At 43.2% G+C, this 110,213-nt stretch overlaps 4 protein-coding genes across 15 annotated transcripts; all 4 read right to left on the bottom strand.

Annotated features, from left to right (window-relative positions):
• Positions 1–6,152: 6,152 nt before the first annotated feature.
• Positions 6,153–9,122, bottom strand: ywhah (tyrosine 3-monooxygenase/tryptophan 5-monooxygenase activation protein, eta polypeptide). The gene is made up of 2 exons (XM_064942589.1): positions 8,668–9,122; positions 6,153–7,661 (listed from the first exon to the last, which is right to left on the bottom strand). The coding sequence occupies exons 1-2, from the start codon at positions 8,752–8,754 to the stop codon at positions 7,008–7,010; spliced, it is 741 nt and encodes a 246-aa protein (XP_064798661.1). The 5' UTR covers positions 8,755–9,122; the 3' UTR covers positions 6,153–7,007.
• A 3,778-nt stretch (positions 9,123–12,900) lies between these two features.
• Positions 12,901–46,725, bottom strand: depdc5 (DEP domain containing 5, GATOR1 subcomplex subunit). 8 transcript variants are annotated; one of them, XM_064942581.1, is made up of 43 exons: positions 46,596–46,721; positions 46,247–46,311; positions 46,049–46,136; positions 45,916–45,962; positions 45,673–45,758; positions 45,486–45,569; positions 45,323–45,372; positions 45,131–45,200; positions 44,925–45,003; positions 44,695–44,756; positions 44,281–44,350; positions 44,111–44,183; positions 43,844–43,947; positions 43,660–43,734; positions 43,414–43,548; positions 41,677–41,738; positions 40,211–40,284; positions 39,944–40,013; positions 39,814–39,850; positions 39,598–39,715; positions 39,271–39,503; positions 38,920–39,120; positions 33,721–33,856; positions 33,519–33,622; positions 33,314–33,373; positions 31,773–31,956; positions 31,155–31,315; positions 30,806–30,926; positions 30,545–30,712; positions 29,134–29,371; positions 28,825–28,958; positions 28,599–28,698; positions 28,228–28,290; positions 20,944–21,074; positions 20,738–20,818; positions 20,309–20,441; positions 20,115–20,223; positions 19,501–19,740; positions 16,756–16,925; positions 15,877–16,048; positions 14,082–14,142; positions 13,648–13,730; positions 12,901–13,484 (listed from the first exon to the last, which is right to left on the bottom strand). In XM_064942581.1, exons 2-43 carry the CDS (start codon positions 46,299–46,301, stop codon positions 13,186–13,188), a joined length of 4,821 nt encoding a protein of 1,606 aa, XP_064798653.1. In that variant the 5' UTR covers positions 46,302–46,311; positions 46,596–46,721; the 3' UTR covers positions 12,901–13,185. The 8 variants fall into 8 exon arrangements, 7 of the variants coding, with proteins under 7 accessions (XP_064798653.1, XP_064798656.1, XP_064798654.1 ...); XM_064942584.1 differs by having other exon boundaries at positions 19,561–19,740; XM_064942582.1 differs by having other exon boundaries at positions 20,124–20,223.
• Positions 46,726–51,045: 4,320 nt separating this feature from the next.
• rab36 (RAB36, member RAS oncogene family) lies at positions 51,046–55,500 on the bottom strand. 2 transcript variants are annotated; one of them, XM_064942579.1, is made up of 11 exons: positions 55,402–55,499; positions 54,746–54,865; positions 53,725–53,816; positions 53,531–53,605; positions 53,331–53,432; positions 53,146–53,210; positions 52,861–52,912; positions 52,675–52,756; positions 52,397–52,487; positions 51,848–51,964; positions 51,046–51,646 (listed from the first exon to the last, which is right to left on the bottom strand). In XM_064942579.1, the coding sequence occupies exons 2-11, from the start codon at positions 54,821–54,823 to the stop codon at positions 51,585–51,587; spliced, it is 816 nt and encodes a 271-aa protein (XP_064798651.1). In that variant the 5' UTR covers positions 54,824–54,865; positions 55,402–55,499; the 3' UTR covers positions 51,046–51,584. The 2 variants fall into 2 exon arrangements, with proteins under 2 accessions (XP_064798651.1, XP_064798652.1); XM_064942580.1 differs by lacking the exon at positions 51,848–51,964 and having other exon boundaries at positions 55,402–55,500.
• A 9,518-nt stretch (positions 55,501–65,018) lies between these two features.
• gnaz (guanine nucleotide binding protein (G protein), alpha z polypeptide) lies at positions 65,019–109,817 on the bottom strand. Of its 4 annotated transcripts, XM_064942575.1 has the most exons (4): positions 109,554–109,817; positions 81,508–81,741; positions 80,300–81,124; positions 65,019–66,455 (listed from the first exon to the last, which is right to left on the bottom strand). In XM_064942575.1, exons 3-4 carry the CDS (start codon positions 81,020–81,022, stop codon positions 66,111–66,113), a joined length of 1,068 nt encoding a protein of 355 aa, XP_064798647.1. In that variant the 5' UTR covers positions 81,023–81,124; positions 81,508–81,741; positions 109,554–109,817; the 3' UTR covers positions 65,019–66,110. The 4 variants fall into 4 exon arrangements, with proteins under 4 accessions (XP_064798647.1, XP_064798650.1, XP_064798649.1 ...); XM_064942578.1 differs by lacking the exon at positions 109,554–109,817 and adding an exon at positions 101,381–101,587 and having other exon boundaries at positions 80,300–81,741; XM_064942577.1 differs by lacking the exon at positions 109,554–109,817 and adding an exon at positions 96,274–96,510 and having other exon boundaries at positions 80,300–81,741.
• Positions 109,818–110,213: the final 396 nt, after the last annotated feature.

Here is a 110,213-nt window from a genome sequence, read left to right as displayed (position 1 = left end):
CCATGCAGACTGACAGCTCTGGCTGCTCCATGCAGGCTGGCAGCTCTGGCTGCGCTGAACAGGCGGGAGACACTGGCAGCGCAGGAGAGGAGGAAGGCTCGGGCAGCGCTGGAGAGGCGAGGCGCACTGTAGGCCTGATGCGTGGTGCTGGCACTGGTGGTACTGGGCCGAGGACACGCACAGGAAGCCTGGTGCGGGGAGCTGCCACCGGAGGGCTGGTGCGTGGAGGTGGTACTGGGTAGACCGGACCGTGCAGGCGCACTGGAGCTCTTGAGCACCGAGCCTGCCCAACCTTACCCGGTTGAATACTCCCAGTCGCTCTACCAGTGCGACGAGGTGGAATAGCCTGCACTGGGCTATGCAGGCAAACCGGGGACACCGTGCGCAAGGCTGGTGCCATGTAAGCCGGCCCAAGGAGACGCACTGGGGACCAGATGCGTAGAGCCGGCTTCATGGCATTTGGCTCGACGCTCAATCTTGCCCGGCCGATACGCGGAGCTGGAATATACCGCACCGGGCTATGCACCCTCACTGGAGACACCATGCGCACCACAGCATAACACGGTGCCTGCCCAGTCTCTCTAGCCCCCCGGTAACCACAGGAAGTTGGCGTAGGTCTCCTACCTAGCGTCGCCATACTCCCTGTGAGCCACCCCCCAAGACATTTTTGGGGCTGACTCTCAGGCTTCCATCCGCGTCGCCGTGCTGCCTCCTCATACCAGCGCCTCTCAGCTTTCGCCACCTCCAGTTCTTCTTTGGGGCGGCGATATTCTCCAGGCTGATCCCAAGATCCTTCTCCGTACAATTCGTCCTCCCATGTCCATTCCTCTCTTTGTTGCTCCTGCTGTTGCTGTTGCCTGTTACCACGCCGCTTGGTCGCATTGTGGTGGGTGATTCTGCAACGGTTCTCGTCTGTCGAAGGAGAAGCGGACCAAAATGCAGCGTGGTGGTTATTCATGTTCTTTAATGAAATGAACTAGACATGAAATAACGAACAAAACAAAGAACAAACGTGAAAACCTATACAGCCTATCTGGTGAACACAAACACAGAGACAGGAACAATCACCCACGAAATACTCAAAGAATATGGCTGCCTAAATATGGTTCCCAATCAGAGACAACGATAAACACCTGCCTCTGATTGAGAACCACTCCAGACAGCCATAGACTATGCTAGATACCCCCACTAAACCACACACCCAATACCTAACAAAACAAGACAAAACACTCCACAATAAACTCATGTCACACCCTAGCCTGACCAAATAAATAAAGACAAACACAATATATTTTGACCAGGGCGTGACACTTACCTAGCTAGTTTAGCCTACTCAAACACCCTGCTCAAACAGAGATGAATTCTATGTTAGCTAGCTGGCTATGGTAGCTAGCTGGCTATTGCTATCCAACACTGGAACTCTTCGAAGTCAAGGTAAGCTTTTGGTTTTATTAATTTATTGCCCGCCGGTGTAACTGCTAAACTCCTTGCTGACTGTACACTGTAATGTATGATAGTAGCGAGTTTACTAACACCTTAGTTCTAGTAGCTATGTTGACTATGACGTTATTTAATATGGTGACAACGATGTAGGATGTGTGTAGCGGTTAGTGGTTATGATGTGAAGGTTTGGTTTGGAAAGGTTTTTTCTTCTGGTCACAGACAGCTGATGTGTTGTGCACGGAAGTCTACAAGCGCAGGGAAAAGGTGAGAAGAGGGGAGTGCGTAGATGCGAGAAGCAATTCTACAATGATCAAAAGGATCATGCTGTTTGTATATGGCTGCAATGAAAGTGAACTCTGTTTGCGTGTGATCAGGGGTGTATTCATTCCGCCGATTCTGCTGTAAAAACATATCTTAAACGGAAGCAAAAGGAACAAAATATGAGAAATGTACCTGAATGTGTCCTATAGAAAAATCTTGTTTGCAACTGTTAGACAAATGATTACACACTAGATCAGCTAGAGGCAACAAGAGTGTGCAAGGCAGTGTCGAATGTGTCAATGTCTGTCACCTTGATGACTCAAATTTCTCTCGACCTGTGCTCCTACATTGTAAGCTTTCATTCATAGGCTAGGTTGTAGCAAGCTCATGATGTGTATAGGTAAAATTCAACTATCATGTAGTAGCCTAAATCTGTCGATGATACATTGAACTGGGTTAATTGTATATGAATGACAGCCATCCAATGTGCTGTAGTATAAATAAGGCCAAGCTCATAAAAAGATTGTTGTCCCTCATCTTAAACGGCACGAACCACCACTGGTGTGTTGGCTAATAGTATGTTTGAGACAATGCAAAGCATGTGCTTTATGGCAAACAAAGGGTAATTGAAAGGGAACTCAACAGTTACTACATCCATTTTTGGACTTATAAATGAATTATATGTACCCATTGATTCTTGAAGAATGTACAGTAACTTATGCCTCATGAGCTTAGTTCAACTGTTGTACCCTATCAGAACCCCAAATATAAGCTTGTTTTACTCTAATGTTTGTGAATAAACACAATATAGCATAAAAACGATAATTTTGATTTCATGGTTGGTCAGTCCTTGCATCCATAGCTCTGTCTAGGAATTTGAGAATGGTTGCATTTCTCCAAACCCATCCCTCAGCGTTTTACCAAAACAGTGGCAGGCAGGCAGGCAGGCAGTAGCTTTGTTATTGTTCCTACTTCTGATTGACGCTTTAACGATCAGCTGAACCGAAAATACTTAGAAGGGAAAAAAAATCCCATAAAAGACAACTTGTAAGCCACTCCACTTTCAGAACTACACTAACCCTAGTCCTAATGGAAACGGCTGATTGATAAAACTCTGAAAGTAGGTGACTACTGTAGGTAGATACATCAACTGTGAAAGTGCTGTGGCAGCAGGTGAATTGTGGACTCCTGGGAGAAAGAGCACACCAAAGAGCATACAGGAAAAACAATATATTGGGTTTTTGATAGAACACAACCATTAGAAAGGGTTTATTGGCTATAATGTTTAATGGGGAAATATAGTAATACTAGCATTAAATGTATGTTAATGGTCATGGCTGTTGACTGTAAGCCCAGTCCATGAACTCTTCTGTCAATATTAAGACTTATTTCCACAAGGAAACAAATTCAGAATCAAGGTAACAGTCAATCAAAAAGGTACTTTCTTCACAAAACGACCTCACTCACAGAGTAAACACACAGATAGTGGGTTAATGATTACTCTGCCCCTCCATTCCTCTTCAGGTTGCTGGTGAAGACTTGAGTGTGCGTGTGATAAGGGGCTATCCATAAAATTGTATTAATCTCTCTCATCACAGCTTCGAACAATCTTGTTCACATACATTTACATCAGCCATTAGTCTCTACAGGTATATAACATTTACAATGTCACTGTATGATCTTACCCTTGTACTGCTCCAAGGGTTGGGTAGGTTACTTTTTCAATGTAATCCGTTAGAGTTACTAGTTACCTGTCCAAAATTGTAATCGGTAACGTAACTTTTGGATTACCCAAACTCAGTAATGTAATCTGATTACATAAAGTTATTTTTAGATTACTTTCCCCTTAAGAGGCAATTGAACATCTATTGCAGGATAAATAAACGTTAAAGTTTACATAGCTGGCCATATATGGATGTACAATTTCACTTTATGGGTTGGTTAGGTAGGCTTCTTCAAACCCATTGCTTTTTACTACCTATAATAATAATACAATTCAATTCTATCTTTACATTAAAAACCAGTCAGAATCAGAATTCCAGAATTCCAGTCATTCCAATAAATGTTATACCCCTTCATCTTCAAGAATAGGACTTGGAAATATGGTATATATAGATTAGCCAAGTTGTTTTACCTGAGTATATCCCCAAAACTAAGGATTTCTTAATCTGTTATTTATGATTTTGTTGTCATGGAAGACTGATTGGACTCATTGATTCGAGTTGAAAAATAAATGCTGCGCTCATGGAGTGGCATGCTTTGAGCACTACTGAAAAGTGCTATTAACATGTGAAAAATGTATGCCATATGCTGCATTTGCTATTGGCCTATTGTTGAACTTTTTGTTAATGCCTATTTGATATCTTGATAATATGCAGCTGTTTAAAGGGTAAATCCAAAGATGAAACAATAACAAAACGGTCGCCCCGACCTCTGCTTTGGTAAAAAGCAAGGATGGGCCTGGAGAAATGTAGCCACTCTTGAGATTAATAGACAGAGCTATAGATGCAAGGACCCATGATTTCAAAATGTTTGTTTTAACAACGTTATAAATTAGATATACACTACCGTTCAAAAGTTTAGGGTCAGTTAGAAATGTCCTAGTTTCTTAAAGAATAGCACATTTTTTGTCCATTAAAATAACATCAAATGTATCCAAAAAACAGTGTAGACATTGTTAACGTTGTAAATGACTATTGTAGCTGGAAACGGAAGATTCTATATGGAATATCTACATAGACGTACAGAGGCACATTATCAGCAACCATCACTCCTGTGTTCCAATGGCACGGTGTTAGCTAATCCAAGTTGATCATTTAAAAGGCTAATTGATCATTCGAAAACCCTTTTGCAATTATGTTAGCACAGATGAAAATTGTTGTTCTGATTAAAGAAGCAATAAAACTGTCCTTCTTTAGACTAGTTGAGTATCTGGAGCATCAGCATTTGTGGGTTCGATTACAGGCTCAAAATGGCCAGAAACAAATAACTTTCTTCTGAAACTCATCAGTCTACTCTTGTCCTGAGAAATGAAGGCTATTCCATGCAAGAAATTGCCAAGAAACTGAAGATCTGGTACAACGCTGTGTACTACTCCCTTCACAGAACAGTGCAAACTGGCTCTAAACAGAATAGGAGTGGGAGGCCCAGGTGCACAACTGAGCAAGAAGGCAAGTACATTAGTGTCTAGTTTCAGAAACAGACACCTCCCAAAATAGTACCCTCAAAACACCAATCTCAACAGTGAAAAGGAGACTCCAGGATGCTGGCATTCTAGGCAGAGTTCCTCTGTCCAGTGTCTGTGTTCATTTTGCCCATCTTAATCTTTTCTTTTTATTGGCCAGTCCGAGATGGCTTTTTCTTTGCAACTCTGCCTAGAAGGCCAGCATCCCAGAGTCGCCTCTTTACTGTTGACGTTGAGACTGGTGTTTTGCGGGGACTATTTAATGAAGCTGCCAGTTGAGGACTTGTGAGGCATCTTGTTTCTCAAACTAGACACTACTGTACTTGTCCTCTTGCTCAGTTGTGCAATCTGATTACAATATTTTTGCTGGTAACGTAATGGATTAGTTACACATTTTTTGTAATCCATTACATGTAACGGATTACATTGTACTCCCCAACCTTGAATGCTCCTATATCATCATCACCTGATGCTTCTCCCCTGACCCGGAGTTTCTATCTCAGCAATTTCAAAGCCTGAACTATGCCCAACCTCAATCCTCCCTGAGATGATCAAGATAAGCCTGTACCAATATAAAAGACTGACAATTTAATTGATAGAACATGATTATTTTCTACTTCTTTCATCCTTGTATTCCTTGTAGTGGGATGTTTGTAATACCAGTCTCAGCATAGACCTATAAATCAATGATAAAGTCAAGATTGCAAAAAAAAAATCCCTTTAATGGGGCTGTTACGTTATTATGGACCCTGTAGTCGGGAGGGTAAAAGTACCAGAAACAACCACCAGGCAAGTATTGGGTCTGGAGCTTAACATGGTAAAATGCAGCACAACAAAGAGCCAGGAAGGATTAAAAAAAGGGGGGGGAGTGGAAAAACAAGCCAGGGTGGTGTTCAATTGGGCATATAGAATCAAAAACTTTTGCAACAGAAAACTAAAATGGGTCATATTACACCTACTACTAACCTACTGTCCATTTCACTTCAACAGCAGTGTGCAGCTAATTCATTGGAAATGTATACTGCACCAAGACCCCATTCTGACTTTGTCCATCAGGGGGAGGAATACAATGAGAACATTCTCACAAAACACACACAGTGAACTAAATGTGTGTGTGTGTGTAATACAGAGATAATCTGAATAATTAAATACACGTACAGCAGGAAACATCATGACCAAATAGCTCATGACCGCAGGGCCACAGATTCACTCATGGCGACTGATGCGCATGCTGTTCATCCAAGCATTCACACAGAACAGGGTATAAACCCACAAGTTCCCAGGGTAGGGAATGTTTTAATGGCATTCTTTTAATGACCACACATTATTCATAATAATAATAATAAACAAATGTACTTGCACAACTGAAAACTCCAGACAGTGTCCCATCAACCTTCAAAAGGTGGACATTTCAAAATGGTATGATTGCTGGCACACACATTCACAGGGGCTTGCAATGCACACAGAGATCAGAGGGCAGAGTGGAAAGGGCAACAGACAGGAAATAGAGAGGAGGAACAACAGACAGACATCTTACAGTGACAGGGGGCATAGAAAGGGTTCAAGTCAAGGAGGAGATCACAACCACATTCTGGTCAATAGTAACATTTCCACTATGCTGTATAACGTAATGAAATACATTTTCCCTAATTAGAATTACAGACATCCACTCATGATCGATACTAAATTGTCCTCACGAGAACATCCTGTGGAAATGTCACTTGAATACCAACTAGTCAGTTAATTATCAGCTATGGAAGGGAGGGGATGGAATGGATCGAAGCAGAAAAAATACCACCTAGCGCACAGAAAGTGGGCCAGGGACAGAAAGCCTTGGAGGACAGAAAAGAGGGAGAGAGTTGAGGAGGACAGTATGAGAGGGTGAATGCAGCAAGGGAAGAGGTGAGAATGTAGGACAAAAACAACAGGCCACTAGAGAACAGATTATTCCTGATGAGGCCTTAATTGAGCATGATAATGGCACAAAGAGGCGAGCGATGAGGAAGAGATTAGAGAACAAAAGCTCTGAAACTAGTAAAGAATGTGGGGGGGGGGGGGCAGTGGGAAGGGGAGTGGCTAACTCTAGCTAAAGACTATCAGGGGTAAGGAGGAGGTGGTCTCATGGTTGGGCCTCTCCCCCCTCGCTGTCCTGCTGGTCGCTGGTCCACAGGGTCAGGTTGTCCCGCAGCAGTTGCATGATGAGGGTGGAGTCCTTATAGGAGTCCTCGTTCAGATTGTCCAGGTGTCCGATGGCCTCATCAAAGGCCTCCTTGGCCAGCTTGCAGGCCTCCTCGGGGGCATTTTGGATCTCGTAGTAGAACACAGAGAAGTTGAGGGCCAGACCTAGGCGAATGGGGTGGGTGGCCGCCATGCTCTTGCTGATCTCGTAGGCCTCCTTGTAGGCTCCCTCGGAGGACTCCACGGCGGAGGTCTTCTTCTCGGCCGTGGCCACCTCGGCCAGGTAGCGGTAGTAGTCACCCTTCATCTTCAGGTAGAACACCTTGCTCTCCAGCTGGTCTTCTCCGCAGCTCTTGATGAGGAACTGGTCGAGCAGGTTTAGCACGTCCTGGCAGACAGTCTCCAGCTCCTTCTCGATGGTCTCCCGGTAGGCCTTCACCAGCTCCAGCTTCTTGTCGTTGCCGTCGGCCATGGCCCTCTGCTCAATGCTGGAGGTGACGCGCCAGGAGGACCGCCGGGCCCCCACCACGTTCTTGTAGGCCACGGAGAGCAGGTTGCGGTCGTCGTTACTCAGAGGTTCACTCAGCTCAGTCACCTGGTGAGGACATAGAAGTGTTGCAAAGAATGGTGTCAGGATGTGAAAATGCTACCGTATCATAAACCTTCCATTAATTAAAAACAATGTCCTAACATTCCTATCCTGAATAAAAGCTCTATAAATTGACCAATGACAAAGGTGTGACGTTGCAGGGTGCATGCATGCCTAGCTTGAGAAAGCCTAGACTTTGCTGTATTTGTGGCTGAAGCTGTGCTTGATTCTTAACTGTGAATATAAAACCCTATTTTTTTATATAAAGGTGATTGTCTTGTGCCTTTTGAGAAACAGGCTACATTTAAGTCATAAGCAGAATATGTATCCATCATCGTCGATCCATCAAACTACAGCCATTTCCACCCTTGCAGACAGGTTTGTGGGTGCGTTAAAGGAGCAAAACCTGGTCGTCTATAAACTTACTGCATCATATTTGTTCTTAATTTAAGAAATTGTACCTCTGTCTAGCATACATTTGACGACTATTCTGTATGTTAGTTTATTACAGGAAAGGTAAAACCAGCTTTCAAGCTTGGAATATCTAGTTTTATTCAATCGGCCCAAAGTGCTGTAGTGAACGAACGCACCCAACGTGTGTCCCTGTTCAGCCTCTGGGCTAGTGCTGCTACTACCGCATCATAGACAAGCCGTAGCCACGAAACCAGACCACCACCAGTTTCATTGTTAGCTCAGCTAGCTCTTTAGCTACCACATTCACTTCTAAAAAATATATGGCAAAATAACATAGCAACAGAAGCGAAATAGCCAACCTTGCACCAGGTTTCACATTGATTTATGATATTGCACAGAATTCTGGAAATGATTTATTAGATTAAGACGATAATCCCAGTTACTATAGTTAGTTAGCTAGTTAGCAAGAGGCTATATTGTCTGACTAGTGAACAATGTAATAATATATTACCTTTGTTACAAACTGATATGAATTACTGTCACATTTGGCCATTCTTCCAAGTGAGCTGCATTGCACATTATGCAAAATGATGTCTACCTGTTTCATCGCTGAGGCCATGTCATCGTACCGCTCCGCCTGCTCAGCCATACGGGCTCTCTGGATCAGTTGCTCTCTATCTGCCATTGTCGCTGTTGATGTGCCGAAGGTCGGGCAGTCAGTTCCAAGGTACGGGAGGCTATTGACGATAGCTAGGTGTATTCGAAAGCAATGTGTATTTTCCCGATGACGTCCTACGATGCACACAGCACATCAAATGTCACTGCGGATTATCTCTAAAAACCCACGTACAATACTAGCTAAACAATGGTGAAACAATAAGCTTTTTAATGCTGCCGAGGCGCAAATTAGAATTAAGATAATCAGTGGCTCCCCTCCAAGTCCTCGCTCCAACCCCTAACCGACTCTATCTCAACAACCGGTGGCTAACTAGCTACTGCGGCCTCCCACTGCTATCGACATGGGGTGCTGTTCCAAGAGTCCTGTCTATCCGGGGCGGGGGGGGGGGTGAAGGCTGCTGCTGATATTTCAAGATGACGTCACTTTCTAAAAATAGAAACGTACGCTGCAGGCGTGCACCTGCGCAGTGCAACGTACTGCATCGGTTGCAGCAATTGAGAGCGCGTGCGTGTAGGGTTGCAGCTAGCGTGACCTCACATATGGCATACAAGTAATGGTGTGAACGTATAGGACATAAGTAGTGCCTTTCCTTACATCTACCCAGTCCCGAAGCCATGATAGCATTTATGCCAACCGCTGTAATGTACAAAACATGACACTGAAAGACGACCTCTGTTGCTGACAAGTGTTCCCTCCCCTCATCCCTAAAAGAAAATCACTCCCCATTCCAGCGTTGCATCATCTCTTCCCGGTAACTGGGCAGGAGGAGTGTGTGACACACTTCTGTATATTATCAGGAATGTAGCAGAACATCTAGCTAGCAGCAGTGTTGGGGAGTCGTGAGCTAAATGTAACTAAAATATAAATGCCACAGGTAAAGTGTTGGTCCTATGTTTCATGAGCTGAAATAAAAAAGATTGCAGAAATTTTACATACACACAAAAAACGTATTTCTCACAAATGTTGTGCACAAATTTGTTACATCCGTTAGTGAGGAGTTCTCATTTGCCAAGATAATCTACCTACCTGACAGGTATGGCATATCAAGAAGCAGATTAAACAGCAAGATCATGGGCTCCTGAGTGGCACAGCGGTTTAAAACACTGCATCTCAGTGCTAGAGGCATCCCTACAGACCCTGGTTTGATTCCAGGCTGTATCACATCCTGCCGTGATTGGGAGTCCCATAGGGCAGCGCACAATTGGCCCAGCGTTGTCCTGGTTTGGGTGTCTTTGTAAATAAGAATTTATTCTTAACTGACTTGCCTAGTTAAAAAATGAAACATTACACAGGTGCACCTTGTGCTGGGTACAATAAAAGGCCACTCTATAATGTGCTGTTTTGTCACGTGCCACAGATGTCTACATTTTTGCAATTGGCATGCTGACTGCAGGAATGTCCACCTGAGCTGCTGCCAGAAAATTATGTTAATTTCTCTACCATAAGCAGTCGTTTTAGAGAATTTGTCAGTACGTCCAACCAGCCTCACGACCACAGACCACGTGTAACCACGCCAGCCCAGTACCTCCACATCTGGCTTTTTCACCTGTGGGATCATCTGACACCAGCCACCCGGACAGCTGATGAAACGGAGGAGTCTGAAATCAAGCCCTTTCCCCCCCTTTTGTGGGGAAAAAGTAATTCTGACTGGGTGGGCCTATGTACAATTTGCAGACTGCAGCAGCATGGTGGTAGTTGAACTAAATTCAAATCTAGGTAGTGTTTTTTTACTTTTTTTGCCATGTAGCGGTGTAGCTAACTGAGATTCCCTCAAAATCTCAGTTAGTTCGTAGCAAGTTAGGAGAATTTAGGTTAAGGTTAGGACAAGGATTAGGGAAAATGGTCTCCTAACCTTTTACAAAGTAACTTTAGTTAAACTATATTTTTCTTAAGGGTAGCTTTAGTGTATCTTAACGTCTTCCAGTGTGAAGTAATTGGTAGCTTGGTAAACTATATTATCAGAGTAGCTTCCCCAACATCAGCTACCAGTCACTGAGAAGGGAAACTAGCATTATATTATCCCCACGCAATAAAACATCCTGAACAAACCCCACAACCTCTTGATATTTATTTTGTATTCATTTCTGCAACAAATTAATTCTCCTCAAAGTTTTAAATTTCACTAGTATCACTGCCTGGTATGGCAACTGCACCGTCCGCAACCGCAGGGCTCTCCAGAGGGTGGTGCAGTCTGCCCAACGCATCACCGGGCGCAAACTACCTGCCCTCCAGGACACCAACAGCACCCGATCTCACGGGAAGGCCAAAAAGGTCATCAAGGACATCAGCCACCCGAGCCACGGCTTGTTCACCCCGCTATCATCCAGAAGGCGAGGTCAGTACAGGTGCATCAAAGCAGGGACCGAGAGACTGAAAAACAGCTTCTATCTCGACTGTTAAATAGCCATCACGAGCCAGCTTCCACCCGGTTACGCAACCCTGAACATTAAAGGCTGCTGCCCTATATACAGTTGAAGTCGGACGTTTACATACACCTTAGCCAAATACATTTAAACTCTGTTTTTCACAATTCCTGACATTTTGTCCTAGTAAGAATTCCCTGTCTTAGGTCAGTTAGGACCACCACTTTATTTCAAGAATGTAAAATGTCAGAATAGTAGTAGAGAGAATGATTTATTTAATCTTTTATATCTTTCATCACATTCCCAGTGGGTCAGAAGTTTACATGCTTATGGAGTGTATCTGGTAGCGTTGCCTTTAAATTGTTTAACTTGGGACAAACTTTTCAGGTAGCCTTTCACAAACTTCCCAAAACTGACAGAGCCGGTGTAACAGAGTCAGGTTTGTAGTTCTCCTTGCTCGCACACGCTTTTTCAGTTCTGCCCACAAATTTTCTATGATTGACTTTGTTGTCCTTAAGCCATTTTGCCACAACTTTATGAAGTATGCTTGGGGTCATTGTCCATTTGGAAGACCCATTTGCAACCAAGCTTTAACTTCCTGACTGATGTCTTGAGATCTTGCTTCAATATATCCACATCATTTTCCTACCTCATGATGTTATCTATTTTGCGAAGGGCACCAGTCCCTCCTGCAGCAAAGCACCCCCACAACATGATGCTGCCAACCCTGTGCTTCACGGTTGGGATAGTGTTCTTCGGCTTGCAAGCCTCCCGCCTTTTCCTCCAAACATTACAATGATAATTATGGCCAAACAGTTTCATCAGACCAGAGGACATTTCTCCAAAAAGTACCGTAGTCTGGCTTTTTATTGGCGGTTTTGGAGCAGTGACTTCTTCCTCGCTGAGCGGCCTTTCTCGCTGAGCGGCCTTTCAGGTTATGTCGATATAGGACTCGTTTTACTGTGGATATCAATACTTTTGTACCGGTTTCCTCCAGCATCTTCACAAGGCACTTTTCACACCAAAGTACGTTCATCTCTAGGAGACAGAACGCATCTCCTTCCTGAGCGGTATGACGGTTGTGTGGTCCCATGGTGTTTATGCTTGCATACTATTGTTTGTTCAGATGAATGTGGTACCTTCAGTCGTTTGGAAATTGCTCCCAAGGATGAACCAGACTTGGAGGTTTTCAATTTCTTTTGACTTTCCCATGATGTCAAGCAAAGAGGCACTGAGTTCAAAGGTAGGCCTTGAAATACTTCCACAGGTACACCTCCAATTGATTCAAATTATGTCAATTAGCCTATCAGAAGCTTCTAAAGCCATGACATCATTTTCTGGAATCTCCCAAGCTGTTTAAAGGCAGTTAACTCAGTGTATGTAAACTTCTGACCCACTGGAATTGTCACACAGTGAATTATAAGTGAAATAATCTGTCTGTAAATAATTGTTGGGAAAATTACTTGTGTCATGCACAAAGTAGATGTCCTAACCGACTTGCCAAAACTATAGTTTGTGAACAAGACATTTGTGCAGTGTTTGAAAAACGAGTTTTAATGACTCCAACCTAAGTGTATGTAAACTTCAACTGTACAGACTTGGAATTACCGGGCACTTTAATAATGGAACACTAGTCACTTTAATAATGTTTAAATAAAGTTTACATACTGCTTTACTCATCTCATATGTAAATACTGTATTCTATTCTACTGTATTTTATTCAATAACATCTGCTAAATATGTGTATGTGACCAATAAAATGTGATTTGATGTAGAGGCGTTTACCAGGTTCAGATTAGTCATTTTATTATTCACTTGATGTGAAGAAAAAGTAGCAGCTTAGTAGCAGGACCAGAGGAAGCAGAGTCTCTGCTCCTCATGCATTGTCTTCATGTTAACTGTCACTTGACCTGCCACCTTGACCTAGATGCAAAGCACAAGTCCTGCCACAGATGGGACACTTATACAAGGTGTTGTTGAGGAGAATTCTTCCCACAAACCTCAACACTGCAGCCACTGCATTCCCATTTCAATAGATTTGTCTGTCTCTCTGTTTCACCTCTCCATCTCGTCTTCATGGAGCACTAGCGTTCATTTTCTCCTGGCAGCTGTCCCAAAAGTTCACTAGCCTCTTGTCTTTGTTGGCGCAGAAGTCAGTGAAGTCTCTGAGCAGGCGGTCAGCCAGCTTCTCATCCCCAAGCACACCCGTCCTCCAAGCCTTGGTCAGCATGGTATTGTAGGCCCAGTAGTAACCCACCAGCTCTTCCGAGCCAAACAGGCCCTGACTGGCTGATGCTGTTGAATTCCTCCTCCTCCGCTGCTGCCCGCTAGAGTACTTCCTCTTGGAGTAGGGCAGCTGGAGGAACACTGTGCCTAGAGAGGGAGGTAGAAGGGGAGCAGGGAGGACAAAAAGAGAGAAAGAGGGGCAGGAAACAGTACTGTGAGGGAGGGTGTTAGCAATATCAAAGGGCATATTGAAAAAAAATGTGTGACAGAATTAGAAATTATGCTCATCTTTATGTTAATATGTGCCTACCTGTTACGTGGATGTATTGGGGTTTGTTCTCTGATGGGAAGTTGAAAGCAGAGGCAGAAAACTTGTCTTGGACAAATCCGAATCTGAGCGAGAGAGGTTAAGTGAGAGAATCTTTGGATAAATACCTAAAGCCCTTTGCAGCACATACAGTGCCTCAGAGTTTATTTATAGACATCTCCATCCCATGTTTACAGAGAACAACAACAAAGTTTCACTGTCACACACCAGATAGGTGGAGTGAAATGTGTAGTTTCACAGGGTCAGTCATAGTAGTGCGTCGCCCCTGGAGCAAATTAGGATTAAGAGGCTTGCGCAATGGTTGTTCACCTTGTCGGCTTGGGTATTCGAACATGCAACCTTTCGGGTTACTGGCCCAACGCTCTAACCGCTAAGCTACCTGCTGGCCTCTAAACTATGTATAGAGAATCACCTACCGGTATAGTATGGCTTCCTGAAAGAGCTGCATTCTATCCCAATACGTCTCTGGTTCAAACCCTGTCAAACAATTATCACAGGGGAATAATATTGACAAGCATGAACACCCAGCAACACCCAATAAGTTGTTTATGCTTATGCCCCTGTACATTTACTTACAATCTATGTTAAAGACAGATGCTCTATAAAATGGAGACAAATTGTGTATAGTCGTGGCCAAAAGTTTTGAGAATGACACAAATATTAATTTTCACAAAGTTTGTAGCTTCAGTGTCTTTAGATATTTTTGTCAGATGTTACTATGGAATACTGAAGTATAAATACAAGCATTTCATAAGTGTCAAATGCTTTTATTGACAATTACATCAAGTTGATGCAAAGAGCCAATATTTACAGTGTTGACCCTTCTTTTTCAAGACCTCTGCAATCCGCCCTGGCATGCTGTCAGTTACCTTCTGGGCCACATCCTGATTGATGGCAAACCATTCTTGCAAAATCAATGCTTGGAGTTTGTCAGAATTTGTTGGTTTTTGTTTGTCCACCCGCCTCTTGAGGATTGACCACAAGTTCTCAATGGGATTAAGGTCTGGGGAGTTTCCTGGCCATGGACCCAAAATATCGATGTTTTGTTCCCCGAGCCACTTAGTTATCACTTTTGCCTTATGGAAAGTGCTCCATCATGCTGGAAAAGGCATTGTTCGTCACCAAACTGTTCCTGGATGGTTGGGAGAAGTTGCTCCCGGAGGATGTGTTGGTACCATTCTATATTCATGGCTGTGTTCTTAAGCAAAATTGTGAGTGAGCCCACTCCTTGGCTGAGAAGCAACCCCACACATGACTGGTATCAGGATGCTTTACTGTTGGCATGACACAGGACTGATGGTAGCGCTCACCTTGTCTTCTCCGGACAAGCTTTTTTCCGGATGCCCCAAACAATCGGAAAGGGGATTTATCAGAGAAAATGACTACCCCAGTCCTCAGCAGTCCAATCCCTGTACCTTTTGCAGAATACCAGTCTGCCCCTGATGTTTTTCCTGGAGAGAAGTGGCTTCTTGACACAAGGCCATCCTCCAAAAGTCTTCGCCTCACTGTGCGTACAGATGCACTCACTCCTCTTGCCTGCTGCCATTCCTGAGCAAGCTCTGTACTGGTGGTGTCCCGATCCCGCATCTGAATCAACTTTAGGAGACGGTCCTGGCGCTTGCTGGACTTTCTTGGGCGCCCTGAAGCCTTCTTCACAACAATTGAACTGCTTTCCTTGAGGTTCTTGATGATCCAATAAATGGTTGACTTAGGTGCAATCTTACTGGCAGCAATATCCTTGCCTGTGAAGCCCTTTTTGTGCAAAGCAATGATGACGGCATGTGTTTCCTTGCAGGTAACCAAGGATGACAGAGGAAGAACAATGATTCCAAGCACCACCCAACTTTTGAAGCTTACAGTCTGTTATTCGAACTCAATCAGCATGACAGAGTGATCTCCAGCCTCCTCGTCAACACTCACACCTGTGTTAACAAGATAATCACTGACATGTCAGCTGGTCCTTTTGTGGCAGGGCTGAAATGCAGTGGAAATGATTTTGGGGGATTCAGTTCATTTGCATGGCAAAGAGGAACTTTGCAATTAATTGCAATTCATCTGATCACGCTTCATAACATTTTGGAGAATATGCAAATTTCCATCATACAAACTGAGGTAGCAGACTTTGTGAAAATAAATATGTGTGTCATTCTCAAAATTTTGGCCACGACTGTACAATGACAGTGGTGTAAAAAGCTCCTAGTGTTTCCTCACCCTCAAACAGGTTGTCACTGCCGTCCCTCAGCAGACGGTGGATGTGGAGAGGGATGAAGAGCTGGGCCCGCAGCGGGTCACCATATAGGTAGGAGGGTAGGGCAAAGGGCACCTCCAGGACAGGCACCAACAGGAACCCACAGGAGGCAGCCTTTCTGTGCCAGCCTTGGACCTATCGAGATGGGAGTATGGTGGAGAGTCAAGATAAAGATGGGTCTTGTTGTCAAACTCTCTCGTCCAAGCAAGCATAATTTCATGTGTAGTGTTGTGATGTCGGTAATTAGTGAGCTGTTTTGAGACCTTATTGTTTATCAGCTGGCATGCCTTGTATGACATCCTGAAATATTTAATTCAGCCGTTTACTACATATCTGTGGCATCAATAAATATGTCAGTAGGTCTTAAAAAGATCTTACATTAAATCATTCTGACAGGAAGTCTTAATCTTAATGTGTCGAGTGCTGGACTAACTTTTTCCACTGGTGGCACTACCAAAGTTTTCAGTCGATGGCACTAGCACATGATTTGGCCGCACCAATTAAAATTGGGCCGTTTTTTTGGGAGGCATTTAGAAATGTAAATTTAAACAGAGCATGATGAATGAACTGCGCATCGCAAACATTCAACCAAGACTTCGGACCAAACCTTTTGAATACCTGGTTTGCATACCCATTTCTGTTAGAATACATTTTTATAAAAGCACATTGTGAACCAAAAACAAACGTGACCAGATAACAAAAAAATTCACTGGCACCCTAGCGACCAATAAAACATTGTCAGGTCAAAGGGTCGCAAATGCGAGCATTTTGGTCACAGTTTGAAGCGCTGAGTGTCTCTAGTGAGTCAATGGACATTCCCCCTCTGTCTGTCTTTGTCTTACCATCTCAAAGAGAACAGCTGCAGTGACGGCCATCCAGTGCAGCTTGACCTCGAAGGCAGCGTTGAGGGAGAAGTTGCCATGGTAATAGCAGCTGCACCACTCGGTGCGGTCACTACGATTGTTAACGTCCACATCCAAGGTGGCTGTCTTTTGCTCTGGTACAGTGGCAGCTGAGGAGAGAGACAAGGAGGGAGGGGAGGGAGAGAGCAAGGGAGTAGAGGGACAGGCCCAGAGATCAGGCCCAAAGGGAGAGATGGTTGTAGAGATGGACAGGCAGGAAGAGGACATTTACATGGATATTATGAGATTAAGAGGGTGAGAGTTGTTGGAGTATACGGCACAAATGTTTGTGATGGAGTTAGAAACGTCACAAAGAATGTTAGTAAGTTATCGAAAGTCAGTGAAGCCACAATATTCAACCATAGCATCCTCTCTTGCCCTGAAATACCTCTTATGCTCAGAATTTCTCTCCAGGGTTGGGGTCAATTCCATGTCAATTCAGGAAGTACACTGAAATTCCAATTCAATTTATCTTCAACACCTTTCAGTTAGAACAATTTGGAATTTGTTTTACCTTCTGAATTGACTGAAATTGAAATGGAATTGACCCCAAACCTGTTCTGTACTGATTATGTGCTAATGATGCATACATTTAGAATGCTACTCCAAATTACATCACAATTCTTTAGAAATCATGATTTGTTTGTCCATATGGTTATTTAATTCTAAAAAGGTGGGTGTGTTATTTTTTTTTAAATAGGCCTATAGGTTTTAAATGACCAGTACACTGTTAATCACTGGAGACAACACAAACATGGTCATTATGACAAACATACGCATACAATAAATTATTTCTACAGCTAGATTTTGGTGTCATTGTTTCATGATTTCCTGGAGAGGAACTATTGAGTTTTTTTTAAGGTACTGAATTATGATTCACAACACGTAATCTCACCGAAATGTGTCCAAATAAACCAGATTTTATGGGAGAAAAGTTTAGCATTTATGTTTTCAGCAATGTTGGGTATAATGACCATATCTGTTTTCTGAGCAGATGGGGGCATAGCCTACAGTTGGAGGAGTTTCTCTCCCGTGTTAGACATTTTCATGGCAATAAGCTGGAAATCAACCAGAAATCAATAAACCAGAAATCAATTCCAAACTCATCAGTAATTTAAAGGGGCAATCCTTAGTTGAAACAATTACAAAGAGGTCACCCTGCTTTGGAAAAAGCTGAGGGATGGGCCTGGAGAAATGTAACCACTCTCAAATGAATAGATAGAGCTATGGATGCAAGGATTGACCATCCAAGATATACAAATGATAGTTTCAACCATATTTTGAGGCTATACAGTGTTTTTTCACATTTACAAACAGAGTAAAACAAGCTTATATGTTGGGTTCTCATGGGGTATGACAGTTGAACTAAGCATGAGTCATTTAGAAGTTATATTCTTCCAGAATAAATGGGTATTTATCATTACGAAAGTGGCAGCATAAACAGCATAAACAGCATCAAGTGGCAGCATAAACAGCATCAAATCACAGTTAAAAAAATCACAGTGAGACAGAGAAAGAAGGATTGGTCAAGAATCCCTAAACGCATTAATAACATTCTCACAACATTTTATAGATGAAACGCATTAAACAGTATAGAGACAGAAAGCAAAGAGGACAGTGCACTGCACACCACTGCACTACTGTACACAGCCACTGCTACCACAGCATGCACTAAACACTACCACACCAACTAGTTCTCTAATTGGACGGAAAAGAGAACTACCACGCCGATTACTGCTCTAATTGGAAGAAGTAGATGCAAATCACATCCATCAGCGATTGGATTGGATGGAGTTGTTTTCAAATCAGTCAACAGTGGCACGAGTACTACCATTAGATTTAATATGTACTGTACTTTACATACTGACATGCCAATTCAAGCTCCAATTGGAGGCAGAGGGGGCTGGGATGAGAATGGGAAGAGGTTTAGGTGTGCCACCAACCCAAGCTCTGCAAGCTGGAGTAGATAGATCACCAGCAATCACATGCAGCCCTGTTGCTGCCCGTATGGGGGATGGGTACTGAGGTCCAATGCCTTGTGTCACACAGAAGGAACAATGTCACCAGGATAATTATTAGTTCGGATGGCAAGTCATTGATTCAATGATGTGAGAGCAACATTGTGATGGTGAGAAATTCAAGTCATGGAAAGTACTTAATGAGTCAAATTGGCATTAGTATATAATGAATCATAGGCCAATTATTCAAACCTAAGAATAAATTAGTGAGAGTTTGATGGTTTTGATGGATGTTTGTAAGTTCCCTGAATGCCTCAATCAAACAGAATAGAGGCTCCTCAGTTATGGAATGGTAAGTTAGAGATCAGCTTTTAACAAGTTGTTAATGATTTTTGGGAACTTATTGTCAACAATACAAACCAAGTTAACGGAAAAATGTCTAACCGGATCTCAACCAACCATGTCCCAATCTGATGACCAAGTTAGCACCACTTCATATTTGCATACAGAGGCATGCAGGAATCTTGTCTGGTGGCTCTGTGTGACACCTGCTATGGGACCCTCCCTCCCAAACCCCTGAGGGCCTGTTCCAGGGTGTGTGTCTGACTGGAAGGGACGGGGAGGCATGCTCATTCTGATTGTGGGGGGAGATGCCCATTTTGGGGTGGGGTTGAGGTGGGTGGGTGGGCTGAGGCTCAGCTCTGGGGGAGGAGCAGCCTGTGTGTACCTAGCAGTGCTGCGGCCTGGCTGCGTCCTCCAAAGCTGCGGCTGAAGGAGCTGTGCCTACTTGCATAGGAGGCGGGCCGGCTGGGCAGCCAGGGCAGAAGGAAGGCCGGGAGGTCACAAGTTCGACGCTCCTCCAGGACGAAAGCCACCTCAAACCACTTCCTCTGAAACAGGGCAAAGTCCTCCAGGGCTGCCGTTGACCAGCCCTGTGCCACAGGAGGGGGCAGCTGGGATGTAGGGCCTGGAGTACAGTAGAGATGGAGAGATAGTTGTATGGTTATTATTGAGTCTGGTTAGTTGTTCTCGAAATGAGAACAATCAATATCGGCATGACTGAGAATCAATGACTGGAAAGAAGTCAGTGTGTGGAGCAGGCAGGGTTGGGGTCAATTCTATTACTATTCAGAAAGTAAACCAAATTCCAAATTTGCTGCACTGAAAAGCAAAAAGAATTGGAATTTCAGTGCACTTCCTGAATTGGCTGGAATTGAAATGGAATTGACCCCATGTCTGGTGGGCAGCATGGAGGACTACCTTGTCCTAGGAGAGCAAACCAACGTTTTAAAAATTATACGTTTTCAGATTAGCTTTGTGCAGACCACGTGCCGCTCTAACCTCGCTCACCGTCTTTCTCTGCCACTATCCTGTAGAAGTAGAAGCCATAGACAAAGGTCCTCATGGCATCCCCCGATGCATGGGTAACCAGGCCCTCATCCAGCATCTTCTACAGAAACACAGGGGACACAGCAATACTGTTAAAAACACAAACACACAAATGCTTTAACAAAACCAGATAAACATATACCTACCTGCATGATGTCGACAGCCATGCCTTGTGTGGCCACACCCTCTACGTTGTTGACCAGCCAATGGACAATCTCAGCACTGATGAAGCAGTTAGGGGGCAGGCCCTTCTGCTCAGGTAGAAGCTGCACACCTGTTCTATATATATCACATAACAGAACAGTAGCTCAATCACACCCATCTAACTGCAGGGACAACAACAAACCACAACTAAAACACTTGAGGTATGTGTTGTGGTGCACGCCAACACACACATGTTTTACCATCCTTGTGGGGACAAAACAATTGATTTCCACTCTCCTAACCTTAATTCTAAGCCTAAAAAAGCTTTTTTTCTTATGGGGACCGGCGAAATGTCCCCACTTGTCGGAATTTTCCTGGTTTTACTAGCCTTGTAAACACACACACACACACACACACACACACGGTCTTACGTGGGGTGTTTGATGGCCTCTAGTATTTCCATCAGGGTGGAGGATGAGGACAAACATAAGGCTCCAGTACCAGACTGTCCACTGTAAACTCACAGACATAAGTCTGGTTAACTATGACTAATGTCATCATCGTTAACATAACACTTTCCAATTAGAAACATGATTTTGAACACTATACATCTGAAAAACAATATTTCTTTCCCCACCTGGTTTCAGTGGCTAAGCTGGATCCTGTATCCCCTGTTGCCTGGGCTGCAGCCCCACCGGTCGCCACCACCCCAGCCCCTACCTGACCACCTTTGTCTGTGGCCCCTCCTTCAGCAGGATCTGTAGAAACCTACAGGCCAATCACCAAAGGTTAGAATAAAGTCAATCTCAGGCAGTCACTAGGCTGCCTTCTATTTATTTCATTACATTACATATCAATCACCTCAGTTAGAAACTGAAGAGGATAACTCGCATCTGGAATACATTACCTTGGTTGACTTGGCTTAAATCTGCCAGGTACTAGTGTAATGTGTGGTCTCTTCACAAACAACAATGATGTGTCTATGGTAGACACATGCAGACATGCAGATTTCATGCCAGAAGGACAGTGCAGGATGCAAGTTAACAAAATAGCTACACTGACTGAGTTTACCTTGTATCTTTATTGACCTATGTATGTGCACACTCACTGGGCCCTACATAAACTTACACACTGTCATTCCAACACACACACACACACTCCATCACACACACATAATATGCACATACATTTACACTGACTCTACAAACCCGCACACCCACTCACATGTCTGCTGCTGCTACTCTGTTTATCTATAATCCTGATGCCTAGTCCCCTTACCCCAATACATATCTACTTTCATCACTCCAGTATCACTGCACATGTACAGTGCATTCAGGCCACTTGAATTATTTCACATTTTGTTATGTTACAGCCTTATTTTAAAATTGATTAAATATTTTTTTCCCTCATCAATCTACAAACAATAACCCATAATGACGAAGCAAAAACAGGATTTTAGACATTTTTGCAAATGTATTAAAAACAAAACACAGAAATACGTCATTTACCTACGTATTCAGACCCTTTGCTATGAGACTCAAAATTCAATTGATTGGACATTATTTGGAAAGACACACAGCGGTCTATATAAGCTCCCACAGTTGTCAGTGCATGCCAGAGCAAAAACCAAGCCATAAGGTGGAAGGAATTGTCCATAGAGCTCTGAGACAGGATTGTGTCGAGGTACAGATCTGGGGAAGGGTACCAAAACATTCTGCAGCATTGAAAGTCCCCAAGAACACAGTGGCCGCCATCATTTTTAAATGGAAGAAGTTTGGAAGCACTAAGACTCTTCCTAGAGTTGGCCGCCCAGCCAAACTGAGCAATCGGGGGAGACGGGCCTTCGTTGGGGAGGTGACCAAGAACCCGATGGTCACTCTGACAGAGTTTCAGACTTCCTCTGTGGAGATGGGAGAACCTTCCAGAAGGACAACCATCTCTGCAGCACTCCACCAATCAGGACTATATGGTAGACTGGCCAGACGGAAGCCGCTTCTCAGTAAAAGGCACATGACAGTCCGCTTGGAGTTTACCAAAACACACCTGAAGGACTCTCAGACCATGAGAAACTAGATTCTCTGGTCTGATGAAACCAAGATTCAACTCTTTGGCCTGAATGCCAGGAGTCACATCTGGAGGAAACCTGGCACCGTCCCTACGGTGAAGCTTGATGGTGGCAGCATCATGCTGTGGGGATCCTTTTCAGCGGCAGGGACTGGGAGACTAGTCAGGATCAAGACAAAGATGAAAGGAGCATAGTACAGAGAGATCCTTGATTACAGGCAACATCCTGCCGCTTTCAAGGAGCGGGACACTAATCCGGACGCTTATAAGAAATCCCGCTATGCCCTCAAATGAACCATCAAACAGGCAAAGTGTCAATACAGGTTTAAGATTGAATCCTACTACACCGGCTCTGACGCACGTTGGATGTGGCTGGGCTTGAAAACTATTATGACTAAAAAGGGAAACCTAGCCGCGAGCTGCCCAGTGAAGTGAGCCAACCAGACAAGCTAAATGCCTTTTTTGCTTGCAAAGTGGCAAGTAACACTGAAGCATGCAAGAGAGCACCAGCTATTCCAGACGACTATGTGAACACGCTCTCCGTAGCTGATGTGAGCTAGACCTTTCAACATTCAAAGCTGCGGGGCCAGACGGATTACCAGGATGTATACTCAAAGCATGCGCAAACCAATTGGCAAGTGTCTTCACTGACATTTTCAACCTCTCCCTAACCAAGTCTGTAATACCTACACGTTTCAAACAGACCACCATAGTCCCTGTGTCCAAGAAAGCAAAGGTAACCTGCCTAAATGATTACTGCCCCGTAGCACTCACGTCAGTAGCCATGAAGTGCTTTGAAAGGCTGGTCATGGCTCACATCAACACCATCATGCCAGAAACACTAGACCCACTCCAATTCGCATAGCACAACAACAGATCCACAGATGACGCAATCTCAATCCACACTGCTCTTTCCCACCTTGGCAAAAAGAACACCTATGTGAGAATGCTGTTCATTAACTACAGCTCTGCTTTCAACACCATAGTGCCACCAAAGCTCATCACTAAGCTAAGAAACCTGGGACTGAACACCTCCCTCTGCAACTGGATCCTGGACTTCCTGATGGGTCGCCCCCAGGTGGTAAGTGTAGGCAACAACACATTTGCCACGCTTATCCTCAACACAGAGGCCCCTCAAGGGTGCATGCTTAGTCCCCTCCTGTACTCCATGTTTACTCATGACTCCAACACCATAATTAAGTTTGCTGACAACACAATGGAAGGCCTGATCACCGACAACAATGAGACAGCCTATAGGGAGGTCAGAGACCTGGCAGTGTAGTGCCAGGACAACAACTTCTCCCGCAATGTGGGCAAGAGAAAGGAGCTGATTGTGGACTATAGGAAAAGGAGGGCCGAACAAGCCCCAATTAACATTAAAGGGGCTGAAGTGGAGCGGGTTGAGAGTTTCAACTTACTTGGTGTCTACATCACTGACAAACTATTATGGTTCAAACATACCAAGACAGTTGTGAAGAGGGCACGACAACACTTTTCCCCCTCAGGAGACTGAAACAGCTGCACCAGAGAGCATCACCGACATCTGACCGTAAGGAGCTAGAGGGCATTGCGTATGGCCCAGTACATCACTGGGGCCAAGCTTACTGCCACCCAGGACCTAAATTCAGCAAAAGAAGGACCCTGTCATTCAAAGATCATTTGTAAAAATCCAAATAACTTCACAGATCTTCATTGTAAAGAGTTGAAACACCGTTTCCCATGCTTGTTCAATGAACCATAAACAATTAATGAACATGCACCTGTGGAACGGTCGCGAAGCCACTAACAGCTTACAGACGGTAGGCAATTAAGGTCATAGTTATGCAAACTTAGGACACTAAAGAGGCCTTTCTACGGACTCTGAAAAACACCAAAAGAAAGATGCCCAGGGTCCCTGCTCATCTGCGTGAACGTGCCTTATGCATGCTGCAAGGAGGCATGAGGACTGCAGACGTGGCCAGGGCAATAAACTGCAATGTCTGTACAGTGAGACGCCTAAGAGACAGGAGCTACAGGGGACAGGACGGACAGTCGACCATCCTCGCAGTGGCAGACCACGTGCAACAACACCTGCACAGGATCGGTACATCCGATCATCACACCTGCGGGACAGGTACAGGATGGCAACAACAACTGCCCGAGTTACACCAAGAACGCACAATCCCTCCATCAGTGCTGACTGTCTGCAATGGGCTAAGTGAGGCTGGACTGAGGGCTTGTAGGCCTGTTGTAAGGCAGGTTCTCACCAGACATCACCGGCAACAACGTCGCCTATGGGCACAAACCCACCGTCGCTGGACCAGACAGGACTGGCAAAAAGTGCTCTTCAATGGCGGGTCTGGGTTTTGTCTCACCAGGAGTGAAGGTCAGATTCGAGTTTATCATCAAAGGAATGAGCTTTACACCGAGGCCTGTACTCTGGAGCGGGATCGATTTGGAAGGGGAGGGTCCATCATGGTCTGGGCCGGTGTGTCACACTATCATCGGACTGAGCTTGTTGTCATTGCAGGCAATCTCAACACTGTGCGTTACAGGGAAGACATCGTCCTCCCTGATGTGGTACCCTTCCTGCAGGCTCATCCTGACATGACCCTCCAGCATGACAATGCCACCAGCTATACTGCTCGTTGCGTATGTGATTTCCTGCAAGACAGGAATGTCAGTGTTCTGCCATGGCCATTGAGCATGTCTGGGACCTGTTGGTTTGGGTGTGAGGGCGAGGACCATTCCCCCCAGAAATGTCCAGAAAATTGCAGGTGCCTTGGTGGAAGAGTGGGGTAACATCTCACAGCAAGAACTGGCAAATCTGGTGCCGTCCATGAGGAGGAGATGGACTGCAGTACTTGCAGCTGGTGGCCACACCAGATACTGACTGTAACTTGTGATTTTGACCCCCCCCCCCCTTTGTTCAGGGACACATTATTCCATTGCTGTTAGTCACATGTCTGTGGAACATGTTCAGTTTAAGTCTCAGTTGTTGAATCTTATGTTAATACAAATATTTACACAAAAAATAAAACTCATTTGACAGTGAGGACGCCCCCCCCCCCCCCCCCGAGTTTATATAATAGGCGGCGTCAGAGGAAAGCCCATAAAATTGTCAGAGATTCCAGTTACCCAAGTCATAGGCTGTTTTCTCTGCTACCGCACGGCAAGCGGTACCGGAGCACCAAGTCTAGGACTAAAAGGGTCCTTAACAGCTTCTACCCCCAAGCCATAAGACTGCTGAACAATTCATCAAAAGGCCACACTGACTACTTATATTGACCCCCCTGTTTTTACACTGCTGCTACTCGCTGTTTATCATCTATACATAATCACTTAACAAATTAACTCGACTAACCTGTACCCCCACACATTGACTTGGTACCGGTACCTCATATATATAGCCTTGTTAATGTTATGTAAATATCTTATGTTAAGGACCTCAGACTGGGGCAAAGGTTCATCTTCCAACAGGACAACGACCCTAAGCACACAGCTAAGACAACGCAGGAGTGGCTTCGGGACAAGTCTCAATGTCCTTGAGTGGCCCAGCCAGAACCCAGACTTGAACCCGATCAAACATTTCTGGAGAGTGCTGAAAATAGCTGTGCAGCGACAAAGGAGTGGCTTGGGGACAAGTCTCTGAATGTCATTGAGTGGCCTAGTCAGAGCCCGGACTAGTCGGAACCCGATCTAACATCTCTGGAGACCCCTGAAAATAGCTGTGCAGCGACACTCCCCATCCTACCTGACAGAGCTTGAGAAGATCTGCAGAGAAGAATGGGAGAAACTCCACCAAAAACAGGTGTGCCAAGCTTGTAGCTCCATACCCAAGAAGACTCAAGGCTGTAATCGCTGCCAAAGTTGCTTCAACAAAGTACTGAGTAAAGGGTCTGAATACTAAAGTAAATGTCTTTTTTCCCCCAATTTGCAAACATTAAAAAAAAAGTTTTGCTTTGTCATTATGGGCTATTGTGTGTTAATTGATGGGGGAAAAGAAACAATTTAATCAATTTCAGAATGAGGCTGTAACTTAAAATGTATAAAAAGTCAAGGGGTCTGAATACTTTCCGAATGCACTGTAAATATGGCATTTGACTTTTTCATATTTAATGTACAGTACCAGTCAAAAGTTTGGACACACCTACTTATTCCAGGGTTTTTCATATTTTTAAAAATATTTTCTACATTGTAGAATAATAGTGAAGGCATCCAAACTAAGAAATAACACATATGGAATCATGTAGTAACCAAAAAAGGGTTAAACAAATCTATATATATTTTACATTTGAGATTATTCAAAGCAGCCAACCTTTGCCTTGATTCCAGCTTTGCACACTCTTGCCTTTCTCTCAACCAGCTTCATGAGGTAGTCAACTTGGAATACATTTCAAATAACAGGTGTGCCTTGTTAAAAGTTGATTTGTGGAATTTCTTTCCTTAATGCGTTTGAGCCAATTAGTTGTGTTGTGACAAGGTAGGGGCGGTATACAGAAGATGGTCTTTTACCAAATATGGCTATATCCATATTATGGCAAGAACACCTCAAATAAGCATATAGAAACGACAGTCCTTCATTACTTCAAGACATGAAGGTCAGTCAATCCGCAAAATTTACTTTTAACTTTCTTCAAGTGCAGTCGCTAAAACCATCAAGCGCCATGATGAAACTGGCCCTCATGAGGACTGCCACAGGAAAGGAAAACCCAGAGTTACCACTGCTGCAGAGGATAAATTCATTAGAATAACTGCACCTCAGACTGCAGCCCAAATAAATGTTTCACAGAATTCAAGAAAAAGACACAGCAACATTAACTGCTCAGAGGAGACGTGAATCAGGCCTTCATGATCGAATTTCTGGAAAAAAAAGACTATCTTGGGTCAAGAAACACGAGCAATGGACATTAGACTGGTGGAAATCTGTCCTTTGGTCTGATGAGTCCAACCGCCGGTTCCAACCGCCGTGTCTTTGTGAGACGCAGAGTAGGGTGAGCGGATTATCTCCACATGCGTGGTTCCCACCGTGAAGCATGGAGGAGGTGGTATGGTGTGGTGGTGCTTTGTTGGTGACACCGTATGTGATTAATTTAGAATTCAAGGCACACTTAACAAGAATGGCTACCACAGCATTCTTTAGCCATACACCATCCTATCTGGTTTGCGCTTAGTGGGACTATCATTTGTTTTTCAACAGGACAATGACCCAACACACCTCCAGGCTGTGTAAGGGCTATTTCACCAAGAAGGAGAGTGATGAAGTGCTGCAATCAGATGACCTGGCCTTCACAATCACCCGACCTCAACCCAATTGAGATAGTTTGGGAAGACTTCGACCACAGAGTGAAGGAAAAGCTGCCAACAAGTGCTCAGCATATGTGGGAACTCCTTAAAAGATGTTGGAAAAGCATTCCAGGTGAAGCTAATTGAGGGAATGCCAAGAGTGATCAATGCAAAGCTGTCATCAATGCAAAGGGTAGCTACTTTGAAGAAAATATATTTAGATTTGTTTAACACATTTTTGGTTACAACATGATTCCATGTGTTATTTCATAGTTTTGATGAACACTATTATTCTACAATGTAGAAAATAGTAAAAGAAAAGAAAAACCCTTGAACGAGTAGCTGTGTCCAAACTTGTGACTGGTACTGTATATAGTAGGCTTACTACTTTATGTATTTCATATTGCTTATTCTTATTTCTCGTTTTTCTTTCAAGTTTTACATTGTTATTGATTATTGCAAAGTTGGGTTTTGAGTTTGCAAGAAAGGCATTTCACTGTACTTGTGCATGTGACATTAAAACTTGAAAACAGGACAACAAACACTTCTACTCTAACAGATGCAGCGGCATCCAGTGCCCCTAGTTACTGACCTGTGTATGATAGATGTAGGAGGAACGAGGGCTACGTATAAAATCCAAAATGAAGGCAGCATCCTGTTAGCATAGGAAGAGGGATACACCACAGGACGAAAAACCCAAAGTCCATCAACAGGAAAAGAAGGCAAGGAGAGAAAGTTGGGGAAGGAGAGAAGGAAACAAAAGCAAAGCGAAACCCCATAATAAGGAAGCAAAGATAAACCCCTATAAAACGGCAAACCAACAGTCCATACACACCAACAACAAAACCAAAACACCCCAATTGAGCTCCCTTTAACCCATGACAGAAATTGAGCTCCCTTTTACCCAAGACAGAAAGCCCTTGATCATTGTGTTCCTTCCCAAAACCACACAAAGACACCCACCTTGCGAGGGCTGTCCACATATGTAGTGGTCATGGCGACAGTGGAAGACTCACTGGTGGCAGCTGAGGATTTCCCCTGTTGTTGCTGCTCCTCTAGAGTCCTGCAGACAGGAAATGCATCCTCATTGTAAGAACGGTAGCATCAATGTCAGATACCCTGTGCTTCTAATAATTTGGAAACACACAAGGTTCCATTGAAAGGACACCGACAGGACAACTACACTCACTTTTGGTTCTGCTCCAACTCCAGGAGAGCTGATAAAGCGGAGGTGCCTTTCTTGCCCAGAGGGGGCGCTACAGGCTCCGGAGGGTAGGCAGAGAGAGGACCAGTCACCTGCAAACCCTTCATCGCCGGTCCTTTCTACAGACAGAATGAGAGGGGAAGACAGTACGACAGGAAGCTTAAAACAGCTCAAGACAACAACATTGGCATAGGATCATTGTTCCTGGCAGTCAGTGTCTCTCTTAGCTGGGTTTGCAAGACTGCAGTTTTTTTAGTCTTCTGAAATGAGTAAGACAGTGTTTTAGGGTGTTACCCTGATGATCCTGTCAGAGCGGTGGCGTCTGCGGATGCGGTTGAGTCCCTCCAGGAAGCGGATGAAGCCATCCAGCAGGGCCCAGTCCCCGGTGCCCGTCATGCCCTCTCTGCCCGCCACCGTGCCCACTCCCTCCCCGTAAACGTCCCAGTGCCCCTCCCCGTCCGCCACACGTCTAGCCCCCCCGGCCGGCAGCAGCAGGAAGCGGGTCCGCCAGAACTTCAGAGAGTCTATCAAACTATGGCACACGGCCGGTAGAAATAAGGGTTATTTGGAAGTGTGACATACATACATACACACTGAACAAAAATATAAATGCAACACGTACATTTTTATATTTTTTACATTTAACCTTTATTTAACTAGGCAAGCCAGTTAAGTACAAATTCTTATTTACAATGACGGCCTACCCCGGGCAAACCCGGACAACGCTGGGCCAATTGTGCGCCGCCCTATGGGACTCCCAATCACGGCCGGATGTGATACAGCCTGGAATCAAACCAGGGTGTCTGTAGTGACACCTCAAGGACTAAGATGCAGTCCCTTTGACTGCTGCGCCACTCGTGTTGGTTACATGTTTCATGAGATGAAATAAAAAATCCCAGAAATGTTCCATACACACTGAAATCTAACTCTCAAATGTTGTGCACAAATTAGTTTACATTCCTGTTAATGAGCATTTGTCCTATGCCAAGCATATCAAGAAGATGATTAAACAGAATGATCATTACTTTGGTGCACCTTGTGCCGGGGACATTAAAACGCCACTCTAAAATGTGCAGTTTTGTCAAACACGATTCCATAGATTACTTAAGTTTTGAGGGAGAGTGCAATTGGCATGTTGACTGCAGGAATGTCCACCAGAGCTGTTGTCAGATAATTGAATGTTCATTTCTCTACCATAAGCTGCTACCAACGTCGTTTGAGAATTTGGCAGTACGTCCAACCAGCCTCACAACCGCAGACCACGTGTAACCACACCACCCCAGGACCTTCACATCCAGGTTCATAACCTGCGGGATCATCTGAGACCAGCCACCCGGACAGCTGATCAAATTGAGGAGTATTTATGTCTGTAATAAAGCCCTTTTGTGGGGACAAACGTATTTCTCCCCAGTGGATGTGCTTGGCTCCCAAGTGGGTGGACCTACGCCCTGCTAGGCCCACACATGGCTGCACCCCTGCCCAGTCATGTGAAATCTATAGATTAGGGCCTAATACATTTATTTCAATTGACTGATTACCTTATGTTGCATTTATATTTCTGTTCAGTATAGTTGACTCTGTACACTCAGTGCTGGCTATGGCAAACTCTTTTACAACAGAAAGGGGTCCAAATTAATGTGTTAAAGCCTTCCCTGGGGCTGAACATGGCTCCGTATGTGACTGTGTGTTTGCTGAGCATAGGTACCTGAAGTCCTCAGAGCCAGCAGAGCAGATGTACTGGTCCAGGTAGTTCCACTTGTACTCCTCCAGTCTCTCGTGACCAAACTCCACCCAGCAGGACAGGAAGTGGGCGTCAGAGTGAGGGGGACACAGACTGTAGGTGTACTGGATCTGGGCCGACTCATACGGGTACCTGACACACACACACAACAGGTGAGTGACATGCAAACAGTACAGTCTGATGATTAGCTGGGAGTATGGATCTAATGTAAGGCTGGAGACTTACTTCGGAAGGTAGCGGGTAACAGTGATGATTTTATCCTTCAGGCAGACTTTATGGAAGGTACGACCCATACTGAGCCAGTACAGACTCTCCTCCTCTTCTGGCCTGCGCCGAGAGACCAGCCCTGAGAAGGAGGAAGAGAGAGAGAGGGTAAATGACTGCACTTGGTCCAAACGTACAGATTACTGTAATTTACCAAATGATTAAATTATGCAAGTGAATATGCCGTATAACAGACTCATTCGCCTCTCTAAGTTAACAGTGTCAGTCAGTAGCTAACTGTGACTGTGGTGTTATTAGGTAACTGTGTCAGAGCTGAGCCACACGCCCGGACAGAGACAGTATAGAACACCTCTGGTGTAGAGTGGACTACTGCTGAGGGGCGGGGCCACAGCAGGCTGGGGTTTCCTTTTGTTAGGTTGGACAATGATCTGGTAGCCCTGCATCAGCCGCTGACAGATAAACTCCTCAAACACCTGAGGGGCACTCATCACCGGGGCCTCATCATCCCGCCTGAGACAGAGAGAGACAGGGTGAGAGGGGTGGAGCATCTGAAACAGCTACATGTACCTGTTGATCAATTAGTTGCTATATATTTCTCAGTAGACCATGCAGTCAGTCAGTGCTGCAGTAGTCATTCTGTATACTACGTGAGGTGTGTACTCCCCGTGTTACATTTTCTACCCCTCAGGTTAGTGTGTGGCAGCATGTTGTACCAGCCCTCAGTGCAGTCGTTCTACAGCGTGTGTGTGTGTATTTTTGGTTTTACTATCCTTGTTTTGACCAGTAGAAAATTTGGACAAGTGGGGACATTTCACCAGTCCCCACAAGGAAAAGGCTATTTTAGGATTAGGGTTCCAATTAGGCTTACAGTTAGGGGATAGGTTTGGGGTTAGGGAAAATAGGATTTTGAATGGGAATCAATTGTTTGGCTCCCACAAGGATAGTAAAACAAACATGTTTCCTGTACCTCTCCAGGTCAGTGTGTGGCAGCAGGTCGTAGCAGCCCTCAGTGTAGTCGTTCTGCAGGGTCTGCCATTCAGGGAAGTAGTCAGTGGTGAGAGGCAGACAGGCGGGTGTGGTCAGAGACTTCCAGTCTACCCCCACCGTGCAACAGAAGCTAGGCACTGTCGGGGGGGCAGACAGCAGCAGGGCTTCAGGGGAACCCCCGCCACACACACGGAGCCAACCAGACAAAAATACCATACATACATATACATACATACATACATACATACATACATACAACACAGAGACAGACACAAACAAGTGCCCCGTCGAAAACACACATACCACCCAACAAGGTGCATTTTGTGGAGGAGGAGGTAAGGAAATAGGAAAAGGACAAGCAAAAGAGAGAAATACATTTGGAATGAAAGGAAGGTGTGCAGAGGTGGTTGATAAAGTAGGAGGGGAAAGTGTGGAACAAAGATACAGGTTGGAATGATAAAAAGAGTGGCGCGGGAAAAACACAGCCAACGACAGACAGAAACAAACAAAAATAAAAAGTAGAGAAAGAGAGAGAGAAAAGAGGGGGAAGGAAAAAAAGAGCAGAGGGTTATTCTCATTGCCTTCATTACACCTGATGATGATGATTCCAGTGTCACTGACAGAAGTGGAGCTCTGATCAACACATGCAGGAGATTGAGGCTCTGTGACAATCGACCTGGCAATCTGTGATGATGTGATAAGCATGTGATAAGCAGTGAGATTACAACATGCACGCATATATGGCTCATACAAACACACACACATATGTTATATATACACACACAGTACATACAAAACAAACACACTACACATGCCACAGAAAAATGGACAGAAACTCATGCGTTTACATTTTAGTCATTTAGCAGACGCTCTTATCCAGAGCAATTAGGGTTAAGTGCCTTGCTCAAGGGCACAGACAGATTTGTCACCGAGTCAGCTCGGGGACTCGAACCTTTCGGTTACTGGTCCAACGCTCTTAACTGCTAGGCCACCGATGCAGACAGTCAGGAGTCACACACACACACACACACACACACACAAATACCTGGAAGAGGCTAATTAAGCACATACACTTGAGAGCAGAGACTCTAATATTATTATGTATGATAGAGTAAAAGATAGGAGATACATTGAGGAGAGAGTTGTGAAGCCTGAGGGAGAAAATGGAGAAAGAGCTAGAGAAGCTGGAAGATAAAGAATGGAAGTGAGAGATACTCAGAGGTAGAGAGAAGGACGTTAGAGAGGGGGGGGGGGTAAATGCATGACCCAAAAACGTGTGACCCTTTATGAACCCTAGTCTTTCCCTCACAGACAGACACCGAACGGAGGATTCAGCCAATCAGGGGTTCAGCTGAATAAGCTCTCATTTCATCATGTGAGGGCTTATTCCAATTATCAGTTCGGCTGTCAGGCAATGTTCACAACCAAACTGATAGGATATTGTGTACATGACGTGTGTGACTGTGTCAAGTGTGTCTGTGTAGTGAGTGTGTTTTCTTTCATAGGGCAGCACAGACTCACTTGGATCCGGACTGCCAGAGGAAAAGTCCTCCAACGAAGAGCCACGGTTTACCGGTGTTCCTGCACAAACATTGTCAGCATTAAAACCAACAGCGTGACCATCAACCATACAACATTAAGAGAAAAGATAGTTGGCAGGGTTTGTGTGTGATGTATACAATGCTTATATAGTGAGTCAGATGCACTAGCGTGTGTGTGTGTGTACCAGTGCTGTTGCTGCTGGCTGGGCTGCCATGAGTATACTCCTCCATCCCTCCGCTGGAGTACAGCCCATTTTCTCCTGCCTGTCGTCTCTCTGAGGCTGTCCGTCTGAACACACAGTCCACAGGGGGGGGGAAATAATCAATAGACAACTATAATTACATTTAAAGAAAGAGGCATGACCTTCCCCCTGGGGCGTGTCTAACCTGCCAGTGGCCTCGTGATAGGCCAGTTCCAGGAGCTCGGCGGAGGTGTGGGCGGGGTCTCTCTGCTCGCTGCCCTGCAATTCAGCCATGTTCTGTCTGGTCTGGTGGTGGATCTGGATGGCCTCTCCTGACGGACCTGGAACACATCCATGACACATTAATTACGTTCCTCGTGAAAGATGTCCTGTACTGGAACGTACGCATTGTACCTGTAGCATCATGACTGCCCTGTGCTTGTGGTACTGTTAAGGGGATTTTTATCAATGATGACTAATTATGTATACATTTCAATCAGGACTGACTAGTCCAAATGTTATTATGCACTGTACATATGTGAATGTTCTCTCTTGCTCCCATTCCCAATTGTATATAATATAGTCAGGAGTTTAGAACAGTGCCTTGGTACAAATGAATGAACTATCTCCAGATGGCAGGGACGGACTATCTCCAGACTGTCTAGAATGCTTATCTACACTGACTGACCTTGGCTTCAGGCGAGGAGGGAAGGCTCGAGAACTATAGGGCCTCTCTACCAGTGTCATGAAGAAATAGAACATTTAGAAAACGCTGACGTCATTTTCAGTTTATAACCTGTGGAAAAATGTGAACGTACCAAGTACTCTCTTGAATTAAATGCTGTTACCTGACTTTTAAGACCGGGGCTCTGTCCATTCTTATAAAAACCCAAACCCTTCGAATGCATTGACACAGAGTATTTAATTCTGATTGGGAAACAATACAGAGGAATTTAGAATTCCTTCAACAGGTACACTGATATTTCTATTTTGTATTTTTGTCTCAAAATGAGCATCAGCCAATTAGAATCGTCAATGTAGTTGGACGTGCTAAAATGCTACATGTTAGCTGTTCCCCTTACATAACCTCGCACATTTAGCCCTATGCTAACCTAACCAGGTGGCAGTGATTATTTCCTGTAACAATTTCCACATCAGCCCATCAAAGATCTTAGACTATATATCCACCAACCCAACGGCATTTCTTAAAATAGGTTAACTTGGCCATCAGAGATACTTGAAACCTCCAAATGTGACTTTTGTTTCACTTGGTCGGTCATAAGTGTAGTGTGTCAATATTTCATGATACATCCTTGACTTACAGTGGGGCCAAAAAGGTATTTAGTCAGCCACCAATTGTGCAAGTTCTCCCACTTAAAAAGATGAGAGAAGCCTGTAATTTTCATCATAGGTACACTTCAACTATGACAGACAAAACGAAAAAAAAATAATCCTGAAAATCACATTGAAGGATTTTTAATGATTTTATTTGCAAATTATGGTGGAAAATAAGTATTTGGTCACCTACAAACAAGCAAGATTTCTGGCTCTCACAGACCTGTAACTTCTTCTTTAAGAGGCTCCTCTGTCCTCCACTCATTACCTGTATTAATGGCACCTGTTTGAACTTGTTATCAGTATAAAAGACACCTGTCCACAACCTCAAACAGTCACACTCCAAACTCCACTATGGCCAAGACCAAAGAGCTGTCAAAGGACACCAGAAACAAAATTGTAGACCTGCACCAGGCTGGGAAGACTGAATCTGCAATAGGTAAGCAGCTTGGTTTGAAGAAATCAACTGTGGGAGCAATTATTAGGAAATGAAAGACATACAAGTCCACTGATAATCTCCCTCGATCTGGGGCTCCACGCAAGAGCTCACCCTGTGGGGTCAAAATGATCACAAGAACGGTGAGCAAAAATCCCAAAAACACACGGGGGGACCTAGTGAATGACCTGCAGAGAGCTGGGACCAAAGTAACAAAGCCTACCATCAGTAACAAACTACGCCGCCAGGGACTCAAATCCTGCAGTGCCAGACGTGTCTCCCTGCTTAAGCCAGTACATGTCCAGGCCCGTCTGAAGTTTGCTAGAGAGCATTTGGATGATCCAGAAGAAGATTGGGAGAATGTCATATGGTCAGATGAAACCAAAATAGAACTTTTTGGTAAAAACTCAACTCGTCGTGTTTGGAGGACAAAAATGCTGAGTTGCATCCAAAGAACACCATACCTACTGTGAAGCATGGGGGTGGAGACATCATGCTTTGGGGCTGTTTTTCTGCAAAGGGACCAGAACGACTGATCCGTGTAAAGGAAATAATGAATTGGGCCATGTATCGTGAGATTTGGAGTGAAAACCTCCTTCCATCAGCAAGGGCATTGAAAATGAAACGTGGCTGGGTCTTTCAGCATGACAATGATCCCAAACACACCACCCGGGCAACGAAGGAGTGGCTTCATAAGAAGCATTTCAAGGTCCTGGAGTGGCCTAGCCAGTCTCCAGATCTCAACCACATAGAAAATCTTTGGAGGGAGTTGAAAGTCTGTGTTGCCCAGCAACAGCCCCAAAACATCACTGCTCTAGAGGAGATCTGCATGGAGGAATGGGCCAAAATACCAGCAACAGTGTGTGAAAACCGTGAAGACTTACAGAAAACGTTTGACCTCTGTCATTGCCAGCAAATGGTATATAAACTATTGAGATAAGTATTTGGTCAATAACAAAAGTTTATTTTCCACCATAATTTGCAAATAAATTCATTAAAAATCCTACAATGTGATTTTCTGGATTTTTTTTCTTCTCATTTTCCTGTCATAGTTGAAGTGTACCTTGCACAATTGGTGGCTGACTAAATACAGTGCCTTGCGAAAGTATTCGGCGCCTTTGAACTTTGCAACCTTTTGCCACATTTCAGGCTTCAAACAAAGATATAAAACTGTATTTTTTGTGAAGAATCAACAACAAGTGGGACACAATCATGAAGTGGAACGACATTTATTGGATATTTCAAACTTTTTTAACAAATCAAAAACTGAAAAATTGGGCGTGCAAAATTATTCAGCCCCTTTACTTTCAGTGCAGCAAACTCTCTCCAGAAGTTCAGTGAGGATCTCTGAATGATCCAATGTTGACCTAAATGACTAATGATGATAAATACAATCCACCTGTGTGTAATCAAGTCTCCGTATAAATGCACCTGCACTGTGATAGTCTCAGAGGTCCGTTAAAAGCGCAGAGAGCATCATGAAGAACAAGGAACACACCAGGCAGGTCCGAGATACTGTTGTGAAGAAGTTTAAAGCCGGATTTGGATACAAAAATATTTCCCAAGCTTTAAACATCCCAAGGAGCACTGAGCAAGTGATAATATTGAAATGGAAGGAGTATCAGACCATTGCAAATCTACCAAGACCTGGCCGTCCCTCTAAACTTTCAGCTCATACAAGGAGAAGACTGATCAGAGATGCAGCCAAGAGGCCCATGATCACTCTGGATGAACTGCAGATATCTAAAGCTGAGGTGGGAGACTCTTTCCATAGGACAACAATCAGTCGTATATTGCACAAATCTGGCCTTTATGGAAGAGTGGCAAGAAGAAAGCCATTTCTTAAAGATATCCATAAAAAGTGTCGTTTAAAGTTTGCCACAAGCCACCTGGGAGACACACCAAACATGTGGAAGAAGGTGCTCTGGTCAGATGAAACCAAAATTGAACTTTTTGGCAACAATGCAAAATGTTATGTTTGGCGTAAAAGCAACACAGCCCATAACCCTGAACACACCATCCCCACTGTCAAACATGGTGGTGGCAGCATCATGGTTTGGGCCTGCTTTTCTTCAGCAGGGACAGGGAAGATGGTTAAAATTGATGGGAAGATGGATGGAGCCAAATACAGGACCATTCTGGAAGAAAACCTGATGGAGTCTGCAAAAGACCTGAGACTGGGACGGAGATTTGTCTTCCAACAAGACAATGATCCAAAACATAAAGCAAAATCTACAATGGAATGGTTCAAAAATAAACATATCAAGGTGTTAGAATGGAAAAGTCAAAGTCCAGACCTGAATCCAATCGAGAATCTGTGGAAAGAACTGAAAACTGCTGTTCACAAATGCTCTCCATCCAACCGCATTGAGCTCCAGCTGTTTTGCAAGGAGGAATGGGAAAAAATGTCAGTCTCTCGATGTGCAAAACTGATAGCGACATACCCCAAGCGACTTACAGCTGTAATCGCAGCAAAAGGTGGCGCTACAAAGTATTAACTTAAGGGGGCTGAATAATTTTGCACGCCCAATTTTTCAGTTTTTGATTTGTTAAAAAAGTTTGACATATCCAATAAATGTCGTTCCACTTCATGATTGTGTCCCACTTGTTGTTGATTCTTCACAAAAAATACAGTTTTATATCTTTATGTTTGAAGCCTGAAATGTGGCAAAAGGTCGCAAAGTTCAAGGGGGCCGAATACTTTCGCAAGGCACTGTACTTTTTTTGCCTCACTGTAGATACTAACGTTAGAATAAAATAAAAATTAAAAAAAAAAAAAAAAGACAAAAACCCACATTTTTCCGTATCTGTTTTACAAACATTTATATGCTTTTACGGGAAAAAGATCAAGGCGGTCTATACAACATTTGAGTTTATCGTCCATCAAAGAGCCTCATGGTCTTGTCAAGTAGCTGTCATGTACATCCACTACAATCACTGCCAGGTGGCATACGCCGCTAAACAGTGAATTTGCAGGGTACAGTAACCAAGTACCCAAGCTTTTTTGCTAAAGGACAAAACATTTCACTGCTGGTCCTCGATGCTCGATTTAAATAATGCACTTGATTATTAGCAGAGCTTGTCTACAAGGCTGAAGAAAGATACAGCTCCTTATTAAATGTATTATTAATCTTAATTTTCAATGTGTTGGATGCACTTCCCTTCGCAACACACAATAAATCTACATTTCAAAGGAAAAACATACTGTATCTCACCCCGGGATTCGAACTTGCCGCAAACAGCTAAAATGACCAGGAGCCAGGCTCGCTACACTGTGACTAATCATCCAGTTGACATTTTGCGTGTTTGATTTCGCAGATGTTGCCGTTTGACCTCTGTTAAGGACACTCTTATGACAAAAATTATATCACGTCCAACTACGTCAACATTTGTAATTGGTCGATGCAGAATTACAGAAAACAATCATGCCCAGCTGGTGTTGTCAGAACAGAGCTAAGTGTGCCATGTTATTTTAAGGGAAAAGCTAACATTCAGCGTTCTATCACGAGAACTACGTGAAAGATTTTAATAGGCTGATGCGGATTCTGAGACAGAAAAAGTTTCAACTAGCGGGTTTCAGTCTGTGTTTAATTCTAAGTAGATGATGGTGTGTGTGTGTGTTTGTGTCCTCACCCACAGGGAAGGTGTGCATCCAGCGCCTGCGGTTGGAGGTGAGCTTCATGGGCATGCGTGAGGGGGCGAAGGGGTTAATGAGGGCCCTCTGAGGGGTGTAGCCCCCTGGGCGCACATGGAGGGTGGACTCAGCACTCCCCACAGTGAACCTCCCTGGAGCACTGGAGTCCCGCTGAGATTCCATCATCTTCTCCAACAACTCTGAGAGAGAGAAACAGACACAGAGAGACAGACAGAGACATTAGCACAGTTCAAATAAACACTTATGGCTACTCAGCACATGAATCGATACCACACCCTCACGATTAAACATCACACTAATTACTCATACAAGGGGTTTATTCCTGGTACCTCTGGTGCTGGTGTAGCCCAGGGAGCTGCTGACCTCTCCGTACTGGGCTGGGGGCAGACGGGGGATCAGCAGGATGTTGGACACCCTGCCCAGGCTGTCATCAGAGGCCAGGCTCCGCTGCTCGTCAGGCCCACAAGAGCGGACAGGGGGGGACACACCGCCCCCTAGAACCCCACTCACATCCGCAGACCCCCAGCTTCTCCTTCCACTCACTTCCCTCTCTCGGACCACCCTAGAAGACCGTCACACTGAGTTACTCATATCCTTACTCTTAACTCTATTTATTGGAAGTGTGCAATAAATGTGTGGCTGTGTTTGAGCGGCACCTGAAGTTGGTGCTCCTCTGGGCTCGGGACGGCCCGGGGAGTCTGAACACCTGTGCATCATGGGCATCGTAGTCCACCTGGATGGGAAGGCTGTTCTCGTCCTTCGGAGCCCCAAGAGCTGAGAGGCAATGAAGAAGAGGCACAGTTTGTTAGAGAAGAAAAGAGAATGATAGTTCATCGTTGGGGGGTTTAATCAATAAACACATTCTCTCTTACTGTGCTCTTTGTTATTCTTGAATTTTTCTGCATGGAGCTAAAAGTAAACAAATGGAGAAAATAAATGACAGGTGAGCTGTAAGCCAAATTCAAAATATTGGCTGCATCTAGATTAGGTCTATATATGTACCTTGCGTCCTGCCAGCTTGATGCGAGGAGTGAAGCAACTGCAGGAGTTCTGGCTTTTGGAAGTGTAAAAGCTGTGGTCATGGTAACAGAAAGAGATAACATTAGAAAAACATCCCTTCCTTTCTCTAAAACCCATTCATCTCTTCACCAGGAATATTCAACAGTCTCCCATCCTGAAATATATGAACCTCGCTTACCCATATTACCCTATCTCTGTCCTCCTTAATCTCTCCATCTTTATCCAGAAGCTGTGTCTATCTGGTCTTACCTGTGGTTGATCCAGTGGGGCAGGTTGTAGTCATCCCCCAGTCGTGAGTCTCCAGGCACTGTCCTGTTGTGCAGCTTGTCAACATCACAGGGAAAATACAGTAATAATCCAATACAAAGACGATGACATATAGTAGAAAATCATACCTCAGAAAACGGTAGCAATAACAAACATTCTGTATCTGCACATCAAACCCGGGAAGAAAATACTTCTATTTTGTAGTTTATTTGAAAATACCAACTCTTCAAATACTCAAGGTAGTCAAATATAATTTATATACAGTTTCAACTAAAAAGCAGCTATTTTCTTTGATATTCAAATACAGGTCTCAGAAAACCAAATCATATTTTAAGTTTTTTGAAAACTACAACAGCTAGTTGAATTAGTCTAAATATAATAAAACACATGGTTCGGCCTTGCTCATAGATATTAATATAGCCTATAGCCTATAATTAAATACATGGAGGACATGGAATCACACTCAACATTAGAGTAGATCATTTTAGCAGCTTCAAAATGATTGACAAAAGTAAATTAGTAAGGTAATACAGTAACACTTGACATCAAGTTCTTATACATGTGTAGTAACTTAATGATTATTAAAAAAGCAAAGTTGTTATATAGGACTTTGGAAACTGATTTATAATAATGGAGTTATTACATAATTGGAATAAGAAACAGTAACTATGCCTTGTGTACAGTAGTTACAAAACTCAGCTCATTGCAATGCAATTCAAATGCATTGACCAAAGTATTGCTAATAAAATGTTGCTCAAAAAGTAATTAGATTTTTATTAAAACAGGCACAAGAACAGTTTCATGTTAAGTGTTAATGAGAATGCTAAAAGTAACAAAATATGGCTATTATGTTTTGAAAGGAAACTAAATATCCCAAAACTGCCTTCTGCTTATTTTTTTTAAAGTAGTCACTTTCTGAGATCTGTATTTAAATCGTTTTAAAAAGTAGTCATTTTTGAGGATCTGTTTTCAAATAGATGAGGTCACCGCCAAAGTAACTATTTATTCCCCTTCCACAAAGCCGTTAAAACAGGTCTGCTGCACATCGACTCGAGTCCAAATCATTTGGTCATAATAAGGATTGAGGCATTTCCAGGGTTTCAAGAAAACAATGTATCCATGACTGAAACGTAAGTCCATCTCAGGCAAACTTTTTGGCTCGAGGGCAACATTGGGAGGGTTGCACAGATTTTTTTACGACAGATTTCTTTGTCAGAATTGATTTGCGGGCCAGAAAAATGGCAATTATTTGAAAACATATAGGGCCATTATCATTTCTCCAAACTTTCTAGTTTTAGATGTTCAACTGTGGCTGGAGCTTTAAAAATAAATAATAGAAAATACAATTGTTTACGAAAACCCTCATGCATCATCCATATTACAGAAATCCGTTGCAGTGATGGAGAACTTTAACCTCTGAGCTTATATTTGGGTTCAGTCCGTCTCACCTTAAATAGAGGCACTGCATGAAGTGGCTGCTCTCCCATACACACCAAGTCTACACCGATACCTGGCAAAGGAAAACAAATGTCAGAAAAATCACTTTAGTCCGATCACCTAATAGCAAAGCATTTATGAGCATCAACAATGTACAGTGCTTTCAGAAAGTATTCAGACTCCTTGACTCATTCCACATTTTGTTAGGTTACAGCCTTGTTGTAAAATTGATTGCATTTTTTTTCTTTCATTAATCTACACCCAATATCCCATAATGACAAAGCAAAAGCAGGTTTTTATACATTTTCACAAATGTATATAAAAAAAATATAAAAAACAGAAATATCACATTTACATAAGTAGTCAGACCCTTTACTCAGTACTTTGTGGAAGCACCTTTGGCCGCAATTACAGCAACGAATCTTCTTGGGTATGACGCTACAAGCCAGGCACACCTTTATTTGGGGAGTTTCTCCCATTCTTCTCTGCAGACCCTCTCGAGCTCTGTCAGGTTGGATTGGGAGCGTCGCTGCACAGCTATTTTCGGGTCTCTCCAGAGATGTTTGATCAGGTTCAAGTCCGGCCACTGGCTGAGCCACTCAAGGACATTCAGAGACTTGTCATAAAGTCACTCCTGCATTGTCTTGGCTGGGTGCTTAGGGTCATTGTCCTGTTGGAAGGTAAACCTTCAGCCCATTCTAAGGTCCTGAGCACTCTGGAGAAGGTTTTCAACAAGGATCTCTGTACTTTGCTCCTTTCATCTTTGCCTCAATCCTGACTAGTCTCTCAGTACCTGCCTCTGAGAAACACCCCCACAGCCTGATGCTGCCACCACTATGCTTCACCGTGGGGATGGTGCCAGGTTTCCTCCAGACGTGACGCTTGGCATTCAGGCCAAAGAGTTGAATCTTGGTTTCATCAGACCAGAGAATATTGTTTCTTATGGTCTGAGAGTCCTTTAGGTGCCTTTTGGCAAACTCCAAGCGGGCTGTCATGTGCCTTTTACTGAGGAGTGGCTTCCGTCTGGCCACTCTACCATAAAGGCCTGATTGGTGGAGGGCTTCAGAGATGGTTGTCCTTCTGGAAGGTTCTCCCATCGCCACAAAAGAACTCTGGAGCTCTGTCAGAGTGACCATCGGGTTCTTGGTCACCTCCCTGACCAAGGCCCTTCTCATCTGATTGCACAGTTTAGCCGGCTGGCCAGCTATAGGAAGAGTCTTAGTGGTTTAAGAATGATGGAGGCCACTGTGTTCTTGGGGACCTTCAATGCTGCAGAAATGCTTTGGTATCCTTCCCCAAATCTGAGCCGAGACACAATCCTGTCTCGGAGCTTAGTTTTTGCTCTGACATGCACTGTCAATTGTGGGACCTTATATAGACAGGTGTGTGCCTTCCCAAATCATGTCCAATCAATTAAATGTACCACAGGTGGACTCCAATCAAGTTGTAGAAACATCTCAAGGATGATCAATGGAAACAGGATGCACCTGAGCTCAATTTCAAGTAGCATAGCAAAGGGTCTGAATACTTATGTAAATACCTTTGTGTGTTGTTTTTTTTCTTCGTATAAATTAGCAAAACATTTCAAAACCTGTTTTCACTTTGTCATTATGGGGTATTGTGTGTAGATTGCTGAGGATTAAAAGGCTGTAACGTAGCGACGTGTGGAAAAGGTTAAGGGATCTGAATACTTTCCGAAGGCACTGTATATGACTGTTCATCCTATTACTGTTGTTGTAACTACCTACCATTGTCAATCATGCGCTGCTTGGTTAGGATCATGAGCAGTCGGTCCACTTCAAACACGCCCACCCCCGGGGTGATGACCACAGACATCTGACCGGTGCGGTCAAAATTGCGGTTGATGTAGTGCTTGTCAAAGACTGTAAAAGGCACAGGACCGTATTTTTGAAAGTCATAAGGAGACAAGATAATATGTGGCTCAATATGAACGCTGAGCATCACACAAAATAATGAGCAGATGACGCACTCACCGTTGAAAGACAGGTTAATGGCCTCAAGGTAATTCCCCTGAGCAGCAGTAGAGTTATGGCCGGAGGGGAAACCAACTATCACAAAAATAACCACATGTACACAAGTAAACATACATAATATGGTAACGTTCATAAGTGCCCTGCTCATGACGTTAAATGTACAAAGTTGTGTCTGATTCATTACCCGCTTCTTTCAGCCGCACCAAGACAGGATACTGGATGAAGAGCTTCTTGATGGTGACCAGTAGAGAGGTCCACTCATCACGTCTCTCAGTCTGAGCCACTACCCTACAAAGACACAACACAAGAGAAACACCATGAGTCAGTCAGACCGTTGACAGATGAGGAAAAAAGTTTCAACTGGTAACTAAAACTAGAAATAAGTAGACATACAAAAACGGACATTGTGAAAATATAATTGAAAAGACAATGAGGCTGGAAGACAGTAAACCTATAGAAATCTTCATAGAAACGGCCCTCGTGGTCCTGTCTGATGGAACCTCTCAATATCTCAGGAAACTCTTCTACGGAAGATGGGAAGAAAAACAGAACATTTAATCTAAAAATAGCTAGCATGTGATATTCCTGATGTCTCATGAAAACAGAAATAAAAGGGCTCACCCAAGGTTTTAGCGTTGTAGAAAGTGCGTGAGAAAAGCACCACTGTCACTTCATGGCTGCAATACCTCTCCTGAAAAAGTCAACAAAATCTCACTAGGATAAATACCTTTAGAACTGCATTGTTTAATGCAGGGGTGGGCAATTCCAGTCCTCGAGGGCCTGATTGGTGTCACAGTTTTGCCCCAGTCCCAGCTAACACACCTGACTCCAATAATCACCTAATCATGATCTTCAGTTTAAAATGCAATTTTATTAATCAGCTGTGTTTGCTAGGGATGGAGAACAAGTGTGACACCAATCAGGCCCTTGAGGACTGGAGTTGCCCACTCCTGGTTTAATGCCTAGAAATGTGTTGATTAAGTTTAATGAATGGTTTAAGCATTGCAAGTGTAACACAGAACGTAAGTCACAAACCTTCCATTTGGCAAAAAGATCAGACAAAAAACCACTGACTGCTTTCTCAAAGTAGAGATCCCCTGAAAACAAATGAAAACTTTATTTTACTCCTCATTGACAAACTACAGGGCTCACTGCTCAATGCCAATCTCAGTAAACCACTCACTCAAGACAGAAGAAACACAGCCTCAATCTCACACACTCAACAATACCAACACCTGATAACCTGGGATAGAAGAGAAACTAACCGTAGATATCGAAGTCCCACATTTCGCAGCTCATCTGGATGAAGATGTACACCATGGCAGAGGTCGACCTGAACACCACCTGCATTAAACACCACACATATGAAAGGCACTCTATCGTAGGGAGACTGGAGAACATATTTAGTAACTACATACAGTGTCCTGCAATATCTTAATAGACAGTTACTTTTGAAAGTGACATTGCTTACCCTGGTGTCTTCACTGATGTAGCCACAAGTGACCTTCTCTCCTTTCACCCATAACTCACTGGCCTGGGCTCTGAGGGTAACAGAGACAGGATACAACATAAGGGACAGTAAGGGACATAATAACATAAAACATATTTACACATGAAATAACATATTTATTATTATTAATGTGTTAAGAATGGTATTGCCTACCTGATCCCTGCAAATTCCACTTTCTGGGTCACATAAGCACAGGTACTCACCTAAGATAAATAGAATGTTAATGAAGTTCTGATAGGCACAGATTCAAGAAGTAGGCTACCTTAACAAAACACCAACAGCATATACAGAGGTATTCAAATAGACTCCCTCTCACCAGACTCTTCTTCAGTCGCCACATGTCTCCCCTTCCAATGTATTGGTCTTTGAATGTGAGCTCTACGAGGTCCAGAGTTACATCCTAACACAGAAATCCATATACAGCATGAGCTAGCTTTAAAAATCAGCTTGAATACTGTAATTCAATCAAATACTATTGGAAATATGATTCATAGAAAAAACACCTTTGGATCCACAATGTTTACAACGACATCCTGGTATGCCCGGAGTTTGAAGGCTTGCGCCACCGTCTGGTCCACACTGATTGTCTCTGGAGGAGAGGATGAATGCATTGTATTTAGGCTACAGATTTACTGATGAGCGTTCCTTGTGCATGTCACTTACAATCAAATAGGATATTGATCAGTTCACTAGCTAGGTTCTATAGGGGCTTCCTCTAAAACTGGAGGAAATTCGTCATGCTTTACCTTTCTGGAGGTCTTCTTTGAGACTCTTCACCTGCAGCAAGAGAGGGCTGTTGGAAAATGAGGAGAATCTATCATAACTTTGGACCAACATAAAGACCCAGGCAAAAGATAACTTCTTGGCATGCATCCTCACCTGTATTCATCTGTGGGGTGTGCAATCTCAATTATGTCCCCAAGGGAAACTTGAGGGAACACCTTGGGGTTCACCACAAGCTCATCATCTGTGTATAAGGAGGGGTTATTGTCAACGACAAAACAGCATTCATTTCACCCAACACATGATAAAACAGTGTGAACCGTTTTACACCGCCACTGAAAGGAATTCACTCACCACTGCCTCCAAAGCCTTTCTTGTGCACCACAAGTTTGTATGTTTTATTCTTCATGATGAACAAGCTAAAGAAGGCACACCGAATGCATGTTACCAAGAACACATGTTATATAACCTTTCGGTTACACCCAACTCTATCAATCCGAAGAAACGAGAAGTTTTGTAGACACAAATAACACCCTATTAGTAACACAGAGCTCCACGCATGGGACACCACTGACTTGACCCTCCCGTGATGGTGGCTAACGTTAGCTGCTACAGCTAACTTGTAACTTGCTAAAAGCTCACATCTACCTGGAAACACAACGTGAGACAATGCACACAAAAGTTGGATGAAGTTCAGACTTGCCTTTACAACGCATTAATATGAAAAATAGGTAAAACGTTATTGAAATTAGACGTGTCGTATATTGTTGTTTTTACTGCACAGCGATGGTTCAACTTCCTGCAAAACATGGAGTATAACCGCCCACAGATTATAAAGTCATTCAACGATTGGTTTCTTGTCAGTTGTTGACGCTAGCTGATTGGGTGTTCGCAATACAGCGTACCAAGTGGTACTGGCTACTGGGAGTGCGTTCGTAAATTCACTCCGCCTATCTAGTCGGTCTTCAGAGCACTCTCGTTTTAGTGTGGCCGAGTGTAGAATGATGAATTTACGAACGCTCAACACCGATTGAATACGACCGGTGTCGGTAAACGTCATTAAATTGTTGCAGCACAGTTACAGTCACCAACTCTCTGGATAACATGAAACAGCCTAAACCACTTCTGCACGGGAGAGTAAAATGGTCAGAGTGAATTATTCTCTCATTTGTGTCTTGAAGTAGCTAGCAAGCTAGCCAATGTTTGCTTGACTGCCATTGAGGTTAGAACGCTCGGATCAACCTTACTCCTCGACTAGTGTCCAGTATGCGCTCTGAATGCTCCGAATTTACCAACGGACAATCTGACAACACTCTGGATTTACTAACACCCGCTCTCTGGCACTCCATAATGAATTTACGAGCACACTGCTGGTGTGCTTAATTTTAATTCCCATGCACTTTAGCACAGATTATTTATATTAACCACATACTCTAGTGTTCGCTCTAACAATGGATATACGTTTCTTCAACAATGGAAGGCAGTATGGAGGAGGCAAGACCATTCTAGACAATGTGAGGACAGATACTCGTGTGCAAATCTGTTTCCACTAGTTACCACAGCCAAAAGTTATACTTGGCTATATCGTAAATATTTATGAAAACAAAAAATCACATTTTTAATTCAAGGTTAGGGGCAGGCATAAGTTTACCAGTGTGGTTAAGGTTATGTTTAAAATCATATTTTAAGAAGAGAAACTATAGAAATAGGCGGGAGTTATGACTTTGGCTGTGATAACCAATGACGAGATGGCACAACTCCTATATAACGTGTTTTTTCGTCTTATATCAATACGCTCGTAACAACCTAATCATTAGGAAACTTCTATTTGGTCAAATAAGCCATTAATTTTTGTGTTAACCAAATTCGACACTCTCTCATAGACCTCCATAAAAAAAACGCCACAATTACGCCACTTTCTGGAGAAGACAGATTTTAGACTGTTATCGCTTTCACTTCCTCTGTGACTCTCGTCTCCATTGGCCAGGGATGGGGACTCAATTTACTGTTGCGAGGTAGAATACACAATATGTAATTTTGAAATTTGTTTGTGCGTCAACAGTTTTTCTATTTTCTCTTGTGTCAGTCACTGATAGCCACTCAATTAGCCCATGGCAGCTAAACATTTATAGATTGGTAAATTAGCCAGCTATCTAAACTTGAAGTAATCAAGGTCGAATTAGAGCCCCCATTGATTTGTTAGTCAGTTTCACTCTCTCCACCCTATGGCATAATATGTAGAATAGCAGGAAATTTGCTGTAAAACTGCATATTTCCTCTCTGCCCCAAGGCAAATTAGTATAATTGCACTAAATGAAACATACAACTTCAAAATGTGCATGAAATTAATTATAAAGTTGCTAAATCTTCTCTCCGCCCCATGGCAAAATGTGTGGAATTGCAGCAAAATAGCTTTAAAACAGCAACATCTTCTCCACACCCCATGGCAAAAGTGTAGAATTTACACATTTTTTTTTATCTATCTGGGGGGCAACTACGGCCCCTCGTGATGACTTCAGATTATTTGTGGCCCCCGCCAACATCAAAGTTGCCCATCCCTGCCCTGTGCGGACGTGTTTCCTCCAATGGTTGCTTCCTACAACACTGGGCGGATACGATTATGCCCAACCGCGGGACACCGGTCTATGGCCCATTACGTCAGCGGGCGAAAGCAGGGAGGGAGGAGCGCCCTTCTCAAATCGAACAGTATTATGTGCCTGTTGGCCATTTTGTCAACAAGGCAGCATGATTTCACCGTCCAAAAAGATACATCTCTTTTCCATAAAATAAATGTTAGAATTGTCTGACTTTTTCACTGGGAAGGCAGATAAAATCCCTTGGGAAAACACAGAACCCTAGTAATTACTACACATGCTTAATTACGTCACTTTTGTTTCGAGCAGACTTCACTGTGGGCTTTGAGCAGGGCACCTGGCTTAGGTCTGGGAGGCAAGCCCGGTTCAAAATGGAATGCAATCAACATTCATCCGGTGCAAAATCCACCTACATGTGCTCCCGAGATCCCCCCGGGGTGGGGGTTCGATTAATCTCACCCGGGCACCCATGTAGGCATGTTTTGCACTGGCTGAAAGTTGATGGCATTCGATTTGAAACCGGGCTGCCACCCGAACAGGTGCCGATGATGTGACATAAGTAAGCATGTGTAGTAATGAGCAGGATTCAGTGTTTACTGCTTTCACATGCAAAAGTGATGGCTTTTGATAAAAATGGTTATCTGCCTTTCCAATGAAAACTAGTTTGAAAATCCTCACATTTATTTTATCGAAAAGAGATGTTATATGTTTCTGGATGATGGCTTTTGACAACATGATCGAGTGGCGTAGATTACAGTTCCATTTAAGAAGGGCGCTCCTCCCTCCCCGCTTTCTAACCCCCTCACTGGTGGAGTTCAATTGGCATGGCCTGGGTCATTGGAAATGTCCCTTAAGGACCAATGGAGTGGTCTAAAATGACCCACTCTCCACCTACCGGGGCACCAGGCCATGCAAAACGACCCCGATCATTGTTCCAGCCATAAAGATCCTCATTCCTAATTCTATGGATCCAGCATACACTTCTGTTTGGGATTTCTTAGACTAATAGCAGCAGTTTGGGCTCCTGACTGGCGCAGCGGTCTAAGGGACTGCATCTCAGTGCTAGAGGCGTCACTACAGACCCTGGTTCGATTCCAGGCTGTATCACAACTGGCCATGATTGGGAGTCCCATAGGGTGGTGCACAATTGGCCCAGCGTCGTCCGGTGTTAGTGTTGGCCGGGGTAGGCCGTCATTGTGAAGAAGAATTTGTTCTTAACTGACTTGCCTAGTTAAATGAAGGGTAAATATATATATTTTCTAACATAGTGATGTCCTACTATTCTACTAATGAATAAGATATTTAACCTCAAGTAAACATACAATAAAACGTTTCTAGTGTGACAGGGTAGGAACCATTTTGGGGACCATGCTGTCTTAAGCAATTGTTTTGTGTGTGGTCAAATTTGTTCATAAGGTATGCTTGTTTCTCTGTATCAGTGTTTGTTTATTCAAATTGTACAGAATATGTATCCATTAACAAGTTATGCCACTGCAGTAATGTCTTGTTTGCAGTTCATTTTTTGTTTTTGGATGGGGGTACAAGCAGTATATTGAACCCTAGATACAGAATTGTAACGGGATATATGATGCTCCATATCGCCAGTGCTTGACTCAGGCAGGAGTTCACCGAAGCCGAGTACCAGCACCTGAAATGTTCTACTGCTGGAGCTCCTGTTCCTCTTATAGAATATTAGCAGAAAATTATTGTGGAGCTCCTGCAGCTAAATGTAAACAGTACCGGCATCCAAAATAAAGGTCCTTCCAAAACCAAAGAAAATTCAGAATATTAAATCCACTTTTTGATAAGTTCCCTAGCCAATTTAGCTGTCAGACATCTTACATTTCCCAACATCTTTCTTCTTTGATGATGTTTAAGAGTGGTTGGCATCTAATAAATGTTTTATTACTGCCACCTACTAGACTGGAGTATAACTCCCTTATACATTGCTTGAAAAAATCATGGGGGAAAAAAAGAAAGAAATCAACAAATACCCTTCCATCGACCCTACACTTACTGAAAACCCACCAGCCTACTCCACTATGTCCTTCACAACATCTTTGCAGGAACAGGAAGTTTTCATGCGCTGCGGCCAATGCCAAATTAAGAAGTAGATGACAGCTCAACCAAAACAAAGATCTACACACATGCAAGAGGCAAAACATGGATTTAATATAATTCTGAATTGTGTCTGGTTTTTGGAGAACCACCTGCAACTGGACACGGACATTTATAAGATACACTTTTCTTTCTGAATGGAGATAGAAGAAAGTATCCCCAAGCACAGGGTTAGTTGAACAGCATCACATATCATGTTACACAATGTTGTAGCTTATTGAACCTGTCCTCCATTGAGGTGATTCTTTAAGTTCATGCATTTGTATTTCTTGAATTTACTGTTTGTAAATGCAGTGGCTAACTGTTCTTTCTTGCTGAATTGTTTTGTCACTGTTTTTGGTCAGTTGTGAACTCGGTCAGTAACTAGCTCTGTAGCACTTTACTAAGTTAGAGTCATCCAGTGAAATGAACTGAGATATTTAGATGTCATGAAGACCCATACAAAAATATGAAACTTTATTTTGATTATTTTGTCATCACCATCCAGCTCTGTCTCTGTGCAGAAACAATTCAGCCTAGGAACGAGGTTAGCAGTAATAACAAGAATATGCAATAAAATTATTGTAAATGTATCTGCAGAATGTTAGGGCTACACAATACATAATGATAATACAGTATATTACATAAACTATCAAACCACTTCTACAAATGAGCCTGAAATGCACCCTAAATTCCAAAATTCGACAAAATACTGAATTTATAAAATACTTTAAAATGCATATAATAAAGGTCATTGATGACCGGGTTAAAATCAAGGAAGTTGATACATTACATCCCAAAATGGCAGTACTAAATGATGATTATAAAGGTTGTAGACACTTGTGTGTCCACGTATGAATGACACGAGTGAAGACTGAGAAAAAGAGGCACATGTCAGTCGCGGCTCTTTCCACTTTTAAAATCCACTATTTCAATATCTTTCTACACATCTCACTCTCCTTCCTTCTCTTGACTCCTACTTCAAGTCCTCTTCTCTTTTCTCAGCAGCAATTCGTATTCACTGCTCTGGACTGGGGCTCCTCCAGGTTGGCTCTGTCAGATTCTAAAGGGAAAGATACCAAGAACATAAATACAGAGTATTGCAATTTCCAACCTCAATTCAAGTCCATCTGAGAGATGAGCAACTGACAACATATTTATTCCAAAAGCTTTAAATATACATTCACTATTTTCCTCTCTATATATTTCCCTCCACCTACACTCTGACCCAAACCCCTCTGTTGTCCTTTGAGTTGTCTCTTACTAATGCTGTCTCCTCCTCCTATTCGAGTGGAGGTGATCCCTTTCTCCATGTCCTTCAGTACAGAGTCTTCAAAGGCCAGAGATGCCACCCGGAAGAAGAACCCCTGCACGTTCTCCCCTATACAGTCACACCGATAGTGAGTGTCATTATTATATCATCAAAATGCTTATTTACAGTAACAAGACCAGCAGCTGCATTGACTGCACATGGCCCAGACACACTCCATACAGTGAAACAGCTTAACCTCTGATTACACAATAAGCACATTGCACACCTGGAGACCATCTCTATGTAATTATCCTGTGGTCTCTAAAACCACAGCTATTATTGTGTGTATTAGGTCATTGTTGGGGGATTGTTAGATTACTTGTTAGATATTACTGCACTGTCGGAACTAGAAGCACAAGCATTTCACTACACTCGCATAAACATCTGCTAATCATGTGTATGTGACCAATAACATTTGATTTGATATTCTATCGTCAACATGAACATCGCGATGAAGTCATGGTGTCATGTTATAATAGGGGTTTTTGCTCCGGTCTGTACCTGTCTTGGCCGAAACAGACCAAAACTCAGCTTTCATTTTATTTGCTATCTTGATGGCGTCTCTCTCAGTCCTCTGGCGCTCCTCTGGAACCTTGGGCACAGAGAGAGAAAAGATTAATTCATTGTATTTGAAAGCATAGAAAGGAGCCAAAAGACAGAGCTAATGGATATGGTTCTTCATTGCGAATATGGGGGGGAAAGCATATTATACACCTATGTGTGCCCATCTACAATATCTATCTATCTGCCAAGAACCATGTACATGTTTGTGCACTCACAAGTAGGTCACTCTTGGTTCCGACCAAGAAAACAGAACAGGAGCCAGGTTCATTCTCCCTCATGGCCTCATCTAACCACTGCCTGTGAGAGATAGAGACATTTCATTTGAGAGGACATTTGACTTTGATTGTTCTGATTTATCTTTGTGCTCGTTCTTGATTTCATATTATATTAAATAAACCTACCATGAGTGCTCCAAGCTCTTAATGTCTGCCATGTCAAATACTGTGATTATCACTGTAATAAAAACACAGAGACTTGGATACAGCAACAGTGAACTCCTCAGGGTTTCCCTAGTCTACAATGGCTGCTTTTTACACAGGCAGTAAAAATCTGATTTTTTTTTTTTAGTATTTTGACCAATCATATCAGATCTTTTTCAGAGCTGTGAAACTAGTGAAAAAAAGATCAGAATCTGGCTCCCTGTGTAAACGCAGCCAAAGGCATCTCACTGGCTGTCTCTATCTTACCCTGAGCTCCTCTGTAGTATGCTGAAGCGATGCATTTGAATTTTTCCTGGCCAGCTGTGTCCCAGCTATGTAAGAAAAGGAGAAGGGGGAAAAAAATCACATTTGAATACAAGTAAAGAATCACAAGTTTCTAATAAAATAATAAAGCACATATTCAAACAAACCAGAGCATGACCCTCACTCACATCTGAAGGGAGAATGGAGCTCCTGAGAGCTCAAACCTCTCAATCTCAAAGTCCACTCCTATGGTAGCCTTGTAGTCTCTGTCAAATACATCTTTGCAGAACCTAAAAATGCAGAACAGAATACACAAACATGTTAGAAGGCTGTTTACCACCTAAAAGGAACATGATATAGCAGCCAGGTCGCAAGCTGAATACTTTACCGGTTTATTAGGCAGGTCTTGCCCACATTAAGGTCACCAACAACCACTGCTTTGGACATCTTCAGTCTGTCCCATCTTCAAAGGAAATATTGAACAGCTAAATTCAGTGTTGCTTTTCCAGATAAATCCAATACCAATCAATAAGTGAATCAGTCAGACATTAATCAATCAATACATCTAACCAGGCAACTCACCCCTGATGCCTGTCAGTTCTTTCTTTGCAGGCAGCCTTGGCCTGGGTATCCCAATCCTCCTTAATCTGCAGACATGCCTGTGGAGTATAACACTGGAAACAACAGTCGCTTCAACGTTAATAACAGACATTACTCTCTGATGTACAATCACACAGAAGAGTTTAAATGCATTGTTTGGTATCTGTAATGAAAACAATAATGCAGCACTGATGTTTATTTTGTTATGAGCTTCCATCTGACATACTGAAGGCATTTTTAATGGTGTGTCATGAAAATACCAGCTGTCTACAAAGTCTTGCTGTTCCAGTGATTCCTGCTGACATTACTGTAAAAGCTCTTCTCATATCCAGGCTTGAAAAATGTCACTCAAACTCTCCTGAACTTTTAATTTAATCTACTTTTGAAATGGCACCAGGAGACTGTGGGGGGAAATAGCTAAATCCTTGCGTATTAGGAACACAGTATGTGTGCAACATCCTTTGAAGCTTTTACAGCCCTGGCAATTTACATCTTCACTACTTATTTGACGAGACAATTTAAAATACATACAATGTTACATCAGGCAACGGATACATTGTTGAGGATACATATACAAAAAAAGACATTTGTTTCTATTGTGGTCCTATATTATCTACTCCGAATACTGTCCTGACCAAGGAGAGTTTAGGTGTCACTGCATGCTGTTAGAACTTATGAGTTGGGCCTACTCAGCAATAGCTGACAGAGGCTTCATTGGGTACAGTAGGTTACTAGACAACATTAACTTTATTAGTGCTGTTTTCAGAAATAGCCAGCCCTGTGATCACACACTCAGACAACTGTAAGCCACTGTGTGGATGTCACACGGTTTCAATAACATCAACCACATACTTTTGACCCCTCCATTCCAACCTGTTTTGAATGACAGCACTTGTGACTTTTAACAAACGGTACACCAGAGCCACTAAAACATTATGGTAGGTTTGAGTTGATCCAGATGGCTAGCAGGCTGGTAGCAGGTTGCTGGTGTGTGCTCAGGTACCTTTGGGAACTTGGATATGACCCGGTCTCTGCTCACAGGTGGTGGGAAGTGCATCATCCCGTTCCTCATCTCCTGCATTTTGGTAAGGCTGTGTGGGTGGTCTGCCTGTGAACTAGAATCCTGGCCATGACCAGGGCAATGTACTGATTAGCTATATTAATTCCCATGCCATAAGTGTGCAGACTCCTGTGAAGGGTGCACCCCCTTCTCTAAAACATTGCAGTATGATGTGTGAATAACCATACTGGAGTGTTTTAGGGAAGAGGATTCACATTCATTATTATGTAGGCCGTGCACAAATTAGGCTTCAGCGGCCTAAGGTTTAAACTCCAGTGTCCATATAATATTTAGATAGCCTACATAAAGCTCTGAAAATGACTCAACAATAACATTTCTCGGATGAACAAAAAAGGTATGTTCAGCGACAGTGATAATAAAAAAAAACATTATGAAGTGTGGAGAATCTAGACTTGTGTGTGCAAGTACTGCGGTGGAAACTAGCTATGATGACTGTTTATTCTTCTATATTCTAGAACACAAAGTGGCTACGCTACAATATAGCAGGACGCAATGAGATGGCAACATTTGGCCAATGAAAGTATCCGCAACATAGTACCGTGTACATTGAAATCAATAATGATGTGTAAACTACTCACGGATTCTTGTCAACAGTTCCGTCGTTGCTGCTAAAAAAATCGTTCACTTGAATCTCGAGCTGCAAGCATCAGATCTACCCCTCATCTCCATGACAACTACCTTTCAGTGCCCTACGGGGATATTTGTCATGTGATAAAAGCATGGCAGCCAGGCAGAAACGCGTAAATTCAACGATTGTTAGGCTATTAACATGTCACATGTATCGAGTGGAATGTGGCCATTCTAACAAACATGTTTTTGGATGTTCCAGTAGCTAGAATCATGTAGAATTCTAAAAGACGTTAGGTCAATGCGGGTATGCTGCTCCTGTGAAAACAAGGGCCGTGTGCAGCTAGCTGCAGTCTATTCCATCTATTCGCATTGATGAGAAATCCTGGCAAGTACACTAAAGAAACTGAAGTATGTGTTTGATTTTGTTGCTAGTATTATGCACTTCCTGTAGTAAGAATAATGGTCTATCTCTTTCTCCCCCTCTTCTCTCGTCAGCATGTTTGAACACACAAGCTCTCAAAACGACACAGAGAAAAATGTAATTGATCGTTTTGGACCTCCAGGTGACTGCAGATGAAACTGTCTGTGAGAAGGCAGTTAATAAGACCAATCATTGAAATGATCCATAGCTCTGAAAGGTTTAATTTCCCTCTCTCATTAAGAATGTATTGGCTCATCAGCTGGAAGAGTCTCAGTGGGGAGACATGTAGAGGCCACTCACTGCTAAGCACTTTTTCTAAGTGGGCACAGGTAGGCAATTATCTGGCTGGTGGGGGGTGGGCAATGTTACATACATTTATTAAATAATATCCCACCTCTGTTCTCAGACAGGTGTCTTCTCGGTATGCCGTGAACTGCTGCAAGTTCCATTCTCGCCACTGGGAGGGAGCAGAGGTCTAGATACAGAGCAACCTATGCATACTGCTGGCTGTGTCATGCAAAACAGGTTTGATTTTACCCCACTTACTACCTACATTATCTTCCTATCTTATTATTATAAAGGATTGTCCAACTGTCAAGTAGGTCCCAGGCCTGGAGCCTTAACAGGATCTGTGCCAAAGTGTTGTCAGTGCCAAGTAATGTCCTCATGTCCACTAACCAAATGCATGTGGGACAATAGCTCCCTTTCACCCAAGGTGTAATTCCATTTCATCACTGATCAATAATGATGGACTGTAAAGGCAGTGTATGAGGCTTAATTGCACCCCTCACCTCCCGAACATTAATGCTATCCTGTTGCAAGGCCATTTGGGTCTATCAGTGCCAGAGACAGGTGGCAGATAGGCAATTTAGTGGAGGACAATATCACACCGTCTGGAAGATGACTTTTCAATCGACATTCATGTGTCCCCTCTGCTTTTCCGCATAGAACTTGGGCCTGTTATTGTGTTTGTTTCATGAAAATATTGTGTATGTTCAACACCTCTGTTGGCAAATGGCATTTTCAGTCATTTTCTATTTCTACTGCACTTTACTGTGATCATTTGAGCACAGAGCCTTTTGAGGTGTCTGTCATAAGCTGCAAATTGCACAGAAATCTATATAAATCTAGTTGTGATCCCATGGAGTTACAACAACAAGATACAAAGCATATAAAAGATATGAAGCCATTTGCTTTTCAACACCAGTAGATGCCTTAAAAGAGCATTTCTGGTGGAAACACAAAGCATGCTCCAGAAACATTGCTCTAGACTCTCAAATGTTATAATTCCTAACAATTTGTGAGTGCAAAACGTGTTTCCATGTGTGGCTGCTCGGTTTGTTCCGCATTGTTTCCACTTTGCCCACCAACAACATTGTGAACATTCATACTATAGATGGCCAGTGGATACTGCTGGATACCACAGTGGTTCTTGCCTTTGCAATGGGATCTACTGTAAGACATATTGAGTTTTTTTTTAAATTAGATTTCCTTGATGGATGGATAATATTGAACATTGACAGTCCTTTCTGTCTGTTTTCCATACACTTTCAATTATACACCCATAACCACCTCTCCTATCATCCAGTAACTCAAATGTTTTCTGTAGGGGAGAGTGGGGTAAGTTGAGCCACTCTTGTTTCTAGGAAACCATACCGAAAATTTGTAATTTGACCAAATGTTTAGGAAGAGGCCGTCATTTCATGGAGTCTGTGAAGGAAGAAACCGCATGGAAAAAGTGGTAAGCAAGTCAAGCTGAAAATAATAATAATAATAATAAAAAATTCCACCAAGTCAAATACATTTTTTGTGTTGGGGTCTGTTTAAGCTTCAATATGAGGTCCTGAACCTAGAATGAAAGTGCATCCTTGTAGTTGTGTGGGCTAATATAGTCAAAATGTTTGCCTTTGTGTAAGTTGAGCCAATAGCAAGTTGATCAAATTGAAGTGTTTTCTTCTCAGACTTGTTGCTGGGATATGAGGTAACAACAGGGCCTAGCCTATGTTAAAAGTGTAAAAAATAGTACAAAGTCTTTGTTAGGTGTTAAGTCTGTGTTAAATATGTTTAAAATGCTTAAAAGACAAAAAATAGCTATTGTGATAGTATTCAATTGTGTTTGGGAAATAAAGATACACATGCTTTAAAAAAGGTTGGTAATATTTCATTCAATACATACATTTGTAGGCAGCTTAACTTATCCAATACATGGGGTAAGTTGTACCAAGAGACCAATTTTTTGGGGGGGACAAGCTATGTTTTCAAAACTGTGATGTGTAAATAAATTCAGAATATTTTCTGGGTTAAATTTTAGTCATTTAGCAGACACTCTTATCCAGAGCAACTAACAGGAACAATTGGGGTTAAGTGCCTGGCTCAATGGCACATCAACAGATTTTCAACTAGCTTGGGGATTTGAACCAGCGACGTTTTGGTTATTGGCCCAACATACTTAACCACTAGGTTACCTGCTACCAAGGAATATACACATCCTGAAATAAAAAGTGCATTCGGAAAGTATTCAGACCCCTTCACTTTCTCCACATTTTGTTACATTACAGCCTTATACTAAAATAGATTTTTTTTTTACTTCCCCTCATCAATCTACACACAATACCCCATAATAACAAGCAAAAATGGGTTTTTAGACATTTTTGCTAATTTATACAATATAGAAAACTGAAACATAACATTTACGTAAGTATTCAGACCCTTTATCAGTACTTTGTTGAAGAACCTTTGGCAGTGATTGCAACCTTGAGTCTTTTTCGATATGACGCTACAAGCTTGGCACATCTGTATTTGGGGAGTTTCTACAATTCTTCTCTGCAGATCCACTCAAACTCTGTCAGGTTGGATGGGGAGCATTGCTGCACAGCAATTATCAGGTCTCTCCAGAGCTGTTAGAATGGGTTCATGTCTGGGCTTTGGCTGGGCCATCGGGTTCTTGGTCACCTCCCTGACCAAGGCCCTTCTCCCCTGATTGCTCAGTTTGGCTGGGTGGCCTGCTCTAGGAAGCTTCTTCAAAACTTCTTCCATTTAAGAATGATGGAGACCACTTTGTTCTTGGACCTTCAATGCTGCAGAAATGTTTGTTACCCTTCCCCAGATCTGTGCCTTCGACACTCTGACATCCACTGTCTTTTTTTAAACTCTGATATCCACTGTCAATTGTGGGACCTTAAATAGACAGGTTGTGCCTTTCCAAATCATGTCCAATCAATTGAATTTACCACAGGTGGACTCCAATCAAGTTGTAGAAACATCTAAAACTCAAACAAATGGCCACTATTACTATTCCTCCATAACCATACTCACAAAATAGGAGTATTGATGGAGACTCTCTCTCTCTCTATAGATGAGGCTTTGAGGTTAAAACCATGTGTGGCTACAGGGTCATTAGGTCAGGGTTAAGATGAAGTAATCAGATTCTTACAGCCACTGTCCAGTCCCCAGACTGGAATATTAATTTCTGGTCATCTGCTGAGGGTCAGACTGAGCATCCTCCCCCTCAGAGCTGCTTAGCTCAATCAGCATAATTTGAGATGTAGAAATTAGGGATGGATATATATTGTGCTCCCACCCATCCAGGACATCTACTCGAAACGGGTGCCTGGGGAAGGCACGCAGCATTATCAAAGACCCTACACACCCCAGCCACGAGCTGTTCACTCCCTTACCGTCGGGCAGACGGTATCGGAGAATGAGGTGTGATGCCAACAGGCTCCGAGGCAGTTTCTATCTACAAGCCATCAGATGGTGGAACACTTGAACTGGACTGACCAACTGCTCTGATTCTACGCACCTGAGCACACATGCACTCACACATGCACACACTGACACAGACATATACACACACACACATATACATTCATGCTACACACACACATCACAACTGCTGCTACCAGACTCTTATTATATTGATCAGTACACTGGCCCCCATCCCCCCCTTCCCCAATACACGTGTAAATACTATAAATTGTTCCTTCCTGTATTATACTTATGCTAAAATGTTTATTCTGTTCAACTGAGACATTTATTTTATGTTTGTATTCACATCTTTTTTTATTTCTTATTGTTGTCTTATTGTTGTTGCAATCAGTGACGTCGTCGGAGAAGATGGCTAACATTTTATGTGCTCCTAATTGATTGTGTTTTTATGTTAGTTTTTTTGCATTGTTTCTAACTTGTTTTTTAACTTATTTTGTACATAATGTTGCTGCCACCGTCTCTTATGACCGAAAATAACTTCTGGACAGCGATTACTCAACACGAACTGGCAGAATATTTTTTTTTTACTTTAACGAGTCCAACGTGAATGCCGTACTGCTTTCCCGGGAACAGGCACAAATCCCTGTCATTTGCGTGAAGAGACGTCGGAGAAAAAGAGGACGGAGGTCGGGCTGCTTTCTGAGAATTCGTAGGCGATCGAATAAACCCCCCCTGCCTTCCGCTCTTTTAGCTAACGTGCAATCATTGGAAAATAAATTTGATGACCTACGGGGAAGATTAAACTACCAATGGGACATTAAAAACTGTAAAATCTTCACGGAGTCGTGGCTGAATGACGACATTATAATCAACCGTATGTTGATACACTGTATCGGCAGGATACAACAGTGGCGTCTGGTAAGACAAGGGGTGGCGGATTATGCCTTTATGTAAACAATAGCTGGTGCACGATATCTAAGGAAGTCTTAAGGTTTTGCCTGCCTGAGGTAAAGTATCTCATGATAAGCTGTAGACCACACTATCTACCTAGAGAGTTTTCATCTGTATTTTTCATAGCTGTCTAAATACTACCACAGACTGATGCTGGCACTAAGACCACACTCAATGAGCTGTATTCCTCCATAAGCAAACAGGAAAACGCTCACCCAGAAGCGGCGCTCCTAGTGGCTGGGGACTTTAATGCAGTGAAACTTAAATCGGTCTTACCAAATTTCTATCAGCATGTTACATTTGTAACCAGAGGGGAAAAAACTCTAGACCACCTTTACTCCACACACAGAGACAGATACAAAGCTCTCCCACGCCTTCAATTTGGCAAATCTGACCATAATTCTATCCTCCTGATTCCTGCTTACAAGCAAAAATTAAAGCAGGAGGCACCAGTGACTCGGTCAATCAAAACGTGGTCAGATGAAGCGGCTGCTAAGCTACAAGACTGTTTTGCTAGCATAGACTGGAATATGTTCCAGGATTCTTCCTATGGCATTGATGAGTACACCACATCAGTCACTGGCTTCATCAATAAGTGCATCGATGGCGTCGTCCCCACAGTGACCATACATACATACCCCAACCAGAAGCCATGGATTACAGGCAACATCCGCACTGAGTTAAAGAGTAGAGCGGGACTCTAACCCGGAAGCTTATAAGATATCCTGCTATGCATTCCGGCGAACCATCAAACAGGCAAAGTGTCAATACAGGACTAAGATCGTACTACACCGGCTCCGATGCTCGTCGGATGTGGCAGGGCTTGCAAACCATTACAGACTACAAAGGGAAGCACAGCCGAGAGCTGCCCAGTGACACAAGCCTACCAGACGAGCTAAACTACTTCTATGCTCGCTTCGAGGCAAATAACACTGAAACATGCATGACAGCACCAGCTGTTCCGGACAACAGGGTGATCACACTCTCCGAAGCCAATGTGAGTAAGACCTTTAAACAGGTCAACATTCACAAAGCCGCAGGGCCAGACGGATTACCAGGACATGTACTGCGAGCATGCAGTGACCAACTGGCAAGTGTCTTCACTGACATTTTCAACCTCTCCCTGTCTGAGTCTGTAATACCAACATGTTTTAAGCAGACCACCATAGTGCCTGTGCCCAAGAACACTAAGGTAACTTGCCTAAATAACTACCGACCTGTAGCGCTCATGTCTGTAGCCATGAAGTGCTTTGAAATGCTGGTCATGGCTCACATCAACACCATTATCCCGGAAACCCTAGACCCACTCCAATTTGCATACTGCCCTAACAGATCCACAGATGATGCACTCCACACTGCCCTTTCCCACCTTTACAAAAGGAACACCTATGTGAGAATGCTATTCATTGACTACAGCTCAGCTTTCAACACCACAGTACCCTCAAAGCTCATCAATAAGCTATGGACCCTGGAACTAAACACCTCCCTCTGCAACTGGATCCCGGACTTCCTGACGGGCCACCCTCAGGTGGTAAGGGTAGGTAACAACACATTTGCCACACTGATCCTCAACACAGGGGCAAGCCTGATCACCGACAACGACGAGACAGCCTATAGGGAGGAGGTCAGAGACCTGGCCATGTGGTGCCAGGACAACAACCTCTCCCTCAATGTGATCAAGACAACGAAGATGATTGTGGACTACATGAAAAGGAGAACCGAGCATGTCCGCATTCTCATTGACGGGGCTGCAGTGGAGCAGGTTGAGAGCTTCAAGTTCTTTGGTGTCCACATCACCAACAAACTAACATGGTCCAAGCACACCAAGACAGTCGTGAAGAGGGCACGACAAAACCTATTCCCCCTCAGACTGAAAATATTTGGCATGGGTCATCAGATCCTCAAAAGGTTCTAAAGCTTCACCATCGAAGGCATTCCGACTGGTTGCATCACTGCCTGGTATGGCAACTGCTCAGCCTCCGACCGCAAGGCAATACAGAGGGTAGTGCGTAAGGCCCAGTACATCCCTGGGACAAGCTTCCTGCCATCCAGGACTATACCAGGCGGTGTCAGAGGAAGGTGCTATCGTACCGGTACCCCCTGTATATAGTCTCGCTATTGTTATCTTACTGCTGCTCTTTAACTACTGGTAACTTTTATTTCTTATACATATTTTTTCAACTGCATTGTTGGTTAGGGGCATATAAGTAAGCATTTCACTGTAAGATCTACACCTGTTGTATTTGGAGCATGTGACTAATAACATTTTATTTGATTTTTGATTTGTTCGAGAAGGAATCTGCAAGTGAGCATTTCATTGTATGACGTCTGCCATGCGTATCCTGCACATACAACTAATAATTACACTTGAAACTTGATACATTATTGACTCAAATGCATTGCATTTTAACACATTTTAATGCATTGTTATTTGATGAGCTGGAAGATAAATTACTTTTATTTTTCAGCAACTTCTATCATTCCATGTGAACTTACTTCATGAAGCAATAATGCATCGATTCTGCTGCTATACATTTGATGTAATCGCCGGTTAATACTTGGTCTAACGATATGTTTATAGACAATTAGAGAATGTGACAAGTGTTGCTGGTCAAATCAACATTTAATTTATACTCCGGTGGAATGTCTGTAGATTGTCGCTGCAACTGTCAGTTTCCTTGTAGCACTGACATGAAAAAAGTTAAATGGCTGGTTTTACAGTCCATCTCTCGACATGTAGACAATCGTAGCGACATCGTGAACATTCTATTGTCTTCCGACACCAAACTTATGAACGTTAGGAAAAAGTATAAGCAGCCAGGTGCTCCAGATAGCATAATTTCTCTATTTTAACACCAATAAACCCATCTGTTTTAAAATTTAATTTGGTAAATGTCAACCAATTATTAAGCCAGGCAACTAAAAGCAATTTTTTAAACAATGTTTTGGTTCGTTATTAAATACTAGTTAGCTAGCTGGCTAGCCAGTTCAAATAATGACCAGAGGGTAGCTGACAATGTCTTAACTTTAGCATCTTTTTATTCATTATTACAAGAAAGTAAATCCAACAATATTATTATTTGCAAGGTAATGGCGAGCTTACAGAAAATCACTTACTGCCACAGTGTGACGAAATAAAAGTAGCTCATTCTATCTGATCATTTTAGAACTGTGGCAGTCCGGTAACCACGACAATGGACGTTGCGACAGTCGCAGAGACTTTTTTCATGTCAGTGCTACAAGGAAACTGACAGTCACAGCGACAATCTACAGACGTTCCACCAGAGTATAAATGAAATGTTGTTTTGACCAGCGACACTTATCGCATTGTAATTGTCTACAGACGTGTCGTTAAACTGGCCTTTCATAATAACAATGACAAGTTTGATGTCGGAAGACAATGGAATGTTCATGATGTCGCTACGACAATTGTCTACAGACATGTCGATAGACAGACTGTAAACCAGCCATAAGAAGCAGGCGCTGTGGCTGGCCAAACAATTACCCGTGGAACCATTAGCAGTAGGAAGGGGGTCAATCAGGGTTTGTGCTCTGAGTTGAATTTGTGGCTATCCCAACCACCTCTGCCACCCTGTCAAATCTCTGCTGCAACAATTTACTCGTAACTTAATTGCCTACTCTAATTGTGTGTTAGTTATTTGTCCCTCCCTTGTAGTGTAGCATGGTAGCTCAGATAAGAACAGGCTCTTTTAATTGTGATTTAGGAGAGAGAGAGAGAGAGATGGCTTAGGAACAGCATGTCCCACTCAAAAATTAGAAAATATTTTTTTTGTTGGCGGGTGTGGTGTTAGATTAGAATTAAAGGCATAGGAGCAGCAAAACATAATACCAGTGCTTCATCAGCATGGTGTGGAGCTTGTTCTCATAAAGTTCTGAAACATAGTAGTGTGTACTGTATTTCCCTGTACTCTCATCCTACCCATGACCACCACCCAAAAACACATTCTCTGCACAACCAGAATTTGCATAATTCATTTTATTTATTATTTTTATTGTTTGGCTAAATTGGTTGTTTTTTGTTGAAGTGAACATCCTGTAAAGTCAAGCCTGAAGCCCTTAGCTGAGTTGTTTCCTCTTCGCTGAAAAGGTGAGGGTTGGAGGAGAGAAGTAGAGCAGGGCTTTCTCTCTCTCACACACATTCTCTCTCTCTCTCTCTTTCACATTCTCTCTCTCTCACACACTTTCTCTCACTCTCACATTCGCTCTCTCACTTACAGTATTCCAGCTCAACCTTTTATTTATTGTTTTAACAGAGTGAACCTTACAGTATATTTACACATCATACCCACTGTATAACAATTACCATGTAGATAGCGCAAGGAGGATTAAACTGAAGCGTTTGTTTTTTCGCATTCATATTTCTTGCAGTCTTCAAACTTTTTTCCCTTTAACCCCCCCGACCCACTCTATCATCTCATGCTGGGTTTGTAATGAGCTTGCCATTGGCATCATCATCGTCACCATCTTCATCATAATCTCAATTTATAGTACTCTTTTCAATAAATTCCTCTTAGACAACAGCTGTACAATCGTACACAGTGTTTGACTTGTATATATATTTCAGGGAATATATTAGTTAAACCTAAAATAACAGAAAACAAATCCAAAATAAAAAATGATCAATATCCCAATTAACAAAATCATGCATGTTTTAATGTTTCTGTCAATAAAACCAACATTTATTGATGGGATCTGTTTTTATTTACACTAAAATTGGCACTGTTTTTGATGTCTTTGTTGCTGGAAACTGGAATGATCTTAGAGAACACCATCCACTCTATGGAGTGTAACACTCTCCTGGCAGGTCAGAGACCTGCTCTAAGGGGCAGGTTTGACAAACATACATTAAAAAAAAAAAAAAATGAAGAGGGACAACAGATAACCTTAAAGAGCCTTTTAGCCCTCAATAAATGAGATACAGTATGTGTAGAAAATACCCTTTACTTCAGCTTTCAACTGTGGCAGTTTTCTCCTTTGGATAGAAACCCTGTGACATAAGTCATGTCCTCCAACTATTTTCCCAGGACACCTGTGACTCACCATCTCCCTATACCTTGCCAGGTAAACCCGCAGTCCAGCTTTTTAGGGGAAAATCCACAGGAATTTATTGATTTTCGCAAAGCAGCATTAATTGACTGAGGCAAATCAAACAACCTAAAATGACAAACGTAACTCTGAAACTGCCAGTCAAGAACTCCTGCTCAATACCAGGTTTGGCAGGCAGAGGGTAGGGGTTGTCTTCAGTTTCCATTGTTTCCACGCCAAACAAGTGCTTGACAGTTGATCCCAAGTCCTTGTGTGTGAGCAAACATAAGCATGTGTGTGTGTGTGTGTGTGTCTCTACATACTCATATATTCAGTGCAAACACATTTATGCTGACCTTGGGTAAATCCCATCTTGACCTTTGACCCTCAACTCTAATATTTCAAGCAGATCAGTTGATCCTATAGCCGTCTCTGACAATCCCAACCCCCTTGCTCCACCTTGCAGGTTCTCTCTTTCCTACACTTCCTCAAAGAGACTGACAGACAGGCTTTGTGTGTAACGGGCCTGGTAGTGAATGGGTCTACTGCTGCCATGCAGCCCTCTCTCCCCTCCCCACCCTATCCCCAGTCCTAGCACAGCCCAATGTACTTGAGATTGTTCTGGATGATCACGTCCGTGACGGCGTCGAACACAAACTGGATGTTGCTGGTGTCTGTGGCGCAGGTGAAGTGCGAGTAAATCTCCTTGGTCTCCTTGTTGCGGTTGAGGTCCTCGAACTGCCGCTGCACGTAGACTGCCGCTTCCTCGTAGGTGTTCTGACCTCTGTAGTCGGCGAAGCACACAGTCAGAGGGATGCGCTTGATCTTCTCGGCCAACAGGTCCTTCTTGTTGAGGAAGAGGATGAGTGAGGTGTTGGTGAACCAGTTGTTGTTGCAGATGGAGTCAAACAGACGCAGGCTCTCTGCCATACGACTCTGTAGAGAGGAGGGTTGAAAGGGAGAGAGAAGAGGCAATCATGAGAAAATTGTTGTTCCCTCACGTGAGACACACCCTATTGACATGTAAGAGAAAGAGGCTGACGTTGGGCTAAAGCTGAAGATGACGTTAAATTAGTCATTTTTAGTGATTGTGAGTATGATTTGCTGTAACTGCTAAATCTTCCAAAAAATAAAATATGTTTCCAAAAACGAATTGAAAATGAGAGCACAATTTGACCCTGTAGTGTAGATTAAAAATTTCCACTCGAGCAGCCAAAGGTGTGGTTCATATGTTGTGTAAACATAGGCTGGAGACCTGCACTTGAACTCTCAACCCGGAAACAAACAGAGCAGGTCTTCTCTCTCACTTCAAGCTTAGCATGAGTAGAGAACTGTTACTGCCCACATGATGAGCACTAAATGAGTTACTGGAACTGTGCACAGTTAAAAAACACATCAAAGTCTTGTTTTTGAGGTCAGATTATGTACAGATGTACAGATAGCCTTGCCCTCTCTGACGTAAGACAAATGGGTGAAATGAGTATGAAATGTAATACCGTTGATTTGAAATACGTTTCAGGGAATTTCCTTGGTATTTTACACTGAACATATCCATGAACAGGAACAATTCTCAGTGTATACAGATGGACTAAGCGGCAGAATAAACCTGATAGTTTGAGCACATCTCTTAAGCCCATCCCAGGGATGACATATTTACTCTACTTTTGAGCTTTAGCCATGGGAGCAAAAGCATAGCCTGCCTGACATTGGCTTTGCTCAAAACACAACTTCACTGCCTTTTTTCTTTCTATGATTGCAATATTGTGTTTTTGGAGGCATGTTAAATGAAGCAATATACAATCTTGTGGTTCTTAGTTTTCTGCTACCAGACCAAGGCCCATTTGTTTGTGCTGCCTCAGAGATGTCAGCTGTGTATTATCCAAACCCCTAGGATAAATGTTATTTTCCTCCTAGGATGTTTTCCAAATTCATGAATGGAAGCCAGTTCTGTTCAAATGTGTAGCCATGAGGGCCACAGTCATAACTGTCAAGATCACATGCTCCCAAAAATGCAATTTGTTGTGAAGGGTTGTGTTTCAAACCTCTAAAACACATGAAATACAAAATGAAAAACCAAAGAGGACCGTAGACCTTTACACTTGTACCCATAGACGTGTTGAAAATGGCAGATTTGGGCCCTGATAATCGCCTAAATTGGAATGCAGTGGCTGTACAGTAAAATGCTATAAATTACGTCAGCACTTCACAGCGCTGTAGGATTTTGTCTGACAGCTGTTCTGAACATGAGCACCACACGAGACAAGTTGCCCCATCACTCCCGCTAATTGAGCAACTTTTGGACATTTTTGTCATCTGAGTGAGGGAAATGCTGTAAATTAATGAGACGTTAAAGATTATAATAACTACTGCTTTGATGTCATACAACAGGCTAGTCTTAGATTAGACATAAACAAATATCTGGGACACTGAAATTAGTATGATATGTTATGTTTGGTATGGCTACATAAGACAGAATTTAACTTAAGAAGAAAAACATGAACGTCTAACAACCCAAAGGTTGCGTGTTCCAATCTCATTACAGAGAGCTTCAGCATTTCTTTTTTGTAACCTCACAACTACTTCCTACTTTTTAGCTACCTTCAACTACTTAGCATGTTAGCTAACCCTTCCCTTTAACCTAACTCCTAAAATCAACCCTAACCTTACCCCCAACCCTAACCCCTAGCCTAGCTAACGTTAGCGTTAGCCATCTAGCTAACTTTAGCCACAATAAATTGGAATTCGTAGCATATCATTTGCGTATTGTAAATTCGTAAATACTGTACGAATTGCAATTCGTAACATACTCTATCATACGAATTGGAATTTGTAACATATCATACCAAATGGATGATAGACATCCACAAATTAATACATACCATACCAAATGTAAAATATCATACTAATTTGAGTGTCCTGGATTTTCGTTTACTATGTTATGTCTACCCCTGAGTCCAGATCGCAGTCATACAAGCAAGCCAAACACCCATGAGTCCAAATGTGCACGACATTTCCATATCATGAAACTAATGTCATATACAGTGTCAATGTTTATGATCACTTTGTTTGATATACAGTTACAACATGAAATGGTGTCATAGCCTGGGTTGTTCTGAACACAATGAGCCTATGTTTGTCTGTTTTGAAGAAAATTTGTCTCAGAACGTGCTCCTGAATGCACTCATTACTCCTTTCTATGCGCATCACAATTACGTTCTGTTTCTCTGAATTGCCTTGTGAAAGCCTAACACTATAACATCGTATTTTAGAATTTAGCTAGTCATGTTGGCAGGAGAACAAGCTTTCAAATTATGCTCACCTGACCCAGATTGCTAATTAATATTGGGCCGTTTTTGGATTGTGTAAACAACAACAGTAATTTTGTGATGGTGGGGATACAGGTCTGTGTTCCAAACAAAACAAAAGTGTGCTTGCTCTAGTTCCTCAGAGGCACAGTTATGAGAGCTCAAAAAAGCACCTTATAGTTGAAGACTCTTCTTTGTGTCATACAAGTGCCTTGAAATGACTCAGGGACTGTGCACATTTTGTAGAGGAGTGTGGCCACTTGAAGACCTCAGTTAGTCCTCTCACTCAAACCCTTGTCATTTTTATTAAGTTTTATGAAGGTGGTTAACACGGTCAAGACCTTTCCTTCCTCTGGAGGCCGCCAAACTATATATGCATGCTATATATCTCACATCTGAGATGTTGCCTCACATGCTGGTCACAAGCAGGAGTTACTATCCTGAAACCAATTGAATCACTCTACAAACAAACACTTAAGATTTTTGATAACAAACCAAACAGTTACCACTATTGTCATATAATTTACAAACATAATTTATTTAGTCTGGATAGCTTTAAGCAGAATGTAGATGCGAGCCTTGTCTTTAAGATCCTGCATGGTCTTGCCCCTCCACCCTTATGCCGGCATATCATGCTCAAGGAAAGCACCTCCAGGATAACAAGCAGTAACTCGAGGGGATTGTGTTGTCCCTTTTCAACACAGTAAAATCGGCCTTCTCTGTTAGAGCTACAATATACTGGAATGCAATGCCCATGGACTTGAGAAGCTGCACTGATTATTGTACTTTTACATTTAAATTGAAAACATGGCTAAAATCTATCCAAACCTGTACACAATCAGTCTTGTGTCAGGTCAACTGTTGTGTCCTGACGTTTGGTCTCATAATTTCCCCATAATCTCCAAACTGTTCCCTTTCAATTGATACCATGGCTATGCATATGCTTTTCATATTTCTTCTGTAAGAAACATTTCAATTTAGCCCTATCCATATACAGTAGGCCAATTCCCATGCGTGTAAAAAGTTAACAGCTCCCTAAATCACTGTCATACTGAAATATATATTCATATATTACTGGGGAGAGGAGTTGTTATATATCAAAGAAGAACAAGGAAACAGTTGTTGGTCATGCAGTGAATCATAGTTTGAGCACAGGGGAGTGCTGGGCAGTTGGTGAAGCCAAATGTGAAAAGAACAGTCTGACTGACATCAGTACAGATGCAGCAAGTAGAGCTCTGTCATGCATGAGGCTTTTCCCAAGATGTACAATATCTATGAGATTAACAAAAATCTGTGGCCTATCATATTCCATTAAAAGTCCCCGGTACTAAAATGATTAATACTAGACTTACTGCAAGTGTGTGTGTGTGTGTAAGAGAGAGAGATATGGGAGGCTGCAGGCATGTGGTGTGAATCCAGTAGCTTGTGACTGAGTGAGGAGTTCAGTTTGAAGACTGGACGGCTGTTTAAAAGGTTACACAAAACATCATGGTGCTCTGAGCAAATCACAAGATATGCTCAGAGAGAGATTGAAGGAGAGAGAAAGAGAGAGCGATAGGAGGAGAGAGAGCGATAGGTGGGCAAGTGCAATTAAACATAGTTTAACAACAAGAGGGTTGTAAGTTATAAAGTCTCTGTTGTCTCATTTACTTGAACTATAAACCATTCACACTTATTTGTTGTTGCGTACAATATGTAGTGTTTTGCAATGTTAAACAAGGGACTAGGCAAATTAACTCATTTGTATACCGTAAATTCTATGTTCTATATACAGTGCCTTGCGAAAGTATTCGGCCCCCTTGAACTTTTGCCACATTTCAGGCTTCAAACATAAATATATAAAACTGTATTTTTTTGTGAAGAATCAACAACAAGTGGGACACAATCATGAAGTGGAACGACATTTATTGGATATTTCAAACTTTTTTAACAAATCAAAAACTGAAAAATTGGGCGTGCAAAATTATTCAGCCCCCTTAAGTTAATACTTTGTAGCGCCACCTTTTGCTGCGATAACAGCTGTAAGTCGCTTGGGGTATGTCTCTATCAGTTTTGCACATCGAGAGAATGAAATTTTTTCCCATTCCTCCTTGCAAAACAGCTCGAGCTCAGTGAGGTTGGATGGAGAGCATTTGTGAACAGCAGTTTTCAGTTCTTTCCACAGATTCTCGATTGGATTCAGGTCTGGACTTTGACTTGGCCATTCTAACACCTGGATATGTTTATTTTTGAACCATTCCATTGTAGATTTTGCCTTATGTTTTGGATCATTGTCTTGTTGGAAGACAAATCTCCGTCCCAGTCTCAGGTCTTTTGCAGACTCCATCAGGTTTTCTTCCAGAATGCTCCTGTATTTGGCTCCATCCATCTTCCCATCAATTTTAACCATCTTCTCTGTCCCTGCTGAAGAAAAGCAGGCCCAAACCATGATGCTGCCACCACCATGTTTGACAGTGGGTATGTTGTGTTCAGGGTGATGAGCTGTGTTGCTTTTACGCCAAACATAACTTTTTGCATTGTTGCCAAAAAGTTCAATGTGCTGACCAGAGCACCTTCTTCCACATGTTTGGTGTGTCTCCCAGGTGGCTTGTGGCAAACTTTAAACAACACTTTTTATGGATATCTTTAAGAAATGGCTTTCTTCTTGCCACTCTTCCATAAAGGCCAGATTTGTGCAATATACAACTGATTGTTGTCCTATGGACAGAGTCTCCCACCTCAGCTGTAGATCTCTGCAGTTCATCCAGAGTGATCATGGGCCTCTTGGCTGCATCTCTGATCAGTCTTCTCCTTGTATGAGCTGAAAGTTTAGAGGGATGGCCAGGTCTTGGTAGATTTGCAGTGGTCTGATACTCCTTCCATTTCAATATTATCGCTTGCACAGTGCTCCTTGGGATGTTTAAAGCTTGGGAAATCTTTTTGTATCCAAATCTGGCTTTAAACATCTTCACAACAGTATCTCGGACCTGCCTGGTGTGTTCCTTGTTCTTCATGATGCTCTCTGCGCTTTTAACGGACCTCTGAGACTATCACAGTGCAGGTGCATTTATACGGAGACTTGATTACACACAGGTGGATTGTATTTATCATCATTAGTCATTTAGGTCAACATTGGATCATTCAGAGATCCTCACTGAACTTCTGGAGAGAGTTTGCTGCACTGAAAGTAAAGGGGCTGAATAATTTTGCACGCCCAAATTTTCAGTTTTTGATTTGTTAAAAAAGTTTGAAATATACAATAAATGTCGTTCCACTTCATGATTGTGTCCCACTTGTTGTTGATTCTTCACAAAAAAAACATTGTTTTATATCTTTATGTTTGAAGCCTGAAATGTGGCAAAAGGTCGCAAAGTTCAAGGGGGGCGAATACTTTCGCAAGGCACTGTAAGTTCTAGGAACCAATCATATGAATATACAGACTTGTTATGGATCCGGTGCTGTGGCGCGAGACGCAAGCCTCTTTTCTCTGGCATAAGTAGGCATCCTTAGGGACTGAGCTTAGGACCCTAAGCAGTCTACACTAAATAAGGTCAGAGCCAGAGACTCCCCCTCCATTTGTTCTCAGGGTGTCTACACCAGAACCCTGCTGCGTGGAGAGGAAGGCAGCAGCCCACCCACTGTGCTTTGGGACTCTCTACACTCCTTACCTTTTCACTCGGTCATCGTTAGAGTTACAGAGGGAGAGAGGAGGGAAGAGGGGAAAGAGGAGTAGATACTAGGGTAGCTACACACAGCAGGAAGCTCCCCTCCCCTAGACCCTGAACACATCATCCCTCCCCGTGGCCTATGGGCAGAGCCCCCCTCACCATCCCACCCCATGGCCAACCGGCAGAGCCCCCCCTCTCCCTGAGCACTCTAGACACACAGGCCTTAATTAAGATGAAGTATTAATGAGGAGGTTCAATCCTGTGTTAATGCTTTGTTTCAAGTAAATACAAATCTCTGGAGTGAGGAGCCACCCCTAAATTCAATTAAGGTTTGATTCGAATGGCACTACCTTATATACTGAAGAAACATATAAACTCAACATGCAACAATTTCAAGGATTTTACTGAGTTACAGTTCGTATAAGGAAATCAATCAATTGAAATAAATTCAGTAGGCCCTAATCTATGGATTCCCTAAAAACTTGAGACATCTGTGGCATTGTGTTGTGTGACAAAACTGCACATTTTAGAGTGGCCTTTTATTGTTCCCAGCACAAGGTGCACCTGTGTAAGGATCATGCCATTTAATCAACTTCTTGATATGCCAGGCCTGTCAGGTGGATGGATTATCTTGTCAAAGGAGAAATGCTCAAAAACAGGGATGTAAACAATGAGAGAAATATGCTTTTTGTGCATATGGAAACTGTCTGGGATCTTTTATTTCAGCTCATGGAACATGGGACCGACACTTTACATGTTGAGTTTATATTTTTCTTTATTTTTTTAAACTATTTTCTACATTGTAGAATAATAGTGAAGACATCTAAACTATGAAATAATACATATGGAAAAAACACATATGATACAAATACAAATAACAAAATAACACATGGAATTATGTAGTAACCAAAAAAGTGTTAAACAAATCAGAATAGATTTTAGATTCTTCAAAGTAGCCACCCTTTATAAAGAAAAACCCTTGAATGAGTAGGTGTGTCCAATCTTTTGACTGGTACTGTATATCCACTGTACATTAAGGCATGGGACACAAATAATACAATTGCCTCAAGAATATCATACACGTTTTCCATTATTATTTTTCATTATAATTGCCAGAGCCTCAAAAATAGGTATCTCTATACACACTACATGTTTATTTTAATCAAGGTATTGCTCTCTCCCTGCTTTGTAATGCTACCTGAATATTTTGAGCTAGCATTACCTCACATTTATCACCCGATGCTCTGTAGCTGTCTTTAGTGCTTGTTACTCCACCCCATCCCTCTCTCCTCTCTCTGTGTCTGTACGCTGTGCTGCTGCTCACTGCAGCCTCATTCAATCTTTGGGCTCTGCAAGATTCAATTAAATGTGCAGCCTATAAACAACATTTCATTCCAGGATAAATTCAATTCAAGAAGCTTCCATGATTAATTTGAATGGATTCAACATTTTACTGTGATGGATTTCCCCAATACACCCCCATACCATAAAATTGTGATTTACAATGTATACATTCCTCAAGGACCCTAAAGTGGAAAGTGTCTATCATAGTCCAAAACGTGTATGCCTACACACACCAGTGTTCTAGAATATTGCACCGCTGGCTTTCAAACTTTTCGAATTCTCAGCGCAGCTCAAGCAATTTCTCCAACTGCCAACACATTCAAATTAATAGAGTACGCGTTCCAGAGTCGCGTTGGTTTACTGCAAGGTGCACATTCGATGGTGGTCTGAGTGCTATGTCACAATGGGACGCTGGACTGTCGCGTCTCAGTGTCTGTGGACTATGATTTATGCTTTACTCTCACAGCAGCCTGGTCTCATAGACTAGACTTAACATAGCAAATGTAAATTCAGGACACCCAAATTAGTATGATGTGTTATGTCTGGTATGGTAACATAAGGCATGTGGTTAGTTAAGGCAGTGGTTGGTCAGGGTGGATGGGTGGTTGTATAACGCAAATGTCTAGCAACCTGAATGTTGCGAGTTCGAATCTCATCACGGAAAACTTTTGCATGTTTGCTAATTACCAATTTTTCAACTACTTACTACTTTTTAGCTTTTTTGCAACCACTTAACATGTTAGCTAACCCTTCCCTTTCCTAACCCTAACTTTAACCCTTAACCTAATTCAAAGACTTAACCCTAACCCCTTAACCCTAACACCTAGCTAGAATTCATAACATACAGTGCATGACCAAAAGTATGTGGACACCTGCTCGTTGCCACAAGAGCATTATTGAGATCTTAAATTCTGATGTTAAATTCTGTTTAAACACCTCACAGTTGGTGAGTGTTTCAGTAGCTAACCCAAGAATGGTCCTACTCTGTCATTCTATCTGCTGTGAAACCCAGTTTCCAATTAGACACAATTCCCCATTCATTAACATGAAATTCTATTAGCTTAACTTTGTCAATTATGACTTTCATATTAACAGCGTGAGAAAGTATGCTTACGCTTGTTAGGAGATTTTAGAAGTGTAGAACGTGTGGTCCTATTTTGGATCCTCTGGAGTCACGGGACACTTTAATTTAACACCTCTACTATGTCTATGGGGCTTAGAGTGCAATCACATGTCACTGTAGCAGCTCTGTGAAATGTATGTCCACTGTACACCACTCCAACCAGAAATCACTTGTACACGCACGCACGCAGGCAGAACACACACATGTGGATGCACGCGCACACACACCCTCCCTAAGTCACAGCTCACTGTCAACAGCCCAGGATTATTAGGAGCATTTGACTGGTCTGTTACTAGGCAACTGAAGCCATGGCAACCAATTCATTATGAAGACAGGGATGGGACAGGAAAAATGCATCAGGGAATGGGTGGGTGGGGAAAGAATTGCAAGACTTTAATTTTTCCTCACAAAGACAGCCATCCTCTCTAAAAACCCTGTGTAGCATGTCCTACCAGTGATCCAGTACTACACTCCACATGATGGAATAAGAGAGAGCTGAGTCTCTTTTCCTAGTTCTATGGTTACAGTACTCTTGATTCTGCCCATTCATTTCCTGCTGGTTTCTCAGGTGGTGATGTCATTCAGCCTTCTATTCCATGTTAGTATATCATAATCTAAGGTCATCATGTGTTCCCCTAAACTCCTGGAATTTTTACATTTTACATTTAACAGCCAATTGCGCATGTTAAAACAGATTTAAGAGTTTAAGTTTAAGGCCACCATTGCAACTGAGTCCATTTTGTTATAGAGCATGGCTGAATGATGACTGTGGTTAGTGAGTTATGGAGGTTGTACTATAGGGCCGTACGATCTCCATTAATTAAGTAATTGTAGATCCAGAGCTTTTTCTCAGTGTAGAAACCTCAGCACTCTTCTGCCAGTTCTGCTACACTCTCTTGGAAGCTTTATCTTGCTCCTTGTGTCCTTCCCTTTCCCTATCTCTCACCTAATCAGTCCGGGTTTCAAATACATGCGAATTTGATTATTTGTTATATAAAATAGCCTACTCTTTGAAAGTATTTTCAAATACTATTTTCAAATACCTGGATTAAATGCATGGGAGTGTATTTGAGCATTTTCAAATACATGCCAATACTTTCCAAGTGCATTCCAATATTCAACTACTTTTAAAATAAAAAATATCTGAATACTTCATTTGAAATGTATGTGAAAGTAATTATCAGTCACATTCTATTTGCCATGGTCTTTCAACCTCAATTCATCTCTTTTGATTAGTAACAGTCCCAAAACCTAAACCATAAAACATACTGACAAAAAAATGGAATCAGTAAACTGCAGAGAGATAGTGTCAGGGCCTCAGATATCCCTTCTTGTCTCAGACAGTCCATCAAGGATACACAAAAAAAGAGTACCTAAAATATATTAATGTTTAAGACTCAATTATTCAGGCCCTCTCTGATCCCCCCTTTCTGTTGTCATGCATGAGAGTCGAGAGAGAGAGAGAGAGAGAGAGAGAGACTCCATTTGAGACTGAGTGGCATCAAGTTGAGAGCTCATTGAGTAATCTAATTCAGAGGCTCACCACAGCCCCTTTCTCCATGTCTCCCTCCCTGCCTCTCTGATTCCTTCTCTGACTCCATGCCTCTCTGATTCCTTCTCTGACTCCATGCCTCTCTGATTCCCTCTCTGACTCCATGCCTCTCTGATTCCTTCTCTGACTCCATGCCTATCTGATTCCTTCTCTGACTCCATGCCTCTCTGATTCCTTCTCTGACTCCATGCCTCTCTGATTCCCTCTCTGACTCCATGCCTCTCTGATTCCTTCTCTGACTCCATGCCTATCTGATTCCTTCTCTGACTCCATGCCTCTCTGATTCCTTCTCTGACTCAATGCCTCTCTGATTCCCTCTCTGACTCCATGCCTCTCTGATTCCTTCTCTGACTCCATACCTCTCTAATTCCATCTCTGACTCCCGGCCTCTCTGATTCCCTCTCTGACTCCCTGCCTCTCTGATTCCTTCTCTGACTCCATGCCTCCCTGATTCCCTCTGAATCCCTGCCTCTCTGATTCCTTCTCTGAATACCTCTGAATCCCTGCCTCTCTGATTCAAACCTTCATGCCACTTTGGGTTAAAAAAGCCTCTTGCAATAATGGGGAAAGCTGTGGAAACGGTTCCAACAGACATTTCACTAATAAGGGCCCAAATCAGCCGTGGCTGCCAACCACACCCGGAGTTCAGAAATAATGTCCAGACAAGGGGAGGAAAAGGGTGGGGCCTCTAATTTCCTCCAAACAATCCCCTTTTTTCCTTCTCCATTCCTCACTTCCTCTACTTCTCTCTCTTCACCCCCCTCTCAGTCAATTGTTCATGCACCTGTGACGTCCTACTGCTGAACAGTGCCATCGCAAGCTGCTAATTCTCACAGGTACACCCTCACACCTTACACTATGAACTCAATTTACACCTAACTGCATTATCCTCTCAAGAAGGTATTTATAACTCGCTAAAAAGGGCAGCCGGTAGCTTTAAGAGCGTTGGGCCAGTAACTGAAAGGACGCTGTTTTGAATCCCGGAGTGGGTGAAAAATCTGCCCTTGATCAAGGCAATTGAGCCTGTGAGTCGCTCTGGATAAGATTACTAAAATGTAAATAATTGATTTCATGTACTAAATCAGCGAGGTCCTAATATTTCTGGTCTTATTTATGTTATACAGTGCCTTGCGAAAGTATTCGGCCCCCTTGAATTTTGCGACCTTTTGCCACATTTCAGGCTTCAAACATAAAGATATACAACTGTATTTTTTTGTGAAGAATCAACAACAAGTGGGACACAATCATGAAGTGGAACGACATTTATTGGATATGTCAAACTTTTTTAACAAATCAAAAACTGAAAAATTGAGCGTGCAAAATTATTCAGCCCCCTTAAGTTAATACTTTGTAGCGCCACCTTTTGCTGCGATTACAGCTGTAAGTCGCTTGGGGTATGTCTCTATCAGTATTTTTTCCCATTCCTCCTTGCAAAACAGCTCGAGCTCAGTGAGGTTGGATGGAGAGCATTTGTGAACAGCAGTTTTCAGTTCTTTCCACAGATTCTCGATTGGATTCAGGTCTGGACTTTGACTTGGCCATTCTAACACCTGGATATGTTTATTTTTGAACCATTCCATTGTAGATTTTGCTTTATGTTTTGGATCATTGTCTTGTTGGAAGACAAATCTCCGTCCCAGTCTCAGGTCTTTTGCAGACTCCATCAGGTTTTCTTCCAGAATGGTCCTGTATTTGGCTCCATCCATCTTCCCATCAATTTTAACCATCTTCCCTGTCCCTGCTGAAGAAAAGCAGGCCCAAACCATGATGCTGCCACCACCATGTTTGACAGTAGGGATGGTGAGTTCAGGGTGATGAGCTGTGTTGCTTTTACGCCAAACATAACGTTTTGCATTGTTGCCAAAAAGTTCAATTTTGGTTTCATCTGACCAGAGCACCTTCTTCCACATGTTTGGTGTGTCTCCCAGGTGGCTTGTGGCAAACTTTAAACAACACTTTTTATGGATATCTTTAAGAAATGGCTTTCTTCTTGCCACTCTTCCATAAAGGCCAGATTTGTGCAATATACGACTGATTGTTGTCCTATGGACAGAGTCTCCCACCTCAGCTGTAGATCTCTGCAGTTCATCCAGAGTGATCATGGGCCTCTTGGCTGAATCTCTGATCAGTCTTCTCCTTGTATGAGCTGAAAGTTTAGAGGGACGGCCAGGTCTTGGTAGATTTGCAGTGGTCTGATACTCCTTCCATTTCAATATTATCGCTTGCACAGTGCTCCTTGGGATGTTTAAAGCTTGGGAAATCTTTTTGTATCAAATCCGGCTTTAAACTTCTTCACAACAGTATCTCGGACCTGCCTGGTGTGTTCCTTGTTCTTCATGATGCTCTCTGCACTTTTAACGGACCTCTGAGACTATCACAGTGCAGGTGCATTTATACGGAGACTTGATTACACACAGGTGGATTGTATTTATCATCATTAGTCATTTAGGTCAACATTGGATCATTCATAGATCCTCACTGAACTTCTGGAGAGAGTTTGCTGCACTGAAAGTAAAGGGGCTGAATAATTTTGCACGCCCAATTTTTCAGTTTTTGATTTGTTAAAAAAGTTTGAAATATCCAATAAATGTCGTTCCACTTCATGATTGTGTCCCACTTGCTGTTGATTCTTCACAAAAAAATACAGTTTTATATCTTTATGTTTGGGGCGGCAGGGTAGCCTAGTGGTTAGAGCGTTGGACTAGTAACCGAAAGGTTGCAAGTTCAAATCCCAGAGCAGACAAGGTACAAATCTGTCGTTCTGCCCCTGAACAGGCAGTTAACCCACTGTTCCTAGGCCGTCATTGAAAATAAGAATTTGTTCTTAACTGACTTGCCTAGTTAAATAAAGGTTTAAAAAAAAGCCTGAAATGTGGCAAAAGGTCGCAAAGTTCAAGGGGGCCGAATACTTTCGCAAGGCACTGTATGTGACTTATCAGGCCACAGGAAGGTATATACACTACTGGTCAAAAGTTTTGGAACATCTACTTATTCAAGGGTTTTTCTCTATTTTCTACATTGTAGAATAATAGTGAAGACATCAAACCTATGAAATAACACATATGGAATTATGTAGTCACCAGAAAAGTGATTCTTCAAATAGCCTTGATGACAGCTTTGCACACGCTTGTCATTCTCTCAACCAGCTTCACCTGGAATGTTTTTCCAACAGTCTTGAAGGAGTTACCACATATGCTGAGCAATTGTTGGCTGCTTTTCCTTCACTCTGTGGTCCGACTCATCCTTAGATGCAGGAAATGCAGAAGGTTGTAAAGAGCGGTATAGAGTAGTGTTGACATAGCAGAGATAACATCAGGCTTGTGCTCTTGCTAGTGTTATCTGCTCCAAATGCTTCTCACAAAAGGTAGCCCTTTTTTTGTGCAAATAAATACAACTAAAAATAAATAAACTTTTAGCCCTCTATCTAGGAATAGTCTTCCCTTTTCATGCTTTCATGGGGTAAAGCTATCATATCCACACAGAATGTCAGATACAGTATATTCCTCTTTGAAGGGTTAGTTAGGGTTTGTCACTTGATCATTTACCTGTTTTTAACTCCAACATTTTGAGGACACATGCTAGAGGTCGACTTGGGCCCCTGCCATTTTAAGTCACATGCTGTCTATTAAACTCTGCAGAAATGAGTAGTGCGGCCCTAGATGTAATGCACCCTGAGAAGTGTGAAAAGGAGAACACCATAGTGCCATATCTAACAGCAGGCCCCAAGGGTGTGATGACAGAGTGTGGACAGGAACTGGCTGATTGTGTAATGGCTAATGTTGCATGTGTTGCCCAATGGCTTCCCTTACCGTCTGGTTGTCCTCGTATAGCTTGAGGTCATAGCCACTTAGCTCCACACAGAAAATGATGGCGGTCACGCCCTCAAAGCAATGGATCCACTTCTTCCTCTCCGAGCGCTGCCCCCCCACGTCCACCATCTTGAAGGTGAGCTCCTTGAAGGTGAACTTGTTCTCCACGATGCCCGTGGTCATGTCGCGGGAGCACAGGATGTCCTCCACGGTGGGGATGAACTCGTTGGAGGAGATGCGGTCCAGGTCGTTCAGATAGTATGCAGTGTTATCCTCCAGGTGGTACTCGTTGGAGCGGCAGAAGCACTCCTGCACGCCTGAGTCGGCCCACAGGCGCTTCATGACCCCCTGCAGCTCCTCTGTGATCTCCCCTTTGCTCTCGGCCGGCCCGGTTAGGGCGAAGAGCTGCACGGCGTCATAGGCGCGGTCGGGATTGTGGAAGTCGATCTTGAGCGTGGCCAGGGCACGGATGATGCGTGTGAGCGAGTCGATGGCGTTGTAAAGGATGAGGGGCTTGTACTCCTTGCAGGCGTCCAGATTGAAGCCTCCACTGTGGATGATCTTCATCTGCTTGACGATGGTGCTCTTGCCAGAGTTGCTGGTGCCCAGCAGAAGGAGCTTGATCTCACGCCGCTGCCGCTGGCTCTCTGAGCGCAGGTGGCGGTCGATCCGCCGGGAGCGCCGCGCCGCCTCCTTCTCCTCCGAACTCTGCCGGCAACCCATGGTCGTCTGCCACGCGGTGAATACCGAGGAAAACGTGGTGATCACAGAGGAGAACGTGCCGGGTGGCAAAAGGGGGAGCGTCCGGGGTCAAACTAAAATAATCTGGAAGATCAAAAGGAACAGAGATAAGAGAGTAACGAAGAGAGGGATGGATGTCAGAGCAGGAATAGGATTACGTTTGAATCTTCAAAGCTGCAAGGGCTTGATGGGAAGCAAGAGAGACACCTTCCACTCAGAGCAAACAGAGGGAAACGAGAACCATAGAGCAGGAATGACTCAGGAATATTTCATTCTCCTCGTGATCTAGAGGCTGTGCGTTGGTCCTCTGTGGGTTCATCCCAGGATTTGGGACTGGCGTTGGCACAGAGCTCTACCAGGACATGGTGGGATGCCCACACAGAGCCTGGAGCTGGGGCTTGGGTTGGACTGCCTAATTCCACGGGTGCTGGGGGTCATATCAGGGGTCACCCCCTGAGGAAACTTACGGAGCAGGAATGGGGATGGAGGTGTTAGTGAAGACAGTGTTCGGGGATGATGTGTAGGTGCAGCAAATCCCCCTCGCTCTCCTCCCTCATGGCTCTCACGTCACCGCTCCCTATCTTGGTGACAGCAGTCATCCAGGGCAGTCCTTCACGCCTTGTCTGCCTCCTCTCTGGGCTATATTTTGCTCCGTTTCCTCCTCGCAGTGGTGCGTCTCAGGAAACTGAAGGTCCCCGTTTCTGCCAACAAAAGAGGGAGAGGAGAGACATGATCAATGAACACAGTCATGATGAATCAGAGCATAGGAGCTCGAGAGGAAACCGAGAAGTGGAGTTGAGCTGCTTCATTTATGTCTCACAAAACACACAAAATGCAGATACTAAAATACACACTCAAACAAACATGTAGAGAGAGACACACAAGGGACACAAAATATCATACCCCCAAAACTGACAGTGTATTTCCACTACAATGCATGTGGAGCACACAGCACCCGTTCTCTTGGTCAAAGCCCAGACCTGTATCTCAGATCCTCAGCTGTGTCGCCATACTGTCTCTCTCAGTGCTCACTTCCTCTTTACTGTTTCTTTCTAACAGGCATTTCTCCTATCTCCATCTGCAGCCCTGTGTTACCATAGACCTAGTCTGAGCTGAGTCATACACAAGAAAACACACACACATATACACACAAACACGCATCCACACACACAAAAGCAAACCCAAAAGATATCCATGGTGTGAAACGGAAACACATGCAAGATGAATGTCTCTCCCCCTAGCCGCTCTCCCCTCACTTTGCCCCTGGACTCTCCCGCTCTCCTGTCTACCTAAGGCTCTGCAAGCTGATTACATGTGTGCTGTTTATTTACTATCACAGTGGAAAATAACTGCCTCAAGCCGACAGGTGCCTCTCACTGTTTCATTCCACTGCAAAGCCTGATCTCTGCCTCAACCTCCAATTTGTGATCCTGCAGGTGCATGGTTCAAAACTGTTAGGAAAAAAAATCGCAGCTTTGGATATTAAGCAGAAAACAAACAGATTGCCTTACAAAAATACTGTCTACGAAAACGCTGAAAACATTTTCCACCATGTGAATTTTTATGAATTATTCATATTTTCTTACGTCACATAATCACCGTGTGAATACACCGCATTTAATGTGTTGGAATACTGCATGTAGTCTGGCACAAAATGATTGGCGCCCTTGATAAAGATGAGCAAAAAAATACTGTATCAAATAAATAATAAAGACACTGAGTGAACCAAACACAAGGAACATTTTTCTCTTTCCATGACTTAGACTGACCAGGTGAAAGCTATGATCCCTTATTGATGTCACTTATTAAATCCACTTCACTCAGTGTAGATGAAGGGGAGGAGACCTGTTAAGTAAGGATTTTTAAGCCTTAAGACAATTGAGACATGGATTGTGTATGTGTGCCATTCAGAGGGTGAATGGGAAAGACAAAAGATGTAAGTGCCTTTGAACGGGGTATGGTAGTAGGTGCCAGGTGCACCGGTTTGTGTTAAGAACTGCAATGCTGCTGAGTTTTTCACACTCAACAGTTTCCCGTGTGTATCAAGAATGGTCCACCACCCAAAGGCTATCCAGCCAATTTGACATAACTGTGGGAAGCATTGGAGTCAACATGGGCCAGCATCCCTGTGGAATGCTTTCAACGCTTTGTAGAGTCCATGCCCCGACGAATTGAGGCTGTTCTGAGGGCAAAATGGGGTGCAACTTAATATTAGGAAACCATTCCTATTGTTTTCCACAGTTGTGTCAAGTTGGCTGAATGTCCTTTGGGTGATAGACCCTTCTTGATACACACGGGAAACTGTTGAGCGTGAAAAACCCAGCAGCGTTGCAGTTCTTGACACACATATCCCGCTTAAATATGCTTAAATATTTTGTCTTGCCCATTCACCCTCTGAATGGCACTCAAATAAAATCCATGTCTCAATTGTCTCAAGGCTTAAAAATCCTTCTTTAACCTGTCTCCTCCCCTTCATCTACACTGATTGAAGTGACATCAATAAGGGATCAAGGCTTTCTCAAGGATTCACCTGGTCAGTCTAGGTCATGGAAAGAGCAGGTGTTCCCAATGTTTTGTACACTCAGTGTAGCTCAGTATTTGTATTATTTATTTTATACAGTCATTTTTGCTAATCAGAACCAAGGGTTGCCAATCATTTTGGACCTGACTGTATATTACAGTGAATGGGCTGCATTCTGAGCTCGGACTCTGGGACTCTGGGGCTCTGATAAATAGATGCACATTGTGACAGGACAGACCGTATGCTGTTGGTTGTGTAACAAATGTGAAATCACACTGTGGCCTAGTTTTGTTGGCCAGACTACACTCTTCAGACCTGTCACACACAGAGAGAGAGACAGACAGACGAGGAGAGACAGAGAGAGGCAGAGAGAGAGGGAGAGACCGAGAGAGAGACCGAGAGAGAGAGAGCATTCCCCAAAGTTAGTGAGATCCACTCTTAGAAAGACTCGGAGGACTGTCTGACACAGCAGAAGCACCACACAACGCAAACAGGAAAGACAGTATTATTCTTCTGCCTCAGGCACCTGATTGCCCAAGCTCTCAAAATGGCGGAGCCAGCCAAACCAGTTAGAAAGCTGCACATCACTGATTTTCAGAGGCCATAAAAGGAGTTATTACAACGAACGGTGCATGAGCTCATTTCAATGTGCAATTTCAGCGTTCTTCAGCATTGCCATACTGCCTCAGAGGTAATGCTTCTTTAGATAATTGCTGAGGAGGTGGTGGGATGTGTATTTCTTCATGATTACGCAACAATATCCCCACATTTAACGCAGGCTCTTGTGAATGATATTACCCATTTCCCTCTCTGAATGTACAGACTGTCGTACACTTAATGGTGGGTTTATTTGTTCAGTTAGATTAGATAGATTGACGGTTTAGGTATTAGTTGAATGGCGAACTAGCATGGCATTTGTCTTTTGGTGTTAACATTACACTTTTGCAAGCATTTAAAGGCAAACATGCAACTGAGCTAAATGATCAAAGCTGAAACACCAATGGGCAAATAATTTTGATCAGTTCAAGTATCACTTTACTCCCTGTCTCTGCAGTTTGGCTTGTTTCCGTTGTTCAGTTGACCAGTTAATTCTACATGTAGGCCACTGAGTTAATGGCATGACAAGGTATGCATTATGTTAGTGTGGAAGCACAAACACCAGGGGCAAGATAAGGCACGAGGTCGTTCGGCAGGCCTTCCACTCTGAACACGCAGATAGTCAGGTATAATGGGCACAGTGGAGCGCCTCCTCTGCTTACGGAACTACAGAACTGCTTGCACTCTTTCTCGTAAGGCACGTGCCAAGTGAGAGGGGGGCATATGGGGTTAGTATCACTTCACAAATATTATTTCAGGCAACTACAATACCCCACCCTTTTTGTGTCCAAATGAAACCGTACTTTTTGAAACCGTGTAACTGGATGCACTTTAAACCTGGTTACCCAGAGCACACTTCACCAGTTCACTGAATCAAGGAGAGTAGTTGTGATGTGGAGAATAATGGCGTTGTGTGACGTAGTGAGGGCGTGTACCTTTTAAGAGTATGCGAGAGGAGGGAGAGGGAGCGCGGAAGGGGCCGTGGAGAGAGGCCAGGCCAGGCTCATGTTTAATGAGCACTGAGGTAATGTGATAGTCAGGGTGAGACCAGCTCTGTCACTCTCTCGCCTCTCCTTCACTACTTGTTGCACACGACACAAATGGCTTCCTCTCCTATTTCTAATTCGACCATGCCGTGAACAATTACAATATCTAATCATTATTAGAAATGAGCAGATGTACTACTGTCACGGTAGTGTAATGGGCTATTTCTGTCATGATAGTGGAAAGCACCAATTTGCCATCAGAAAAAAGTCAATCATTTTAGATTGGGAGGTGATGGTAATCCTCAGAGGGTAATAGAACATTCCTGGTTAACGGACAGAATGCATGCACAGGCCTTTATTACCTGCATGAACAATTAGTTCAAATGTACATTATGTGCAAATTGTGTAAAACCCACACATGCATTATATTGCATCAGCATGTGTTCAAATGTTCCATACACACAAAGATATTATTTCTCGCAAATGTTGTGCACAAATGTGTTTACGTCCCTGTCGGTGAGCATTTGTCCTTTGCCAAGATAATCCACCTGACAGGTGTGGCATATCAAGAAGCTGATTAAACAGCATGATCATTACACAGGTGCACCTTGTGCAGGGGAAAATAAAAGGCCACTCTAAAATGTGCAGTTTTGTCACACAACACAATGCCACAGATGTGTCAAGTTTTGAGGGAGTGTGCAATTGGCATTCTGACTGCAGGAATGTCCACCGGAGCTGTTGCCGGAGAATTTTATGTTAATTTCTCTACCATAAGCTGCCTCCAACATTGTTTTAGAGAATTTGGTAGTACGTCCAGCTGGCCTCACAACCGCAGACCAGACCACGTGTATGGCGTTGTGTGGGCGAGCGGTTTGCTGACGTCAACGTTGTGAACAGAGTGCCCCATGGTGGCGGTGGGGCTATGGTATGGGCAGGCATAAGCTACGGACAACGAACACAATTGCATTTTAACAATGGCAGTTTGAATGCACAGAAATACCGCGACGAGATCCCGAGGCCAATTGTGAGGCCCATTTTCTGTGACCAACAGATGCATATCTGTATTCCCAGTCATGTGAAATCCATAGATCAGGACCTAATGAATTTATTTCAATTGGCTGATTTCCTGATATGAACTGTAACAAATTGTTGCATGTTGTGTTTATATTTTTGTTCAGTAACGTTATATGATACCAGGAGTATCCACACATCACCACTCTTTTTCACATGTAGTGTGGACATGATCTTTTCCTAATAAATAAAATAGGACTATGAAAGAGGTTGCAATGGGGTCAGTCTGCTAGCCTTCCTTTATCCGATGGGCTGGGCTGAAATAAATAGAATTAATCGAGAGGCACATACAGATTGTAGAGCGAGACAATGAAAGCCAGACAATTTAAGAATTGAGGAACAGGCAGGTGCTGTTTTTGTGCTCATGTCATGTTTAGTGATGATAGAGTTGCTAGACAGAGGAGTAATGTTGTTCTCAGGTCATTATGTTTTCAGAGCGGAGTGTGTGATGAGTATGGTTTTTGTTAACTACCAATGGTTTAAAAATGAGGTGAACAGGTGTGTGTGTTCATGTTTTGTATTTGAAGAGGGATCATGTTTGGTGTTCAAAGTAGAGCAAACATACTGTACTGTCCATTGTCCAAAGGTTTCTGACACAACAGCCAGCTTGACATGTGTTGAAATAAACATAAATAATCAAGTAGAAATACAGGTATACAGGAGTATGATTTTCAAAATAAAAAATACACCTGAAGAGGTGTGTTGTTTTAGATATGATAAACTCTGCATACTAGTTGTTCCGAGAGCATGCAGCAGCTCCCCCAGGCCCAGGGTTACCATGCCTACCTTGTATGCCACTGCTCCATCTCTCCTGCCACTGAACAGGCCTGGCTCTGGCAATAAATAGATTATGTAAGTCCTGACAAAAAGCACAATGGCATCTCTGTCTTATTGATGAATACCGTTGTTACGTAAAGCATCTCACCAGCAGTTGCATTGTGCGATATACCCCAGTCCCTCTTCACTCATGTCTACACACACACACACATGCATGCCCCCCTCCTCACACGCGCATACCACATGAACACACATGAACACCCCAGGCCTCTTCCCAACAATCACAGTCACTGGTTTCTTTACATCATGCTGAGGTTACTTCTCCCCTCTCCCCTCTCCCTCTCTTCCCTCTCCCTCCTCTCTCTCTTTTTCTCTCACACTCTCTTTCTCACTCCCTTTCTCTCTCCCATCTCTCTCTCTCTCAACGGTCCTCCGTGAACCTCACAGACAGTAAACTGTGAAATAGGGATCGTTTTGCACACGCTTATGTTTCTAATGTTCCATTTACCCATTGGTCCATGACAGTGCAGGGACAAGGACAGTGGTTTTTGGAGATAGGGGGGGTAGAGGGTTTACTACCTGCTGGAGGCTGGGGTTCCTGTGGTAGCAGAGCAGCCTAGCAGACTGAGGATACTGAGGACACCAGACTAAATAGTCAGTCAGTTACAGTTACCCTCCCTGACCTGGCTTCCCCAGTAGACATGAAGACAGTTGAGTTGTGTGGCACATTAGCCTATAGTATTTTCAACCAGTGAAAGCTGCTGAGGGGAGGACGGCTCGTAATAATGGCTGAAATGGAGTCAATGGAATGGGATCAAACACATCAACGATGTGGTTTCCATATGGTTGATACCGTTCCATAGACTCCAATCCACACAATATTATGAACCGTTCTCCCCTCAGCAGCCCCCACTGTTTTCAACCAACAAAAATATTATTAACAAACAATAATGACCAACTTCCTGGCATTGACAACGTCAATGGAAAGCTACTGAGGATTGTAGCTGACTCTATAGCCACTCTTATATATGTCATATCTTTTATCTGAGCCTAGAAGAAAGTCTTTGTCCTCAGGCCTGGAGGGAAGCCAAAGTAATTACGCTACCAAAGGGTGGTAGCAGCCTTTACTCTTTCTAATAGCAGACCTATAAGCTTGCTACCAGCTTTTAGCAAACTATAGGAAAGAATTGTTTGACCAAATACAATACTATTTCTCTGTAAACAAATTAAAAGACTTTCAGCATGCTTATAGAGAAGGGCACTCAAACTGTATTGTACTGACACAAATGACAGATGATTGGTTGAAATAAATTGATAATAAGACAATTGTGGGAGCTGTACTGTTAGATTTCATTGCAGCCTTTGATATTATTGACCATAACCTGTTGTTGAAAGAACTTGTGTTATGGCTTTTCGACCTCGACAATACGGCAATCTATCAAATAGAACTCAAAGGGTTTTCTTAAATAGAAGCTTCTCTAATGTCAAACATGTAAAGTGTGGTGTACTGCAGGGCAGCTCTCTAGGCCCTCTACTCTTTTCTATTTTTTCCATTGACCTGCCACTGGCATTAAACAAAGCATGTGTGTCCGTGTATGCTGATGTACACATCAGCAACCACACCTAATGAAATCACTGAAACCCTTAAAGAGTTGCAGTCTGTTTTGGAATGGATGGCCAGTAGTAAACTGTTCCTGAACATCTCTAAAACTCAGAGCATTATATTTGGTACAAATCATTCCCTAAGTTCTAGACCTCAGCTGAATCTGGTAATGAATGGTATGGCTGTTGAGCAAGTTGAGTAGTGTCATGACATTGGCCTGTGGGTAAGGTTTATGACCCCCCCATAAATACCTTTCTCCCTTCCCTCTCTCTCTGACTCTACTGAAGGACTCTTGAATAGCCTTTGTTAAACATTGAGAGTCTGGGAACATCAAACAAGTGGGGGAAAGGAACCATACTGTATTTTGGTAATAGAACCAGTTGAAAATATGCGGTGGTACTTAATGAATATGATGTCAGTTCGGTTGTCATCTGAGCCATTATGACTGATGACAGGATGACTTAATCTGTATCTGGGAAAGTCTACACATTCTAGTTATCAGATTCACATGGAATTGTTGTGCAATTTAAATGTTTAAATATGACACTATTTGTGAAAAGATTCAATGTAATTTTAGCTTCCAAATGAGAGATTTGGGTTTTTATAAAGTTAGAGCTCTGCTCAATCAGTGGCCCGCCCCTGTGAAGAGACATGGTTTATAAACTATGAAACACACCCTCCTCTCTCTCCACTATATAAGCCCTTGACGAAAATGTAACCTTCTGTTCCGAGGACGATAGGACGACGGTCCATACGTTGAAAAGGACTAACATGTCAACTACAAAACTAAGCCAACCTCAATGTGAGCTTTGGTTGTGAATGGTATAAACTTTGAACTCTTATTCACTACAGAAGTGAGACATCCTGGCCGTTGAGTTAGCAACAGCAGCTGTAAACGTGGGCTAGGAAAGGACGGACGACGTATCCAGTCTAACACACAACGACGATCCTACAACGTAATCCAATTTACCACCAGTGACATTCTTCAGAGGACAGGAAGATCTTTGTTGGCCAACACGGCCAGCATTTACGACCAACCTACCGAAGCGCAGCTCAGAGTAAATATTTATTGCATTTTCCTTTTCCAAATGGGCAGTAATTTAGAATGCATAAGATACTGTATTTACGATAGCAGAGCTTCTCCCTTTGTTCCTCAGTCTTCCCGCTCTTTCACTCAAACCCAACCCTCTTTTCTTTGTGTAACCAGCTGTCATATCTGTTCCGTCCGTAAGGGACGTTTTCCTTTATGACATCATTTGTAATCAAGGTATGATTCATTCTGTGTATATGTAATTCGGTGTGATTAGTTAGGTATTTAGTAAATAAATAATTAAACCCAATTTTGTATTGCTGATTCAACTTGTTTGTGAAGATAACCAAGAATTCTACGATGTTCAGATGAGACTGAAATAAGGTGACTAATTAATTAATATTGACTGCTATTGATGTAAAATGTTACTTGGTCTTTCAGAGTTTATTCGGAAGATAACAGCTCTATAAACACTCTTTCGTGGTGGCCCGACTTTCTAGTTAATTACATTTACATAATTACCTCAATCAGGTAATATCAATTACAGAGAAAGGATTTTATAGAATAGCATGTCATATCACTTAATCCGGCATAGCCAAAGACACAACAGTAGACTAAATTACTTGGCATTACCTTAGATTATAAACTGTCATTGTCAAAACATATAGATTCAATGGTTGTAAAGATGGGGAGAGGCCTGTCCGTAATAAAGAGGTGCTCTGCTTTTTTGATACCACACTCCACAAAGCAAGTTCTGCAGGATCTAGTTTAGTTGTATCTTGATTATTGTCCAGTCGTGTGGTCGAGTGCTGCAAGGAAAGACCTATTTAAGCTGCCGCTGGCCCAGAACAGAGCGGCACGTTTTGTTCTTCATTGTAATCAGAGGGATGATATTAATACTATGCATGCCAGTCTCTCTTGGCTAATAGTTGAGGATAGACTGACTGCATCACTTCTTCTTTTTATAAGAGACATTAATGTGTTGAAAATACCAAATTGTTTGCATAGTCAACTTACACACAGCTCTAACACAGACACTTACCCCACCAGACATGCCAGAAGGGGTCTTTTCACAGTCTTCAAACCAGAACAAGAAAGAAAGCGTACAGTATTATGTAGAGCCATTATTGCATGGAACTCCATTCCGACTCATATTGCTCAAATAAACAGTAAACCTGGTTTCAAAAACAGATAAAGCAACACCTCGCCGGCACAACGCCTCTCCCCTATTTAACCTAGATAGTTTGTGTGTATGTATTGATATGTACGCTACATGTGCCTTTTAAAAAAAAACGTTTTTATGTAGTTCTGTCCTTGAGCTGTTGTTGTCTATTAATGTTCCATATTTTGTGTGGATCCCAGGAAGAGTAGCTGCTGCTTTTACAACAGTTAATGGAGATCCTAATAAAATACCAAAATACCATAACAAGAAAAGCAGCGCAACCTAAATAGGTTGTGAGTAGGCTTGGCTTGGTGAACGACATTACGGGAACAGAAAGTTGGGAGTGAAAAGAGCTGACCTGATGGGACTCGTGATCATTTAGACAGATAAATGTTGGTGTGCGTGAGACTGTCCAAACGGCCTTTATCTGGCTTTGACGTTTATACAGCGGCATGTGAATCAATGACTGCACTGGTGCAGTTGTACTTAGAAATGAGATCCAAGCAGCTTAACATGTCCTTTAATCTATTCTTTGTCGTCATCGTCAAACTAAAAGTAAGATGCCAATCAGATAGTTTCCATATTGAATAAAGTAATTGAATTACTCCACATAAATAAATGTTGAGAGTCAAAAATCATATTATCTTTTTTCTCTAACGCGACCAAGAAATTCAAGGACCTGTGTTAGAGTGGACTAAATATGTATCTAATTTTCCTGTGAATTCTAGCTGGTTAGATGGGAGAGAGCCGAGTGACAAATGTACACGTTTTTTCTCAACGTTTAAACAGAATTTTTTTATTGTTTAATCGTTAATTACATGTGGATTTACAATTCAGATATAGTCATGCGTATAACCGCTAGGGGGCGATGTAGTTCAAATCTACCGCAGTCCTGGCTGCCTACCAGACGGTGCTCACCTTACTGCTGTCCCCCTCCCACTCGGCAACGATAGTGGTTAATGCCGTTTTTACGTTCTCTTCTGTGTGCCTCTCCTCCATGTTCTAAGTGGTTAGTACATGGTACCCCTCCTGTCTCAGCCTCCAGGAATTATGCTGCAATAGTTTGTGTTGGGGGGGGCTAGGGTCAGTCTGTTATATCTGGAGTATTTCTCCTGTCTTATCCGGTGTCCTGTGTGAATTTAAGAATGCTTCCTCTAATTCTCTAATTCTCTCTCTCTCTCTCTTTCTCTTTCCTTCTTTCTTTCTTTCGCTCTCTCTTTCTTTCTTTCGCTCTTTCTTTCTTTCGCTCTCTCTTTCTTTCTCTTCTCTCAGTGGACCTGAGCCTAAGGATCATGCCTCAGGACTACCTGGTCCGATGACTCCTTGCTGTCCCCAGTCCACCTGGCCGTGCTGCTGCTCCAGTTTCAACTGTTCTGCCAGCGACTATGGAACCCTGACCTGTTCACCGGATTTGCGCTACCTTATCGCGGACCTGCTGTTTTCAACTCTGTCTCTACCACACCTGCTGTCTCTAACTCAGCTATGAAAAGCCAACTGACATTTACTCCTGACGTGCTGACCTGTTGCACCCTCTACAACCACTGTGATTATTATTATTATTTGACCCTGTAGGTCATCTATGAACGTTTGAACATCTTGGCCATGTTCTGTTATAATCTCCACCCGGCACAGCCAGAAGAGGACTTTCTCCATCCGGGCTGTCAGTTTTTTTTCGACATGGCATCTTGCAGTCTGGTTCTAGATATGCCATCAGGGCTTTGAAGCCGACATCCTCTACCAATGACAATGGCTGCATTTGAACTGCAATCATTTCTGTAATCAGCACTGTGATTACCTGTCTAATGTCTGTTGTTGGGGGCCTGTGCTGCTGCCAGCAATGGTTTGGGTCTCACAGTACCTCCCTGTACTCTGATTTACATTTTGTGTAAAATCCCAAAAAAAAAAGTTTTTTCCCCAATTTATTTTAAATGTTTCACACCCGTAAAGGACACAGAGATGATGGCTTGCCAGCCTTGTGACCAACCAACTGACCAATGAAACCATTGTCAACAAACTAGTAATGCAATAAAAAATGCCAATCAAAACATTTCCCATGAGACGGATCTGGGCCTTCATTTTAGCCAACACAGGCCTTTTGTTCCGATAAATCAGAGGCACATAAAGTATATGTTGTTAAATTACTTTGAAAACGCAGGGCCCTGGAATTTTCTGGTCTATAGAGCATTTATTTTTTGGGATTGAAAACACAAGTTTTCTATCTTTCTCCGCAACAAGCTAGGGATTCTGAGGCACACTGTGACGTCTGACTGATTGAGACAGTACACATGACTTAAATCAGCCAGTTAATTGTTCCTGATAACTCCAGTTCAGAGCAAAGCACTCTGGGACAGGGAGGCAAAGGAAGATACATATAGAGTTTAGAGAAAGACAGAAGGGTTGATAAATTCTTTGTAAGGGAAAATCAAGTCTGAAATTTCAAAGTGGAAATTCCAAACTTCAGAAGCTTTTTAAAACCTCAAATACACTACAAGTTTTACATTTCCTGCATTGCAGGAAAGTTCTAGTGCAACAGGTTGATCAAATTAAGATCCAACATCTGTATTACTTACACAAATCCCACTGACCTTACCAAGCAGTGGTCTTAGTTCTAGAGTCGGGGTGGGGAAAAACACCTTTAAGTGGGTGGTCTTTATTTGTGTTTAAAGGGGCAATCTGCAGTTGCTACAATCATTTTTGGACTAAATTAATGGGAATTTATTTGTGAAGAATAGTACTTACAAATGCCAAATGAGCATAGTTCAACTGTCGTACCCCATCAGAACCCAAAACATGAACTTGTCTTACTCCAATGTTTGTAATCAAGGTGAATGTAAACAAACACTATATAGCCTCAAAACATGGTTCAATCATGGTTTGCCAGTCCTTGCATCCATAACTCTGTCTATGAATTTGAGAGTGATTACAATTCTCCAGCCCCACCCCGGTTTCAGTAACAAGCTGAGGGGTGGGGCTGGACAAAATGCTTTGTTATTGTTTCTGTAATATTTGTTGTACTTACCCAGAGTCAGATGAACTTGTGGATACCATGTGTATGTCTTTGTGTGCAGAATGAAGGAAGTTATGGTACGTATTAATAGAATACAAGGTGGGCGATGAAACTAAAGAAAGCCATTAATTTTCAATGGAACGGGCCGCCCCCAGGTGGTGAGGGTAGGCAACAACATCTCCACCCCGCTGATCCTCAACACTGGGGCCCCACAAGGGTGCGTTCTGAGCCCTCTCCTGTACTCCCTGTTCACCCACGACTGCGTGGCCACACACGCCTCCAACTCAATCATCAAGTTTGCGGACGACACAACAGTGGTAGACTTGATTACCAACAACAACGAGAAGGCCTACAGGGAGGAGGTGAGGGCCCTCGAAGTGTGGTGTCAGGAAAATAACGTCACACTCAACATCAACAAAACTAAGGAGATGATTGTGGACTTCAGGAAACAGCAGAGGGAACACCCCCCTATCCACATCGATGGAACAGTAGTGGAGAGGGTAGTAAGTTTTAAGTTCCTCGGCATACACATCACAGACAAACTGAATTGGTCCACCCACACAGACAGCATCGTGAAGAAGGCGCAGCAGCGCCTCTTCAACCTCAGGAGGCTGAAGAAATTCGGCTTGTCACCAAAAGCACTCACAAACTTCTACAGATGCACAATCGAGAGCATCCTGGCGGGCTGTATCACCGCCTGGTACGGCAACTGCTCCGCCCACAACCGTAAGGCTCTCCAGAGGGTAGTGAGGTCTGCACAACGCATCACCGGGGGCAAACTACCTGCCCTCCGGGACACCTACACCACCCGATGTTACAGGAAGGCCATAAAGATCATCAAGGACAACAACCACCCGAGCCACTGCCTGTTCACCCCGCTATCATCCAGAAGGCGAGGTCAGTACAGGCGCATTAAAGCTGGGACCGAGAGACTGAAAAACAGCTTCTATCTCAAGGCCATCAGACTGTTAAACAGCCACCACTAACATTGAGTGGCTGCTGCCAACACACTTTAATAATGGGAATTGATGGGAAATGATGTAAAATATATCACTAGCCACTTTAAACAATGCTACCTAATATAATGTTTACATACCCTACATTATTCATCTCATATGTATACGTACGTGTATACTGTACTCTATATCATCTACTGCATCTTTATGTAATACATGTATCACTAGCCACTTTAACTATGCCACTTTGTTTACATACTCATCTCATATGTATATACTGTACTCGATACCATCTACTGTATCTTGCCTATGCTGCTCTGTACCATCACTCATTCGTATATCTTTATGTACATATTCTTTATCCCCTTACACTTGTGTGTATAAGACAGTAGTTTTGGAATTGTTAGTTAGATTACTTGTTGGTTATTACTGCATTGTCGGAACTAGAAGCACAAGCATTTCGCTACACTCGCATTAACATCTGCTAACCATGTGTATGTGACAAATAAAATTTGATTTGATTTGATTTGATTAGCAAGCTGGTCAATCGCACAGCGATATCGCTGAGTATTTGTGTAAAATTCAACTTTCCTCAATTTAGGTCCCACCCAGTTCACGCTGCCTTGCCCATGCTTGCATCGTCCAACAGGGGGGCCCACTTCGCTTTCCTCCATTGAAAATGAATGGGTTCCATTGTTGCATCACCCCCTATCATGTTTAGTGGAGAAGTACTGTAAGTGGTAGTTTCACAAGCTAATGCTAACTAGCATTTGTGCGTGACTGGAAATCTATAGGCAGGCCTAATCTAGCATATGCTACCGTACCTGTAGACTTCCATTCATTGCACTAGCATTGGCTCGCGAAACTACCTCCAGCTTCCTCCATACTGCAGACAGAGACATACAAATGGTATCCACGAGTTCATCTGCCTCTGGATAAGTAGAGAATGGCTTAATTGCCAGAATCTCGCAGTATCCCTTTAAAGGTACAAAAGGTCTAGATTATTAAGAACATAATGCTGGTAAGATTAATATTTAATATTTGGGGGGTTAACCTCACTACAATTTAATAACAGATTAGGAGCTGTGCTGGTTCTCGGGAATTTAGAGGGAGCAAAACCCAAAAATTGATTTGATCTGTAGCGATAAGAAAATAAGACCAAGTCACAAAATAATAACTGATTCAGAGTGAAAAGTACTGAGATTGAGATTGTGGTGGAAACTTTCAAAGATAAACTCGCTGTTACTGGAACACTGAGAAATGACTAATTATCGATGCATAGCCTGCAATTCAGTAACTGGAGATGATTGATTTACAGTATTTGGTTAAGAGCTGGTGGAGAAATGACCCATGACCACCCTAGATGTTCTGAGGCGTAATTCAACTTTGGTTTCATTAGTGTTGGATTGTATAATAATTCAAAGTGTATTGAATTTGATCCAATAAAGTGGAAGTGCTCACTCAATAAATGTTAAAATATAGCTTTAAAATGAGGCAAAACACACATACCAAAACACACTTACCAAAACACACATACCAAAACGCAGATACCAGCAGGCTGCCTTCAAAAAACTCGGACAACAACCAGAAAGTCAATATAATATCCCTCAGGCAGCAGAGAAAAAGATCAATGTCACTCCACTACAACCTTCCATCACAAACAGACAGCACAATGTCCTCCTGCCTCCAAAAATTATGACTGGCTTCACATGTTCAATAAACATGGTCATTTCATGAGAATGCTTTGCATGCTTGAGGCAAATGTTTCAACCTAAAAAATGTCCTGTATCGCTGTAGTGAGTCACTGCCGGTGAGCTCACTCATACCATCCAACGTCAGAGCCATAGTAGATGTAGGTCGCAGACTGAGTGATCTTCAGGACTCAGCACTTTGTGTTGCATTATGCAAGATTGAGAGGTTGGCCTGAATAGAGTTGTTGCTTCAATATGCTGGTTAGTTGGTTCCCTACTAGCTCTGGGTTTCCCATAATAACCCAGATCTGATCCCAGTTCACAATCCTGACGTCCTCAATGTCGTTTGTCCTTGAGGAATGAAATGCTGCTAAAATAGATCAACCCGTTAGAAACAGGCCTCTAAACAGGCCTCTATATACAGTATCAGAGCACATTATCAGACATTAGTGCAACTGTCAGACACCCAGAATGTGTACAGATAGAATACTTCATTTGACTAGACTGTACATTTAGAGCACCAGTGACTTCTCAAAGAGCCCCAAATGAGTCCAACATCAGAACTGGGTCTGCGTTCGCTCTCCACATGACAGTGATTAGGGGGAGAGAGAGGGGAGTGTACATGACAGAGAGAGGGGAGTGTGTGTATGACAGTAATTAGGGGGGGAGAGAGGGGAGTGTACATGATAGAGAGAGGGGAGTGTGTGTATGACAGTGATTAGGGGGAGTGAGAGGGGGGAGTGTACATGACAGTGATTAGGGGGAGAGTGTAAATGACAGTGATTAGGGGGGAGAGTGTATGACAGTGATTAGGGGGAGAGTGTGTATGACAGTGATTAGGGGGAGTGTGTGTATGACAGTGATTAGGGGGAGAGAGTGTATGACAGTGATTAGGGGGAGAGTGTATGACAGTGATTAGGGGGAGAGGGTGTATGACAGTGATTGGGGGAGAGAGAGGGAAGAATTGTATGACATTGATTAGGGGGAGAGGGAGGGGAGAGTTGCATGACAGTGATTAGGGGGAGAGAGAGGGAGAGTTGCATGACAGTGATTAGGGGGAGAGAGGGGGAGAGTTGCATGACAGTGATTAGGGGGAGAGAGGGGAGAGTTGCATGACAGTGATTAGGGGGAGAAAGAGAGGGGAGAGTTGCATGACAGTGATTAGGGGGAGAGAGAGGGGAGAGTTGCATGACAGTGATTAGGGGGAGAGAGAGGGGATGGTTGCTGACAGTGATTAGGGGGAGAGGGTGTACATGACAGTGATTAGGGGGGGAGAGAGAGAGGGGAGAGTTGCATGACAGTGATTAGGGGGAGAGAGAGGGGAGAGTTGCTGACAGTGATTAGGGGGAGAGGGTGTACATGACAGTGATTAGGGGGGAGAGAGAGAGGGGAGAGTTGCATGACAGTGATTAGGGGGAGAGAGAGGGGAGAGTTGCTGACAGTGATTAGGGGGAGAGGGTGTACATGACAGTGATTAGGGGGAGAGGGTGTACATGACAGTGATTAGGGGGAGAGGGTGTACATGACAGTGATTAGGGGGAGAGGGTGTACATGACAGTGATTAGAGAGAGAGGGTGTACATGACAGTGATTAGGGGGAGAGATGGTGTGTGTGTGTATGATAGTGATTAGGGGGAGAGGGGGGAGTGTGTGTATGACAGTGATTAGGGGGAGAGGGGGGGAGTGTGTGTATGACATTGATTAAGGGGGGAGAGGGGGTGTGTGTGTGTATGACAGTGATTAAGGGGAGAGAGGAGGAGTGTGTGTTACTGCCCCAAGATGTGTCATCTGACAAAGTCCCCCCAGAATGACCCAGGATTCCTGTCAGATGAGGTGAGGGGAGGGGCATCTGGCAGCCTCCTTAGATCCTATATGGATAAATATTAATCAGTGCTGTAACCATATCTGAGCCCAAGTTCAATAAATGTATTATAATCATTCATTTCCTATACCTTCTGGGGTACATCAGAGGTCTCCCATAAGTTTCTTTCTGTTGTCTCCTGCCTCGTGCCAGAACTTTTAATTGGCCTCAGGAAATCCCAGGCGTCCTCCCATGTTCTGGGAGCTGGGTGTGGGATATGTGGGATTGGGTCATAGTGAGAGCATTTACTCCCCTATTGAGGCTGCTGGGGTAGGACTTCTGGCCAACTTCACAATTACTCTTTATTACCAGGGATAACATCATGGAGGGAATATGGCCATTGCTGAAATGACACTTGTTCTGTCATAACATGTTTACCGCACAGACTAACAATGTGATATACTGTTGTCATGAACTGTTGTTAGACTTACAATTCAAGTATAACTAAACCGTGTTTATGATTATCTTATGTAGGGATTAGGATGAAACATTCAAATAAAGTGTTACCAAACCCATGTCTTAAACTAAGAATACAAAAAATACTTTTGTTGTCCTTGCCTCACCCCACACATCCCAAATATGGACACACACACAGAAAGCACACAGTATAAAGGAATGCTTCCTCAGCCAGTACTCTGGCTCAGCTTCTCTCAAAACACCCACTGCATGCTGGGGGCTTTTGCGCCACACATATCCCCAGGAGCTGTAATAATAGTTATTTAACTGAATTATTTGATAAATGTTTTGGTTTTTAACCCCGACAATCATTCAGTTGTTTGAGAACATTTGTGCATGGACCACTTAAAATTTAGACTGAAGATCTGGCCTTGACCATTGTGTTTGTTCATGATTTGGTACACTCACTCGCTCGCTTTCTGGCCCTGGGTGGGAGGCAGATACTAGGTTTTGATTGATTAGGATCCCCATTAACCGACACCAATGTTGACAGCTAGTCCTACTCGGGTCTGACACATAATGAAAAATACATTACAGACAAAAACTTTACATTTTCCATACATTTAAAAACATTAACATGTAGTGTGTGTGTGTGTGTGTGTGTGTGTGTGTGTGCATCTATCAGTTACACATACATGTCAGTACATACACACAACAAGTAGGTCACATGGGTACATTGTTCCTACATCATGGTAAACAATGAAAGGCAGTGTTCATTTTTATCCCTCCAAAACAGTGGGCTGTAGAGAGGGTTGTGAGCAGGGTAGTGGTGGGGGCTCAGTGTAGTTACTAGCAGATCCTATGTGATAAGGGAATGTGTTTGGTGTGCCTCGCCTCAGCGCCTGTCTGTGCCCCTCTGCCTTCCCGTCCCGCCGATGGAGCGGGTCACACTGAGTCACAAGGCCAGCCGGCACTGACAATGGCACATTTGTGCACAGACAGAGCCGTGAGCCAGCCCACTCAAGGGAAAGGATGGTAGAAGGTGGAGCAAGTCCAGCAAGCTGTGTGTGTGTGTGCTGTGTCTGTCTATATGTGCCTGTATCTATGTCTGTCTGTCCATTTACTTGTGTGTGTGTGTGTGTGTGTGTGTGTGTGTGTGTGTGTGTGTGTGTGTGTGTGTGTGTGTGTGTGTGTGTGTGTGTGTGTGTGTGTGTGTGTGTGTGTGTGTGTGTGTCTCAATGTCTGTGAAACAAAACTGGGATAGTTATTTGAGTGACAAAGCAAACACTCAGTCAGGCTGCTTTGTAGCTTATTCACTCTTCAACCTGCTCAATACCAGTTGATAGTATTCTTATTTAACATAATCATATTTCAGGACAAGGCTCAGGCTACTTATCTTTCCACTAACACAGGCACAAACACAGTTATATTTTTCTCACGACCAGTGGAGGCTGCTGAGGGGAGGACCAACTCCCCTGGTTTCCATGTGTTTGATACCAGCCCATTATACTCTATTCAAGCTATTACTATGAGCCGTCCTCCCCTCAGCAGTCGCCACTGTTTTTTTGGAACAGGAGGGAAACTGTGGGTGAACAGCCATTTTGTGTCTGCTGTAAGCCACTGACTGTTAGTTAACATCCTGCAGTTGGTGCTTTCATCATTGGGTCAGGATGAGGAAACTTAGCGGGAATACACTGCAATAGGAAACACCAGTACAGCAACAGGGTCATCAATATGGGTGCCGTATTGAAAGAATACTGGTCAGTGTAGGGCAGTCTCTCCACACAGCTGCCGCGCCACGAGTCTGGCAAGCAAGACTATGGAAAAGACTGCAATGTGCAGTATAGGTTACTGACGAGCAGTATCTGTCACACTCTGACCTTAGTTCTGTTGTTATGTCTTGTTTTAGTATGGTCAGGGCGTGAGTTGGGTGGGTTGTCTATGTTCCTTTTTCTATGTTTTGGGATTTCTGTGTTTGACCTGGTATGGTTCTCAATCAGAGGCAGCTGTCAATCGTTGTCCCTGATTGAGAACCATACTTAGGTTGCCTGGTTTCACTTTTGAGTTGTTGGGGATTATTTTCCGTGTCAGTGTTTGTTTCCACACGGAACTGTTTCGGTTTTGTTTTTTCACGTTGTCGTTTATTGTTATGTTCAGTGTTCTTATTAAAAACCAAGATGAACACTTACCACGCTGCATATTGGTCCGATCCTTGCTACTCCTCCTCAGAAGAGGAAGAGGAAGGCCGTTACAGTATCAGATATGTATAAATCAAATTTATGGCATGTTAAGATACAGGGAAACTTTGCACCATATACACCAACTCACAAAAAGCGTATTATTCCACAGTGGATAAGCCCTCAGTCAAATGTATCCAAAAGTACTTCCATAGATCATGCTGACAGCAGATGCTATCAGTCATAATACAAGGCTACCAGTCATAAGACAAGGCAATCTGACATACTTTGTTTCCTCCAAACCTTGACGTATTTTAAAATTCTGATGCAGACAAAGAATGATATGATGTCATTATCCAATTTAACGTAGTGTTCAAGGGTATCTATACACATGCACGTGTGCACACACACATACACACAGTTACAGACTTCTGTTGGCCCATGACCTCCACATCAACTTAATACGTACTACTTAAAACTTACTAGACTTACAACTTAAAACTTACTAGACCTGCAGACAGTGGTGTCCTTGCAGACTTGCCACCTTCCATCAGTATGCAGGCTTCATGTGTTGTTCTGGGACACTTTGGACGTGCTGTCGAGGTTCCTGACCTAAAGCCAGTAGCAGCTATGGTCACAGCACACACAAACACAGTGTACACACCCACATACACATACACATACTCAAACACACACACTCAAAAACTGTCACCTCTCAAACCCTCTCCAACACCCCCAATGGTCCTTCAGTCCAGAGCATCCCCCATACCTCCCTTCCTCCTCCTCCTCCTCCTCCACCACATCCTTCCCTCCACCACCTCTACCACCTCCGACTCCTCCACCAGCACCACCTCCACCACCTCCTCCCCTCCTCCTCCACCACCTCTTCCCCATCATCACCTCCTCCTCCACCACCTCCTCCCCTCCTCCACCACTATCTCCTTCCCTCCTCCTCCTCCCCCACTCCCCCCCTCCTCCATCACCTCCTCCTCCTCTGCCACCACCTCCAACACCTCCTCCACCACCTCCTCCTCCTCCGCCACCACCTCCAACACCTCCTCCACCACCTCCTCCCCTCTTCCTCCACTCCTCCCCTCCTCCATCACCTCCTCCTTCTCCACCACCACCCCCCTCTTCCTCCACTCTTCCAATCCTCCACCACCTCCTCCACTACCTCCTCCTCTCCTCCACCACCACCTCCTCCACTACCTCCTCCCCTCCTCCACCTCCTCCACCACCTCCTCCTTGTACTCTATCATATGACTGATGTTATGTGTGAGGAATGGAACACAAAGATGCTCTGTTAGTTCCTTTGCTCTGCCCTCAGTAATTAGTGCTGGGAAGAGGGCCCATCGTCCTCAGGCACACACACACAGGGTCCTAGTTCTGAGCGCCAGCACAGATTAGAGAGGGAGAAAGAGAGGAGGGAAGGAGAGAAAGAGAAATTCATTTCTGTAGATTCACATAAAACTCAACGATAACCTAATCCTTACTTACTGTAACGTTACTACAAACAGATAAAGCCCCACCCTAATTTGGTTCAGTCCAGTTGACAGTCAGAAATCTAGGAAGCCAGTCAGCATGATGGGTCACAAGAGGCTTGGCACAGTATTGGACCTAGCAGAATAACAAATAATAAAGGTATATCCTGCTAAAAAAAGGGTTCACAGTAGTCGTTATTTCTGTGTTTACTGCATTCCAGAGTAGGTTATCAGAGTTATTCAATTGCTAAAGGAATTAGCAGAACAATTTCATAGAGGCCGGTTTGGTGAATATTCCCACAACCTGCAGGCATAGAGTAATATGATACAGTATAACATTAAATGTGTCCACATAAATCATTGTTCTTAAGTGTAAGAGGAGATGGACATATTGTATCATTTCCCCGTACTATAATATAATCAATTTAAGTGGTAAAGTCAGCCAAGTCTTCTAACCTACAAGGGCATAGATGAGGGAAGCATATGATACAACCCCATTGTCCTTCTCAGACCAAAAAACATAGAGACAAACCGGTCACTGTCACTTTAAAGCTCCAGCTGTCCCAAGCCATTATGTCTCACAATGGAGAGGCAGAGGCAACCTTACAGAGGGTTTAGGAGGGGTCAAAATGAACTTAACCATTGTTTTTCCTACTGGATATGTTCTTTGGGGAACTTTACTGGCATGTTGTTAAAAGCCCCATTCAAAATGGCAGAAATGTGTTGTGCTATGCTAGTACTGCTGTGCCCAAATTCCAAGTATGTGATATATTGTAGACCAATATGGCAATTATATTAGTTTGTGTCTTGTATGACACCACATGGGCAATGGGATCATGTGAGTGTGTGAGTTTAACCCATTTGTGTCAGCAAAACCTTAGAGAGCGCTTAATGAAGGGATGTGATTTACTTTGATATCATCCCTGTCATCCATTCTTACAGCCAAGGTTACCAGAGACCTCTGACTTTGTGTTAAGCCCCTTTACTGCCCTTTCCAATTCCCTCTCCTCTCAGTCCAACTTCAGGCTTCAATCCCACTCTAATTGCATGGGTTATCAAGCTACATCATATTAGAGTGTCATCTAGGCTGTTAGCTTGAAAAGCAAATCTGCAAATAGAAATGGGAAAATGGGATATGTGAGGAAATATTTTTCAGATCTCTGACCTGTGGTCCGATAGTTATTTCCTGAGATATACTTATTATTGCGTAACAGAAAATACAGACACAGAATGCTGGGTCCTAGGCTACATGACGTTTTTGTTTGAGGTGATATGATGTGCTGTAGGACTGATTAGGCATGTGGTTCTGTCTTTGGTGGACATCTCCCATAGTGCAGAAGGAGCTGTGTCTGACATGGCAGCACCAACCTTCCAAGAAATGACATCACTATGGGTCACATTTCTTCTCTGTAGAGTTACCAGTTTAAATTGTTGACATACCTCCATAATGTAAAGCACACAAAGATTTTAAACTATGTGAAATGTCTGACCTGACGTTATTACGTTTGCTTGGTCCACGTCTAATTTTTACCCTACCCGGTCCTTCTGTGTGTTCTAGTACCTTCTACGTGTAAACTGAACCTTATGATAGTTTCATCTTCAATGTGTAAGAAAGTATGTGATAGCCATATGATAGCCATTTAGATTTAACATGAATATCTGAATATCTACACTAGACATACAGTACCAGTCAAAAGTTTGGACACCTACCCATTAAAGGTCTTTTCTTTATTCTTACTATTTTCTACATTGTAGAATATTAGAAGACCTCAAAAATCATATAATAACAAATATGGAATCATGTAGAAACTAAAAAAAATGTAAACAAATATTTATATTCTTCAAAGTAGGCACGCTTTGCCTTGATGACAGCTTTGCACACTCTTGGCATTCTCTCAACCAGCTTCACCTGGAAGGCTTTTGCAACGGTCTTAAAGGAGGTCCCACATATGCTGAGCGCTTGTTGGCTGCTTTTCCTTCACTCTGCAGTCCAACTCATCCCGAACAATCTCAATTGGGTTGACGTCAGGTGATTGTGGAGGCCAGGTCATCTGATACAGCACTCCATCACTCTCCTTCATGGTCAAATAGCCCTTACACAGCCTAGAGGTGTGTTGTGTCATTGTCCTGTTGACAAACAAATGATAGTCCCACTAAGCGAAAACCAGATGGGATCGCTGCAAAATGCTGTGGTAGCCATGCTGGTTAAGTGTGCCTTGAATTCTAAATAAAGCTAAGCACCCCCACACCATCCCACCTCCTCCTCCATGCTTCACGGTGGCAACCACACATGCGGAGATCATCCGTTCACCTACTCTGCGTCTTACAAAGACACAGCTGTTGGAACCAAAAATCTCAAATTTTAACTCATCAGACCAAAGGACAGATTTCCACCAGTCTAATGTCCATTGCTCATGTTTCTTGGCCCAAGCAAGTCTCTTTTTATTAGTGTTCTTTAGTAGTGGTTTCTTTGCAGCAATTTGACCATGAAGGCCTAATTAACACAGTCTCCTCTGAACAGTTGATGTTGAGATGTGTCTGTTACTTGAACTCTGTGAAGCATTTATTTGGCTTGCATTTTCTGAGGCTGGTAACTCTAATGAACTTATCCTCTGCAGCAGAGGTAACTGTGGGTCTTCCTTTCCTGTGTCAGTCCTCATGAGAGCCAGTCTCATCATAGCTCTTGATGGTTGTTGCGACTGCAACATTCAAAGAAGAACCGTTCAAAGTTCTTGAAATGTTCCATATTGACTTGGCTTGACTTGATTAAACTACCAACGGGACATTCAAAACTGTAATCTTATATGCTTCACAGAGTCATGGCTGAACAACAACATTATCAACATACAGCTATCTGGTTATATACTGTATCGGCAGGATAGAACAGCGGCATCTTTTAAGACAAGGGGCGGCGGACTATGTATTTTTGTAAATTTCGAAGGAAGTCTCGAGGTTTTGCTCACCTGAGGTAGAGTATCTCATGATAAGCTGAAGACCACACAATCTACAATCTACATACAATCTACATACCACCACAGACTGATGCTGTCACTAAGACTGCACTCAATGAGCTGTATTCTGCCATAAGCAAACAGGAAACCTCTCACTCAGAGGCTGCGCTCCTAGTGGCCGGGGACTTTAATGCAGGGGAACTTAAATCGGTCTTACCAAATTTCTATCATCATGTTAAATGTGTGGACCACCTTCACTCCACACACAGAGATGCATACAAAACTCTCCCTCGCCTTCCACTTAGCCAATCTGACCATAATTCTATCCTCAAGATTTCTGCTAACAAGCTAAAATTAAAGCAGGAAGCACCAGTGACTCAATCAATTAAAAAAGGGGTCAGATGAAGCAGATGCTAAGCTACGGGACTGTTTTGCTAGCACAGACTGGAATATGTTCCGGGATTCCTCTGATGGCATTGAAGAGTACACCACATCAGTCATTGGCTTCATCAACAAGTGCATCAATTACGTCATCCCCACAGTGACTGTCCATACCCAACCAGAAGCCATGGATTACAGGCAACATCCACACTGAGATAAAGGCAAGAGCTGCCACTTTCAAGGAGCGGGACTCTAACCCGGAAGCTTATAAGAAATCCCGCTATGTCCTCCGGCAAACCATCAAACAGGCAAAGCACCAATACAAGACTAAGATCAAAATGCACTACACTGTCTCTGACGCTCGTCGGATGTGTCAGGGCTTGCAAACCATTACAGACTACAAAGGGAAGCACAGGCAAAAGATACCCAGCGACACGAGCATACCAGACGAGCTAAACTACTTCTATGCTCGCTTCGAAGCAAATAACACTGAAACATGCATGAGAGCACCAGCTGTTCCAGAAGACTGTGTGATCACGCTCTCCGAAGCCGATGTAAGACCTTTATCTTCTTGGTGACAGGGGGCAGTATTTTCACGTCCGGATGGAATGCATGCCCAAATTCAACTGGCTGCTACTCATCCCCAGAAGATAAGATATGCATATTATTAGTATATTTGGATATACTCTGAAGTTTCTAAAACTGTTTGAATCATGTCTGTGAGTATAACAGAACTTATTTAGCATGTGAAACCCCAAGGACAAACCATTCAGATTTTATTTTTTTGAGGTCACTCTCTTGTCAATGGTTTTTCACTGGGAATCCAGATTTCTAAGGGACCTTCTTGCAGTTCCTATCACTTCCACTGGATGTCAACAGTCTTTAGAAATTGGTTGAGGTTATTCCTTTGTGTAATAAAGAAGTACGGCCATCTTGAACGTGGGTCACTTGAAGTGTACTGTTAGATAGAGGCGCGTGACCAGAAAGCATGCTACAGTTTGTTTTCCCCGTCTTCAATTTTATTGATTATTTACGTTAAAAAATACCTAAAGTTGTATTACAAAAGTAGTTTGAAATGTTTTGGCAAAATTCACAGGTACTTTCTGAGATATTTTGTAGTCACGTTGCGCAAGTTGGAACCAGTGTTATTCTGGATCAAACGTGCAAAATAAATGGACATTTTGGATATATATTGACGGAATTAATCGAACAAAAGGACCACTCCAATTTGCATACTGCCCTAACAGATCCACAGATATGTCATCTCTATTGCACTTCACACTGCCCTTTCCCACCTTTACAAAATGAACACCTTCAGTATGTGAGAATGCTATTCATTGACTACAGCTCAGCATTCAACACCATAGCGCCCACAAAGCTCATCAATAAGCTAAGGACCCTGGGGCTAAACACCTCCCTCTGCAACTGGATCCTGGACTTCCTGACGGGCTTCCTCCAAGTGGTAAGGGCAGGTTACAACACATCCACCACGCTGAGTCTCAACACAGGGGCCCCTCAGGGGTGCGTGCTCACGCCCCTCCTGTACTCCCTGTTCATTCATGACTGCACGGCCAGATACGACTCTAACACCATCATTAAGTTTGCCGATGATACAACCTGATCACCAACAACGACGAGACAGCCTATAGGGAGGAGGTCAGAGACCTGGCCGTGTGATGCCAGGAGAACAACCTCTCCCTCAATGTGATCAAGACAAAGGAGATGATTGTGGACTACAGGAAAAAGAGGATCAAGCATGCTCCCATTCCCCTCGACAGGGCTGCAGTGGAGCCGGTTGAAAGCTTCAAGTTCCTTGGTGTCCACATCACCAACATGGTTCAAGCACACCAAGACAGTCATGAAGAGAGCACAACAAAACCTATTCCCCCTCAGGAGACTGAAAAGATTTGGGGTGGGTCCTCAGATCCTCAAAGAGCACAATCGAGAGCTTCCAACCCTACTGGTTGCATCACTGCCTGTATGGCATTTGCTCAGCCTCCGACCGCAAGGCACTTCTGGGGGTAGTATGAACGGCCCAGTACAACACTGGGGCCAAGCTTCCTGGCATCCAGGACCTCTATACCAGGCGGTGTCAGAGGAAGGCCCTAAAAATTGTCAAGGACTCCAGCCACCGTAGTCACAGACTGTTCTCTCTGCTACCGCACGGCAAGAGATACCGGAGCGCTGAGTCTAGTTCCAAGAGGCTTCTAAAAAGATTCTACCCCGAAACTATAAGACTCCTGAACATCTAATCAAATGGCTCCCTCCCCCTTTACACCGCTGCTACTCCCTGTTATCATCTTTGCATAGTTACTTTAATAACTGTACCTACATGTACATGTTAGCTCAATTACCTCAACTAACTGGTACCTCATCACATTGACTCTGTACCGGTTCCCCCTGTATATAGTCTCGCTATTGATATTTTACTGCTGCTCTTTAATTACTTATTACATTTATTTCTTATTCATATTTCTTATTATTTTTGAATTTTTAAACTACATTGTTGGTTAGGGGCTCGTAATACAACAGTCTACACCTGTTGTATTGGGAGCATGTGGCTAATAAAATTTGATTTGATTTGAGAGATCCCAAAGCATTGTGGGATTTTCTTCCACTATTTTTGCCTCCATTTTTAGATGTCTGAGGGCCTGGATGTTGGCTGTTTCACTTCATTCTTTCGGACTATCGCACGCAGCCAGTTCTTTAGTCTGCATCATCCATCATCTCCGGTGACACTCGGCTAAACAGCTCTGTCCCCTCAATGTTTCTCATTACATTCTCTCCATCTCTCCTCTCTTGTCCTGTTTTCCTCCTGTTTCCCAATCTTGTTCTCTCTCCATTTCTCTCTCTCTCTTTCCCCATTTCTCTCTCTCTATCCACTGCATCAACCTCATCTGCCTCCCCACTGTTAAACCCCCTAGCCCCTCGACCCCTCCCTGCGCAGGTTATCACTCTCTCTCACACTCACACATACACACAAACACACACAGACAGACTCCTGGCACTGCACTGCTGACTCTGACCCCTCTCCACAAGCCACGGTAATGCCTCATTAGAGATATGAGGGATTTTTAAAATAAAACAAATGACCCTCAGTGCTGTGGCCGATGGAGAGCAGCGAACACACACACTCTCTCACTTTGTCAGAATCACACTCATGCACACACATCACAAATACACCTCCACACACACCCATCCTGGGTCAAAACGGTTATCGATCGAAGTGCTGATGTTATTGTTGATGTGGGCTGGCAGGCGGAGTGCTGCTAAATGCCGATGTGAAGCCAATGTCCAGTCCAGTGCCTGCCTGCAGAGCAACGCTCCACGGGGTGTGTGCTCCTCCCACCGCAGTGTCACATTCACTGTCTAACTAAGGCAGTCATGAGAGCCATACAGCAGATCCTACGTGACAGTGCTTTTCCTGGCTCTCTTCTCTCTCTTTCATGGTCACTGGGATGGACAGAGCATGCACACATACACCTTTGAGGTATCCTTCCCATTTCACGTAAACCCAACATTACAGACAACCATATGTATCAAGGATGTATCAAGGATTTATCAAGGAGGAGATGTGCACCACAGACAGGCAGACACCAGCTCTCCTTGTACATGTCTAGGTCTACATAGAGAGCAGGCAGGGTGGAGGAGGGGACAGGAGAAGCAGCCTTGCCTTGGCTCCATCTCAGAACATCACCATCCTGAGCTCAGCTGAGAGGAAAAATGTTCTGTTCCTCCGTATTATGAATACAGTCACATAGCAATTCCTCACCCCTCCCCAGAAAAACAAAGGTGGCCCAAAGGAGGCCAACTTAGCAGTGATGACAAAAAAAGGGTGTGTGAGAAAATAAAGCAGGCAGGCTTACCGTTTCACCGTCCAGCATCCATTCACCAGGGATACTGCAGACAAACACTTGCTGGAAGAGAACGGCTGTGTGCACTCCACCCTTAGTCCAACATTCTCCTGTCTTTCACACCCTCTCTCTCTCTTTCTATTCCCCTCTTTCTCGCCTTTCTTATTATTGTCTGTGTTCTATTTCCTCTCTTGTTTGCTCCAAGGCAGTTGAGACACTGCAGCGGTGGGGGAGGAGGGTGTGTGTGTATGTGTGCGTGCGTGTTTGAGTGTGTCAGAGAGCGGAGGGAGAGAGAAATGAAGGGAGGAGTCAGCAGGGATAGAGAGAAGGGGAAAATGGACAGGATTAAATCATGAGAGAAACAGAGAAAGAGGTAAAAGGGCACCAAGCTAAACAGAACACTGGGCTGTGACAAAAACAGGACACAATAGAAGCTGTCTGCTGCATGCAATGATAAGGGGAAACAGACAGAGACCCCTATGAGAAGCAATGGAAAGGACAGCTTATGTGTGTGTTTCAATGTATAACAGCCCTGCTTATTCTCTTTCTCTGGTCTATGACAAGTCAACAGCAAGATTGGTTGTGATTTCATTGATGGCTGAAATAGCATGCACGATAGAGAGAGAGCGCAAGAGAGTGGGAAGAGGAGAAGAGAGGAGAGGAAGGGAGGGA

This window comes from Oncorhynchus masou, chromosome 28 (genome assembly GCF_036934945.1).
Source record: "Oncorhynchus masou masou isolate Uvic2021 chromosome 28, UVic_Omas_1.1, whole genome shotgun sequence".
NCBI classification, from domain to species: domain Eukaryota; kingdom Metazoa; phylum Chordata; class Actinopteri; order Salmoniformes; family Salmonidae; genus Oncorhynchus; species Oncorhynchus masou.
Note: the sequence above shows the minus strand (reverse complement) of the source record. Positions and strands in the feature narration are given on the sequence as shown.

Coding starts and splice junctions, on each gene's coding strand:
- rab36 (XM_064942579.1), bottom strand. CDS start 54,823: ATGCAGGAGATGAGGAACGGGATGATGCACTTCCCACCACCTGTGAGC. Junction 53,817..54,745: donor TCATATCCAAGTTCCCAAAG/GTACCTGAGCAC, acceptor TGTTGTTTCCAG/TGTTATACTCCACAGGCATG. Junction 51,647..51,847: donor AGGAGGAGGAGACAGCATTA/GTAAGAGACAAC, acceptor CTTTCCCTTTAG/AATCTGACAGAGCCAACCTG.
- gnaz (XM_064942575.1), bottom strand. CDS start 81,022: ATGGGTTGCCGGCAGAGTTCGGAGGAGAAGGAGGCGGCGCGGCGCTCC. Junction 66,456..80,299: donor TATACGAGGACAACCAGACG/GTAAGGGAAGCC, acceptor TCCTCTCTACAG/AGTCGTATGGCAGAGAGCCT.
- ywhah (XM_064942589.1), bottom strand. CDS start 8,754: ATGGCAGATAGAGAGCAACTGATCCAGAGAGCCCGTATGGCTGAGCAG. Junction 7,662..8,667: donor TGGCCTCAGCGATGAAACAG/GTAGACATCATT, acceptor TGTCCTCACCAG/GTGACTGAGCTGAGTGAACC.
- depdc5 (XM_064942581.1), bottom strand. CDS start 46,301: ATGAAGAATAAAACATACAAACTTGTGGTGCACAAGAAAGGCTTTGGA. Junction 21,075..28,227: donor CCTACATCTATCATACACAG/GTCAGTAACTAG, acceptor ATTGGCCTGTAG/GTTTCTACAGATCCTGCTGA. Junction 13,485..13,647: donor CCAATACATCCACGTAACAG/GTAGGCACATAT, acceptor CTCCCTCTCTAG/GCACAGTGTTCCTCCAGCTG.